This window comes from Podarcis pityusensis (assembly GCF_964106645.2).
Source record: "Podarcis pityusensis genome assembly, chromosome: 3".
In the NCBI taxonomy this organism is placed as follows: domain Eukaryota; kingdom Metazoa; phylum Chordata; class Lepidosauria; order Squamata; family Lacertidae; genus Podarcis; species Podarcis pityusensis.
In genome coordinates this window covers 31,848,245-31,992,423 of record NC_138026.1, presented here as the reverse complement: position 1 = coordinate 31,992,423, position 144,179 = coordinate 31,848,245, and the positions used below count along the sequence as shown (strand labels likewise).

Here is a 144,179-nt window from a genome sequence, read left to right as displayed (position 1 = left end):
GGGTGTTGATTTAGCATAAGCTCGAGCCAAATTGTTTCTCAGGCTTAGCTAGTTAGCAAGCACCTTTCAATCACCCTTCTTTTAAAACAAAAATCCTTGTGGTTTCATCTTAAGGAAATCTTGCCCATCTAGCATGTTAAGACACCGCCGTGCACATAGCCTAAGGGTTCCAAGTTAGAGGGATATTTCTCTGTAAAATAAACATATGGTTTTAATATTGTGAAATAAAACATTAAATTAAAAATGTTGGAAGAGGGACGCTTCTCATGCTATACCCCTTCAGAAATATTTGTGTTTCTACTGCAAGGAGACCCAAAATTGCTTTGGCATCCCCCCATGCATGTTTTGTTCTGTTGCTGTTGGTGATGTGCAACTCCACCTCTGCTCAGGCTACATTCCTTCACTGTTCCCTGCTTAAAATCCAGTGTCTGAATGCCCAGCCATTAAGGAAGAACTTTTGCTCTCCTGCGCTGTGTAATTGTACTCTCTGGTATATGCTGTCTCCTGTTTATGTGACGGGTCCCCTCCCTTTCGCCCTCTAATAAATTCTTTTTCAATCTCGTGTTCAACAATGTGGTTTTCCTAATAAGCCCCTTTTTCAATCACGTGCTCAAGAATATTTTTTTTAAATATCCTATTCCTGGGGATACTTCAGCAAGCGTAGTGAAAGGATACCCCCCACCCAGACACACTACCTAACTGTACTCAGTAGCATTCCAGCAATTGAGTGCACCTCACATGACAAAAAAGAACATAAGAAGAAAAATCGAATCCATTTCCCAGAGGCAGATTTGTGCAGTCTGCACAGAATCAGGGCCCCATGCAGCTGAGACGCTGCCATGTTATTAGTACATATTGTTAACTGAGAAGATACCTTTAAAATGTGACACTGCTGAATTCTACTATTTAGGTTTGTCGTGTTGTTTCTACATTTCGTTTCTCCTACTTGTGTAGTGGCTAGTCCATTCGGGCAACTATGTGAAGCGATTAAAAAAAAAAGTTTCCCCAGATCTCAAAGCCATGCTCTTTCCTGTACCACACATCCTTAAAAAAGCACCGGGAACATTTCTCCTTCCCTCCCTCCCATTCTCTGGCCAATCCGTTTTATGTACCAGTCAGCCAATCTCAGTCCAAAAGTATTGCTATGGCGAGGAGATCCCAGCCCCAGCCCCTCTCCAGGCAGAAAAACAGTGTGGAAGTAAATTTGTAAGTTAATGGAGCTACTGGCTCTTAGCCCTGGTTCTCCCCCTCCCTCCATTTTTTTTTTTTTAAATGATATTTATTAAAAGTTTAAGAATTACAGAAAAAAGAGAAAAAGAAAACAACAAAAAAATTGACAAAGCATACATTACAATACATAAAAAGAAAAGCATAAAAAACAATACAACAATACAGCAAAAAACAAAACAAAAACACAATAACATTAAAACACACATCCAATGTTCCATATCTTTATCTTTCATTTACTTATTTCATCGACCTCCTCGCACCTCCCTTTTTGTATTCTAATTTAATTAATTGTTTCAGCAAATTCTTTCCATCTTTCTCAATTTTTGTTATATAATCTATCTTAACGATCTAACCTTTTAATTAACTCAACAAATCCTTTCCATCTTTCACTATATTCTGTCATTCAATTTACCTTAATTTATTTAACCTTATCTTACCAGAAAAAAAACCTTAAGACTTAAAACTTAATGTACATAACTCCTTATATCATTTCTACTAAAGCCAAATAGTTTCATTCCAACATTTTTCCTAATACTCGTTAATTTTACACTAATTCTCAAAATAATTTTTTTAAAAAACTTTCTTCCAATCTTCATCCAACGTCTCTTCTTCCTGGTCTTGGGTTTTGTCAGTCCTTCTTGTCCATTCCATCTAGTCCATCAGCCTGGTGATCTTATGTCCGAGGCTCTTAAGTCTTTTCCATGTCCCTTCTGCAGATCTTCTTCTTGTTTATACCTGCACTTTACTTTGTCTTTTGTTGATCTTTTTCTTAATTTCTTTCCTTTCTCATTGGGGGGTAGGTCTCGGGAGGACTCCAATCCAAAAATATCTCCATCTCTCCTCAGCAGATCAGCCCATTCCCCACAGTCCCATTCCCCACATTCAACACTGTAATCCAGAAAGTATTTAAAAGCATGTTTCAAAGTCCTTCCAAAATTAAGAGCCCTCACAACTCCAGACCCCCCCCCCGGTCCACTCCAGATTCAAACTTCAAGAACAGCGGCTTATGCTCCTGCAAGGCCTCGGGTCTCTCCATCTGTGTTACTTGAGGTTCAACAGCAACCTCCTCCATTATCTTCTGCACTTGCGCTTGCCCTGTCAAAACAAGTTCCTGGGCTGGTTCCTGAATGGTTTCTATATGGATATTCGCCGTTTGTCCAAAGTTTTTAACTGCAACAGTCATCAAATCCATCTTCTCATGCATCTGCTCCAGCAAAGCACTCGTCTTGCAAAAAGCAAGCACCAAAACTTCTTCTAAACACATTTTTATTCAAGGTCAGAGTCTGGTCTCACGATCCTAATCTTACAGCTGTGAAATCCCCAGATCGACTCCGGCAACAAGTTAACAAGCTCCCTCTAGAGGAGACAATTTCTATTTGTATCCATCTTTTGTAAGCAGGACCAACAAAAGAAAATTACTTTCATTTTTCAAATACTTTGTTTCTTTTGAATGCAAGAAGGAACATTGGAGTCAATTTGTTTCTCTTTTTTTACTATCTGTCAAAAGACGTTCCATTCACAGTCGATGAACTTCCCCATAAATTTCTGTCTCTGGCACCCCGTTCTCAGGTTTGAGACGGTGGAAATTTATCTTTCTTTACTCTCTCTCCTGCAGGCTTAAACAGTCAAAAGTCCCCCCCCCCCTTTTCTCCTGCTTCCAAGAGGGGTTTTGGTGGTAATAACTGAAGGAAATTTAGACCTTTATATACGACTTTCCAGACTTTAGCTTACAAAGTTTTTGCTTCAATCTATTTACAAAAAACGGGAGGCGGACTTCCTGTTTAGAGCCTTCCCGCTTCAGTGCCAAATTAAAATGTTTCTTAATCCAATTTTTCCATTCTACTCACGGGTACTTGTTTAGAGTCCAATTGTCCACAGGAAAAAGTCAGCGCTCTCCGGCAACGGCTGTGCGGCTTCACTCCGTAAAAGTAGCGGTTGATTCAAAACACCGCGCCACTCACCCCACGTCGCTTCGGATCCCCGAAAAAGGGTTTCCCTGCAAGTAGGGGAGGCGCTCCTGGTGTCAGCCGAATCCCACATTCCCATGCTTCCTCCGCCTGGGATTTTTAGAGGGTCTCCTCCTTCGCCGTGGCGGCAAGACCCGATTTTCACGGAGCGGGTTCCTCTCAGTCAGAGGAACTCCGCCATTGCCGATGGCGCTAACCCGGAAGCTCCCTCCCCCTCCCTCCATGTTGTCATGATGGCTATTTAGCCAAATTAACTTTTCTAGTAGACCCAGGAATCAATGCATCTGTTCTGAGCATGCCCAGAGATGTTTCCTTGAAGGCCACACTTACACAGTAGCAAAGCTCTTGGGCACAGCTTCCCCGGCCAGTCTTGTTGTCTGATTCTTTATTACAGTATTTTTCGCTCTATAAGATGCACTTTTCCCCTCCTAAAAAGTAAGGGGAAATGTGTGTGCATCTTATGGAGCAAATGCAGGCAGGAGGCTCTGCTCAGCGCTCCCTTTAAAGAGCCGAACACACACTCTGCACGCTCTTTAAAGGGAGTGTGGCTCTTGGGGGAGCCTTAGCCACGCACAGCCTCTCCCAGGCAGGGGATGAAGGCTTCCCTTGCCCAGGAGAGGCTGCACGCGGCTAAACAAGAAGCCAGGACAGCGAGCGGGATCGATCCTGCTGGCTGTCTTGGCTTATGGCTTAGCCACGCGCAGCCTCTCCCGGCTGGGAGTGCTCCCTCTAGCTGTTCTAGCTTCTGACTTAGCTGCGCAAAGCCTCCGCAGGGCTGCGGGGAGCCTTCATCCTGCTGCCCTGCAGAGGCTTCATGTGGCTATCCCTGGCTTTTGCAGGAGGTGGGGGAAGAGACAGAGCGTGTGGCTCTGTCCCTTTCCCCACCTCCCAGAAAAGCCCCAAGAGCTGTGCTCCCTTTAAAGAGCGCACAGCTCTTGCGGGAGGAAAGCCAGTAGGCTTGCTTTCGCTGAAGCCAGGAGAGCAAGAGGGATTGGTGCGCACCGATCCCGCTTGCTCTCCTGGCTTCAGGGGGTAGCCCCGCAAAGCCTCCTGAGCGAAGATGGAAGAGCGCTCCCTCTTAGCTCAGGAGGCTTTGTGTTGTTTTCTTATTTCTTGTTTTCCTCCCCTAAAAACTAGGTGCGTCCTATCATCCGGTGCGTCTAGTAGAGCAAAAAATACGGTACTTCTTTTCACTATTGATCTGAGTTTCCGTGGACACACTGTCAGTCTCAGGTTTGTAAAATAAATGGGTTGTGGTTTTATACTTATTTACTTACACACATTTATTTTAATAGGTGGGGTGACGAGCTGTTAAAAAAACAAAACGTTTTTCTGACGCGTTTCCCGGAGCAGTTTAAAAGCTGATGGAATTATGAAGACAGCATGACTATGCTAAGAGGAGAGGGAAGGGGAGAGAAAATAAGAAAGGCAGTCTTTCTTTTCTTTCTTTCTTCAAAGACATGCTGGGACATGTATTTTCTTTTTGACCCTGCAACTCAGTTCGTGTGTGTTAAAACTTCAGCTGAAATGCTACAGGCTCTGGTGAAATGGAACGCATAAAATACTGGCTTGATTTCCTTAACATGACACTGATTACTATATGGTGGTGCTGAAGCCATTAGATTCGGGGGGGGGGGGGCATTGTGGTAAAGGAGTAGCAGTCATTCTGTGTTCCGTGTGGCTGGCTGACAATGAAGATTTCTACTCTAGAAAATGAATGAACCTAAGTTAGTCACATTCATTAATGTCAGTGGGTCTGCTCTGAGCAGGATTAGCACTGGATTCAACCCAATGAGTTTATATTTTGGACTGAAATTACTATTGTGGAATCACCTTAGTAAACACAAGCAGTGATTTGTCATTGGGGAAGCAGATGCACTCTATCTATGCTCTTGCCATTTATTTCTGAGACTCATGATTCCAAATCGTGTCTCTCCCAGATCAGTTTAAACTCCATAGGCTGTGTCAGGCTTTGATTGGGTAGAATATTACCTGCATGTCTTCTGTTTTGGCCACATATGAAAAGGCTCGCCATTAGTATTTAGGCTGCATATATAAAAAAGATGGTTTTAAGATAGTGAAGCAGGATGTTAACTAGCCCGGATATTAACTTGCAGTCAGATCAGAACTGAGTCACCTGTGATGAATCAGCTGTGAGGGAGAGGCTCTGCATCCAGAACAAATTCATTTCCAATTGGGTCTGTACACCCTCAATTCTTCTCATACTGCTTTGTATGATTAATGGTGCTTCCAATCTGGGGTGTAGCCTTGCAAATGGGTCAGATATCCCAAAAGGATGATTGACAACTTTTTTAAAATGGATTTTCCATGGAAAGGAAAGCAGTAAATCTAAATTAAATCTGGGGGAAAGGAAATACGGGCTGCTATTTTCATGCCAATTATGTTGTTTTGATGCCGCCAAAAACCTTGCATGTAAGAGCACCAATTTCACAATAAAACACCCATCTGAGTGCAACAGACATGGGCATTTCATGTCCTCAGAATACCCTTTCCTTAGCACAGCTATGATTGTAATATTATCTTCCGAAACACTGAGTGAAAGTTGTATGCAACTTGTAATGTGAAAAAGAATTAATTTCCTGACAAATGAGATCAATACCAGAAGTGACATCTGCCATGTTGTTGGTGGGGGTGGGGGAGGAGTCACGACATTTACATGACTTCTTCCATTGCCCAACATTCCACAGGTGCAATTACTGCAAGCAATATGCTCTTAGGGAGGTATATTGTGTGCCGATGAGTCTGGTAGAAAAATGCTTCTCCCTTTGGGTAAGGAAGGAGTAACAATGCACTGACTGAAAACTGAGTGGAATCCTCCAATAAGTCATGATGACAGCCTTTCAGAAGAGATGTCAATCACAGTCAAAACCCTTTTGGTCCTTGGGGGGGGGTTAATAATAATAATAATAATAAATCACACATCCTGATTAGTGTAAAGCATGGATAGGCAAACTAAGGCCCGGGGGCTGGATTTGGCCCATTGTTCAGCCCGGACACTCAGATCCAGCACCGAGGGCCTTTTGGCGGTTCCCTCATTGCGAGAAGTGAGGTTACAGGGAACCAGACAGAGGGTCTTCTCAGTAGTGGCGCCCGCCCTGTGGAACGCCCCCCTTCAGATGTGAAGGAAATAAGCAGCTATCTTCTCTTTAAAAGACATCTGAAGGCAGCCCTGTTTAGGGAAGTTTTTAATATTTAATGCTGTATTGCTTTTAACACTTGATTGGAAGCCACCCAGAGTGGCTGGGGAAACTCAGCCAGATGGGCGGGGTATAAATAATAAATAAATAAATAAAATAATAATAATAATTATTATTATTATTATTATTATTATTATTATTATTGCCTTCTAAATCCAGCTCACAGATGGTCCAGGAATCATAGTGTTTTTACATGAGTAGAATGTGTCCTTTTATTTAAAATGCATCTCTGGGTTATTTGTGGGGCATAGGAATTCGTTCATTATTTTCCCCAAAAAATATAGTCCAGCCCCCAACAAGGTCTGAGGGACAGTGGACCGGCCCCCTGCTGAAAAAGTTTGCTGATCCTTGGTGTAAAGGAAAGCACACCCCAAAATAATATATTACATTTTATCCACACATACCCCCATGAAGATGGCCTCTTTCAACTAGAAATAGGCTGAAATCACTGGAGTCACTTTTCAACAAACACAGAGTCCACATGCATTGAGGCAACCATAGACATCCACAGGAATTTTTCCAGGAGAGGGGATTTTTTTTTCCAAGGGAAAGGAGCAAACTAAAAACACTGAAAGGAGGGAAACAGCTAATTTCTCACTGAAAAATGAAGAATTATGCCTGTACATTTTGTCTCATATCTACAAACATTAGAAACTTACAACTTTCTTTTTTTTTAATGAAAGCTGGGAACCTGAGAATTATGGCTGGATCTACTTTGTATTTTACGAGTTCCCGTTGCTCGGTCCCTGCTCCTGCCAACCTATTAGTTCGAAAGCACATCAAAGTGCAAGTAGATAAATAGGTACCACTCCGGCAGGAAGGTAAACGGCGTTTCTGTGTGCTGCTCTGGTTCGCCAGAAGCGGCTTAGTCATGCTGGCCACATGACCCGGAAGCTGTACGCCGGCTCCCTCGGCCAATAAAGCAAGATGAGCGCCGCAACCCCAGAGTCGGTCACGACTGGACCTAACGGTCAGGGGTCCCTTTACCTTTAATATCCACAACCAGAGCCAGATACAAGAATCATTCCGTTAGAATAATTTAAAAAAACAACAACCTGAATGCTTCTAAGCATATCCTAAGCTTGGAATTTGTTTTCAGTACCAGAACTTAAAGTACACACTCCTCTTTAGCTTTCTTAAGTTCAGTAGCCTAATTTAGGAGGGGAAGTTGTTTTGTTGTTGTGCCTATCACTAAGGCACTGGGAAGCAGGAAGCTTTGCTGGACTCCTGAAAAAGCACCCAGAGATCTTACCAGGAGATCCCAACTTATCTCCTGTCCACCATATCTGTATGCAACCTTACCTTGCATAGGGAAGTGAAGGAAAGCAGAATTTTATGAAAGATGGCCTGGAGATGCACAAAGATGGAAAAGCTAATCACTACTAACAATGGAAGAACGGGTGTTAAAATTAATGGACTTAGCTCTGAGATGGTGAAACTGACATGTTTAATCGGAGAAAAGTCGTTGTTAGCATTTATGGAAGATTGGAAACCTCTCAAACTTTCAGCATGAAAAAGAAAAAGAAATAATGACACTTGGATTTGAGGATGCTTTATAGAAAGTGGCTTTGAAGGCAGTTGTACTGGAGTGGTTGAAGTGAATATTGTTTATATATAGCAGTCAGATTAAGAATTGGAAGTTGTTTAATTTCTGAACTTTATTTTTATCTCTCTTTTTAATCTTGTCTATTTCTTTTCTCTCTCTCTCTCTATATATATATATTTCCTGCTCCTCCCTCTTTTTCTCTGTTTTTATTTTATTTTATTAAGATCAATGTTTTAGTTTTGGACAAAAAAATGGTATTAAGCTTTGTATTTCTCTATATAAATTCTAATGAAATGTATTCAAAAGGAAGAAATAAGGAAAGAAGGAAAGAAAGACAGCCCTTTTCCTCTGTCCATTCGCTGCCGTTCAACAGTATCCCAAAATCTACTACCTGAGGCAGCCTGTCTTGCTTTACCTACGGGTAGCGCTGGCCCTTAATTATGTTCTAATATCTTTTACAATTAAGCCCTTAGCTCAGGAATCCTGATACAAGAAAAATGGTTCTGAGTTCTGTCACAAGAGCTGGGAAAGTGCCAAATCATCAGATAGTTGTTTCACCCTATAGCTGAGCAATCATGACATTTCTTCAGTCAGAATGACACAGCCTTTTTTTGTGTGTCCCAAGATACTGGGAGGTGCGTAACTGCCACATAATCACCTTTGTGTACAGAGGGTCAAGTGCAGGCTTGCTTTGTCACAGTGCTCTCGTCCTGAGAAAAAGGTGCGGAAGCCAGAGATATTTCAACTGCAATCCTTAACTTGCTTTCTTAGGAGTCACCTCATTTTCCCAGAGGGGAAGGCACACATTTTTAGTTCACTGTATCTTAATGGGCCTGCCCTTCACGCCCCAGCTCTGCAACATTATCTTCAACGTGCACATGTAAAAACAAAATAACACGTGTTTCCATTTATGCAAAGGTACAAAGTACATGTTTTTACCCCACCCAGCAAGCGGCCTTTGGCATATGCATATAAAAATAACTACCGTGCAGCCAGATCCCTGTAGGCCTAACTTTTTCAAGTCTTATTAGTTTCTGACATTAACGTTGTAGTTGTTGTTTTGATTTTTTAGTTGCCTGGATATACAATTTGCTCTGTAACTTTCTGCCTCGTCCCTTTCCCTGACATCCTTTCTCCAACAGCCAGCAGCTTATCGTTGCTGCTGTTTCGTAACTGATCTCCTATCATTGCACTGTCGTAATTTCATTTGTATGAGGAAATTCTCATATCAATTTTTTTTAAAAAAAATCCTTATAAAGGTAGATAGATAATGCATAATCCTATACTGAAGATCTGCCAGCGGTGTTCTTCGTAATGGGTTCAAGTGGGCATGAGAGGGGATACTTTCCCCTCTTTGCTAAGTGTGGGGTTGTACGCTAGATTTGATTCTGGGAACTGCAGTGTGCAAAGCATGAGCTATTCCACTCAGCTAGACCTCCTCCTGGAGTTTCTCTGCTTCTGGCATCTGAAACCAGATGTTGGGGCAGCAGGGAGACAAATGCTCCATGATGCGTCTGCTTGCTGTCTGCTGCTGCGACTCAATGGTTAGGGAACTGTTCTGTGGTGTTTGTTTGCCTTATAATAATAATAATAATAATTTATTATTTGTACCCCGCCCATCTGGCTGGGTTTCCCCAGCCACTTTGGGCAGCTTCCATAGAAACCAAAAATACAGTAAATATCACAGATTAAAAACCTCCCTGAACAGGGCTTGTGGGTTTGAATCCCCAAAGGACCTCTCCTTTTACCCCTGATAATGACTGTTTTTTTAAAAGTCCGTACAAAGGATAAGAATCTTTTTTTTCACTCCCATTCCTCTGGTGGGGGCTCAAACCCCAGCTTATTCAGTTCAGTTCCCTCAGGAGTGAACCACTGGAGGCTGCTGCTACCAGTCTATCTGATTTATTATTATTATTATTTTGTCCTTGTGTCCTAGCACTTCTCCATTGGCTACTTCTCCTGGGTGACATCTGAACCTTTGTCTCAGGAAGGCTAAGTGCGCTCACTTCCAGTCATCTTACCTAGGCCACATACCTAGGGAGAAACTAGGCTTTATTTCACCCGGGTCAAAGACCCAATTTGGCACACACTTAATTGCATCCCTCTGGAGGCTCCCACCCCCCGGAAAAAAACCAGCTGGCCCCTCACCCCACCCCATAACTCTGGCTCTGCCACATGCACACCATACACTGCTGATATTTTATGCTGCCTCAGATATAGCTCTTTGGGGTATATACATTTTATGGCATCACTTTAAACAGCCACGGCTTCTTCCAAAGAATTCTGGGAGCGCGTTAACGATCCTCAAGTTGCACTGCCGGAGCTACAATTCCCAGAGTGGGCTAGCAAGGGATCCTTCTTCACAAAGAGCTCTAGGGATCCTGTTGATGACAACAACAACAACGACCCACAGGCTTTTAGTTATAATATCCAGTATGTGTAGTGGCGCCCACCTTGTTGAATGCCCTCCCATCAGGTGTCAAGGAGATGAGCTGTTATATATCTTTCAAGAGACATCTGAAGGTTTTTTAAGGTTAAATGTTTTTTCCAGGGACGCGGGAGGCGCTGTGGGTTAAACCACAGAGCCTAGGACTTGCCGATCAGAAGGTCGGCACGACGGGGTGAGCTCCTATTGCTCTGTCCAAGCTCCTGCCAACCTAGCAGTTCGAAAGCACGTCAAAGTGCAAGTAGATAAATAGGTACTGCTCCGGCGGGAAGGTAAATGGCGTTTCCATGCGCTGCTCTGGTTCACCAGAAGCGGCTTAGTCATGCTGGTCACATGACCCAGAAGCTGTACACCGGCTCCCTCGGCCAATAAAGCGAGATGAGTGCTGCAACCCCAGAGTCGGCCACGACTGGGCCTAATGGTCAGGGGTCCCTTTACCTTGACCTATGTTTTTGTAAATGCTGGAAGCTGTGCAGAGTGGGTACAATTATTATTATTATTGTTATTACTACTACTACTATTATTAGATCAATAAAGCAACCTATTCTTTGCAGGGGGCTCGAGGGGGTGGGTGGGAGAAGAAAAACAGCCACGCAATTTCGATTTCCCTTTTTCCTTTCAGGGAGGCGCGCGGACCGAGCCGAGGCGTCGGAGAAAGTGCTGAGTCACCGCCCCCGGCGCGCCGGCGGTCTCCTGCTGCGCTCGCTTCCCTACCCCTAGCCACACACACGGGCGCGCGCCTCGCCTCGCCTCCCTCCCTGCGCCCGCCCGCCCGCCCGCCGGGGACAGAGGGCGCGCGCGCACATTGCACACACGCAAACGCTCAGGCGCGCGCGCGCACCGAGAGCAGCCTCCTTCCCCTTCCCCCTGATCACGTGCCCCACTGCTGCCGGGACGGTCACCAGCACCACCCCCTCCCTGCATATACACACACACACACACACACACACACACACAGCCGCGCAGCTGGCCTCTCTCGCTCCGTCCGCAGCCGGCACAGGCGCTTCCCCTCCAGGAGCCTCGCGGGGAAAGAGGCGCGGCGGGGAGGAAGAGAGAAGTAGCAGCCACCGATCTCCTGTTTCGCCACCGGCGGGGGATCCTTCTCCTTCCTGCCGCCGCCGCCGCCTGGAGGTAGCTTTTCTCCTTGGCGCTGCCCCGGCCGGCTCTCCCCTCTCCCTTTCCCCGCCGCGCGCCCTTGCGCCGCTCCCCCCCCCCCGGGGAGGCGCCATGGGGCTCCTGTCGCAGGGCTCCCCTCTGAGCTGGGAGAAGACGCAGCGCCACGCGGAGCACGTGCGCAAACACGGCATCCTGCAGTTCCTGCACATCTACCGGGCGGTGGGCGAGAGGCACAAGGACGTGCTCAAGTGGGGCGACGAGGTGAGTGGGGGCCGGGGAGAGGGAGCTGGAGGCCGGATCCAAGAAGCTGCTTTCCTTCCTCTCCTCTCCTCTCCTCTCCTCTCCTCTCCTTCCTTCTTTCTTTTTTTCTTTTCTTCCGTCCACCCACCATGGCGCGCTTTTGCTGCTGCTGCTTGCTGCTTCAACTTCAACACAACAGCCTTGGCAGGTAGGCCGCTGGCCGCCCTGCCCTCGCCCAGCACCCTGCACGGTGCACATGTTGCATGGGAAGCGAGGTTCCTGGACGTCGACGGGGTTTGCTCCTGAAGAGGAATGTTTGGGGTTGTTTTGGTTGTTGCCCTTGGATCAGTTCAGGACATGGAAAAGCACAACATACCGGTACATAATACAATGGTACCTCGGATTAAGTACTTAATTCGTTCCGGAGGTCCGTACTTAACCTGAAGCACCACTTTAGCTAATGGGGCCTCCCGCTGCCGCCGCGCATCCCGAAGCAAAGTTCTTAACCCGAGGTACTATTTCTGGGTTAGCGGAGTCTGTAACCTGAAGCGTATGTAACCTGAAGCGTATGTAACCCGAGGTACCACTGTAAAAAGAAAAGCAAACCAATAAGACACACACACACACATATGTGGGTTCTGTTGCACCCCCAATTCTGCTCGTTCACACTCAACCGAGACCATTTTTAGCTGTGTGAAACCTGTGTCACCTTGGAAAGCCACAAGCGCTTCCAATTTAAAGCTTGTGTCTCTCTGTCGGTTTCAGAAGTGGTTTAAAAGGCTTGTATAGCATCCCTTATGAAAATGCCCTTTAGCTTCCCTCATGCATGTAACAGATTGTGCCTGGGTCTTCCCACATTGTGACTATTCAGTAGGCATGGTGCTTGTTTACTAATTAATGGGTTTGTATATGTTAGTCCTATCAGAAGGGCCAATAGGTGGTTGTAAGTGTGAATCTGTTCATTTACACCAATGCCACCGTGCTCTCCTGTTATCCCGAGTTAAAATGATTGAAGCAGTGTGTGCCTATATTTGCTACAGCAGTTAATACCACCAGTGTTATGAATGAGGTGAGGTGGGGAAAGAGATAAAGACAGGTTTCCCGACACTTTTCACTATCTTGGGTCATTTCATGTTTCTATTATCAAAACGCAAACAAAAGCGGTTTTGGGTGGCAGTAGAAAGAGTTTTCAATATTATGATTTCCAGAATTTTGTTCATTAACCTTTTCTAGAAATTGAGGTGAGTGTAACCGATATACCTCTTCCAAAGTGTATGATGTCAAAGCTGAAGCTTTCTGTGCTCTTGTGTTTTGGCACTCTTCAAGTAATGCTAGAAGTTCAGGCAGCAGAAACGAAAGTTATGTCTGGAGGAGTTGCACAGCATTCCTAGTTTATTCTTTGGATATGCCTTAAGATAGTTCTACTGTACATTGAAGCACCACTGTATACATACGTAATGTTCAGAATGTAGATGAATGTCATATGTAAACCAAACCTTTATACACACTGGGCTGGACTGGGCATGGATTTCACTTCAATCTTTGGGATGCTTCAATGTGGTCGCCCCAAGTACAGCTTCTTAGTTGCTGGCCCAGAGGATGCTGGACTATATCAGCAGCAGCAGCAGTTCTTGAAAATTGTCCTTGAAACAATGTTGAATGATGGCACGTAAATTGTGTAAGAGAAATAAATACAATGATAGCATGACCTAATAATGAGTGGCAGGTTTTGTATATTATAAATCCTTAAATAGCCTTGAAGTGAAAGTGAAGGGTGGAAAAGCGTTATACTTGAGATACAGAAGTGTGAAATGCATAACTTGCAAAGGTTACCGTAGGCCAGGGTGATTTAGCAGACAACTAAGCAAGGATTTGCATTTGGGGGAGAACCTCGAGGTGCACAAAAGTGTGCTTCATTGAGCCCAGCACATTTCTAATACGAATTTGTCATGTGCTCTTAGACACAGCGAACTTGAGTCTTTGGTCTCCCAACTCGGTTGCAAAATAATTTGCAAGAATTTGAACACCAAAGACACAAGTTGATTGTGCCTAAGAGGTGTCTCCCCCCCCCCCCCCAAAGAATAATGTTCATTGTGCTTCTTTTCTACTGCATCTGGTAGGTTGGGCTGGTTGAGAACATTATGGCACTTTTCATCCTCAGAGGTTCCAACCTGTGTTTTTTTTTCCATTTGCAAGCCAACGTGAGTATTTGTATCTGAGGATGGTAGAAGAAAATGTGCAATGTGAGACAAGTTTTAATCTTTGCAGCTTACTTCGTATTGGGCGCTTTGGCTGATGGATGTTGTTTATGAAAGGCATTACCTTGCAGTTCTTCTAAGCGTGCTAAAGATTTTAAATTAATGGGAGGAATTGCCATGCAACTTTATAACAGACATGCCTGTGATAATTGCTCCACACGTTGTGGATTTCAAAAAGCATCTCCAGACTTGTGCTGCCTAGGGCCATGGTATCTTACAAAAATTGAAGATGATTGCCCGTGGAAAGCTGCTATGTTGAAAAACATTCAAGACTCTTTTGATAATTGTTTTTTATATATTGAAAAAAAACACACTAATGTAACATGTTCCTAAGTGGAGGATGAGATATTTACAAGTAATTTAACTCACCAGAAGGGAAGATGGAGCTAATATTTAGGAGCTACTTTTGGCCCCTCCCATGTTCACTTGATGCTTGTGTAAAAGACTTTTATAAGAATATCCTGGGTTTGCTTCATTCTTAGAGGCTTAACCTTCATGAAGATTAGGAACATCTTATACTGAGTGAGACCATTGGTTCATCCAGCCCAGTATTACATTTGACAGCAGCTCTCAAGGTTTTTAGACTGAAGGATTTTCCCCCCAGTCCTACCTGAAGATGCAGAGATTCAACCTATTAAATGCAAAGCATTTGCTGTATACTAATGAGCCGAATCCCTATTAAAAGTTGAAAAGTTACATAGCATATCATATCGTTATCTACACTGCATACAATGTATGTATATTTTATGTACACTCTTAACTTGTCTCATCAGGGGAAAGACAGCTGTTCAATACTATCAAAGTAAAAGTTTAATCTTGTCCTATAGCTCCTGGTTTTATGGTATTAAAATTAACCAGAAGAAATAGATCTTTGTTTGGTTAAATCTGTGAATCGGCTTGACAACAAACCATATTTGTTACTCTTGTTTTCTCTTTCTCTTGTTTTTTCTTGTAGACTCTGTATTTTGTTAACATTTACAATATTAGAACAGTATCGTTTAATTTAGCATAGGGTGTCTTTGTCTGTTGTGCACTACATACTAATTCTGTGTCCAGCACACACTAAATTGTGTGTTAAAAGTTGACTCATAGAATTGTGGAGTTGGAAGGGTCCACTAGCGCCATCAAGTTCAATCCCTTGCAGAGTTCTGCACTAGGCTCTGTTCTTTCCAGTCTTACACAATTTTTTACTCAGAAGTAAGGTCCCTTATTTTAAAAATAACAAGTACCCTAAGGCCAACTTTAATTTGTAGAACCGTAAGTCTGAAAAAGAAACAAACACACATCTCTGCCATAGCTGAGCATGTCAAATCCTACTGACTTCAGTAAGAGTTTTTGCCTCTGGGCTAATTTGGTTCTGGAGCGGCACTTCAAATGAGTCACAGCCTTTTTAAATTAATTTAAAGGTTCTTACACTTTCTTCTGATCCTGGAAAAAAGGCAACTAACTTGAAGCTTTATGTTATATACATTTATTTAAAGAAGTGTTTGCTTTTAAACACGATGCATGGTGTTTTGTAACCTGCCTGTCACCAAGTGGTCCCAAATTAGGAGTACATACATCATGAAAATAATACTAAAATGCAGTACACATATACAAATCTTTAAACTAATAATTAGAAAAATGTGCATCCCTGTTTTATGGAAGCAGGTGAATAAATAATTTCAAATTAAGTGACTTATAACAGTAAACTTCCCCTGACAGTATTAAAATACAAGTTTTATGAAAAGGGTTAAGGACAGCAATTAATGTTCTGTTCTCCAAGTAAAGATATGCGGACAACATCTTTCCGTAATGTTGTCTATGCCTTACATTTTCCTTTTCCAAATTTAGAAACATTTTCTTACGTCAAGCTTAGAAAAGAAAGTATAATTTTACAAATGCTGATTTGATTTTTTTTTTTTTTACATACTTAAATTTTCTATTGCTTTTGAATAACAACTAATTATATTCCTCTGCTCCCTTGGTCTGAATGCAAACATTTACTTCTCCTGTACCGCTTTTACTTTCGTCGGAGGTGTTTGTTTACTGAAAGAAAGGACCTCAGTAGACAACTGAAAGAAGAGGATAATGAGACATTTGTTCTTCTGCCTTGGAGAAGTTATTTCATATTATTCTACCTTGGTGCAAAGAAAGGGGTTTCGGCTCCTCCTCATGACACCCTGCCTGGAAGCATCCTTCCAGTCTGCAAACTGAGACTGTGTGGAGGTTCCCATTTACTCTGCATCCAGTGATCTCCTGCCACTAATTTGTGAAGCCATGTAGGCACGATATTAGTCACAATTCAGATTTATCCCGTAGTTTCTTGAGTAATCCTGCATTTGGATTCATTTCCCCCAAAACCAATTTTGATCTGATTTCAAAACATAAGCCATATGCGGACATCTCCTCTCTTGCCCACTGGTGTAGACAGGCAGCAGGAGACGTGGAACACACATGAAACCATTCTGGTATGTACAGCGATGTGCAGATATGATATGAAACAGCAGTAAACAACCTTTGCTGTTCTAATACAGTAACGTGCACACAGCCTTCGGTTGTGTGGTAAACATACTTCATTGCCCACTCCTTTGGCCAAGGGAAGGGAGAAACATGACTGTATTTCTCCACAAAGAAGCTTTTGTTCTTGTCATGGTTATTTGCCAGCCTATGGAAGAGCCCTAATGAGTCCCCGTTAAATAGGAGTTGTGCGGCATGGGTGTTTGGTGGGATTGAGCCCAAGAGACACAAATCTGCAGGCTTTGATGTTCATGCATATCTGTGTGTGTTTAGGTGCTTCCTCTGAGCAAGGGGGAAATGCTCTCAACAGGCGGTGAGAAGCCCATGATGTACTTTCTCTTCACAGAAGAGAGCAGGAAACCTCTCTGTTTCTCCCTTTTGATCACACCCAAACTGTATTACGAACAGACCTCCTAAAACTTCAGAAAAGATTGTCGTACTTTTCAGTGTATAAGATGCCCCCATGTATAAGACATTTTTGGGATTCCAAATAGAGAAAATGGGGGGAGATTGCCCAGAGTTGTTGACCTTTTTGGGGGGGGGGGTTTGCCGAAAATCGCTCACCCGCAGGAACGCAACAGCCAATCGCACACACATCAGTGAAGACACCGATCGTCTGCACGCTTGCCAAGTACAAGCACCAATCGCCCACCTAATCGCCGCAGCAGTCAATAGCCAGTAGACCTTTTGGCACCCACCAATCGTCTGCAAATACGCCACGGACAATATCCTTCTCGCAGCAGCCACCAATCGCCCATCCCACCTCTCCACTATCCGTGTATAAAACAACCCCAAGTTTTTAGCACAATATTTTAAGTAAATAACCTAGTCTTATACATGGATATTTTTTTTTTTTTACATTTGAAAAATAGCAGCACATGCCATTTGGCTCCTAAGTTTTATACAGTCATACCTCGGGTTACAGACGCTTCAGGTTGTGTTTTTTCAGGTTACGGACCCGTGGAAACCCGGAAGTATTGGAACAGGTAACTTCCAAGTTTCGGCAGTCGCGCATGCGCAGAAGCTCTAAATCGCGCATGCACAGAAGCACCGAATCGCAACCCACACGTGTGCAGACGCGCCGCTGCGGGTTGCGAACGTGCATCCCGCATGGATCATGTTCACAATCTGAGAGTCCACTGTATCTTGGTTTCTAACCCTGATCACAGTGTGCTATGGAAATCCTGGTGGACTATTACATTCCCTGTTGCTTCTTTCAAAACTCATTGTGACAAAGCTTACATAATGCAAGAACTTCCAAAGCATCATTCTGTTCTCAGTTGGTATCCTACAGTATTCACACATTTGAAGCTCAATCTTATGACTCTTGACTCAGAAACAAGTAGCACTGAAATCTGCAAAGTCTCTAGGATCACAGCCTTAGACCAAGGATTTAATAACCTGATTGTGTACAGGATTTTGCAGCCTTTGCTTTCTGTTAGTTAGTTGGTTGGAGTAACAAGCTTTAGGTGCCGGGATTTATTTTATACCTGCAATTGTGTGTCTAATATTGTTCTGGACGGAACAAATACATATACGCAGATGACTGGAAAAATAATGTTAATGCATGCAACCAATTTCCACACGTCTCTAATATTATTCCCCTACCCACCCACTCCCCCCAAAATAAAAGTCACTAAGTTTGTTCCCTAAACACAGCTTTGGCAGAATCTGAGAATTTGCTGGTAGCCTTACCAGCAGACTCAACAAACACAAAAATATAGCCAAACAGTATTTAGGAGTTCAGTCTCTTACTACCACAGTTGCCATACATAGAGCTTAGAGGTGGAGATGAAGATGCAGGAAGTTTGGAAAGCTTAGTGTACAGTTAGTTGTCAAGGATTCCTATTTTGGAAAGGTCTATTGTGTTTTCAGTTGGACAAAGCAGTACTTCGTACTGAATTTGCCACAGGGATGCCACTGATACCACTAGCAGGTATTTTCCCATCCCTGCTGTGACACATAGAAACAGACTGGACAATCAAGTGCCATGGCTTGGTGAGTTTCCATGCCTGTGATCTGTCACTGAAACTTACTGTAGGATTACATCTACTCACTGTGGCTGGGAAGAGGCAAATGTACTCTGTACTGGTGCAGTCATTCTTTAACAGATGCCTCTATCACAGCTTGCTTGGGTCACATAATGCCTGAGATTCCTCGCTTGTCAGAATTTTTCTAAAATGCAGATTCCTTGAATTAGACGTTTTAGGTTATTTCCCCAGTATTTCTCCTTTCTGCATTGTGTATATTTGTGTCTGCAATCAATAGCTCATGGATAGTGACTAAATCCCATTTGGCTGAGAATATGTTTCAAATTAAAACCTCAGTTTAGGACTTCAATGTTAGTAAATTGAATCACATATTTGTAAATTGAATCACATGTTTGAAAAGTGAAGTAGGAAGAGGCCTCCCCCCCCCCTTCGTGAATTCACAAGGGAAAACAAATTGAAGCATAATAGAATTCTACAAAAGCACACATAAACAGTCCAGTTAAGAATCCCTTTTGTGTATTATGGGTTCAACCATAATAAACATCACTTTTTAAAAAATTGTCTGTTTTTATAGTATTGCCCTGCTTTGCGGTACACTGTTCAAAGAAAAGCACACTTTGTTCTCTATAATCTATCACATTTTTTCCCTTTAGTTGTGTACAAAATACTGTAATCTCTAGGTTTAGTTCTCTATAGTAAATCTAAACCCCGCTTCCTGGTTTGTGGTATGTGTTGCACATCCTTTAGTTATGTTAGACCACATGACACAGATTAGGGCACATTGCTCTGGTACAAATAGAGGGGAAATGGCTAACAGAAATACCTATGGCACATACAGAATCGCTTGTACAGTGGTACCTTGGGTTTCAGACGCTTCAGGTTACAAACTCCGCTAACCAGGAATTATTGGCTCCAGGTTGAGAACTTTGCCCCAGGACAAGAACGGAAATCGTGCACCAGTGGCGTGGTGGCAGCAGGAGGCCCCGTTAGCAAAAGCACGCCTCAGGTTAAGAACGGTTTCAGGTTAAGAATGGACCTCTGGAATGAATTAAGTTCTTAACCCGAGGTACCACTGTACTCCCATGCAATATATAGATTCATGTACAGTGGTACCTCGCAAGACGAATGCCTCGCAAGAAGAAAAACTCGCAAGACGAAAGAGTTTTTCGTTTTTTGAGTTGCTTCGCAAGACGAATTTCCCTATGGGCTTGCTTCGCAAGACGAAAAACGAAAAAAATGAAAACGTCTTGCAAGTTTGTTTCCTTTTTCTTAAAACCATTAATACCCAGGGTGACTTCGAGGAGCAACTCATAGCACGCGGTGTGGTAGCCTTTTTTGAGGTTTTTGAAGACTTTGGTGATTTTGAAGACTTTGGGAAACCGTGCTTCGCAAGACGAAAAAACTCGCAGAACGAATTAATTTCGTCTTGCGAGGCACCACTGTATGCATATTTACAGTTGTGTGTCTCACACCAGTAAAAGCACACCAGGGATTGAAATGAGTCTTTTTCCTTAGCCGTGTGATTATGTAACAGGCTAATGCATCTATGAGGAAGCAACTCTTAGGCTTTTTCTGGTGTGTTTTTGAAATAAACAATAATCTGAAAGGAATAGCATTAGTGCCAAATTGAATTTTCACAAATAAGGAAGACAGCAGATTAGTTCCCCAGGGAGGGAAATTCTCATGGGTGGATCCCCCCGCCCCCCCCCCCCCGATTGAAAACATCTTGAGGATCCTGAAAAACCACAGTGACATCTGCTGAGTATTGTCGCTTGTGGCTTTAGGGATTTGCAGGTTTGTAATCTTATTTGTGATAATGAAAGTTCAATAAAACACCTGAGATTCCTACCAACAGAGCATTGCCTTGAACCCGTCAATGTGTTTACAAATGATGGCTAACCTGCCGTATTCATCTAGTGTGCTAAATGTTGTGTGTTCGTGTTTTTTCACATCAGGTGGAATACATGTTGGTAGTATTCGACCATAAAAACAAGAGAGCACAGTTGTCCCTAACTGGAGGAGACGTTCTTCATGCTTTGCAAGAAAAAGGAGAAAGAGTAAACCCAAAGTAAGTAGCAACTGTCCTTAGAATTGGTCCACTTATTTCCTGAAGTTCAGGTGATTTTCTAAGTCAGTATCCAAGCGGTGAGCAGAACGTGGTTTGTATGTTATTTGCCACGTGGCAACTAGCGTTTATCAAAGTGGTCAGCTTTGACACAGGTTGTCATTTTGCATGCCAGAATACTGTTAATGCTGATGTCTCTGAGCAGTATTTCTCAGTTCGGATGATTGGGACTCCCAATAGGCTGGTTTCACCGCCTGTCAGCCAGGAAGACAGGGGACCTGTGACACACAGCAATGTGGCCCTCCAAATGTTTGTCACATGCTTCTGGGTCTGGGTAAAGGTAAAGGGACCCCTGACCATTAGGTCCAGTTGTGACCAACTCTGGGGTTGCGGCGCTCATCTCGCTTTATTGGCTGAGGGAGCCGGTGTACCGCTTCCGGGTCATATGGCCAGCATGACTAAGCCGCTTCTGGCGAACCAAAGCAGCGCACGGAAACGCCGTTTACCTTCCTGCCGGAGCGGTACCTATTTATCTACTTGCACTTTGACGTGCTTTTGAACTGCTAGGTTGGCAGGAGCAGGGACCGAGCAACAGGAGCTCACTCTGTCGCGGGGATTTGAACCGCCGACCTTCTGATCGGCATGTCCTAGGCTCTGTGGTTTAACCCACAGTGCCACCCGCGTCCCTCCCTGGGTCTGGGTAGCAGGAGTTAAACCCAGAATATTAGAGACATCTCAGCCCATGTAGAAAGAACCTTCACGGCAGCATTCAAAATTCGCCAGGCACATTTTGCACCTGGCTATCGGCCACTTGCGACCTGGACGTGGCACCTGGCATCTTCACCATCTCGAGGTGCATGCCTGGGGATCCTTGTATCTTCACTGTTTTCACACACTAACAACACATCCTGTAGAATCCTATCCATGATATTTTATCTGCACAGTCTGAATGGATTTCAGGAACCAAAAAGTTTTATTGAAAAATATGACTTTCAAGCCATCTGGCCCCAAATGGCAACTAGGCATTCCGTTTTGGCAGCCATTTGGTGCTCAGCTTAGATATCTGCTTCATGGTAGGTGGCCAACATTCTCTTTCTCATAAAGATGATGGTCTTATAAACCTAAAGTAGACTTAGTCCACTCTGGGCAAACTGATCCAGCTGAGCAGGTTCATAAGTCTATGGCAGAAAACACATGATTCCAAGCTAAGCATTCATTCTTATATTCGTCCTTTATACCTGACTTCATTTAGCAATGTTTTCTTTCGAAATGTTTAAAGAATTTTTTGTTTTGTTAACTTTGCTTGTGTTAAATATGTGTTCTGTAGTTGACCTCCTTTGTAATGTTTTACTTTGAAATCTTTTAAGATAATATTTAAGTTGCCTGTTAATTTATGTTGGCTTTGACTGTATGCTTTATATTTGACTTTCTTCAGTAAAGTTTTATTTTGGATTGTTTTATTTGATGATTCAAATGTGCTGTAAATGGCTTTGAGTTATTTTAAAAATATAAAGCGGTATAGAGATGATGTTGATGATGATAGACTTACAGCAGTGGTGTCCAAACTTGGCCCTCCAGCTGTTTTTGGACTACAACTCCCATCATCACTAGCTAACAGGACCAGTGGTCATGGATGATGGGAATTGTAGTCCCAAAACAGCTGGAAGGCCAAGTTTGGCCACCACTGACTTACAGTCACAGTTGTATGCTGTCCTTGCCGTTGGTCAAAAAGATTTCAAATGCACCATTGCTTCCTTCACAGCCATCCAACTCTGTGGAGGCCAGAATATGGAAGCTATATGATTGAGGGGACCCCTGGGCAACCCTATGGAGGGACAATGTCTGAATTTAACACTGTGCAAGACAACATGAGAAAGCGACGCCTGGAGGCTGCTTCTGTACTGAAACAAAACGAAGCTGTTTGCACTGTGACATCATTTCCAAGGTTTGTCTCCATCCTTCTAATATGGGCTGAAACAGCTTTAATCATGCTGCCCACCAGGGCTGAGTGTGCCCTGAGAAGCCCAGGAATAGCAGGCATTCCTCCTGCTTTTTCTGTCCTCCTCCAGGGTTTCTTGCAAGCTGGAAAGCCATTGCCTCTTCCTCCCAACTCTTTGCACAGAAGGTGGGTGTCTTACAGCTGGTGACTTATCTAACAGGGCTTTCGTCAAGCCCTCTATCTGCTTCCTAATCTGGAGATTAGTGTATTTATACAGAGTACCCGTAACTATTTCCACTTCTGTCCATGTGAGAAAGTTGTGCCCAACCCCGAAGTATTTTGTCTTTACGTTACTTTCCTTTTTGTTTTGTTCTGACGTGTTTGTAGTAATTTCCAGCTTTTATATGTTTTTGACTATTTTTAAAAGCCTTTCACGGTTTGCTTTGAAATGTGTAGACTGGGCTGTCCAGGATTTACGATACCAGAGTGTGTGCCTACCCCTGTTGAGACAGGAGCCTCCAAGTCTCTCTTCTTCCCGGACGAAGCCATTAACAAACACCCCAGGTTTAGGTGAGTATATTTCAGAATGAAGAGAGTTGTCCTTTCTCTCTGGATGTGCAAATCGTAGAATAGTATTTCCCTTTTGGGTGGAAAGCAAAACTTAACCGGAGGATGTAGTGCTTTTGAAAACAAGCTGCGTACTGCCCTCCTTCTGGGTGCACACCAGAACTTCTTTTTCCTGTGTGCCCCCTAAAACTGTTCTGGAGCAGATTTGAGGGTGGCAGTGCAGGGAAAGGTGCGTGCGAGGCAGCACCATGAGCAGCCAGAGGTCCTTCCCAAATGGAATTGCTTTTTTCTGAATACCACCTGAATAAAGTGTACACTCATTGATGCTTATAAACTCCTTCAGGTTTAAATTTCTTTGCTCAGTAGTATATGTAGAATATGTATATGTTGACTGTGGCCAGCTTCTGGTACAGTTTTATTGACATCTGATGAACTTTCCTTACATTAGGAGCAGGTAGTTGAGACTTGCACACCCCTTTCTCCTCAAAGGAATTTCTCTATTTATAAACTGGTTGAGGCTGTGCAGAGGTGTGTGTGTGTGTGTGTGTGTGTGTGTGTGCGTGCGCGCGCGCGCGTGCGTGTGAAGACCCTGACGGCTTGCTGCCTCCTGGCAACTGCTGCAGCAGCAGAACATTAGATTATCATTGAAGATAAATAAATTCTGCTCCCCTGGCTTTCTCTTACAGCTTTCTGTCATAGTTGTAGCAGAATAACAATGACTACTTGCTACTTTGCCAAACCTTTATATTAGGCATTACAAATATAGGCCGTCTTAAAACATCCATATCTAAAATTTTAAAATATATACAAATAAACAGCCATGTAAAAATATGTCATAATGAGGATTTTCATGGGAGTTTCTTCCCGCTAAATAGTGCCATTCACTACTCTGAGAGATACTGTTGATAAAAATTTGCAGTTACTTCCAGGTTAATGTCAGACAGATAGAATCTGATATTTTCATTGTGCCGTGATGTTAGACTACCCCAAAAAAGGGGAAAGCACGTGTTTGTGTAGTTGGTTGTACCATGGACAGTAGAAAAGAATATGTTCTGCTGTGTCCGGCACATTCAAAAAAACATCCGCAATGTCTATCGTTTCTGGGGATGTTTAAATATCTGCCCTTGACAAAAGTTGAGGGGAAAGCGTTCAGTCAGGCTAATTTTGAAATGTAAGTGACCCTGTTATCTGTTGTATTTAAACCATAAAACTTGGGGGAGCAAGTTGTATTTACAGCTAACTCAATATTTTGTTTTTCAATGTCCCTTAATCTGATTTTAATATTACGATAATTGTATTGCTCACTTGAATTATACAAGAGTTCCAAGTCAATACCAATAGATCTGATTTTTCTATGTAAGAGTTGGAACCATCTGGATTTATAAGAGTCCTTAAATAAGTCAGAAATCAGACTTGAAGGCTGGAAATTGAAATTGCAACGCAACCAGTATTTTATAGTGCTAGCCCACACCCAATATTCCATCGTGTGTATACCTAGTTCTGCACACATCGTCTCATACTTGATTGAACTTGGGAGCCCCAGGATATGTCTCAAGAAACTTGAGCGTTTCTTATCTAAATCACTATTATATGCTTGTACAGTGGTACCTCAGGTTAAGTACTTAATTCGTTCTGGAGGTCCGTACTTAACCTGAAACTGTTATTAACCTGAAGCACCACTTTAGCTAATGGGGCCTCCTGCTGCTGCCGTGCTGCCAGAGCATGATTTCTGTTCTCATCCTGAAGCAAAGTACTTAACCCTAGGTAATATTTCTGGGTTAGCAGAGTCTGTAACCTGAAGCGTATGTAACCTGAGGTACCACTGTATCTGTATTGGGATCCCAAAAAGTTGCTGGGACACCACTTTAGCTTGAAAAATTTGAATAACGGTTGGTATAAATTTGTTACCTTTCTGAAAATAAAAGCAAGCTATATATAGTAGCAGAATATAACATTTCTGCTTCAGAGGATTCTTCATCCAGGGAGTCCTCTGAAGCAGCAGTGCTGTTCTGATACAAACCTAGCTGAGTAGGAAGATGGTCCGCAAAGGAAAATCCAGAAAAAAATAAAAATTAAAAGTTTACACCTAAGTTTAAAAAATAAAATAATATTTTGCTAATCGCTAAAAAGGGTGCGGCTGTTGTTTGTTGAGATGGCATTTCAGCAGGTTCCTTTTCCGTTTTAGTACTTTAACAAGAAACATTCGACACAGAAGAGGAGAAAAAGTAGTGATAAACGTACCAAGTAAGTGAGCAAATAATTTGCTTTTCAAAAAGGGAAGTAGGACCATTAGCAACGGGTTTAACTTTTTGTCACCCTGTCTAATGCAGTATTTAAAGACAAGAATACTCCGTCGCCGTTCATAGAAACATTCCCTAATGATGATGGTGAAGGGGCAAGAGCAGTCAAGCCTGACCATGTCTACATGGATGCCATGGGGTTTGGAATGGGCAACTGCTGCCTTCAGGTAAACTCGCGGAAACAAATGCTTTAGTAAATATATATATTTTTGCTAGTGCTTTTAAGCAATATTAACTTCCATATTAAATCCTGCAGCTCCTGCTTACATAAAGTGATTGTATAGCCTACTGGCTAGCCATCCCTAGGAGGAAAGTGAGCAAGGAACTGCTTGGGAGACCATACTGGGATTTCCCATTACAATTGCATCTTCATATCTGCATGAAGGGGTTGGTTGCAGTTGGTTAAAATAGTGCAAGTGACCATAGGCTTTTGCAGCTTTGGTGTCAGGGGGAAGTTGGTTCTACAGCTTGCTAAAGTGACCGTGCATATTTTATTTCTTTTGGTTTAATAGCGGTTGGCTTGATATCATCCTACAGGTAACATTCCAGGCTTGCAGCATCTCTGAAGCAAGATACCTTTATGATCAGCTAGCGACCATCTGTCCCATCGTGGTGAGTGAGTGGTAGAATTTATTCCGCCAAACATTATATAATTCATAAAGAAAATCAACATAAAGAAGGTCAAGTGTGTGTGTGCGTGTGCGTGTGTGCGCGTGTGCGCGTGTGCGCGCAGGTCAAGTGAAATTGTGTATAACTGAAACCCATTGAAAAATCCTGCAAATGTCCCGCTCTGCCCTTTTAGTGACGTTTCAGTGATATCTTTGTGGGGTCACTTTGTGGGGTCACTTCAGCCACACACATATTGAACCTGTGTAAATGTGTGTGTGTGTGCCCACATTCTATTGAGTACAACAACCTTTGGGTTTCAGGTTATATTGGCCTTAACGGTCATATCTCTTAATTAGATTTTTGTCATAAGTAAGGATAACTTTTGTTTTCAAACAAGATATTACAAAAAGTTAATGGCTTCCACCTAGCGTGTAAGTGATGTCACTGCTGCGCTTACCAAAGAAGTTCAGGTAAAATAAGAGTTTGAAAAATCCTATTTTACTTTCACAGCATTTGTGAAACAGGCACTTAAAGTTGAACTCTTTGGTGCCTCCTCACTGTGGAAACAAAACGATATAAGGAAAGTGGTGCTGTTTTAGGAAGTGGTAAGGGAAGACTGGTGGTGAATGGCAGTAGTCAATAACAAAATTATGTATGAATTATTATTTTAGTAGATCATGCTTTATCTTGTGTTCTGTGTTAATTATTACAAGGCATTTCGTATACTGTATAAATTTTACTTTTAAGGGGGAAAATCAGTAAGAGAGGCAGGGCAACAGAATATTTATTGCAAAGGCCCATGCACCCCATAAGATCCAACCCTAACCTTATGGTGTTCAAATGCACAGGGCTCTGCACAGGTTTTCTGAATACTACCAACTTGGGGGCACTTTGCAAGGACTGATGGAGGATGAGAACACAGGGGTTCAGAGAAGTGGTCCAATCACCCTAGAATGAGATTTGCAGAGCAATTTGTGCGCGATGTGTTACGTTATGCCAATTAAATTCTCTCTTTGGAACTGGGTATGCTTGCACAACTTGCTTGCCTGGGGATAAAAAAAGCCCTGTCCTGCTAGGTGAAGTCTTTTTGCCAACTGATGGGCAACACCGAACGAAACCCAGTTGTCATTTTTTAAAAAATAGAATGAGGTATACCTCATAGGACTCCCTCTGTATATGCTTCTTCCTGGAACATAAATATGCAGCTGTAGTACACTGAATGAGATAGTGCATGCTAGATTAGGAAGAGGGAGACTATATTAGAGAATGCTAACCGAAGCTCCACATTATATGTGTTTTATTAGCCAAAAATGTGCTGCTATTCAGTAAGATACAGCTCTTGTAAGAGTTCTCTGGTTAAAGGCAAGTTGTGGGGGGGGACGTGCCTTGTGTTTCGGAATGAAACATCTTTAGATTTAAATGGCGATACATTAGCAGTTTTCTGTACTTCCTGACGCTTTTCTTTTAGATGGCATTAAGTGCGGCAGCTCCCTTCTACAGAGGCTACGTGACAGATATCGATTGCCGTTGGGGAGTGATATCTGCCTCCGTAGACGACAGAACGAGGGAGGAGAGGGGATTGGAGGTAAGTGCACACAAGGACCTGAGCAATAATAATAACAGCCTGTGTAGCAAATGCTTTTGCAGTATGTATTAAGAGTTTGCGTTGCCTTGGGACAAAGGCCAGGGCAAAACGTGAGAAGTTTTTTTGGCTTGCTGGAGATCTCTGTAAAGGAGCATGAGTCAAAGCGGGGACCTCTGAAGTGTTTTGTGGTGCCTTAGCTGCCCAGGCACTTTAAAAAAAGGGCTACAGGCACTCAGGAAAATGACCATAATCCACTCTGGTTTGGGCTGTACAGTAGTACCTCGGGTTACAGACACTTCAGGTTACAGACTCTGCTAACCCAGAAATACAGACTCCGCTAACCCAGAAATAGTACCTCAGGTTCAGGATGAGAACAGAAATCGCGCAGTGGCGGCAGCGGGAGGCCTCATTAGCTAAAGTGGTGCTTCAGGTTAAGAACAGTTTCAGGTTAAGAACGGACCTCCAGAATGAATTAAGTTCTTAACCCGAGGTACCTGTGTGTGTGTGTGTGTGTGTGTGTGTGTGTGTGTATCATCCCTTTTAGCAAAAAAACCAAAGCAAAAAACACTCTAATGCCATTTTTTAGCTTTCTGTTAGTGAAGGGGAAGGAATGAAGAAGACTTGGACCCCTTGAACTGGGTCTTCCAAGTCAATTTGGGCTGCTTTATGAAGCACCAAATTGGGATTCAACCCAAATGGCATGCTCAGTGCGCACTCCTAGTATATAGCCTTAGTTACAAAATGGTTGTTTTTAAAAAATTTTAAAATCAAGTTTTAAATTGAATACAGATTTGGCTAGTTAACAAAGGTTTCACGTGGGGTTTTTTTGTTGTTTTTTTTAAAAGCTCTTTTGGCACAGGAATGGGGAGCTTGTGGACCTGCACACCTTGTTGGACTACAACTCCCATCATCCCTGACCTGTTATGATGCTGGCTGACGACTGCTCCCAACAGTTTTCCATAGATACTAAATAGGGTTTGTAACAAAGTAGTGCAGCCATTTTCTACGCTCTGAAACCACCCCCTTGGAACCAAACCACGGTTCAGGATAATGCTGTTGTTGATGGTTCAAGAGCCGATGAGAGATCAAGCAGAATTAACAGGGTTGCGCTCCTGTTGTCTTGATAAAAGTCATCCATTGACAAAGGTCCAGATCACAAGCAGTAACCAAGGTTTGTTCTTGGCTTATGGCTTGTGGGTTGCTTGATAGAAACACCATGAGCATTGGTTCAGACAACAAAACATGCCAGACTGGAGGCTGTTTCCTCTTTGTGGCGCAGCAGTGAGTGGGGGAAGAGGGGGAATTTTTAAATAGCATACACCAACTCAGTGCTTGTTCACGTGAAATCATTGTTTGTTGTTTAGTGTGGCGTGAACTAGGCCTGCTTTTGGTATCTATTGCCAGGTAACATTTATAATTACTAGATATGGTTACTATCACTAGATTCCCCCCCCCCTTCTTAAATTACACAGCCATTGAAGAACAACCGCTACAGAATCAATAAATCCAGATACGATTCCATAGACAGTTATCTCTCTGAATGTGGTGAAAAATACAATGACATTGATTTGACGGTAGATAAAGAAATCTACGAGCAGTTAGTAAAGGAAGGTAAGTTTATTTGAAACTGCGTGACAGTGACGTTTATGTTGATTTCTGTCTTAACAATACGTAATCTGTAAGAAGGGCTTCTTGTGATGAATTTTGCAGTAGCTGTGCTTGAAATACCATGGTGCGTAAAGTAGGATATTTATTAAGGAATTTTCTGAAGAGCACACCTCATCTAGAAAACAGATTTTGTTCTTAAGTAGTAGGAAATAATGGATTAGCAACAAATAGCAACACTACAAGCCACAAACCATAATTCCCTTTATATTCGCAAAAGCTCATAGGTTTATGGTGATTATCATCATCAATCTTTATTACGGTCCAGAGACCCAACAATTATGGTGATTATTCCACTTCTCAAATAATTCTTAGTGAAGCAACTGCAGGCAAATATGAATTCACCTAGTTATCATATTTGACAGGCCAGTTTTCTTCTTAATATTGAAAAGTGTCCCAATTTCTTGATTTTTATAGGCATTGACCATCTGTTGGCCCAACACATTGCTCATTTATTTATCCGTGATCCTTTGACTCTGTTCGAAGAGAAAATACATCTGGATGATGCAAATGAATCTGACCACTTTGAGGTTGTATCTTATACTAGTGTCCTAATAGTAAAAGCTGTATTTTTTCTGCTTAGTGTACTATGGACTGCTGTAGAGCATGCAACATGCAACTACATTCAGATAAGCCAAGTGATTTGCAGTAGTTTGTGGTCCATGGGCATTTCTTAAATTACAAGTGTATCCATGTTGGAGACATAGAATAGACTTTGTTGCCCATTGTCTAAATTTAAATAATCAGATATCAGCAGAAGTGCAGAGTGAACCAAAAATATCTAAACGTACGGGTAAGCATTCAGAGCAAAAGTCAGTATTGACTTGGAAAGACTCCTATAACTCATCTGGCACAGTGCAAAAAGCAAGTGAAAGGACAGACAAAGTGTGCTCTCACTGGAACCAGCATCCTGTCTGAAGAGCTGCATCAAACTCTACTGAAGAAACAATAGTTTAAAATGACAGAAATGTGCTCACAATCTTAGTTTCAAATTATTGCTCTTTTGTTGGGGTAGAATAAAAGCCACATGGTGTGCTAGTTAGGATTTTAGACTAGAACCGGGGAGGCTTGTGTTCAAATCATGACGCTCACTGTGTGGCAAAAACAGTTTAATTACCACTCTTGAAGCTGTTAGAGGTCATAGCCTTAATGTGTATTTATTGTCTCTTGCAGAATATTCAGTCAACAAACTGGCAGACAATGAGATTCAAACCACCGCCTCCGAATTCAGACATTGGATGGAGGGTTGAGTTCAGACCAATGGAGGTAAGTAAGAAGCATGTTTCATAGATAGTACTGTTAAACCACAAAGCCTAGGGCTTGCCGATCAGAAGGTTGGCGGTTTGAATGCCCGCGACGGGGTGAGTTCCTGTTGCTCGGTCCCTGCTCCTGCCAACCTAGCAGTTCGAAAGCATGAAGTACAGGTAGATAAACCTTCCGATGGGAAGGTAAACGGCGTTTCCGTGCACTGCTCTGGTTCGCCAGAAGCAGCTTAGTCATGCTGGCCACATGATCCGGAAAAACTTTCTGCGGACAAACACTGGCTCCCTCGGCCAGTAAAGTGAGATGAGCGCCGCAACCCGAGTCGTCCACGACTGGACCTAACAGTCACAGGTCCCTGCAAATGAAAACTTTACAGTCCAAAGCATAGAGTTGAAGGGGTTGTAGCTGTCTATTCACATCTGTCATGTATGTCTTTTTAAAGAAACATCAACGGTTTTGATAAGGTGTGCAGTTCAGCTTCACTCAGATCAGTGGTGATTCTTGCCACTTGATTTCACTGCCTGGTGTGTTGCACCCAGTCTCTGTACAAACACAAGTAATAGGTATGGACATCTTAAAATCATGAAGGGCAACTGCTTTTATATCATGGCTTAATTTCCCCCCCAGAATATAATCCACAAATGTTAGCTTCTGGGTATAGAAAATAAAAGTGAGTGCGTGTGTCACTACTTTGCTAACGCTACAGTAATGGAGACTGTTAGCAGTCCTGGGAAGAAATTGTGTGGTGAGGGGAAGCTCTGATCTATACATCACTTTCCAGCTTCTAACTGGAATTTCCTTCACTCTGGGGCAGAGGCCCCATGTTTACTTGAATGCAAGATTCCCCCCCACCCTGCAAGGTAGTATCCACTTAATCTAATGGGTTGAATCCTTGCAGGCTCAGGGATATTCTGTGCCCGAGAAAGTATGGGGTATCTACTGTTTTTGCTCCATTGTGGAAGAGGGCACAAGCCCAAAGGCCATTCCCAGTCTCCTCACTGTTGTGTGAGTTTCAGAGCAACAGAGCAAAAAAGATTTCAGACTGTGAATTTGCTGCTCAACTACGTTAGTGGTTCTTCTGGCACACTTGTCCATCTTATATTCGGTGATTTCTCAATCCCTAGGTCCAGTTAACAGACTTTGAAAATTCTGCCTACGTTGTGTTTGTAGTGTTGCTGACTCGAGTCATTCTCTCCTACAAACTGGATTTTCTCATTCCTTTGTCCAAGGTAAGAGGAGCATTTTCTTCCTCGGTCTAATGTATTCAAACCGTGAAAACATTTCCTATTCTCACCTAAGGTGAGAATTGACTTAAAATACACATGCTCCCCTTTGTATGTATTACAACTTTCTGTAATTTTTTTTTAAAATTGCTTTTGTTAGTTTTTTAAAAATTCTGTTCATGGTTTGGAATCCAAGGTTACGTGAATGGAAGGCAGCTCACACAACTGAATTTTCTCCATTCTCAAAAGGCTTCTCTGGAGTGTGCCTTGCAAATGGTGCCTTGCAAATGGCATAGCCTGTGCTTGAAGAGGGATCCCTTGAGAATAGGGAATTGCCTAAATGTGTGTGGAGGCACTCTGTTGCACAGTGGTCCTCTCTCCAGTTCTGCGACAATAGTTGCAGAAGTAGGGTTCCACTCCAAAGTATAGTTCTGTTAGCTTTCCTAATATTCTGATTTTGTGGTTTTCGGAGATCCTTGCCCAAATCAACTTCTTTGCTAAAAAACCCCCCATGTCTTGCAGAAAATTCTAGGCTGTTTTGTAGGATGTGCACTTGGCCTGGAAAGATGCCTAATACTTCCCGGAATCTGTAGTTTCCTGTAATAGTTTTGCAAACCTCGCTTGACAGGGTGAGCACTGAGAACGTAGGAAGCCACGTTACGACCAGGTGGAACGTTTCTCTAGTCCAGTATTGTCTGCACTCACTGGCAAGATCCCAAGCAGAAGTCTTTATCCTTTTAACAGGAGATGCTGCGAACTGAACCTGGTGCTAACAAAGCACGCCAACCCATTTTGCATTGAACTTCCCGCAAGAAATCAGACTTTCAAGCTGAGCACTCTGGTTCCGTGTGAATGTGAATGTTAAGCTGTGAAAGGGGGAAATGTGTGTGTGATGTCTAGTTGCTTTCTATATATTTAAACTAGTAAGTAAGTGAACAGCTCAAAGTCGTCTCAAATTGCTAAATTCCTCCCTATGGTTGTGTACATGAATAAACAAATGTGTGCCCAGAATAGCTTGTGAGGTGGCAACCATTTTTCATCGTAGTTGCTGTCGGAGGAACTGCAGTTGTGACCAAGTAGATGGCTTGCTGATTCACCCTGAAGTTTTCCCCAAGTGCCACTTGTGTAAATGATCGCGTTTAGGAAGCCAGATGTGTAAGCCAACCCTATGAAATGCAGTTTCCAAGACTCTCAGACCTAGACTGAACATTTCCCTTGCTACCACCATCTAGTATATAACCTTTCTCCCCCACATCTCCATTTGCTAGGTGGATGAGAACATGAAAGTAGCTCAGAAACGGGATGCTGTTCGGCAAGGCATGTTTTATTTCAGAAAAGACATTTGTAAAGGTAGGCTCCTGTCTGTCTGTCTGTCTGTCTGTCTGTCTGTTTGCTGGTCGGCTTTATTAGACACTTGAAGTATATACGATGACCAGTGATTAAGTTAATTCAATGAGAAATTTAGTTTTAGAAAACTGTTACAATGATATACACTGAAATTCAGCCAGGGGGATTTGAGGAAGTCACTTAACAATGTTACTAAGATTGGAATAAGTACAATTAAGAGGTTTGTTTGTTTGTTTGTTTAAAAATTTTGGAAAATCGATTAAAAGGGGGGGGGGAAATGAAGTATATATGATGAGCATGAATCTAACGGTTTTCTCTAGCTGTTCTGTGTTCTCTTTCCTCCCCCCGCCCCCCCAAAAAATGTGTCTTCGTCTGAAAAGGTGGCAATGCTGTAGTGGACGGATGTGGGCCAGCTCAAAATGGTACAGAGACAGATTCTGAAGAGTATACCTTAATGAGCATAGATACAATAATCAATGGAAAGGTGAGGACGGCTTCTACATTTTAAACAAGGCGGAAGCTTCATATTAAGATCCATAAACAGACTGCAGGGAAGTGAAGACGCTTTCTCTTGTCTCTCCTGGTGTATACCTTTGATGCTCTGCTCCTTGCTCCAGCGACTTCCAACCAGCCCAGTACCCACCCACTACCCTCAGGGAGTTTTCAGTCTTGGTGTATGAATAGGGATGGGATGGAGGGCCTTAACTTCCTTAACTCTCTCTGGATTGGGCAGGGGTAGGATTCAGTAACGTTGTGGGCCAAAAGCATTCAGGCAGGGGTCTCGGATTTGGGACTCCTGAGGACAGAAGATGATGGATGCTGATTCACAAGACATATGTAGAGCCCTGTTGGATTGGGCAAAGCCCCGTCTACACAGACCAACCAAATACCTTCAGTATATGGCAGTGTAGTTTTGTTAATTCGTTTTGAATTTTATATCCCACCTTTCCGCCGATAATCTCATGGTGGCATACATGGGAACTCCCCATTTTATCATTAGAAATAACCCTGAGAGGCAGGTTAGGTTGAGACAGTGACTGGCCCAAGGTCACCCAGATCTTAATTGGCTGAGTTGCCTGTCTTTCATTTTGACTTAGCCTATAAGACAAGGGTGGGGAACCTGTTGCCCTCTAAGATGTTGTTGGACTACAACTCCCATTATTCCATTGGCCATGTCTGCTGGGACAGAAGGGAGCTGGAAGGCCACGACAGGTCAAGTTTATGGGGTCTCGAACTAAATTTTCTTAGACTGTTAAGACAGGTTGAGAATCCCTTGGAAGAGGAAACCTTGGGTTTGAAGTATTCGACTAAAAGGAAAAACCTTTTATTTCAATTATGATCTGCCTCTTGCAGGAAGGAGTATTTCCTGGATTAATTCCAATTTTGAACTCTTACCTTGAAAATATGGAAGTGGATGTAGATACAAGGTGCAGCATTCTAAACTACCTGAAACTCATTAAAAAGAGAGCATCAGGTAAGGAAACGCTCTTGGCATCACCAGTGATACAGGTTTTTGGAAGTATTTGAATCGGAAAGCTTTTAATGTCCTAAGTAGAATAGTACATGATGCAGCCTGCTTTGGTTTTAATTTAATTTTACTTTATATGACCTTCTCTTTTGCCAACTCCTTTTATCACATTCATGTCTATTTATTTGCAGCAGCCTAAAAGTTAACTACAACTCTAACTGCAAATCACCTTTCCATTTTATCCATTTGTTTTTGTTAAATAGTTCCCCCCCCCCATAGAAGTAAAACCTTCAGAAATTTAAAAACTCTGTAGAAAAACAGGAATGCAAAAAAATGTTTTTGTGGATGATGATAGGGAATGATGATAGAGAAACTTGATAGAACTTGTTTTATTTACAATGTGGTTTGAGATGTACAGTTGTACCTCGGAAGTCAAACGCCTTGCGCGTTGAACGTTTTGGCTCACGAGCGCCACAAACCCGGAAGTGAGTGTTCTGGTTTGTGAGTGTTCTTTGGAACCCAAACATCCGACACAGGTTCCGCAGCTTCCTGCAGCCAATTGGAAGCTGCACCTTGGTTCCGGAACGGATTCTGTTCGATTTCCAAGGTGTGACGGTATCTGAAATTGGTGTTTTACTATTGAAACCCAATGAGTGCTTTACCTGTATTCCTTGCGTTGGATATGCAGATGGTTTGAGACAGCACCTTGGAGCTTGTATTCAGTTATAAAATGGCCTTGCAAAGTAAGTTACCTCTTAAAACAGAAAGCAAAGGGATGGGTATATATTCTCACAGTAGATAAGAAAATGTGAATTTGTGTGATGTTTTCTTCTCCCCCAGGAGAATTAATGACAGCTGCTCGATGGATGCGAGAGTTCGTCGCAAACCACCCAGCATACAAACATGACAGTGTGATTACTGAAGAGATTAATTACAGCCTGATTTGGAAATGCTACCAAATCGCCGAAGAGCAAGTTGAATGCCCTGAACTGCTTGGTAACAAAGTAAAATACAGTGGAACTAAAACCAGCACTTTTTGATGAAAGGTTTTAATCCATTGGGGGGGGGGCATTCTCTGCTAAAGCACTAGCTATATTTACTGGTGTGAATACCTGCAGTTTCATAGTGTAAAGACCAAAAATGGTTCTACTGCACTATTAAGATGGGCCAATCTGCCTAATATTCTCTTAAAACTTCCTACGATAGGTGTATTCTTATATTTAAGGTTTATACTGTGTACATGTAAATAGTAAAAATTTTTTTGATTTAACATCAATGTATTTTAATAACATTATACTGAAAGTCATTGTGAACCAGCTTGTAACTTTTTATATGCTTATTCTGGAAGAAAAAAGAAAAAGTCCATGTTCTCAAACAGCTTTGCAAAGGTACTGTATGGGTACTTGTATATTATCAGCATTCCAGACCTTGAATGTTTACTCTGACTTTTGTTACCTGGGATGCACTGAATCTACTGTACTTTAAAGAAAAGAAAAGAAATCAGAACCCGATTCACATAGATATATCTTCCCGTTCTGCCAAGAGAAGAGATAATAGCAGTGCCGATCCTTCTGCCATGGAAGGCGGAATCAGTAGATATTAATTCTACTATTGTAAATGAAATACGGCAAATCTAAAATTCTCCCTCCTTTATTCAGTTTGGGTATAAATCGGTATGTTCCTATACTAAGAGTGCTCTTGCCCTTTTTGCAAAACTCTTGACACCTTTAGTTAAATGGGAACGTGTCACTGATGTGTTGCTTCCTAATAGACAGAGAATCTTTTAAGTTCCTTCGAAATCACTTGTTGCAGAGGAGTAATTAGTAATTGGCACACGCCTCCTCTGTGGTTGAAGGCAACATGACCCTAGTAAGGATAACAGAAGTTACCATAACTCCAGTATGTTCTTACTTCGCTATTTTCTGGCTCAGTTCATGCAGTGGTGGCTTGTAACCTGATGGTCAGACTCAATCAGCAGATTGGGGAAAGAAGCAATTTTTGGTGATTTCTTCCCCCCATCCCCCTTGCTCCAGAAGGTCCCTTCAACAGATTGTGGGGGATGGAGCGGTACAGGGCAAGGGGGGAGGGAATCAACAGTTGTGCACCTCCATTTTGCTGCTGCAGTCTTTCCACCTCATGTATTTTCCCAGGGCATAAGATCTGGAGCCATGATGGAGCATCAGGCAAGTACCTTACCCCATTCTTCAGCTCCACTATACTTGCAAGCAGCTCCCTGCATACCTGGAGAGACCCCAATCGCACATTTATTCGCTCTTTTAAAAGCTTGAAAGGAAAACAAGAGCTTCAGTTCTGTCTTAAAGTCTAGACTTGGATGCGGCAAAAAAAATACGAGGATATTAAATTGCAGCAAACAGATTGCAAGATAAGGTTTTCTCTCTCTTTGTGACGCAGTTAAACGTGCCCGACATTTCTTATAACCTGCATCCTCTTTAGTATATAACTAATGATTTCAAGAAGAATCATGAAATGCACTAATATATCTGTGAGTCAGGAACCTCTGAAACATAAAGGAATTGTATAGAATTTAAGACAATGGCTGTGATTTGTACATAATAATAACCTGAGATTTAGAGGGAAAGAAGAGGCTTTAATATTAGCTGCTTAAAGTAAGACTACAGTAAGTCACTTTTACTGTATGATAGGTTATGAAATACTTAATAACAAGCGTATATAAATATCCTAAGGTGTAGTGACTTACAAAGAGTCCATGGGGAAAAACTGCAGTAAAACTGCATTGATAACCATATGCCTGCTGAGAGATTAGAACTCATTTGGTGTTCATAAGTGTGCATTAGGAAGTGCTTGTATCAGGTTGCAGCTGAGGGGGCAAAGGCTCACTCATCTGTGGAATGAACAGAAATTTGCAATATATGGTGGATGTCTGAGTGTAAATCTAATTCATAGACATATTTTCCACAGAAGTTGAAAACAAATAAAGTTTTTTTAAAAGAACCTAAATCGTATTGTCTGTTTCCTTCTTGCACCCTTCTGCCGTTGGCTTAGCAGCTGCGCTGCCACCACTGCTGAGGAAAGGTGAGCTGCTCCTATACGAAGTTACAGTTCAGCTTCTTTGAGCATCCATGTGGAAAGGAAACTTGAAATGTCATTATTATTAGGATTATGTTTGTTTTGTTTTGTTTTGTTTTGTTTTGTTTTGTTTTGTTTTGTTTTGTTTTGTTTTGTTTTGTTTTGTTTTGTTTCTACCCCACCCATCTGTCTGGGTTTCCCCAGCCACGCTGGGTGGCTCCCAACAGAATATTAACACGATAAAACATCAAACATTAAAAACTTCCCTAAACAGGGCTGCCTTCAGATGTCTTCTAAAAGTCAGATAGTTATCTGATGGGAGGGCGTTCCACAGGCCAGATGCCACTACCAAAAAGGCCCTCTGCTTGGTTCCCTGCAACCTCACTCTTCGCAGGAAGGGAACCACCAGAAGGCCCTTGGCCCTGGACCTCAGTGTCTGTGCAGAATGATGGAGATGGAGACACTCCTTCAGGTATACTGGGCTGAGCTTTAAAGTTCAGCATCAACACTTTGTTTTTTTAAATAATACTTATTGAAAATTTTAAAATTACAAAAAAACGAAGAGAAAAGTAGACAAAAAGAAAAATTAAACAATACAAGTCAATAAAAACAAAAATCAAAGAGAAAAACAAATCACACAAATACATCAAAATCAAAAAGCAAAAATAAACAGAAAATTTAAAAACAAATCCAATATTCCCAAATCTTTATCTTTCATTAACTTGTTTCATGGACCTCCTCACACCTCTCTTTTTTGTATTCTAGTTATTGATTATCACAGCAAATCCTTCCCATTTTTCATAATATTCTATCATTAAATTACCTTAATTATTTTAACCTTATCTTACTATAAAAAACCCTAAAACTTAAAGCTTGAGTCTTATCTATACCAATTTCTCATAATCATGACATATTCTTGCATAGTTCTTTTTAACATTTCTGCTAAAGCCAAATAAATTTGTTCCAACATCTTTTTTAATACTCATTAATTTTAGAAAACATTCCTAAATAGAATTTTTGAAACTTTCTCCAGTCTTCATCCAACGTCTCTTCCTCCTGGTCACGGGTTTTGTCAGTCCTTTCTATCCCATCCATCTAGTTCATTAACCTGGTAACCTTATGTCCGAGGCCCTTAAGTCTCTTCCATGTCCCTTCCGCAGAACTTCTTCATATTTATACCCGTACTTTACTTTGTCTTCTGCACCTTTCACACGTGGAGACTCCAGCTTGACAGTATTTTTATCCCGGACTTCCGGGGTGGCGCCATCGGTAATGGCGGATTCCCTCTGATCCGGAGGGACCAGCTCCACGGAAAATGGGTCTTTCCCGCTACAGCGAAGCGGAGATCCTTTCAAAATCACAGGTGGATGAAGCCTGTGACCATGGGACTCGGCGGGCACCTATAGCGCCCCCCCAACCCGTAAAGAAACCCATTTATGGGCTCCGGAGCGAAGAGGGGGAAGTGGCGCGGTGCTGAGAGTCAACTGCTTCTTCCGTGGAGCGAAGCTGCACAGCCGTTGCCAGAGAGCGCTGCCTTTTTCCTGGGACAATTTGGCTTTTAAAACAATTACCCGTGAGTACTTAAATTTCGGACAATTGGACTTTAAATAATGACCAGCGAGTAGAAAGGAAAATTGGACTAAGAAATTTATCTCAATTTGGCACTGAAACGGGAAGGTCTAAACAGGAAGTCAGCCTTCCATTTCTTGTAGATAGATTAAAGCAAAGACATGGCAAACTAGAGTTCAGAAAATCGCTTGTAAAGGATTAACTTTCATCATTTAGAATTTTTGAACCCCCTTCGGAAGCAGGAGAAGAGGGGGGAATTTTTTTCGGACTGTTTAAACCTGCAGAAGAGAGTGTAAAGCAAAGTAATTTTCCACCGTCTTGATCCTGGGAGCGGGGTGCCAGGACTGACGTTCTTTGAAGCTCATTGACCAGAGACAAACGTTTTTGACAGATAGTTAAAAGAAGAGAAACATAGTGATTCCATTGTTCCCCTTCGCATTTTAAAGGAACAAATATTGACAAAATATCTGAAAAAGGAAACTTTGTTGTTAGATCTGCTTTTAAAAGAAAAGAACAAATAGAAGTTCTTCCCCTAGAGGGAGCCTGTGAAACTGTTACCAATTTTGAATCGGGGAGCTTGCAGCTGCAACAGATTAGGATCGTGGGAATAGACTTCTGACTTTGCAGAACAATGTATTCAGAAGCTCTGGTGCATGCTTTCTGTAAAACAAGTGCCCTACTGGAACAGCTACATGAGAAGACGGACGTGATGACTGCTGCGATCAGAAATTTTGGACAGGTAGTGGCAAACTATATAGAGCCCACCCAGGAATTAAATCAGGAGTGTGCTCTGACAGAACAGATGAGGGAACAGGATGTTGCTGAACCTCGGGTGCCAGAGATGGAGGCAGCTGTGGCCCAGCAGGAACATGAGTTCTTGGATCTGACAAATGAACTTGGAAAAAGCCGGATTTGGAGAGATAGAGTTTTGTTTGGTTTGGAAATGGGGGGTTGGATAGACCCCCCCCCCCATGCAGGGATGTTTGGACTTTTCAAGTCTGGCAATGGGCCGTGAGATGTTTGGGGTTGTGGGGGCTCTTAATTCTGGAGGGACTTTGAAACATGTTTTTAAATACCAAATGGAGTTCAATGTGGACTATGGAAAAGGGGCTGATTTGTCGAGAAGGGTCAAAAACACTGTTAAGTTGGAGTTCCCACGAGTGAAAGGAGCAGGAGACAAAGTAAAGTACAGGTATAAATATGAAGAAGAGCTGCGGAAGGGACATGGAAGAGACTTAAGGGCCTCGGACATAAGATTACCAGGTTAATGCGCTAGATTGATGTGATAGAAAGGACTGACAAAACCCGGGACCAGGAGGAAGAGACGCTGGATGAAGATTGGAAGGGGGAAAAAAAATTTTTTTATTAGGATTGTTTTATAAAATTGATGAATGCTAGAAAAATGTTGCAACGAAATTATTTGGCTTTAGTAAAAATGTTTAAAGAATTATGTAAGAATATTATGGTTATGAGAAATTGGTATAAATAAGATCTAAGTTTCAAGTTTTAAGGTCTTTTATAGTAAGATAAGATTAAAATAGATTAAGGTAATGTAATGACAGAATATTATGAAAAACGGAAAGGATTTGCTGTGACAATTAACAACTAAGATACAAAAAAAGGGAGGAGTGAGGAGGTCAAAGAAAGAAGGTAATGATAGTTAAGGATTTGAGAATATTGGATTTGTTTTTAAAATGTTTGTGGCTTATTTTTGTCTTTTGATTGTGTTGTGTTATTTTTTTTATTTTGATTTTTATCAATTTGTATTGTTGGATTGTGGTTTGTTTTTCTTTTGTTTTTTTCTTTTTCTTTTGCTGTTTTTTCCCCCTGTAATTCTAAAATTCTTAATAAATATCATTAAAAAAAAAAAGACAGTATTTTTATCCCTTCTCGACAGATCAGCCCCTTTTCCATAGTCCACACTGAACTCCATGTGGTATTTAAAAACATTTTTCAAAATCCCTCCAAAATTGAGGACCCCCACAACTCCAAACTCCTCCCGACCCAACGCCAGACTTGAAAAGTCAAAACATCCCTGCATAGGGGGGGGTCTATCCAGCCCCCCATCTCCAAACCAAACAAGACTCTATCTCTCCAAGTCTGGCTCAGCATCAACACTTTGAATTGTGCTCGGAGCCAATGTAGGTCTTTCAGGACCGGTGTCATATGGTCTCGGCGACCACTCCCAGTCATCCTCTAGGGATAGGAGGATTGCACTGTGGCATAACAGTTACAGTGTTGGACTAGGACCTGGGAGGGCAGGGTTCGAATCCCCATAGAGCCACGAAGCTCACATGAGTGACTTTGGGCCAATCACCATCTCTGGGCACCTAACTTACCTGACAGGGTTGTTGTGAGGATGTGATGGGGAGGAGGAGGACAACCCACAGCACCTTGAGATCTTTGGAAGATAAAGGCAGTATCAAAATGAAATGAATATATATATGGCAGGAATGAGGAAGCAGTACTGTAGTAGAGTGAATGGCTGTGGGAGAAATTACTTGGGCAAACAGTTGAAGTGGTGTGGCAATTGTGATCTAGAGAGCTGGGGCAGGGGAGGCTATATAATAGAGAATCCAGAGGAGAGCTGTTCCGTGTTGCATTTGATGTGAGAGAAAGGGCAAGTGCTGTGAAATGTTTCGACATCCATGTTTTGTCATGATTCCAACATACCTTTCACCTGATTTGTGAAGAGCTCAGGGTATAACAGCATGGCATGTTTCAAACATTCCTAAACTTGCCCTAGTACAAATGTTGAGGCACTTGACACCAGCATGGCTGCTTGTTTGATTGCCTGAAGGGGAAGGGCAAGACTGCTTGATTTAAACACACACACACACACACACACACACACACACACTGAAGATTTTAGCAGATAGTAACTGCCTTGAGGTGCATCAAATTGGCTGGCATCTAGGTGTGGGTTGCTGAGGCTCTCAACTAGCAGAGAAGGTTCAGAAGGTACATGTCTCGCTAAAAGAGGGAATGGTGATAGAGAAATAGCAATACAGTGGTACCTCGGGTTACATACGCTTCAGGTTACAGACTCCGCTAACCCAGAAATATTGCTTCAGGTTAAGAACTTTGCTTCAGGATGAGAACAGAAATCGTGCTCCGGCGGCACGGCAGCAGCGGGAGGTCCCATTAGCTAAAGTGGTGCTTCAGGTTAAGAACAGTTTCAGGTTAAGAACAGACCTCCGGAACAAATTAAGTACGTAACCAGAGGTACCACTGTATATGGTTAATTCTACTGGTAGCAAATAATTGCCACCCCTTGGAAGCAGCATGTAGTCTCTCAGTGTTAAAAGTGGGATGGACTTTTCTGATTTCTTTCAGGCAGTAGTCTTCAAAGTTTCTGGACCTGGGACTTTTAAACACATATGCATGTGAAGACCCACTTCTTAACAGTAAAAAAAAAGGTGGGTTTGCAACAGTAGCCATTACCATCTTAGATCAGGCCATGACCTGGTAGTGGGTCCCAATGCACCAGTTGAAATCCAGTTCTGTAAACCAGTCTTTCCCAAACGTGGGTCTCCAGCTGTTTTTGGACTACAATTCCCATCATTCCTGCCAGCTAGGAATGATGGGACTTGTACTCCAAATAGTGCTGGAGACCCACGTTTGGGAAACACTGCTTTAAAGCAAGAGAGGTCCTTCAGCACATAGGCAACTGTACTGCTCCTACTCCCCTACACACAGGGGTCCTTTACCTTCTACATCAGGATCATTTCATTCCCTGCAAGCAGTCACCTACATCTCTAATCCCTGCAGTGCCTCGTATCTGCGAAGGAGGAATTGGCCACCCCTCGTGCTCTTCTCGCAACCCTTACCACTATCTGCCTTTTGTGCTTCTCGCAGCGGAAGGTGGTGTCAGTCTTCAGCTGAGCTACGCAGTGGGTAGCGGTCAGCTGAAATACTGTGCTAGGAATGAAAATAGTTTAATTTCCTGTGCAGATACGATGAGCCAGAAGAAATTATGACAAGCTACCAGGGGGAGTCTGACCCTTCCCTTTTGTTCAGTGGGCTACATTCCGGCCATGCTGAAGTCAAGAGATTTCTATGCGCACAAGGCCTCGCACATCTTTCCATCCAGCCAAGCAAGGGGCATCATCGCAGTTCAGAGACACACTCCAACCAAGCAAAAGTCCTCGGGGAGGATGCAAAGCTGGGCCGGTGAGAGATGTGGCTTGTGGCCTGGACAGAGTCCCCTGGCCTGGATGCAGAGGTCCCCCAAAAGGGGTTCTCCACCCCTGCTGTATAATGGCTTGAGCCAACTGGGTAGAGCACACCTACAGTACTCTTTGTTGTCGGGCATACGCTGGCACAGAATTCCTTGAACACTGTGCTCTCTGCTCCTATATGCCATTGCGATGAGCCATGAGATGAAACCCAAAGGGCACTTGATGGGACAAACTCTTGAAATCAATTATTTCAAGGACTGGGTATCAAATTCTCTTTATTATTTTATTTGGGCTTGCTGCTGCTGCTGCTCAGAATCACCCCCCCCCCCACACACACAATTCACAGATAGGCCTTATGATACCTGGTATATCCAGCTGGTGGCAGCAGTGCTTTTCTTAACATAATGCAGTGGAATATCCTCTATCCTGTGAAGGTGATGGGCGGATGCAGAACCTTATTTTCAAAACGATGACCAAGGGCAACAGTTGTAATTTTGTGTGTGCGTGCGAAGGTTCCTGTGGAAATTATTCACACCTGCCATTGTCTCTTAATTTTCACAGTGAGTTCATTTCCCCCCAAACTTTCAGATGAGAAACGTTTTAAGATTAAAGCCTGAAGTTTTATTACACCAGCCAAAATCATGAGGATTTTGTTCCAAAAGCCTAATATCTGGTGATTCCAGAGTGAAGGAACATAAAAAATACCTTTAAAGCGCAATGCTTCCCCTCAAGGAATTATGGGCACTGTTGTTTATCTGTCATAGAGTTACTATTCCTAGCTATCCTTAACAAACTACAGTTCCCAGGATTCTTTGAGGAGGGGGGCAGAAATGTACTCGGAAAGTTATAGTGTGTGTATGTAGCCTCAGGACATGTTTTTGTGCTCCGGTGGGGACGTCTGCCAGGTCAGCTTCCATTCTTTAGAAATGTAGTATCAAATGAATGTTTGGTCATTGGACAATGTGTAAAGGGAGCTTTTACTGAGTAGGTGCTGCCTTTTCTGAGCTTTGCAAAACTTTTAACTTGTTTAAAACATCTGGTTTTATCAGCAAATTATAATTTATTGAGGTTTGGTGATTAAATGATCTATAAAACCTGATAAAATAAAGAAAAGCCCAAAGCCCTGTGCAAGCATTTGATCTTCACACTGTTTCAAATGCATGGGGGTGGGGGAGCAAGGCTGCACTTGTAAAAAAATCCATGCAATTCAGAATCCTAAACTCACAGGATTCCAAAATGCACAGGAGACTTGTCTTGCTTCCTGCTTTTACGCCTCACCCCTCCCACACTGCACTGGAGCCTCCACAGTTTGGCAGGGTCAGGAAGCACAACCCTTCTCTTCCCTTCACACATGTGGGATCAAAGGGTTGAACACCCAAACGAGGTGGTGACGACCCACCATCAAGGACTTCCATGAAGGCAGGAACTCCCAAGCACCTCATTTTAGAAACTAAGCGCTTGGCTAAAATGTATTTAAGATTGCCACGCGAGAGCCTTGCATTGTATCACAATTGGAACTAGAATGGACTAAGGCCTTGTAGTGTTTTGCTTCTCCTTTCTGATTGTCCAATACTTTGTTGTTGTTTAGCTGTTAGTCGTGTCCGACTCTTCGTGACCCCATGGACCAGAGCACGCCAGGCACTCCTGGTCTTCAACTGCCTCCCATAGTTTGGTCAAACTCATGTTAGTAGCTTCGAGAACACTGTCCAACCATCTAGTCCTCTGTCGTCCCCTTCTCCTTGTGCCCTCCATCTTTCCCAACATCAGGGTCTTCTCCAAGGAGTCTTCTCTTCTCATGAGGTGGCCAAAGTATTGGAGCCTCAGTTTCATTACTTTAGGGAGCTGTGAAACCAAGTGCAGAAATGTTTGTACAGTGGTACTTGTGTTAAGAATTTAATTTGTTCTGGAGGTCCGTTCTTAACCTGAAACTGTTCTTAACCTGAAGCACAACTTTAGCTAATGGGGCCTCCCGCCGCCGCTGCACAATTTCTGTTCTCATCCTGAAGCAAAGTTCTTAACTCGAGGTACTATTTCTGGGTTAGCAGAGTCTGTAACCTGAAGCGTCTGTAACCCGAGGTACCACTGTACATCTTCTGTGTGAAAAGCAGCCAACCAAGAGTTTATTGGGATTTTTTGGAGTGGGGGAAGGGGAGAACCCCTACACCGCAGACTTTAAAACTATGAACACAAGCCTTCAGAATTTCACACCCTTGAGGTGTCAGCCAAAAGCAGCGCAACTGTTCCTTATTTCAACCGTGCTTAGAAAGTGTCTTGTTTTCTAAGTGTACACAGAACTTAGCTATGAATGGAAAAGATTAATGGGATGGGCCCTCTATTACAGTGAAACATGTTAGGGCAAGTATTGGCTTAACATTGTGCACGTAATTTAAGTTTCCCTATTTGAATTCATATCCATTGGTCGTTAAGTGGGGAAATGATTGTTTTGGCACATGTTTTGGCACACAACTGCACACAATATGGGGGCAAAATATGTGGTCTAAACCACTGAGCCTCTTGGGCTTGCTGATCAGAAGTTCAGTGGTTTGAATCCCTGCGATGGGGTGAGCTCCCGTCGCTCTGTCCTGGCTCCTGCCAACTTACCAGTTCGAAAGCATAACAGTGCAATTAGATAAATTGGTACTGCTGCGGTGGGAGGGTAAATGGCGTTTCCATGCGCCCTGATTTCCATCACAGTGTTCTGTTGCACCAGAAGTGGTTTAGTCATGCTGGCCACATGACCTGGTAAAGATGTCTATGGACAAACCCCAGTTCCCTTGGCCTGCAAAGCGAGATGAGCGCCGTAACCTCATAGTCGCCTTTGACTGGACTTAACTGTCCAGGGGTCCTTTACCTTTTTTTTACCTTAATACTTATGCAAAACTAAACTTAGGAAAATTACTTATCAACTGTGTACACCATGCAGTACACAATGTATAGATGCCACCACATTGGCTACTACTTGTTGTTGTTGTTCAGTCATTTAGTCATATCTGACTCTTCGTGACCCTATGGACCATTACTGACTGGCTGCAGCACTCTAGGGTGTTGGACAGGAAACATTCCCAGTCTGGCTGTGTGAGAGGGAGATTGTTTTGCGAGACTATATGTATGGTGAATGGGCATGTGTACATTAGTCAAAACTGCAGACAAAAATGAATATATTAGGAGAAAATTGTACTGAAATGCTGAACAATTTTGTGAGGATTTTTAAAATAAAACAATTAGCAAATTGCTGCAGAACTGTGGAGAACTGAATTTAAGATTGGAAAAAATGAGAAACTGACAGAATCTACATGGGAATATCCATCCATTCCTTTTCTCTATTATTTAGTGTCTTAGAAAGATAGCAGTGGTGGAATTAGGAAGAAGAAGAAAAGTTCAGTTAGGAATGTTTCAAAAACCACCAGCCTCCAGTATTATGGGTTGAGGAGAAGTTAATCCCTAAGAGGATTCTTTTAAAGTAAGTGAGGCATGAACCGTTCAAACTATACAGCCCCTAGTACGATGCCTGATAATGTCCTGTTGTAACTTGTCAAATAAAAAAAAAGTAAATGCTTCAAAGACAGAGACAGCAACTTTTGAGAGATTAGCTCTGATCCATGCATTCAAATTGGTGTGAAATCCATATTTCTCATTACTGCAAAAGGCTGAAGCCAGATATGGGACTGCATGTGGTTTGCCTTGTGTAGCTCAGATCACCTGTTTGGGGCAGGGGCAAGAAGAAATGAACCCAACACTCCTAAAATGCACATGCAACAGGGGTGTGTGTGTGTGTGTGTGTTTCATCCTGTTGACTCAGGGATTTGCTATTCCTAACGTTTACATGATTCTTTGATCATTGATATCACATAGACTTACTGGTGTATATCAAGTTGCTAATATGTGAGTGACCTCAACAAATATCTTAATTGCTATTGGGTTAAGATTTGCTGCTAAATGTGTGTGTACCATTTGCATGTAACTGGAAGTTGATATGATAAGCTGGCATGTTTATAACAACAGCAAGTTTATGACAATTTGTGCAAAGATAAGTTATTTGGGCTGTTCTGGTGCTTATTTTTGCTTTTGCTTCAAGGGCTTGTATATTACCCCCTATATTTGGGTTTCCATTGCTTTGCATGACAGATGTCTTTTGCATTTTTATTCTAAAGGCAGACTGTGGTGCACTTTATCTATCTCATTTTATTATACTATTGTGTACTTTGATGCGATAAACTAATATTGTTTCCAAGCAGTATACAGCAGAGATATACCGTATTTTTTGCTCTGTAAGACGCACCAGACCACAAGACGCACCTAGTTTTTGGAGGAGGAAAACAAGAAAAAAAATATTCTGAATCTCAGAAGCCAGAACAGCAAGAGGGATTGCTGCGCAGTGAAAGCAGAAATCCCTCTTGCTGTTCTGGCTTCTGGGATAGCTGCGCAGCCTGCACTCGCTCCATAAGACGCACACACAGTTCCCCTTACTTTTTAGGAGGGAAAAAGTGAGTCTTATAGAGCAAAAAATACGGTAGCATATATCATGAAATCAGTTATTAGTAACCCTTTTAAAAATCTCAACAGAAAGTAGAAAAGTTGGACGTCATCCTAGAGTGAATGTTTTCAATCATTCCTTTTATGTAACTGACGGGTGGAAAATCAGAAGTCCTTTTTATCTCTCATTTCTTTCTTTTTCTTCTTTTTCTTCTTCTTCTTCTTCTTCTTCTTCTTCTTCTTCTTCTTCTTCTTCTTCTATTTCCTCTCCCCTACCTCCTTTGTTTTCCTTGGTGTGCTCTGCTCTGGGTGATTATTGGGGTCCAAGGGTTACACACACTTGAAGGTGATGCATAGTTGGTGAAAGACCCTGAACGAGAGACAGGAATGGGAATATCTCTGAGGTTGAGAGGCTGGGAGAAGAAAGGAAATATCCGAAATGGAGCTGAGAGGGTTCACCTCTTTCTGTGGGAGACAAGGCTTTGGAGCTACATTTGAGAGAGGACTCTGCCTTTTCTTTTCTCTTTCTCTTTTTATTTTGATTAGTGTATTTTCTTGTTTTATGAAAAAGCTGTAGGAATAATGGAGGACAGCGGGAGGTTGAATGCAGGTGAGCTGTGCACAGGCAAGCAAGCAAGCTGCAAGCTAGCTCTGCCGAAGCTCTTTTTATTAGCACAATATGCAAAACCAGTCAGATACACTTTGGACTGTGACCTTTACGCATCTTCCAATCCTGAGATTGTGGGGTGGTACAAAGTTATTTGGGCACCTGTTTCCACCACATCATTTTCCCCTTGAACAATGTATGACGAAGGAGACAAAGGTCATGACAGACCACTAAGAGAGCAAAGGTTAGATAGAGGGCATGATGTTCAGACAGCTGTGGCTTTGTCTGCAGGTGGAAGTGTGCTCCACACCCGGCGATCATTCCTTCAAAATCTGATTGGGGGGGGGGGGCTCACTTAAAATGCCTATTGAAATAAAAAGGTATTCATTCACTAGACACTGGAAGTTCAAAAAGAAAGGGATCTGTCTGTTCTGAACCAGGAGGAACAGCTACAGAGTTGGACCCGCAGTACTGAGTACATGGCTCCTAGTGGGTACAGATGCAATGCATCTGATCCACAGAAGACCCCTAACACTGACTTCCCTGAAAATCTCAGCGATTGGGCAGGGATATAAAGTATCTGGTTCGCCTTACAAATTATTAAGGTTCTGAGTCTTTTTTTGACCTATCATCAGTCAGGGTCTAGACGTAGGCTTTGAAGTGAATTCAACAGCTACAACTCTGTACCACAGGCTACCATGTAAAACAGAAGGACAACCAAGAAAACTTAGGATGTGCCATTGCATGCCTTTCCAGGGGACTTGAAGATTTCAGTCTAAACATGTGCATGTTTACTCCATGGGCTTGCTCCCAAAAAATGAGGCAAAGAAGAACTGGATCTGAGCTTTTGCTGAATTGTGCCCAAACCCCAATGAGCTCAACAAACATTACAAGGACAGAAGACACATTTTTCTCCTTGTCTCCTTGGTAGGGAAAATGATTTTATTCAATGCGTGAGAAAGTGTTGATGCTGCAGGCATTCGGTTTCCAGCACACTGTATCTTGGACAAGGTCAGAAAAAATACAGATGATAAAACAAGGAGTTGGGAATGAGATTTCCTTTTCCCTGGGTGCTACCGATAACTTACCCTTCTGTGGGGAGAGATTATGGCCGTTTATAAGATGCAAATGACTTCAATGACAACAAGAAAACAATTCATGACATTATGCTTGGGAGATTGGCTTTTTTCAGAAAATAAATAAATTGCAGTTTGAAACCTTTGTGTTTCTAAGAACAATGTTGCATTCCTCTGCTTTTCTTTGTCTTCTTTGAAAGCGCTCACTGTACTCTGGAACAAAATGGCATCTACTGTGCTTTTCAGCAGAGCGATAAAGACTTTCTTCGGTTCAATGTGCCAAAGCTCATCAGTCTTATCTTAATTTCTCTGACCATATTTCTCAGAGCTTGGATACATGCTGAAGAATATGATGATTCAGATGAAGGAGTTTTAGGTACGGGGAAAAAGATGGTGGCTGGGATCTAAGGAGCTGGTAAAGTGGAATTTTTGGCTGCTTCTTGTAGTCAAAAGGCAACTGACTGCCTTGACAATAGATCTCTAGTTCCCTGCGTTTCAGAGATGCATTGTTTAGGTGAGTGGAAACACTTTCCCAGTGAGTTTTGAGGCATGTCCCAAATTTGTCTGGGATCGACTATTTTCCCTTGTAAACCTTCGTGGTTATCAGATTTCAGACATGCAGGGACAAACGAGACATAATCATCATTCTGTGACGGGAATTCCCAGTACCATTTTTCTGTTCCAAAATGCCAGAAGAGGAGGGAGATTCTAACCTAATTCCTCTGTGTCGCAGCCCTGATCCAAATCCTACCCATCCCCAAGCAGTTAGTCACTGAGAGACATTTCCCCCTCCACTACTAATAACGATAGCTTCAGCAGAGATTTGGACTGGAGCCTTCTGTAGCTATTGGGGGGTGGGATTTGGATTGGGAGGTCTATAGCATGGGGGCAAGGAGTTAGACCCACAGCAGGACTGTGATCGAAATTGTGGAGGTGGGAACTGCTGCTTCTAATTAATTTAAAAAACAAGGGTATTCCAGTTACGAAGGCCTCATAACACACCTGCTTTGATCCTCACTGTGCCATATCTAGTTAGCTATCTGTTATTCTGTTTCTGTGGACTGGTGTTGGAGCAGATGAGCAAATAAAAGAGATGCTTCTTTTGGAAGGGAAGAACACTTTTAAGAAATTGGAGGACAGGTTTTTCATATAACTCTCTCTCTCCCCCCCCCCTTTCTTTCTTTCATTCTTTCTTAGATGACCTTAGCCTCACTAAATGACTGTTAACAGACTGCTGAGACATCATTTCCTTGCACTCTCTCTCTCTCTCTCTCTCTCTCTTCTTGTGGGAATGGGGAGATCTGATCTAATGAGATCTGCAAAGACCTGCTAAGATGCTTCCTGGCTTCCCAGTAACAGCCCTAGAAGGACCAGTTAAACCTATTATTTTAAGGATATTATCTGTGCCTGCTGGATCAGTTTCCTCCATTAATTGTTATGGCTCTCGCAGGAACAGCCATCCAGCACACTTTAAAAGAATGGATGTGCTCCAAAAGAGCTGGAATACATCTTCTGTATGAGCGGCTTTTTGTTTCGGATGAATTTGCATGCAGTCAATAACAAGGCTGTTCAACTGGAGCTGAAAAACAGCCTTACAATGCCAGGCCCTGAATGGATCCCTCTGTTAAAGAGGATGAACCAATTAAGCCACGGGAGCACATGAGAACTCTGATTGGCTTCCACAGGATTGGACCAATCCATAAGCATTTTCTCACTGGCTTTGACCCCCTCGGGCTCTGCTCTCAAGTTGCACTGCGCTTGGAAAGGGGGAGTGGAGGCAACAGCAGTAGCAGGATCTCTTGGCTTTAACAGTGATTAAAAATATTAAATTTCTAAATGTTCAGCAGAAAACGTTCACTTTTCTAATGGCCAAACGAATGCCTTTGTACCCCTGCGTTGACAGAAAACAAAATGCTACCAAGGTGAATAAAATCAGAATTTCTCCCAGCATTGAATCAAAGTATCCAAAAGGCCAATTATTATGACAAAGGTGTGTCAAGCGGGGTTCAGGCCACCCACTGTCAGGGATGGCATACTTAGTGCTTCTCACAGTGATGACCTCAAAAACACATTTTTACTCTCCTCACCGCCACCGCCCCCCAAAACGGATGAGCTGCAGACTTCCATTCATGCAAAAGGAATGTACTCAGAAGAAGAACACAACTGGGACTGAGTCTAAACCTGCTCTTCAGACCCCAGCTGCTCCTTTATTTTGTTATTTAGGTAGCTTATGCATCAGTTAGGTTGCTCAGTTCAGATGGACACTGATTTTGCAGGGAAAGGCATCAAAATGCAGTATGCCATAAGAAATGACAGGACAGGTATGGGTTGTGGGGTGACGTGGGAGAGATTCTGCTTGAACAATGCCCAGAGACCCTTGACTCAAAACAGACTCAGAATCACAGGAAAGCTCAGAATGGATAAGGTGATTGTTTGCAATGTCAGTTTCCTGCCATGTGAGAACCATTAAAGTCAAATACAGTACAAATTCATGCCCATAGCCATCGATCGGCCCATGAGAGTATTTTTTGCAAACTCTGTCATGTGGGCCTGTGCTACAGCTTCTTTTGAAAAGGAAGTGCTTTGTCATGCTATCATTCCTACAGACAGACCTTCACTTAGTGAGATTACACAGACAGGGGAATAGCTCAGTTGGTAGAGCAGGAGACTCTTAAGCTCAGGCTCGTGGGTTCGAGCCCCAGGTTGGGCAAAAGTTTCCTGCATTGCACAGCGTTGGACGAGATGACACTTGTGGTCCATTCCATCTCTACAATTCTGTGATTCTATGACTCCCAGAGAGGAGTTTGTAGTTACTGAATTTTTCGCTCCATAAGACGTACCTTTTTCCTCCTAAAAAGTAAGGGGAAATGTCTGTGCGTCTTATGGAGCGAATGCATGATCCCTGGAGCCGAATTGCCCATTGGGTCACCCCAAATTCACCATCAGATCACATAGCATGTCCATGACTACAGCCTGCGCCAAAAAAAAATCACGCACCCACTGTTGTGTGGGGGCCACAATGGCACAAAAACGTGGTTACAAAGCATGGATCCACATGGATCCTCAGGATTTTTGCATTGGGTCACCCCAAATTCACCATCAGATCACATGTCTGTGGCCACAGCATGAACCACAAAAATCATACATCCACTGTTTCATTCAGAATATTTTTTTCTTGTTTTCCCCTCTAAAAACTAGGTGTGTCTTATGGAGCGAAAAATACGGTACTTTGCTTTTCCCAGAGTTTGGCTTAGTGTGACATCTGAACCTGGACTTCTTGTTAAGCTCTCTTCTCTTGCTGAACTCCAGCTTCTGGTTAGTGAGGGGAGAGCTTAGCCAAACAACACTCTAAGCTGCAACTGTTCTGCACAGCTGCAGAAAGGACCATAGAGAAGCCAGGCATCTGCAAGCTCCTTGTTTGCATGGTCTCACCATGCCACGCTTTGCCTTAGCTGGTGCTGTGAACCAGTCCATTGTGGCTGCAGGACACAGTCAAAGAGAGACAGAAACACAGGCTCCTCCTTGCCACAGGAGCACCACACAGGCATCGTTGCTCAATGATTTTTTGCAGCAAGGGCTTTTCCTTGGCCTATTTGCATATTTTGAGATGCCATTGAAAGTCATTCCGCTGCGTTAAGGAGCCTGCTCAGTAGACCTGGGTTTCACAGTTTTGTGAATTAGGGTCTTTAGACAGTGGCAATTTGTCAGATTTATCCATAGAATCATATAATTGTAGAGTTGGAAGGGACCCTAAGGATCATCTAGTCCAACCCCCAGCAATGCAGCTATCCCATACAGGGATCGAACCTGCAAGCTTGGTGTTGTCAGCACCACGCTCTAGCCAACTGAGCTATCCAGGCTGCGCTGCATCCAGTAGCTTACATTCACATAGTTCCCCACTCTGATGGGGTTTTCTCTTGTGGAAACAGGTGATGATATTCATTCATTAGCTAGGTTTATTAGATCCAGACTTCAACGACTTGATTATTTCTATTATTATTATTATTATTATTATTATTATTATTATTGGGGTCGTATTGATTGACTTGAGTTGCCCAAAGCTGTATGTTATGCATATGATTTGTGACATCACCTCCCATTTTAACACCTTAGGTTACTGCCCCCCTCCCCACAGGTCTCCTGCAACCTCTTCACTTGGACTGCAAAGTGAACTGAACCGAAGCCATTTTAAAATCCGTACGGTATAGGCAATATTGGGGCAGAGCATTTCCCAGGCTCATGTAGTTGGCTGTCAGGCTCTTGTTAGCTTGTCAACAACTCATCACCAAAAGCATGCTTGTAAAATACGCAGTTAAAATTTGCATCAGTGCCGGGCAGAGAGGGGAGGAATGCCATATTGTCGTTTGGTTTCTGAGTTTTCAGATATGAGTAAGCAGCTAATAAAATAACGAATCATCGTTACCGGATGCTAGCTGGCAGCCTGTTGGCACAGTACAAGATGTTTTAGTTAATTAAGTTGTGCAACAGTATCATCTTAACATCAAAGCATATGGTTTTATTTGGGTGACAACTGTAGGTAGCGAGTGTCATGCTGAAAACGTATCATAAACAATGGCCTTAAAACCCCACTATATACAATGTAATGTTTCTGTTTCATTCTGGCCACATGTGGCAGCTTCTCAGGTAAAAAGGTAAAGGTAAAGGACCCCTGGACGGTTAAGTCCAGTCAAAGGCGACTATGGGGTTGCGGCGTTCATCTCGCTTTCAGGCCGAGGGAGGCGGTGTTTGTCCACAGACAGCTTTCTGGGTCATGTGGCCAGCATGACTAAACCGCTTCTGGCACAACGGGACACCGTGACGGAAATCAGAGCGCATGGAAATCCTGTTTACCTTCCTGTTGCAGCAATACCTATTTATCTACTTGCACTGGTGTGCTTTTCAAACACGATAAAACATCAAACATTAAAAACTTCCCTAAACAGGGCTGCTTTCAGATGTCTTCTAAAATTCAGATAGCCGGGGTGGCGCCATCGGTAATGGCGGACTCCCTCTGATCTGGAGGGACCAGCTCCACAGAAAACGGGTCTTTCCTGCTACGGCGAAGCGGGGACCCTTTCAAAAATCACAGGTGGATGAAGCCTGTGACCATGGGACTCGGCGGGCACCTTTAGCACCCCCCCAACCCGTAAAGGAACCCATTCATGGGCTCCGGAGCGAAGAGGGGGAAGTGGCGCGGTGCTGAGAGTCAACTGCTTCTTCCGTGGAGCGAAGCCGCACAGCCGTTGCTGGAGAGCGCTGCCTTTCTCCTGGGACAATTTGGCTTTCAAAACAATTACCCGTGAGTACTTAAATTTCGGACAATTGGACTTTAAATAATGACCAGCGAGTAGAAAGGAAAATTGGACTAAGAAATTTATCTCAATTTGGCACTGAAACGGGAAGGTCTAAACAGGAAGTCAGCCTTCCTTTTCTTGTAGATAGATTAAAGCAAAGACATGGCAAACTGGAGTTCAGAAAATCGCTTGTAAAGGATTAACTTTCATCATTTAAAATTGTTGAACCCCCTTCGGAAGCAGGAGAAGAGGGGGGAATTTTTTTCGGACTGTTTAAACCTGCAGAAGAGAGTGAAAAGCAAAGTAATTTTCCACCGTCTTGATCCTGGGAGCGGGGTGCCAGGACTGACGTTCTTTGAAGCTCATTGACCAGAGACAAACGTTTTTGACAGATAGTTAAAAGAAGAGAAACATAGTGATTCCATTGTTCCCCTTCGCATTTTAAAGGAACAAATATGGACAAAATATCTGAAAAAGGAAACTTTGTTGTTAGATCTGCTTATAAAAGAAAAGAACAAATAGAAGTTCTTCCCCTAGAGGGAGCCTGTGAAACTGTTACTAAATCTGAATCGGGGAGCCCTGCAGCTGCAGCAGATTACGATCGTGGGAATAGACTTCTGACCTTGCAGAACAATGTATTCAGAAGCTCTGATGCGTGCTTTCTGCAAAACAAGTGCCCTACTGGAACGGCTACATGAGGAGACGGACTTGATGACTGCAGCGATTGGAAATTTCGGATAGGTAGTGGGTAACTATATAGAGCCCACCCAGGAATTAAATCAGGAGTGTGCTCTGACAGATCAGATGAGGGAAGAGGATGTTGTTGAACCTCGGGCGCCAGAGATGGAGGGAGCTGTGGCCCAGCAGGAACATGAGTTGTTGGATTTGACAAATGAACTTGGAAAAAGCCAGGCTTGGAGAGATAGAGTTTTGTTTGGTTTGGAAATGGGGGGTTGAATAGACCCCCCTATGCAGGGATGTTTTGACTCTCCAAGTCTGGCAATGGGCCGTGAGATGTTTGGGGTTGTAGGGGCTCTTAATTCTGGAGGGATCTTGAAACATGTTTTTAAATACCAAATGGAGTTCAATATGGACTATGGAAAAGGGGCTGATTTGTCGAGAAGGGTCAAAAACACTGTCAAGTTGGAGTTTCCACGAGTGAAAGGAGCAGGAGATAAAGTAAAGTACAGGTATAAATATGAAGAAGAGCTGTGGAAGGGGCATGGAAGAGATTTAAGGGCCTCGGACATAAGATTACCAGGTTAATGAACTAGATTGATGGGATAGAAAGGACTGACAAAACCCGGGACCAGGAGGAAGAGACGCTGGATGAAGATTGGAATAATTTTTTTTATTTTTTATTTTTTATTAGGATTGTTTTATAAAATTGATGAATGTTAGAAAAATGTTGGAACGAAATTATTTGGCTTTAGCAAAAAGGTTAAAAGAATTATGTAAGAATATGTTATGGTTATGAGAAATTGGTATAAATAAGATCTAAGTTTTAAGTCCTAAGGTTTTTTATAGTAAGATAAGGTTAAAATAGATTAAGGTAATGTAATGACAGAATATTATGAAAAATGGAAAGGATTTGCTGTGACTATTAATAACTAGGATACAAAAAAAGGGAGGAGTGAGGAGGTCAAAGAAAGAAGGTAATGACAGTCAAGGATATTAGAATATTGGATTTGTTTTTAAATTTTTGTGGCTTATTTTTGTTTTTTGATTGTGTTCTGTTACGTGCTTTGTTTTTATTTTTTGATTTGATTTTTATCACTTTGTACTGCTGGATTGTGGTTTGTTTGTTTGTTTGTTTGTTTTTTTCTCTTTCTTTTTCTTCTCTGTTTTTTCTGTAACTTTAAAACTCTTAATAAATATCATTTTAAAAAAATTAAAATTCAGATAGCTGTTTCTTTCCTTGACATCTGATGGGAGGGTGTTCCACAGGGCAGGTGCCACCACCAAGAAGGCCATCTGCCTAATTCCCTGTAACCTCACTTCTCTCAGTGAGGAAACTGCCAGAAGAATTGGATACAGCTCTGAGTTCCTCAATGCACAAAGGAAGTAACATCTCTCTGTAGGCATCCTTTGGCACTGTCCCTTCCATTGATCTGAATGGGGAACTCTGCTGGCATGGAAATCCTGGGTGAACAACAAAAGTCACCACAGAGCTCTGGACATGGTCCAGCATGTGAGGTATTAATTAGATTCCATTTAATTGAGCCTTCCTTTTACAAAATGGTAGTGGAGTGGAGCTTCTTTAAGTTCTTCAGATGGCTGACCCAGTTTAATGAATTCCCTCTCCTGTGCAAGCAACAATTGTGGCCCAGAGCAGAGGGTCACACATTCTCCCTCATCCATGTCGCACAGGAGCATTATTATTTATTTATTTATTTATTTATTTATTTATTTATACCCCGCCCATCTGGCTGAGTTTCCCCAGCCACTCTGGGCGGTTTCCAATCGAGTGTTAAAAACAATACAGCATTAAATATTAAGAACTTCCCTAAACAGGGCTGCTTTCAGATGTCTTTTAAAGATAAGATAACTACTTATTTCCTTCACATCTGAAGGGAGGGCATTCCACAGGACAGGCACCACTACTGAGAAGGCCCTCTGTCTGGTTCCCTGTAACCTCACTTCTCGCAATGAGGGAACCGCCAGAAGGCCCTTGGCGCTGGATTTCAGTGTCCGGGCTGAACGATGGGGGTGGAGACGCTCCTTCAGGTATACAGGACCAAGGCTGTCTTGTACAAAGTCCAATTACTGGACCATTTACCTCGAGTAGTCCATACTGGCTAAACAGCCAGTCTCCAGGTTTTCAGAGAGGAGTAATTCTTAGCCTTACTTGAACTGGGGACCTGTCGCATGTCTTCTGCTATGAGATTCAGCACTGGTATGATGGAACCCGTGCTGACTGTCTTCTTCCTCTCCTCTGGATCAAACTGCAAGGCTAATCTAATAAAAATATGAATCAATGGGATCCAAAGCACCAGTTATTCTGCTCACACATGGTCCACCCCAACATTGGGAGGCCCCTGGAGTCCATGAGACTGCTGAGGCCGACACGAAAAAGAAATATTTGCCCCTCTCCTCTACTTATGCAACATGGTGCTCTGAGGGTGTTTGATCCCAGTCATAGGCAGTAGTTCCCATTCAAGCACACTGACTCAGAAGATTAAATAGGATTTATGAATCTTGTTTTATAAACTCTAGATCAATAATGAGAAAAATAGCTACAGAGTGTCTCCTCTAAACCCTAGTAAATTGCTGAGAACGGCAAGGCAGGTTTGCAACACACAGGAAACTGGAAATTTTCTTTCTGTGCGAAAAACTTGAATTTGCTTTTGGATAGGTATTTATAATGTTAGCACTAAGAAGAAACGTCCCTGCCTTGTTTCTGGAGCATTTTCTTTAGAGAGGTGAGTCCAAACAACATTAGGGTGACAATTCTGAGCATACAAACTTAGTAGGAGTGGGGAATCCCTTACTCAGCCCATTTTTGATACCATAAAATGGACGTAAATCCCACTTGGATCCCTGGAGTCCAAAAGGGCAAGCTGACCAGATCATCTATGTGGTGTCTTTGATGTGTAAATATACCTTGCTAACCTCTCTCACTACCAAAGGAACACAAGCGAATAGCAAAGAGAACCTGCACAAGCGATGCTGACACAAAACCCCACACATACATTAAGTAGAATAGAAACATCGCCACCGGACCCCACCCTCACTCATCATGCACCCTCCACCTCTTTCCCCCTTTTCTTCCTAATGTAACACTAATGTCTCAACAAATGAAACTGATCTGGAGAAAATGTAACTTGGAAAAAGAGACATTGCGCATACTTTTGTAAACCAAGAAAATCTTTAATAAAAATACATTTTAAAAAAACCTAAGAAAATGTGGAGTTAATTTTCGATTCTTTCCTGGGGGTGCTACATTTTTGAATTGCCTGTCGAATGCTAATTGATCTTTCTCTGTCCTTAATAACCCATCTTGTGAGCGAAACCTAAATCCTGTTAGAGGAACCTAATTGAAGCCATCCTTGTACCCATTATTAATATAATGAGGGGGTTCCAGCTTCAGAAGAGTTCCCATAAGAACCTTGCCTTGGAGGAATTGGCAGATGAGGAACATGGAGAGAGAGACATAGAGAGTCCTTTCCACTCCAGGAAGTGCATATAGAAATGCCCTGCTTCTCCCTACATTAGCGAGCTCTTGGTGCCACCTTTGCTTGTGCAGTGATTACACCAATCCCTGCTCTCATTTCAGACCTATATGCTTATCAAGCAACCAACATGCATCACACAAAAGAAAATGGTCAAAGAATCCCATGGTTAACAAACCTGGAAGGAAAGGGCAAAGAATGAAGGTAGGGAGGAGTAAGACCAACCACCACAACACCACCTTACATGCTCCCACCATATTGGTGGGTATTTTTGCTAGTTTCATATATCCTTATGACGTTCGAGACATGCATAGTCCTGAAAAGGCTGGGTTCCGTTAATTAGTGAGAGGTACATAGTCAGTACAATCTGCATTGTATTTCTGGCTGTGCAATAAATCACAAGAAACAGAAGCTGTTTCTAAAAGCACACCTATCTGTATTCAAGAGAAAGGTGGGTGCAATATGGCTGAGCATACAGCATAAAGCAGAACAGAGAGTTTCATCCTTCTGTTGAGTCAGCAATGATTGGGTCTGGAATATGCTCCATTAAAACAAGAAAGTGGAGTTTCTGCAACTCTCAGCTTGCTTTAATTATAACATCAAGGTAATGCTGCGCTGTATGGCACCAAGAGAGTTTGCGTGCATCTGTGAGTTACCTGAAATGTTCACAACGGGTTGGGTCCAGACCCAAGTGAGTTGAACTTGGAGCCCATTGAAATCAGTGGGACAAGGGAGTCGTTGCTTAAGTTTGATCCCATCAGAAGCAGTGGGACTTGCGTTCAACTGACTTAGTGTAACCCTATGTTTCGGATATGTTACATTTTTAGTCCAGCATCCTATGTCAACCTGCACCATAGCATCTTCTCTGCATGCCTTACCCACCAAGCCACCCCTGAGCCAAGGAGATAAGTAACTATACAACCTTTAGAAGACATCTGATGGCAGCCCTATATAGGGAAATTTTTAAAAATGTTTAATGTTTTATTATGTTTTTATATATGTTGGAAGCCACCCAGAGTAGGATTGCCATATTTCAAACAGTGAAAATCAGGACAGAAAAGTTCTTGAGATTTTTTTTTTTTGGCAAAATTGCAAAAATAAATGCCGTTTTTGAGCTACTTTTATGGGAAATTGGCAAAAACTGCACTGCCTTACGTCCAGATTTTCCCATATATTTCTTCTGATTGCAGCCCAGACACTGCTGCCGACTGCACTATTCTGGATATGTCCAGGAAATTCTGGACGTATGGCAACCCTAACCCAGAGTAGCTGGGGTAATAATAATACAGTGGTACCTCGGGTTAAAGGGATGCGGGTGGCAGTGTGGGTAAAACCTCAGCGCCTAGGACTTGCCGATCGTATGGTTGACGGTTCGAATCCCCGCGGCGGGGTGCGCTCCCGTCGTTTGGTCCCAGTGCCTGCCAACATAGCAATTTGAAAGCACCTCCGAGTGCAAGTAGATAAATAGGGACCGCTTACCAGCGGGAAGGTAAACAGCGTTCCGTGTGCTGCGCTGGCTCACCAGATGCAGCTTGTCACGCTGGCCACGTGACCCGGAAGTGTCTGCGGACAGCGCTGGCTCCCGGCCTATAGAGTGAGATGAGCGCACAACCCTAGAGTCTGGCAAGACTGGCCCGTATGGGCAGGGGTACCTTTACCTTTACCTTACCTCGGGTTAAGTACTTAATTTGTTCCGGAGGTCCATTCTTAACCGGAAACTGTTCTTAACCTGAAGCACCACTTTAGCTAATGGGGCCTCCTGCTGCTGCCGCGCCGCCGGAGCACGATTTCTGTTCTCATCCTGAAGCAAAGTTCTTAACCTGAGGTACTATTTCTGGGTTAGCGGAGTCTGTAACCTGAAGTGTATGTAACCCGAGGTACCACTGTAATAATAATAATGGAATAGGACACCCCCACTTTCATCAGAGAAATGTTGGAGAGTATGCAATGCCTGCTGTGTACCCAGACCAGCTTGGGACAATTTCCACAGTCGTCCGGTTTTCTGAGAAACATTGGTGACTGGACATGCTTGTTCCGGTTTAAGCTGGCAGAGAGCCTCCACGGATACTTGAGCAGATGGATGGATGTGTCAGTAGTGAAAGCTTTTAAAAAATATGCTCTGACTCATGGAAAGCTCAAGGAAAGTCTGATTTAACCCACTTTTGAGAGAACTTCCCTGGGTGTGGCCAGCTAATGATGACCAGTTGGCAGGCAACCTTCAGTCGCACCACGAGGCCTGAGTGTGTGGAGCTAGTCAACCAATATGTTCGGCTGTGTCAGGCACCGAGAAACCTCAGCTCATGGGCCTTATCTGGCAGTCCAGATCTGACTCCAGATCTGGCAGTCCTCCTAGACCACACCTAGATTTCCTTCAGGGGGTTCCTTTCTGCAGAGAGCCTCTTTCAAAGCACATAGCAAGGAAATGAAGTGTGCCTCGCCATCTCTCGCTAGCTTGCAGTGTTTCCTGCCTCACCGGCTCACTGTGTTTTCTCTCTCCTGAGGAGAAAAGGAGGAAGAGGGTTGGAGAAAGGAGTGGGGTTGGGAGCACGTGTGTGTGGCACAGAAGAGCAGCTATGTGGTGATGTCATTTCCTGCACACCTTCTGAATTCCTAGATATTCTGAACGTGTGGTAAAAATGAGCATTTGGCCTTGTGCTGTAGAGGCCTGGACCCCCACAAGCTGTTGTATGTGAACCCTAGTAAGATTGCAGGTGGCAGGGCACCGTGTGGAAAATGCTCACTTATGATTAGTGCAAATTTTTTTAGAGAAAGAGGTGCCAACCAATAAACTGAAACTGACACGGGGACAAATAGAAGATGATACCTTCACCCTGGTATGGCTCCCCTTCATCACATACACAGCCCAACAAGACCACAACAAGAATCCACCAACAGCATATGAATCAATATGGCTAACCTGACTCAAAAACACCCACCCACCCCACTCACACACGAAAACAAAGATCAACACAGCCAATCACAAACAAGCAACCGTACCCTAGGCCAACCACAATTTCTCTCACCACCAAAGGAACACAAGCGAATAGCAAAGTGAACCTGCACAAACGATGCTGACACAAAAACCCACACATACATTAAGCAAAATAGAAATATCGCCTCCCGACCCCATCCCCACTCACCAGGGCCCCCTTCACCTCTTCTCCCCTTTCTTCTTCCTAATGTAACCCTAATGTTTCAATAAATGAAACTGACCTACGGAAAATGTAACTTGAAAAAAGAGACATTGTGCATACCTTTGTAAACCAAGAAAACTTTAATAAAATATTATTTTAAAAGAAAGAAAAAGAGGTGTCGGAACTCACCATGGCAATGGTGCCCACCTGAGAGGTGCCGGAACTGAGCTCTGGTGAGTTGCAGCTGAAAAAAAGCCCTGTTTATGATGGAATACTCAGGTGGAACTTTATATGTGCTGTAGGGATGAATGAATGGATCTGTCAGCTTTGGTTTCTTAATTTCTTGATCTTAAATTCCGTTCTCCATATTAGTTTGTGATTATTTTTTTCTTTAATGTCCTCTTTTAAAAAATAGCATTTCACTGCACGTTTATCCTTATGTACACATTTCTGCAAGCGACATTCCCCAATCTAATGCATTTTGTATGTTGCTTTCATCAATTTATGCATTTAGATGCACACTTTTTTTAAGGTATGCAGTGTTGTACCCTGCAAAATTCAGAGAAGGGTGGCTTTTTAAATTTAAAAACAACAACCCAATACTTACTTTCTTTCTTTAAAAATAAACTTTTATAATTTTTTAAAATAAAGACAAAATACAAACAAAGTCAAGCACTCTGACACAAAAGGGGGGGATGAAAAAACTGGAATGGCTAGAAGGGAGGAGGAGGAAAGATAATGCCCCATATTAATTCATGTGATGCTCCAATGCATTTTTAAAGAAAAAAACATGCCAGAGCTCACCATGAACTTCTCCCTTGTTCTTTCAGAATAGCAATGGTATCCACCTGAGAGGTGCCAGAAACGAGTTCCGGTGAGCTGGGGGGGAAAGCCCTGGATGCATCTTTTATAATCAAATTCAATACGTTGAGAAATCACTTTTATCCTAATCTTCTAAAATATACGCTCTCCACAAACGTAACTGAACGATGGGGAGGAGGGTCTGTGTTCCATCTCCGTTGTAGCGACGTATATCAGGAATTTAGACCAAATAGCATAAAGATTCTCCCCTAGTTATTTTTCTTCGGCACCTGAGAGCATTAAAATAACAATGAAAAGAAAGAATAACAACAAAGGAACAAGAAAGAAAAATGAAAAGAAAGAAAGAAAGAAAGAAAGAAAGAAAGGAAGGAAGGAAGGAAGGAAGGAAGGAAGAAAGGAAGGAAGAAAGGAAGGAAGGAAGGAAGGACACCACCCCCCCAAAAATATTTTTTATAAGGTAATGATTGAGAAGGGTGAAATTTGAAGCATAGTTGCACTTCAGTTCACCAATTGTTCTGAGGAAGTGTGAGCCAGGTAGGCTCATGCAGAAATGTCAGCCTGACCACATTTCTCCACATTTCTAAGGTTCCGCTGGTGATTCCTGTTATGTACTGAGTTGAATAGGATCCAAACTGAAGCAGTCTGATTGGTCCTAGAACAATAGGATTCAGAATGCAGCAGTCTGATTGGTCCTAGAACAATGCAGCAGTATGATTGGTTGGCAGGAACCACCCAATCATGCTCCAGATATAAGTGAATCCACAACCTGATTGGCTTACAGTACAATTCCAGAATTAGCCAATCATGTGCAGCCCATTGTGTAAATAATGTATATAAAGCAGATACTTTGAGGGGACTTTCATTCATTCCTCCTCACCACTATGAGCTGAATAAAGAGCATGAAATCACTTTGCGACTCTGAGTATATTTCAATTCCCTATAATGCATAATTTGGGGGGAGTTTTCCCTAAGAAGAACGAAGAAATGAAACCAATACCTGCACAAACTCCATGAGGGAGTTTGAGCTGCTGTTCTACCTGCATGACAGACAAGGAAGTAAACCTCCTCACAAACTGCAGCGAGGATTAAAGTATTGAGGGGGGAACATTCTTCGCTGCTCAAGGCAGACAGTGGGGATTTAAAACACAAAGCATACCTGTTGGCTTTTATCTTTTTATCTGTGTGGTTGTCATCCCACTGCCACCCCCCCCCCCCCGCTCGCTGGAATTATGAACAGGCCGGGGTGTTTTGTTTTTTGTTTAGTAAAAAATAAACAAACCATGCCACCACTTATAAGAACATTTTCCTTCTGACTTGCCCAGATTTTGTTGGCATGAATCACCGGCTGGTGTAATCCTATTGCTTGGAACAAACAGTGTGGTTGGACTAGCAGCAGTTACAAGGAAGGAAAAGGCTCTGGGCCATGGATTTTCAGCTAAAGAGGTACAGCTGGCATTGAACAGAAAGTGAGCGCTTGGTGTCTGTAGATCAGGTGCATGGCTCTCAAAGAACCCCTAATGCAGGCTTCCTCAACCTTAGCCCGCCAGATGTTTTTGGCCTACAACTCCCATGATCCCTAGCTAGCAGGACCGGAGGTCAGGGATGATGGGAAATGTAGTCTCAAAACATCTGGAGGGCCAAGGTTGAGGAAGCCTGCCCTAATTTTTCCTTTGGGGCAAAGGAGCATGTAGGGAAGGACTGTTGTTTGGTGGTAGAACATCTACTTTGCTTGTAGAATCTGGTCCCAGGTTCAACAGAGTGATGATGAGCTTGATGCATGCAGCGACATATGCGCGAGACAAATTGTTAGCTCCACTGAGCTCAATGAGCAGGTCTGTTCACAAAGCTGTAGCCTCCCCCCCCAAAAAAACCCCCAGATAAATGGGCCCTCCATTTGCAATGTTTACTTAAAGAATGTGTACAAAGGGAGCATCTTGTGTTCCTGGGACAGTGGTTTAAGTTCACCATTGCAAGATTTAGTGCTAGATTTTGGACATCTGTCCATTGCATGGACCCATGATGAACCATATTCTGTGGGTGGGTGTGCGAGTAAAAAATAGTGATAACACCCTCCAAAGTGGGAATAGTGCTCAGGAAGCTTCCTACTAACCTGCTAGCCTTAGCCAGCTGCTGTGGTGCTTAGATCTAGGGTTCGTCTGTTGAGTCACAGAGCAACCTTTGAAGGTGACTCGGAAACTACAACTAATCCAGAATACAGCAGCTAGACTGGTGATTGGGAGTGGTAGCCATGACCTTATAATACTGATCCTGAAAGACCTACATTGGCTCCCAGTATTTTTCTGAGCACAATTCAAAGTGTTGGTGCTGACCTTTAAAGGGCCTTGGCCCTGTATACCTGAAGGGGTATCTCCACCCCTGTAGTTCAGCCTGGACACTGAGGTCCAGCTCCAAGGGCCTTCTGGCAGTTCACTCACTGTGAGAAGTGAAGTTACAGGGAACCAGGAAGAGGGCCTTCTCGGTAGTGGTGCCCACCCTGTGAAACGCCCTTCCGTCAGATAACTATCTGACTTTTAGAAGACATCTGAAGGCAGCCCTGTATAGGGAAGTTTTTAATGTTTGATGCTTTATTGTGTTTTTAATATTCTGTTGGGAGCTGCCCAGAGTGGCTGGGGCAATCCAGTTAGATGGGTGGCATATAAATATAAAATAATAATAATAATAATAATAATAATAATAATAATAATAATAATTAGCAAAGGCTTGGCCTTGCTAGTACCTGCCATGTTTGGAGTAGAGCACATTGTATTATCATTCCTTGTTTTGCAAGAGCCATTAAACTATGACAGTTCCTGGACATGGTTTGTAACAAGTATAGAAGTACCTTGGTTCTCAAACTTAACCCGTTCTGGGAGTCTGTTCAATTCCCAAAACTGTTCAAAAACCAAGACATGGCTTCCAATTGGCTGCAGAAGATTCCTGCACTCGATGCGGAAGCCCCGTCGGAAGTGGAATGTTCCGAAAACATTCGCAAACCGGAACACTTACTTCCGGGTTTGTGGCGTTCAGGAGGCAAGGCATTTGAGTACCAAGGTACCACTGTAATATTTTTTCGAAGGCATTTTACAACTGCTTTCAGATACTTCAAGAGACTCCCTAAAGAAGAAGATCCGAAACTATTCTGAAAGTAAGGAAGAAAGTGGGTGCTTCCAGGTGCAGAAGACCACCAGCTTCCATTGTTTGTTGGCTGCGAAACTGCATCAGACCACCCACCCCATCACAAGCCCCCTGCCAGCGCATATGAGGATGCAGAAGGATGACCGCAGACACATCTATCCCCAGACTGATGTGGAGACACACTGTTGTCATGCTGGTCAAGAGTGATGGATGGATGTTCTGCGGACGCACAATTGCAAATGGGGGGAGGAAAGTCACTCTTACAGTATAAGGTTGTTTCTCGTTGAGCTCTAGTGTCACCCAGTTCATTATGCACGTTAGGACAATTGATTGCGGTTGCCAGAAGTAAATAAATAATCTTTGTGACTGAGCAAATAAAGGAGCAGTTCTGTGCTTCTAAAACCATAGCCGGGCATCCAGTCTTACAGAGCTGAGAGCAGAAGACGATTTTGGAGGATCAGAGGCTGATCAACAGTCCTCATTGTTCCATTGATCCCCGTTTTGAGAACTTGGCTCAGAGCTCCGAGGGACCGTTGGCCAATTAACACCTTCGTCTGAGGCCTTGCCAGTAGTGCTGCTGCGGTGCTTGGATCTAGGACTTGCCTGGTGAGTCATGCGGCTTTCTGCACCTGACCCTCTGCCTCTGGGGATTTATAAACAGAACTTGGCTTTATACAACACTGAGTTATCATGTGCCAAACAAGGCTGTCACCTTAGTCACTGTGGAGGAACAGTACTTTACTACCCTGAACGGCTTCTGTATTCTATGGGAATACACATTGTTGCCTGTGTGTGCACTGCTTGTGCATACAGTGGTATCTCGGGTTAAGTACTTAATTTGTTCCGGAGGTCCGTTCTTAACCTGAAACTATTCTTAACCTGAAGCACCACTTTAGCTAATGGGGCCTCCCGCAGCTGCCGCACCACTGGAGCACGATTTCTGTTCTCATCCTGAAGCAAAGTTCTTAACCTGAGGTACTATTTCTGGGTTAGCGGAGTCTGTAACCTGAAGCGTCTATAACCCGAGGTACCACTGTACTAAAGGAATGTATGGAAATGTCTTGTTGCAACCTGCAGGGGGAGTAGAGGGATAACCGTACTATGCTATGCTATGTATCTACCAGTATATCAAACAAACAAACAAACAAACAAACAAACAAATTATTTATACCCCACCCATCTGGCTGGGTTGCCTCAGCTACTCTGGACAGCTTCCAACACACATAAAAACATAAAATATAAAAAACATAGTATATCTATAGATATAATATTGATTGATATTGATTGATGTTTCGTTGGTATTTTTAGTTATGCTTTATGTATCGTTTGTTGATTTTATCCTCCCACGTACTCTGCCATGCTAATTTTTTTGCAGAAGTGCAGATTAGAAATGCATTAAATCTGTAAAAAATACTTAAGAGTCCTAGCGTGTGCCCCCGAGACATCATCCAAAGTGCAATGTCATATATCTCTTGCCAAGAGAAGGAAATTTGAAAGCTCTAAACTTCCTTCAGCAAATGTCCCAAAGCAGATCGTGACCAGTTCCTCCAGACTCACAGCCAGGCCTAGGAGGTGTTGCAGGGCATCACAACTTGGATGTAGTGAAGGGGAGAGGCAGGAGGGTGACGAATGTTGGCCTTGCACAGGATGCTGCTGAAATTCGAAAGACCAAAGCCTGTCGCTGCCCAAGCTTGACAAGGGAAGCCTGTAAAAAACAGATGGAACCAGGAGGGCCTTCAGATTAGGTGTATCTAACAGCATAGACAGAAGTTTGCTGAGCTTGGCAGAACGGCTTTGAGAAACAAAGGCCTCCTTGAACTCAAGGCAGTTCTCAAAATGATACAGATTGCTGAGCCTGGAAGAGAGGCTTCAAGAACAGAAAAGTTACTTATAAGAAAGATTCTATGAATACGGTGTGTTCTCAGGCTAGGGTCAGAAGACTTGCATTTCTCCCATTTTTGGTGTGTGTTTTCCTCCAAAGGGAACATTTTAGATTGCTGTAACTTGAGAAATGGCATTGCATTTCTTTCTTTGTAACACTTGCATGTCTTGTATTCCTTTCTGCAGAAAACAGCAGAGAAGGGATAGCAAGGACACAGCAGCCTTGCTATTGGTGACAGCCAAGTAAAGTCTTAGGGAGCTTCTGTGACATCACAGCAGCATAGCTAATGGTGGTGTGGCATCCATAAAAGTTTACTGTGTGCCATCAGAGCAGATCAGCCAATGATACCAAGCACAGCTGCAGGTGAAAAGGTAAAAGGCTGAGATTTTTAAGGAGAAAAACCATAGTACTGGTGAGTCCTTTGCTAGTTATAAATTTATTGTGTCCAGGCATTTTGTGTTCTTTCATTGTGCCTTCAGTCATGGAGGACATTGGCACAGGGAGAATAATTGCTCCTGCCTTCAAAGGCCCAGATACTTTGTTTAAAAAATGCAGTCTCAGTCTTTTTAAAATGCCTTACTTTTTCATACAATGGCATCAGTGGTGGGGTTGGGGAGAGAGCTGACACCATGATTCTTATGCAATGACTCATTGTAACAAATATTCACGTTGAAATCCTATACCTATTTACTCAGAACTAAATCCCACTGAGTGTTACTCCTAGCATCGAGAGCGTAGGATTGCAATCTCAAGGACTAAAAAAACCAAATCAGAACTATCCTGTTTTAGACTTTTACTCAGCCCCCACTTCTGAGCATTTACAACCTGAGCCTTTCTACGCAAGCTTCCCTTTCCTCTTTAAGCTGATTCTTCCAGGACCTGGAAGAATCAGTATTTTTGAGCCAGGAAAGCAATAAGGTGTGGACTGAGCTTTAACCATATTCTGCCACCTACTTTGGCAGCTCTCTTTAGCTTGTGTGTTTTAAAAAAATATAAAAGAAAAAATAAAAGAAAGCAAAGCGAAAGTCGTTCCTTGACTCTGAACGATGTTATAATGGTGCAAGAATCAAATTCTAGCTACTGAACCCCTAAAGGTAAAGGAACCCCTGACCATTAGGTTCAGTCGTGTCCGTCTCTGGGGTTGCGGCGCACATCCTGCTTTACTGGCCGAGGGAGCCGGCGTACAACTTCCGGGTCATGTGGCCAGCATGACTAAGCTGCTTCTGGCGAACCAGAGCAGCGCACAGAAATGCCGTTTACCTTCCCCCCGGAGCGGTACCTATTTACCTGTTTGCACTTTGACGTGCTTTCGAACTGCTAGGTTGGCAGGAGCAGGGACCGAGCAACGGGAGCTCACCCCATTGCGGGGATTCGAACCACCGACCTTCTGATTGGCAAGTCCTAGGCTCTGTGGTTTAACCCACAGCGCCACCCACATCCCATCCACTGAACCCCTAGAAGGAAGCTAATTGAAGGTGGTTTGAAGGTACATTCCCTGCAGATGTGCTGGAAACAGCAATCTGCATGGGACCCTTGTCTGTTTGCATCTCAGAGGTGGGGTGCCTAGTGCTTCCCCCCAGGGGGTACTCAAGGATACACAGTACCGGCACGTCTTTTTTTCGATGTTAAAAAGTCCGGCACTTACTGTAAAAACTTCATGGTGAGTACCAGCACCCATTATTCTAGAAAAAAACAGTGGGAATGTGCATGTGTGTATTTTGTCCTATGCTGAACACTGAGTTGAAGCTAGATGGGTAAACTGCACTGCGTTCAGCGGTGGAGGCGAGGGCGGGGCAAGCTGCCCATAGGGGCGGGTGAGGGTAGGGCACTCCACAGTCTGCCTGCCTTCTCCCACTCAGCTGCCCTTCAGCTGCGGGGGGGGGGGGAGGCAGTGGGTGGACTGTTTGGGCAGCACAGAGTCTGTGTGTGCTCAAGCCATCATGTCTCTCCCAGGAGAGACGTGTGGCTCGGGCACGCTTCAGGCCCCGTGGTGAGTGCCGCCCAGCATTTTGTCACCCCCCTCAGTGGTGACACCCGGGGTGAACCACATCCACCGTACCCCCCTTCCTCCATCCCTGAGTTCCCACTGAAACCAGTGAATTATGCTTATATTTTCACATTTTGGGGAGGGGGATCTAACAGCCTGTATCCAAACCTACTTTTCTTTGGCACTTCTCTGTTTTTCCATTCATTCTGGGACCTTATGGTAAAGGGCAGATAAGAAATCTAAAGAAGTAATGAAGATTATCTTCTCCATCATGGAACAGGGGTGAACCAGAATAGACCAAGGGATTGGGATTTTTCTTCTCCATCTTATTTCTCTGAGGAAGAAATAAGGGAGAGGATGTGGGTTCGGCTGTTTGTCCGACACTTTCTTTCAAAACTCCTGTCATTAATAATAATAACAAGGTGCTTGGGAAACAGGGGAAAAGCAATCGAATTAAGCTGCGGTTTCTACAAACCTAAAGGACAGTCTGTTCTCAGCTGGTCTTGTTCTATGATCTCATAATAGAAGCCATGGTTTCAGCACTCTCCTCTGTATAATAACTGCCAAGCAAGGAACAAAGAATCAAGAAAAATCTTGCTCAAAAATCCCTTTTCTCCACATCAAGGAGAATGATTAGGCTGCTAGTCAAAACAGCACAAAGAGAAACATTTATTTTACTTTATTTCCTTTGTGTGGCACCGAGGAAGACGTCACACATTCAGAACAGAAATTAAGACCTGGATTCGCCTTTTCACCTGCCGGTTCCTCTTGACCCGACTGTGTGGTCGTCACAAAACACTTGTGTGGAATGCACACAGGCTGGTCTCCTTTGTGTCTGCTGGGTGAACCAGCAGATTTCAGTACCTTTCTCATGGATAATGGGAACCAGTATGGCATTCCCTTGTTTTGTGGGTGGAGCAGGAACCACTCAGCAGTGGAGCTGTAACTTGTTACATTCCAATTCAGTGTGTTAGGGCTAGCATACAAAGGCCTCAAATTGCTTGGGACCCAAGGAGCACCTTCTTCAGGATCACAGGAAGGGAGGCCCTGGCAGCTGCTGGGTGCTGCCCAGTTGGTTTGGATCTGGGTGGGACAGGGCCTCCTTGGTGGTGGTCCCCTGTTTGTGGCATGCACTCCCTGGCGAGGTGCCTCCTCCTTTCTCCTTCCAGGAGGAATTTCAAAACATTCCTGTTTTAAACCAGGCACTTGATTGATGGTTGAAAGAAAGAGATTTGTGGAACGCCAGCCAGCCATAGGCAGGTATTTCTGCAGGGAGAGCACTCCACAACACTGGTGCCATCAGAGGGGGAAAACAACCCATCTTGATGTTACCACAAACTGATCATCCTCAGGTCATGGCAAAACCGACCGAGTTCCATTAGCTGATCTTAATGCTCTTGCCGGATGGGAACTCGGTCTCAACAAGTGGAATGCCCATCACTGGCTATGCATTCAGAAAGATAGGCTATGACTGAGAGGGTGGTGAACTTCCGGTTCCAGCTTCGCCTTTTTAGGCCTGTGGGAACATTTGGATTTTTGTGTGGGCACCAAGGGCCCCACTTCTCCCCCCCCTTCCATGGATCAGTCCTCTTGAGAGGGTGGGGGAATGTGTGTGCGCATACACACACAGAATTCTCTTTCCCAGGAGATCTGTGTAAAATTCAGATCAGGGAGAATTAACCTGAGCTTTGAAAACCACCTAGAACTGGGAAGAGGAAATGAGAGAGTGTGTCTCACTTCCTCTGTGCATACTTTTCAAGGGAAACAGAAACCCATGCTCATAACCAAGAGATTAGTTAGTGGGGGTGGCACCATGGCACCATGAGACCCACAAGTACAGTGGTACCTCGGGTTACATACGTTTCAGGTTACATACGTTTCAGGTTACAGACTCCGCTAACCCAGAAAGAGTACCTCGGGTTAAGAACTTTGCTTCAGGGTGAGAACAGAAATTGTGCAGCGGCAGCGGGAGGCCCCGTTAGCTAAAGTGGTACCTCAGGTTAAGAACAGTTTCAGGTTAAGAACGGACCTCCAGAACGAATTAAGTACTTAACCAGAGGTACCACTATACAGCACTTGCGGCCCCTGCGTTAGAAAGAGAAGAAAGAGACACACAAAGAAAACTTGCGCAATCACTTATGCACCCAGTCTGTCATCTCAGGAAACCCCATTTCTCATCCAGGTCCTATGATTTCTTTTGACCATTCTTCTCCAGTGTGCCCATCAGCAGCTGATAGATCTCCTTCAGTGGACGGGGCGTTTTTGCATGAGCCTGTCTTTTACACAGTGCTGCCCAGTCCATTAGAAAGTCCCAAGTATGCGTTGGTGTGTATACAGAGCCGTGAATCAAGGGTAACCTGAATCAATGGCATTTTCCAGTGAAAGGCAAGTTAAACCACAACAGTGTTTATTTTTTGGGTTTCAAGGGTCACAAGATCACAGCCTCTGCCGAAAATCCTCCGTAGCAAAGTCTGCTTATTTAATGAAGAGCTCTCTAAAGATCGTTCCAATCCAATATAGAATCTGGCAGATAAAACCTGGACTCCCACCAACATGTAATTTAACTTCATCAAGCCGGGAGACATGATTGAGAGAGTGTGCCTAAGAACCGACTCTGAAGGGCACTTCATAATTGCAGTGCTAATGGAAATACTCCATCAGTACTAATTTATTTCACATATCTAGAGAGACTCCAAAATAAGTGAAATGACTTCGCGGCAAATATCAGTTCTGAAGGTCACACTGTTTTAAATCCTCTTAACTTACTCGCAATGTGGGAGAAAAGGGCAGCTGCTGCTATCACTCACAACATCTGTGCAAATCCTGCTCCGACATAATTTGTAGATAGCCAGTTTACAGATGGTATGATCTGGACTGGCCACAGTTCTTTCAGAGATCAAATTCCCAGCTGCAAAGTGTAGCCAGTGTCACACTGATGCCATTTTTATAGCCAAGATGTAGCAATCACCTCTCAACAGAATGGCCGCAGCTCAGTGGTAGAACATCTGCTTTGGCATGTATAATGTCCCTGGCTCAGTCTCCAATATCTTCAGATAGGGCTGGAAGTGTCTCAGTGTCTGAAACCCTGGAGAGTCATCGCTATTCATCATAGACAATGCTGAGCTGGATGGACCAATGGTTTGAGAAAGAGGTAGCCTCCAGGTGTTGTTGACTACAACTCCCATCAGCCCTAGACAAGATGGTCAGGGATGATGAGAGTTGTAGTCCAACATCTGGAGGGTACCACACTGGCTACCCTTGAAGGCTGCAATCTCTGTTTACCAGCAAGCCCCAAGCCCCCATTTGTTCTTCGACTGCCACATGCTGTCTATGAAGCTTCCCTGATGGCTAACCAGAAGCCACAGCTGAAGTGCAGAGGCAGAAGCTCCACATCTGTGCTGACTCTCTGTCCCCTTTCTGGCATAAGTGAAGGTGTTGATTTTTACATATAAATTCTACCTAAAAAACGCATGCCATAATACGTAGCAGAGACTACTATTTCCTCTAGAAGGACAGGGGAGGACATTCTGGGGATGGTGTTGTGCTGTAAATCAAAGACAGCAGAGCATCAAACAAGAAATCTCAGAAGGGGCAGGACTCCTGCACAGAATAACCACAGGTGACAATACCAGGCACCAAAAGAAATTTAGTACAGGGCAAATTCAGGGAGGATACTAGACTGATGGCTATACAGTGGTACCTCGGGTTACATACACTTCAGGTTACAGACTCCGCTAACCCATAAATATTACCTCGGGTTAAGAACTTTGCTTCAGCATGAGAACAGAAATCGTGCTCCGGCAGCGCGAGGCCCCATTAGCTAAAGTGGTGCTTCAGGTTAAGAACAGTTTCAGGTTAAGAACGGACCTCCAGAATGAATTAAGTACTTAACCAGAGGTACCACTGTATACTGTAATAGTACCTCTGGTTGCGAACAGGATCCATTCTGGAGCCCCATTCGCAACATGAGCAGAACACAACCTGTGCCTGCATCTGCGGGTCACAATTCACCGCTTCTACGCATGCGCATGACATCATGTTGAGCATCTGCGCATGTGCAAGCGGCAAAACCCGGAAGTAACCCTTTCCGGTACTTCCGGGTCGCCGCAGGACGCAACCTGAAAATGCTCAACCTGAAGCAAACACAACACGAGGTATGATTATATTTCCTCCATGTCACAACCCGTTGCTAGTGATAGTGGTTTTAAGGTAGTATGACTGATTTGGCCCCACTGGGTGCTGTGCTGCAGAAGCAGCCACAACAGTGATGTAGAATGGAGGCAAGGGGCACTGAATTTCAGCATCACACATGGCACTGCTGAAATATAAGAGCCCAAAGTCTGCCACTGCTGGTGATCACAATACGTAATGTGCTATTGTGTTCAGGCCCTGCTTGTGGGCGGGGGTGGCAACTTGAATAAAATACTGGGGAGGGCCCAGATAAGCCCCGCCCTGCATAACTGATCACTGTGCACATGCACACCATTTGAATGGCAATGCCCATCACCTTTGGGGAGCTCCCTCAAATCTTTTACTGGGGGGGCCTGAAGGGACCTCAACCCCTATGAGTTGGCTCCTATACTTTGGACTTCCTATAGCCATCAGGTTGACCGCTGTGGGAGATGCAATGCTGGACTAGATGGGCCTTTGATCAGATCCAGCAGGGCTCCTTCCATCAGTAGTTTTAAGATCCACGAAGCTAAGACTTCTAACAAGTCCATTTCATCTAGGCACGATTTGTGGACGAAAAGGGCACACTGAACAGCATTATCCTCAATGGCTCCACTTGTTATGGAACTCCAGTGGAGGTTTTCCCCCTCCCTCTCCTCCTTCCTAAAAGGTCTTTCTGTGCTTAATCAGTGCTTATGGCCAGCCAAACTTTGGAGGGTTTAAAAGTGAGGTTAAAAAAGCATGACATTATGTAAGTGCCACATATCCCCTTTGGTCCCCTGCCCTTTTCTTGCAGGGCAGGCTGGAGACTTTGTCCCTTTGATTTCCTAGGAGTCAGCAAAGGTTTATAACAGAGAGATAGTTTTGGAGATGGCTGTGTTTGCACAAGATTAAAATCTTTACCCTCAAGTGGCCTGGGTGATGTTGACCGAGCCACAGATAACGGTTGTGAAGGAAATGATGGGTCTATGCATATTGCATAGGTCTCCAGTATGGTGCCTGCTCATACACCCTCAGAGGCTATCCCTGGCACCTGCATAAGAACAGAAGAAGCAGCTTTGGCCCATCTGACTCCATTGTCAGGGCTGGAGTCAGGTGCAGGCCACCAGCAAAGCAGTAACTCACCCCAGGCCAGTGAAGTTAACTCTTTATTCAAGGAAACAACCACAGTTCTGGCCTAGTGGCCTCTTTCTAGGAGAAGAAGAAGAGTTTGGATTTGATATCCTGTTTATCACTACCCGAAGGAGTCTCAAAGCTGCTAACATTTTCCTTTCTCTTCCTCCCCCACAACAAACACTCTGTGAGGTGAGTGGGGCTGAGAGACTTCAAAGAAGTGTGGCTGGCCCAAGGTCACCCAGCAGCTGCATGTGGAGGAGCGGAGACGCGAACCCAGTTTCCCAGATTACGAGACTACCGCTCTTAACCACTACACCACACTGGAGGTCTTGTCCTGATGAAGCAGTTGCGAGGACTGAAGGTCCCCACCTTCCTAGTGACCCCCTAGGACTCCTCCCCAGGGCCTTTCCCACGAAGTCTCAGGCTGCGTCTGTGCACAACCACCCTCTGCTCTGTCTGCTTCCTTTCTCTCTGAGTTCGAGGGGACCTGAAGGGAAGGCAGCTGGTTGCAGCAGGAGGGAGAGACTCCCTGGATTCTTCTGCAGCCTGTCTCCACACTGCCTCTTGGCCTCCGCTTGAAACTCAGAGTCAGAATCTGAACTGTCACAGCCTCTTCCTGTTCACTAAACCCTGTCACCTCTTCTACTTCCGACACTTCCTCCTTCCAGTCTGCTGCCTCTTGCCACTTGCCTGTCACCCCACCACCATTCCCCGGGCTCTGAGCCTTCTTCCCTTGGTGGTTTCCCAGCTAGGGGCCTCCTACCACTCCTCTGCATCCAGCCACACCATGACATCAATACAGTGGTACCTCGGGTTAAGTACTTAATTTGTTCCGGAGGTCTCTTCTTAACCTGAAACTGTTCTTAACCTGAAGCACCACTTTAGCTAATGGGGATTCCCACCGCGCCGCCGGAGCACGATTTCTGTTCTCATCCTGAAGCAAAGTTCTTAACCCAAGGTACTATTTCTGAGTTAGCGGAGTCTGTAACCTGAAGCATATGCAACCCAAGGTACCACTGTATTATCTACAGTAACAGGCAGCGCTTCTCCAGGCTTTCTGGTAGGAGTCTCTCCCAGCTGTACCCGGAAATGCTGAGGACTGAATTTGGGACAAAGCAGATGTTCTACCACTGAGCTACAGCCAATAGGAGCCAATAACTTTGGGGGGGGGAGAGACTTGCAGATGGGAGGGGACACTTGCAGCATGCAGGCAACTCCTACAACAGTTTCTGTAGCTTGCAAATGTGCCCATGGGCCCAGAAAAAGTTGGCAAACCCTACCACTGTATAACCCGCCCTGAGTCCTAGGATAGAAAAGAAGCTTCCAAGCCGCTCTGTTCTCTTGCTTGAAGGATTCTCGTCTGAATTGTGCAGTGAGTGTTGCCATGTCAGGCCTTGGGGCTTAGTTGACTCTGAGGATATTCTGTTCCATTTCCTCATTCGGCTCTTGGTTGTGGTGGTAAAAGTACGCAAGAGCCCTCCTCCTTATCTCTCCTGAACAGCTTAACTGAAAAGAGATGCGCCGTTGGGGGCACAGAAGAGGCAACGACTTTTTCACTGCACGTGTGAACGCTTCCAACTTTTGTGACATCTGTGAACGTTGCACAGAATGTTTGAAACGGATCGGTGCCCTCTGGGGCTTTTATACACCGGCTTTGCAAAAGCAGGAAATGCCAAAAAAAAAAAAAAAGTGTGTGTGGGGGGGTGTAGTTTTGTTGCTTTAAAGCTATTTCATTCTCAGGCACCACAATCGCCCTTAGCCAAAATCCACATCATTCCCCCGCTCCGCCCCAGAGTCCGCTGAACCGGGTGCCGGGTGGCCGGGTCAGCGCGCTCGAATCCCCCCACCCGAAATCCCGAGGCGCCTCCCCCTCGCCGCTCCGATTGGACACCTCCGCCGCCGGGTAAATGGGGTGAGCGGCGGGCTGGGGTGTGCAGCGCACTGGAGAAACAAGCGAAGTCAGCCCGGGCCCGCCCTCCGCTCTGGAGGAGGTGCGGCGGCGGCAGGCGGGGTGGGGAGGAAGGGGAGCCAAGTCTCGCTCTTCCTCCCTGCCCCCTCCCCGCAGGTATCTGTCCCAACTGGGAACTCAAGGGCGACAGCGGCCCCCACCCCCATCTCCACGGGGCCGAAGGGCAAGGCTGCAGCCAGCGTGGAAGGGACCGGGTGGAAGGGGGGGATGTGAAGAGCAAGGCTTTACGCAACCTGCGCGCTTTCCAGGCGACCAGCATCCCCTTGCTCCATCTGCCCAGCTGCTTCGGAATAGCTCCGCACTCCAGTGGCGGAATCTGGCCTCCAACTCCCCCCCCCTTCCTCAACTCTCCGCCCTCCCCTTTCCCCACTTGTCGTGTGGGTCCGCCTACCCCGCCGGCCGGCCTCTGACTTCCACAGCACCGCTCAACCCGGTTGCCTCCCCTGCTAGCGCTCCGCTCAGCCTATGCCGCGCGTCTGATCCTAGGCGAAGCAGGACGGTGCCAAAAATAAAATTTAAAAATCGCCCTTCAGCACTGCCAAGTAAGCTTGTTTAGTTAGTTAGGATCCGCGGGCGCTTCAAGAGGGTGTCGCTTTGCTTTTCTTTTCCTCTGCCCTTTCCTAGTTATTATGAGCTGCTAATCCCCCTCCAAAAGTTGGAAACTTTTAGGCTCCTCACCGCCCGAGCCCCTGGAGCTGTTGCCAGATGCCGCGGGAGCTTTAGGGCGCAGTCTCGTGCGTTTATTCAGAACTCTGCCTCCACACAATTAACTCGGGGTTTCCCCTGGATGTCCCAGCGGCTCGCAGCCTTAGAATTTCTCTTAAAGGAGAGGAGAGGAAAAGCCGAGCAAGGGATTCCGTGCGCATTTGCTTGGAAATCAGGAGACCCGCGACGGCGGTCTCATTCCTAAACGGAGCCTAATCCAGAGTTAGGTGCGCCTAAACCCACCGAAACCCGCGCTGTTAAACGCGCCTAGCTCTGCATGGGAAGCACATCAGCCTTACTTGCGAGGAAGCCCTATGGGCGGATACTCGCCTGCACAGAACTATGCACAAACGCGGGCTTGTTGTTGCCAACTGCGAGCAAATATGCGCAGGAGCCTAGCCTCAAGGTCAGGCACTGGCGCTGCCCGGCGGCTCTAACCTTCCCCATTCACGCCTTCACTCCCCCGGCCGAGCGTTCCATTGTCCCTCCCTAACCCTCTCCCAGCCCCCGTGGCGTCACAACGCCCCTTCTCGCCAGAGAAGCTCTTCCCATTTGTCTCCCGCCGCGATTGTTACGTCACAGTCAGCCCACAATTTAGCCGGAGATCGCGCCCCCTTCCTTCTTTCCCTCCTTGGCGGTGCCTGAGCACCGAGGCTCGAACCCGCCCCTTTCCCCTCCCCGCCTCTGCAGCGTGACTGAGCCGGCTGGCTGCTGCTGCTGCTTACCGCTATCTCTCCGCCCCCCTTCTGTTTTTTTATTTATTTTTTGGTTTTAATGCTGCCTCGGGATCTATCGCCACCTTAAAACTGCCTGCTGCTGAGTGCGCGCAAAAAGGTAAGGGATCGGCGCTTGGCCAGCCTGGGCCTCCGCCGGCTGCGAGGTGGGTGGGGAAGCTGTTGCTTTTCCTGGGCGGATGCTCCCCACACTCCCATTGCCCTTGTAAGGGGAAAGAGAAGGAGAGAGAGAGAGAGAGAGAGAGAGAGAGAGAGAGGGAGGGAGGGCGCGGGCTCCCTTTCCTTTCCCGCGCGGCCGATCCTCTGCTCGCGGGGCAGGATCGGGGACCGGGATCTCGCCCGCCCTCAGCCCAGGCAAGCAGCGACCGGTGCTTAGCTGGAAGCAGCTGACGGACGCCCTGGGCTTGCCGAGGGGGCGACTCCGACGTGCTGTCGGCTGGGGAGGATGGAGGGAGCTGGCTGGTGATTCTAGGCAGTGTTCGTGCAAATGGCAGTGCGCGAGGGGATGCGGGGCTGTTGCTGTTGCTATTATTTCCCCGCCGTCCATGCAACACACACACACACACACACACGGGGGGGGAGGAGAACCGGTTTAGGGCGGGGCCCCCGATGGCGGCTCCACGTGCATCCTCGCCTTTCGCTTCCCCGTTATTGCTGCGGGCGATCAGCGGAAGAGGCGGCTCCCGTCTCGAGTTTGAGAATGTTTGGGGCTCGCAGAACAACTCGCTGCTAGCCGGTTTCTGCCCAGCAGGGGCAGAGAGAGAGAGAGAGAGAGAGAGAGAGAGAGGGAGGGAGAGATCGGCAACAAGTGCTGAGAAAAGCTCCGCGTTTGTACAAACATCCTTCTGGCGGGGGAAGGAGGTGCTGGTGTGTGCCGGCTGTCACTTTGCAGCCCCGGTCCCGCGTAGTCGGAGAACGACGGACGGGGCGCGTGAGCAAGCAGGTCTCTTCCCCACCCCGTGCAGGAAAACTCTTGTGGATGCAGGTCCTTGTTCACGTGTGATGAGCGCGCTCATCTCGCCGCCTTGGGAAGCCGTTTCCGGCCACATGTACCCATGTCGAAATAGACGTGCACACTCTGCCTTGCGAGGGTCTAATTGCACAGAAACGAAATGCTTCCAGCGAATCTGTGGTCTGTTCGTGCTGTGTAAAGTGTCCCAATACACCCAGCTAGCTTGTTCGACCCAGCTGAACTTGGCTGCCGGTGTGTTGCAAGCCCCCTGCCTTGCACTGCGCTGAGCAAAGTGATGCTGGTGCCCTTCTGTGATAAGCAATCTTGGCTAGAACGGAAGGGTTGCAATGGAAAGTTTGCTCCAGTTTGGCTTTCTGCTCAGGATTCCCCTTCGACACTTGGGAGGCTGTGTAGCCTAGTTATGTAGCCAAGTGGCTGATGTCTCCTGCCAACAGCAACCAGTGCATTCCCAAAGGCCCACTTCCTTACAGGAAAACAGTGTGTCCTTCCTCAGGAAGGAGAGACCAGCACTGAAACTCCCAGAGAAGAACATTCTTCCTGCTTTTAAGCATTTCATTGAGCTCTTCCTTCTAAAGCACCCCCCATGACTAGTAAGTCCAATGAATAATAATTTTTATTTTTATTAATTTTCCCTGGCAACCATCCCTGTTCCTAGGGGAGATTTGGATCCCTTCCATATGACCTGTTTATTGAGCATTGATTCTTATTTGTTTGCACAAAGTTGCAGGGAGGTGAAACAATGTTGGCAATTTATTCAGCATTCCTTCCCATTTGTTTGCGAGTATAAAAATTCCACTGAGCAATCACAAACCCATGCATCTTCCCATCACTCTTATCACAAAACTGACCTCCCCCCACCTTTTCTTTTTTAGGAAGTTGATTTTGCTATGCAAATCCACTTTAATTATGCAACTTGAATTTGCTGGTACTGTATGTGATTGAATCCCATCTGGATATAGTGCAGTCCCATGCACTCCTCCCCTCCACGTAAGCCCCACTGAACACAGGGAGATTTGGTTCCATGTAAACATACATAGAGTTGCTTTGTTAAACTGTATGAAGGGCAGCCTTCTGCCTTCATGCTACATTTCATACTTTGTTAGAAATTGGAGAACTTTCTAACTTCAGTTGGAGAACTTTCTGTGTTCAGTTTTTGTTGAGCTAGATGGGAAGCAACGTTCTTTGGGCAACAGGCTGCTAAAAAATGCTTCATTTGTTTTTGGCCCAGTGTTCAGGTGCACTACACCTAAATAATATAAACTAAGGCTGCTTATCTTATGCCTGCTTATCTTTGAGTGACTCCATTTGAACTCCAAAGGGACTTGCTGGTATGCACTGAAGGGTTGGGCAAGCCTCTTCTCTGCTTCAGTGGAAGGTGTAAAAAACCACACACACACAAAAACACTCCCAACTCACATAACATCATAGTCAATGGCTTTCAATCAAAGAGAATCCCTTCTTATCTCAAACAAGGGTGACTTAATTAGATGTAGAGTTTGGAAGCAAAGTTTATCTGTCCTCACAAAAGCAAATGGATGTGGTTGTTTTTATGGAACTCTTCAGTCCCACTTGATTGTGGTTCTGTGCCTTGGAAAAGGCAGGGGAAACTCCAGAGCAGCTGAAATAGGAGTTGCTTGTTTTTTTTTCACTCTGGGGAATTATGCAAAGCAGCTTGGAATCTTTGACTAGACAAATGTGTTGGTGATGAAGCATCCCTAAGGCAGTGATTTTTTTTAATTATTTTTTTTTTTTGGCAGGGGGTGGGAGGGAATGTGCACTTCTAACTTGAGAGTTTGATTAGATGTCGGATTTATAAACATTCATCAACTGCCTTTCCTTAGTGCCTAATCATGGTACGTATATTAATATATTTAAAAATCCCCAGCGGTGCCTATCAAAACTTGGCATGTTCCTGTGTTAGCTGAGAAAGTGGATGGAACTGAGTTGAAAGTATGCTCTTGAAAACAAAAAGATTCTGTATTGCAGAGATCACCTTTTTGTTGACGTGGAAAGGCAACACCATTGCTTAGTCAGCAAGGAGGTTTGATCTTCAGACACAAAATCCTGCCTTCCCAGGGCAAAAATATGCTGACTACAAAGCACTCAGCTGCACCCGGAAGAAGAGAAACAGCAAGGTCTTGCCTGGCAGGCTGATCCTATGGTTCTTCTACACAAGACGTAACATCAATGTAACCTTGTTGCTGCTGGTAGAAAGCGCAAGAATAGCCATAGCAGTGAGCCAAGGTAGCAGTAGCAACAGACACATCACAGTGGCTGACAGTTCTGAAGCCACCCATCAATCAATGATCTTGCACATGGGCGACTTGATTGGAAGACACCAGTCAGCACATTGGGGTGGCATGAACTCTGTGATGAGGTCACCTGATCCTTATGGATCAGTTGAAAACTGCTGCAATCCTGGTGTGGAGTACTTTAATACGCTTTTATTATTGTCCTACAAATCAAAGCATACACATAACTCTTACATTAATAACTCCTGTTGTTGTCTTCTTTCTGTCCCAAGAGACAATGGAGTGTGCCTCTGGGGGGTGAAGTCAAACCTCTGCATTAACAGCCCTGAAGTGACCTCTCCAGGGTGCAAGCCTAGGCAGTGTGTATGGAGGTCCTGGGTTGCCCAGGCAGCAAGACTCCCCTCTTGGCCCCACTGACATGGTCCGAATGAAAGTAGAGCAACAAGTTTGGCACTGGCTTGGCTGCAGGAGTTGTCGGAAGGAAACATACAAGGTACCATCCAACCATCTTAGGGACTTGAGTCTGGATTTGTGTGTAGGGTTTACTCCTTAGTCTTTTCTTCTCCTGAAGATATCCCTCAAAGCAGCAGAGGTTTAGGACCAGTTTTCCTTCTCCTAGATGGGCTACCTTCCCAAGTTGACCTCCATCTGCCCCATAATCTCTGTAACAATATCTATTTATATCTTAATAACTGTAGCCTTGCCTTTAACTGGTACATTTTTTCTAGAGGCACTGTATTAGGAAAATGATTGGCCCTAGGTTAGGGGTCTGGCTAGCCTGTTTTGATAATCTGGCCCTGGCTTAAACAGCCTCCATCTCCATTGTCAGTGGGGTCGGGGCAGAAAAGTCAAACGCAGGGTACAGATATTCTCAACCGTCCTGCAATCTTTCCCCAGGCCCCCCACATGGAAGGAATGAACTCTCAGTAGGCAATGGACCACAGTTGGAGAACTTCTGCTATAGCACCTTCCTTCTAAGGGGAATCTGTCACCTTTCTCTGTTACAGTGGTACCTTGCAAGACGAATACCTCGCAAGACGGAAAACTCGCAAAACGAAAGGGTTTTTGGTTTTTTGAGTTGCTTCGCAAGACGATTTTCCCTATGGGCTTGCTTCGCAAGATGGAAACGTCTTGCAAGTTTGTTTCCTTTTTCTTAAAACCGTTAATACAGTTGCGACTTGACTTCGAGGAGCAACTCATAGCATGCGGTGTGGTAGCCTTTTTTGAGGTTTTTGAAGACTTTGGTGATTTTTGAAGCTTTTCCAAAACTTTTCCGACACCGTGATTCGCAAGACGAAAAAAACCGCAAGACGAAGAAACTCACGGAACGAATTAATTTCGTCTTGTGAGGCACCACTGTATTCCTTTTTGGGAAGGTACAGGAGCTCAGGAAGAAGTGGGCAGTTGTATCTGGTTTCTCACTGGTAGCAGTTGCTGTACTGCACAAACTTGAGCTTTGCATGGCACTACAAGGAGTTAGGGGAGAGACATGTTTGCCTGCATGAAAGAATGGGATGCCTGTTTGTCTGTGGGCAGGGATGGGGAGATAAGAGTAGCATCAATAGACATTAGCTATAGGTAAGACAGTCCTGTAAGGCTGGCAACGGCATGTTTGCTACCATGTCAGTGCCTACAGTATTTATTCTACGCATCTGCTATGCTCATCTGGAACGGGGTGGGGGGTATCTCTGGTTAATATGGCCAAGGCTGTTTTGGACTGGACTGGAAGGACTGAGTGAATTACAGATGCTTCTTAGAACATTGCAACGCTTTGGAGTGAAGACGACCCTTTTCGAGACACAGCATTGGACAAGTGTGTGCACTAATCTGAGTGATTTGTTTTGCCTTTCCTTCTGTTTGTCTTTGGGGTTGGGGGGTATCCCTATTAAGTGTTATAAAACACGCCTGCACTTTTCTGCCAGTGCACACAACAAACCTGGCCTTCCTGTGCATGCTGCAGGAATAGTTGCCATATTTGCATCACTGTTGCAAATAAATATTCCTCTTGTGATGCGTGCTGGTTCCCAACCTTCCTTAGTCTTATTCCCAGGGCTTTTCAATCAGAGGCTGCTTAACTGTTGTCAATGTATCTTCTACAGTGCTGTGTTGCTGTCGCTGCTGCTCGCAGTGAGCCTCCCATGGGAGCTTTGAGTTATTGTGAAGGGCACAGAGTTTGTTCGAATTTCTATCCCACCTCTCTTCCAAGGAGCTCAAGGAGGCAAACGTGCTCTCCCGCCATCCGCACAGCAACCCTTTGAGGTTGGTTAAACTGAGAGGCAGTGACTGCGGCAAAGTCGGTGAGCCTTATCATGTCTGAGCCTCATCATGGTTGCTATCAGGGGCTGCAACTTCCAGGCAGCATAACCAAGGGTGAAGGGATTTCTCCACCCTGATTGGCCCTCACACCTGCCAGTAGCTCCTCACTAAGATTCACAAAGCAGCTTTGCCATGTTTTGAATTTCTCATGCGAGGAGAAGGACCATCCCACACTACAACCTTGCCCTCCAAAATGGCTTAAATAAAAAAATTGGAGGGAGTTTTCAAACTAGCTGTTCATAGAGCATTCATCCTGGTATGTTTGCATGGAGAGTATATGTATGTGTGTGACATATATACAGGGGTGTGTGTGTGTTTATAGGGATGTGGGTGGCACTGTGGTCTAAATTACTGAGCCTCTTGGGCTTGCCAATCGGAAGGTCAGCAGTTCGAATCCGTACGACAGTGAGCTCCAGTTGCTCTGTCCCAGCTTCTGCCAACCTAGCAGTTTGAAAGCATACCAGTGCAAGTACAGTGGTACCTTGGTTTACAACCATAATCCGTTCCGGAGGTCCAGTTGTAAACCAAAACAGGTTGTAACCCAAGGTGCGCTTTTGCCAATGGGGCCTCCCTCCCAAAATTGGTTGTAATCCCAAAAAGGGGGGGGGGGTATAATCCAAGAAAAGGGACACGCACTTCCAGGTTTGACGTGGTTGTAATCCAAAACGGTTGTAATCCAAAGTGGTTGCAAACCAAGGTACCACTGTAGATAAACAGGTACTGCTGTGGTGGGAAGGTAAATGGCGTTTCTGTGTGCTCTGGCTTCCATCACAGGGTTCTGGTGTGCCAGAAGTGGTTTAGTCATGCTGGCCACATAACCCGGAAAGCTATCTGTGGACAAACTCTGGCTCCCTCAGCCTGCAGAGCGAGATGAGCGCGGCAACCTCATAGTCGCCTTTGACTGGACTTAGCAGTCCAGGGGTCCTTTAACTTTTACCTTAACTTTACACACACAATATTGCTAGCTAGACTCTTACTGTGCACTTTTATGTGCAATTTTTTGTTGCTTATTGATCTTCTTGTGGCCAAGGGCCAGCTGAAGGTCTGTATTCTGCCCCCAGGCCTGAGGTACCCCACCACCACCCCACTCCTTGGAGTGCTTCTACACAGAAATCTTCAAGTGGCTATTTTCGTTGTTGATTTTTTTAAACATGAATCTAACACCTATAATCTCCAAAGTGTTTGTGTGCATTACAGGCACCTATAAACTTCAGCACAAAAAGAACAGAACTTTAGAAGAGGCAATTTAAGCCCTTATTGATCCTCAAGCAGAACAGGAAGTAAACAAGAGGCAATTGTACTACAAATGGGCATTCTGGCCAATGTGGGCTTTTAAGTTCCCATTACACACCCCAAAACCTCGCATGTTAAGGTTCCTGGCACCATTTTGGAAATGGCCCTTAGAGTCACTGCAGGAGGGATACTGAGCGAAGGGAGAACTAACCTCCTCTCCCTTCCAGCTGCTAGGGATGCAGGAAGCTGGCAATAGCAATAATGCCTCAGGGAGCTGATATTGCTTTTAATGAGTTTTTGTTTTGCTTTTTTTTTAAAAAAAAAATAGCAATACTTAAAAATGGTCTAGTGCTGAGGGCAAGATGCAAATATGTTTTAAAATCTACATCAGCAACAGAATTGTGTTTCATAGTTCTGAAAGTGCGAGAGGGAAGCAGAAGCAAAAGGCAGAAAATGGGAGGGAGGAAAGGAAGTGGAGGCCTTAACTGGTGTTAAATGGTTGCCAGAGAAGCAACAGACTTAAGTGGGGATATTTTTGTTTTTTATAGCAGGCTTACGTTTACTACCTTTTCAGGAGGTTCTTGGAGAACTTGATGCCTGAGGCAGGAAATCCAAATGCTTTTTTTTTTTTTTGCATATTAGTAAAAATATAATGGCCATTTTGCTGCCTTTTTACATGGAACCCCACAGGGTAATCTTCTTCAGATGGGCTGCCTTCCCTGGAAGCTGCTTCTGGTGTAAAGGCAGCATCTCAAGCAGCTCAGTAGGGCAGACGAGTGCCGTCATGTTACGCCACTTATGAAAGAATTGCAGTGCTTGCCAATAAGCTGCCAGGCGAAGGCAGTGGCACCAGATACCTGAAAGGTTGTCTCACCCCTTGCATACCCAACGGATCACTCTGCTCTGCTCCATCGTGCAGAGTCCGCACCACTAGATTTGCAGGAGGCCCTGCGACATAGGCACTGGGCCTTTGGTGTGGTGGCCCCTTCGCCACGGAACTCCCTGCTATATTACATATCTAGTAGGCACCATCTCCATTGTTTGTTTCTGGTGCCTAATTGAATACCTTTCTTTTTCAACCAGCCTTTTGAGGGAATATTTTTTTATCCCAGTCTCTACCCGATTTGGATTTGAAATTGTTTTCGTAGTTTCCGGTCATAGAAACATAGACTTGGGAGGGTCCCGGTGGATCATCTAGTCCAAACCTCTGTGATTCAAGAATATGCAGCTGTCCCTTACAGGGATCGAACCTGCAACCTTGGCGTTATTTTGTCAGCACCACATTAAATCATTTCGTAGGATGTGGTTCGGAAATGAAAGGGAAGATAGAGAGAAGGTCCCCGGGGCTTTTGCTTAAAGTGGAGAGACTCTTCTTCCTTGAGGACAGTGATGGGTGATCTTGCGTTTGCTTGGGAATATTGGGTGAACAAAGAGCTAAAAACCTACCTTTCCTGGCTGGAATCTGTTGGATGCTTGGGATCTTTTTGCTGAGAGCTCTTGGAGGAAGTCGGGAAGCTTCTCTCTCCTAGTTTTATAATGTTGGTGCATACATGCTGATGGCGTCGTGTGCAAATGCCGTAACAGATTGCTCCCTTGGAATTGTAGTCTTTTTCCAAACACAAAACGCCTTTGCCAAGCGCACAAGGCTCCTGGGAGCACAAAAGGGTTTTAGGTCTTGATGGGGCAGGGCAAGAAACAATTGCACTAATTGATTCAATTCAAGATGCTCTCCAAACGACAGAAGACAAGCATCCTGGTTGTGGCTTCGAGTAATGTTTGACCCCGGAGTAAAGGATTAATATGATAGAATTCTTACTCCTCCTAACCAGATTTGAAGCATGAAGAATCATTATGTTGTCAGCCAGAACTGAACGTTGGTGGGGATTATACTCTCTTTAGAAGACATCCAACCATTACCGTATTTTTCGCTCTATAAGATGCACCAGACCATAAGACGCACCTAGTTTTTGGAGGAGGAAAACAAGAAGAAAAAAATTCTGAATCCCAGAAGCCAGAACAGCAAGAGGGATTGCTGCACAGCGAAAGCAATGATCCCTCTTGCTGTTCTGGCTTCTGGGATAGCTGTGCAGCCTGCATTCGCTCCATAAGACGCACACACATTTCTCCTTACTTTTTAGGAGGGAAAAAGTGTGTCTTATAGAGCGAAAAATAAGGTATGTGCTGGACAAACTTGTACTGTGAACCAAGTAATTTTAAAGTGCATTAGGAGCAAGAGAGGATGACTCCATAAATTTTTATTTGATCAGTTAATTTAGGCAGGGAAATCTAAGCCTTTCCTCGGAACTGGTATTTCAGCTTGGGGGAAGTTTATTGCAACGATACTACTAGTATTTCTAAGCCCGTTAAAAAAGAGGCTCAACCTTCTCTCTCTCGCTCGCTTTTGCCCTTCCTTGCAGCTGCCCGTAGTGTGGTTTCTTTACACTAGTCTTTCCGTTAGCATTCCCCGCTTTGATCCAGCTTGTGCTACTGGTGGGAGGGAGCTCTCATGCAGAACAACTTTTGGTTTTCTGGTAAGCTGTCAAGCAGCTGTTACAGGAAAGGATAGGTGTAAGTTGATCAGGGAGAAGTGTTCTGATGACATCACACAATATGGTTGCCTTTTCTTGACAGGAAACCACTGTGTAGACCACAAAGCAGCCGCCCTGCATTACTTTCTTGCCTCCACCCCCCCACCCCGCCCAATCATCTGCTTAAAAATAAGCTGTGGATGTTTTCCCTCCTTAATTGTGCCTCTGTAATGCAAGCCTTGCGTTTGTGTTTCCATGTTTTTATTCTTTTTAAAAGCCACCCAGTTGCAAGTACTGGAGGCCTGGGAATTTGCATACCTCATCTAAACCAGAATAATAGCTACGGCCGAAAAATAATAAGCCCACTCTGCTCCATGCCTGTTGTGGAGTAACACTGTAAGACAAACCCCTAACCGTAATTAATTCTACTTGTTGGAATGCAAGCAGGGTTTTCTTAACCTTCCCCCCCTGTTTTTGGAGATTAAAATAAGACTAGAATAACTAGATAATTTTGTAACGGACCTTGGACACCGTCTTTTCTGAACTCTGTGCTCTGGAGCAAATAAATAAGGCTTGATTTACTTTTGCATCCATCTTCATTCTTACTTGTGTCTGTGAGAAACCTTGGCTGTCCTTTAATATAACTCAGCTAAGCAATTATGAGCCTCACCTGCTGCCAGACAGACTTTGCCCCATGAGACTGCAGTAGGCTGGGGTCAAAAATGAGAATGGATCCTTTTATTAAAATGTGGGCCGAGAGAGTTCTAGTGTAGCCTTCTCTGACATGCTAATGTCCATTTGTTTGGTTTTGGCACAAGGCAGTGGTGGAGGAAGCCGCTCGGGTGCCTGGGACAGCACACTGAGGGGCGGGGCACACCGCGGGGCCTCCAGAGTCTGCCTGCCTCCTCCCACTCAGTCGCCCTACAACTGAGGGAGAGATGGCGGGTGGACCATTTGGGGCAACGCGGAGCCTGCGGGCACCCAAGCCACTGCGTCACTCCCAGGAGAGACGCATCGCTTGGGCGCGCTGCAGGCCCCGTGGTGAGTGCCACCCAGCGTTTAGTCACCCCCCTCAGTGGTGGAACCGGGGTGGTCCGCACCCACCGCACCTATCTTCCTCCGCTACTGGCACAAGGGAGCATTGCAACCCTTAAATCTTTGCACTGACAATTGGTGTCGTCCAGTACTAGAGGTATCACTTGACGTTGCTGATCACATGCTTCTCCTGTCTGCTGTGGATGTGTATTCACTGGACTGCTTGGGCCAGCGGAAAGATGCACTTTGGCCAGAGAGATTTCTAGTTCACTTCCATCATCAATCCACAGAAATGGCTAGACTTCAGACTCTTGTGTCTTCTTCAGATGACCTTTTTGCTGAGCATTTATCCTGATTCACTGGCATAAAGCTTACCCCGATCTTATATGAGGATATCGTTGAGTTGTTAGCTGGGAGGTTATATATAGCATTCATCCTGATTACTTTTTGCAGCTATACCTCCTATCAAGAAGTCATTGTCCCACACTTTTTAGTACATTTCCCTGCAATTTCTCTTAACTACAAAAAGTTATACCAAAAAGTGGATTTGCTGCAACAAAGTGCTTCAATCCACTTCAATTGCGCAAACATGAATTTATGGTATGCGGTGGTCACTGTTTTGGAGAAGGGACTCAATCTGGAGGTGACTATGTATTTATTTTACTAACCCTATATAATCCTTGTTATACAACTCAGATTGTTTTCCTCCTCTGTAAAACAAATTCAGTCTTGACCTCCCTTGGGAAGTGGAGGCAGTGAAATGCTTTGTGTGCTAAAGGTCATGACAAATCGTGGACCTTTCTGCTAACAGCATCCCAAAGGTTGGGGCACCTTGATAGCTACCTTCATTGCAAGCTAAATTTGTGGCTTGTAGCCATATTTGTTTAGAAATCTTCTCCATACATTTTCTGTGGTCCATGCCCACATCCAGCTCAATCCACAAAGAACTGCCAGTATGGTGGGTGATTTGTTGTGAGTGTTCATACCAGTGAGACTCTTGCAACACTACTTAAAACTTTACCTCTCCTTTGTTCTCCATTACCTGTGTAAGAATAAAAGATAGTGTCTTGAAATCCAGTCCAACAGACAGAGTTAATCTACAGTCTTAGCTAGCAGTGCTGTGAATAACAGGAATAAAACTTTGCCTTTTTAATCTGGTTCTTATTGATTTCTCTGCTTCCCGTTACTGGTCTGCTGCGTTAAGTGCAGGGGGACATCAAAATAGTCTCTTCTATAATTATCTGCAAAATCTATACTTTAGTCCCAGAGTTACTCTGTAAAGCAGTGAGCTGACGTAAGTTTAAAGGAGCTGAAAATCTTAAACATGGATGAGAGTGTGGCAAGTAGGGATGGATGAATCTGCCCATTTCAGTTCCTTGCAGTTTCTAATTTTTCCAAACTTTCTCCACATTTCCACACCTGTTTGTACTCACCAGCTTTCAGGAGCGAATTTATTCTCATATACACATGTGTGTGTGTGTGCAATTTGGCCTAATTGACCCCATTTTTGCAAAGCAATTTCCTCCAACATAATGCATTTTTCTATGTTGATTTCTTGAATATATGCATTTTACTCTAGTATGTTTGTTTATGTCCGCATCAATTGATTGGAGAACTACCCAGCAAAATTCAGAGATGTGCGAATTTTAAAGGATGACTGTGTTTCAGTTCATGTTTTGTTTTGGAGAAGTGTGACTTGAGGCCTTTCCCCACGTAACTATGTAAAGTGGTATAGTTGCTGGGGGGGGGGGGTTGGATGGGGAGGGGGCATTCTGACACATGGCATCCTCATTATTTAGCTAAAATTCCACAATAATGTACTTGGGGGAAACTGCTTTCCCCTCCCTTCTGCCGTGAAAAACTTGGCATTTGTGAAAGATCCGGAATGGACCCACAATGTTTCCATTTGCGTGGCATGTGTACAAGCACCATCCTGTGTGGAGGTAGGGTGGGGTTGGCGCATGTGGTTTGAGGCATCTGTTTTGCACCACTTCCTTTGGAGAGATGCAAGCTGTCAGTTTGTGAGCTCAGTTCGGAAGAGAGAGATGGCAGGTAGAGGCAATGGTGCCAGTGACAGCAGTCATTAGCTGCAGACAAAATCTAATCACACTAACCAGGTTTTCCCAGAGCTCAGGCAGATACACAATTCCTCTTCCAATCTCCTGTTCTCTGACAGTATTAGTATTCTGGAATATTGGGCATTAAACACCCCCACCTCCCCCCCCAAAAAAATTCTGTTTCCCCCAGTGCATGTGAATAACTCTGATATTTACTTGCTGGAGGAACACAAAGATATTTAAGGGGCATGGAACTTTTCTCTATTTGGGCACAAGCCACCATTTGTTCAGAAAGGAAAACCCCAACCGGTCATCAGAAAAGTTGTGCAGGCAGAGCAAAAGTTTTGGTACCCAGATAGGACGGATGAAGCATTAAAACTGGAAAACTCGTGGGTTGGTTGTTTCTCAGTTTATAAAGAACTGCCTCTTTGTGCCCCTTCTACCAGGGAAATGTCCTCCATCAGCTGGTTAGCATCAGCTCTGCCCACACTACACAGATACAGCCCTGCTCAGCAGTTTGTGCTTCCTGGCACTAAACCCAGCCTACATGGTGAGGGAGGGTTTGCTTTATTTTTCAAATGTGAGAGGGAGGAATCTCTTCACCCACATCATGGTCACTATTCTCTCTTGGCTATAGTAAAATCTATATTCTATTTGTGGTTGTATCAACCCATAGTTACCTTTTCCCCAGAAACTCAGAATTTGTCTAGCCTCTGTATTTAACTTCCCCCTCTCAGAATGACCGTAGTCTTGCTTCTTCTTTAATGGCCGGTGAGTCGCTTTGTCATTGTAGTTAAACGCTGATAGTTCTTCTGCTTCCACCAGCCCTAACTCCAAGGCTGAATCCTGAATTTCCAAACTTGGCATGTTTAGAATGTGAGCTTCCTCAATAAGTAGCTGAGTATATAACAAACGTATACCTGGCACACATTTTCAAGATAAATTAGCCCTGATTTATGTTGTTTTAAAGACTGTGGGTATATAGACTCTCTATAAATTGACCTGTGAGTGGACTGCTTAGTTAAGAGGATAATGGGAAAATCCGTGTTGGAATGTAGTCTTCTTGCTCTCTTAATCGTTTTAATGATCTTGCTGTCTTTATAAATATCGGCATCAACAGTGCATGTAAAATTATTTCTCATTAGAAGTGAGGGATGAACATGAAGCATTTATTTATTATCGAAGGCATTGCTGCTTCGCCCATCAAATCCTAGAGTCTCCTGCAATAACAGATTGAAATACAACATGGGTGCACAGGCTGGCGATATCCTAGCTGTTTTTACTTCAGAATAAATATGGATGTGAACTATCCAGACAAATGATGCCAAGTTGATGGTGCTGAGCATGAGCAATCTTGAGATTTTCTTACCTCATTCCCCCACTTATCTGTGGAACCCTTATATCCTGCCTGAAGTAGCTGTATGATGCAAAGGATTTTGAGACATTATAGAGCAGTGGTTTTCATGCTTTCTTTGGGGGGGGCCTCCTTTTACCTGAACCACGTTTGCACAATTGTCTCTCTGCTTAATAAGCGAAGAGATGAACAAGCCTTTTGCTCACACACATACACAGCCCCTTTGTTCCGCCATCCATGTGGGTTGCAGTTAAACTAGGATTCATTTAGTTTCCTAGTTCATCTGAACTAGGGAGCTATGGTTGCCAGCTTTGGAAGAAACCAGGGTATTTATCCCTGGTTTAAAGTTTGTTTAATAGTCTGGCTTATTATGAAGCTGGTAACCATAGTTTCCTGATTTCACAAGAAATGGGAAACTGGTTAATTGGTGGCTTCCTGTTTTAATTGTGTGAAGGCAAGAACAAAGGGCTTCATGTGTTGTGGAATGAGCCCTTCGTATCTTGCCTTATTAAGTCAAGACATAATTGTCCAAACTGACTCATTAAGTCATCTGCCAATAAACTCCAGGTTGTGCTCTATTGAAAGCCCACTGGTGGAGCTATGGAAACAAATAATGTCCGCCACTGCGTTGCAGATAATTTTGGTGTATATTGTAGGGCACACAATCCAATTGGGGTGAGGCAGTTTAGAACACACTCAACTACTTTCATATGCCCACACATTGCAGGGGAAGACAAATAACGTCGAAAAGCTTCCCTGGAGAAAAGCTTGTCTGTCATTCCTGATCTCCTGATTGCGGTCTAGAAACAACTGCAATTGGGTCTTGCTCTCCTGCTGCCTAAATAGAGAATGTATCCAATGTTTTCTTCCCTTCCTGCATATTGCACAGAAAGATTGTAACGATGGACAAAGCTGTTCTCTTCTAGCAGTTTGTTAGCTATTTGTTCGCTGGAATGGCCTTCGCTCAGCCCCCCATTTCCCCCTTTCCCCCTTTCCTGTTCTGTATGGGCAAAGCTAGACTTGTCACAATTCATGCAACCAACAAGTGTACCAGTGGATTGGGGTTTTAAAAAATACAGTGGTACCTCGGGTTAAGTACTTAATTCTTTCTGGAGGTCTGTTCTTAACCTGAAACTGTTCTTAACCTGAAGCACCACTTTAGCTAATGGGGCCTCCTGCTGCCACCAGAGTATGATTTCTGTCCTCGTCCTGAAGCAAAGTTCTTAACCCGAGGTACTATTTCTAGATTAGCGGAGTCTGTAACCTGAAGCGTATGTAACCCGAGGTACCACTGTAGTAAATAGCAGATAAGGGTCACCTTTCTGGATCAGGGTCAGAGCAGGAATCAAAGGTTTAAAGACCCCCCCCCCAAAAAAAATCTATCAGCATGGTCCTGATCCAATAGCTTCTCCATCAACTGCTCTTTTCTATATAAAAGGAGGATTTACACACTTGCTAATTGTGTGAAGGGAGCTATGACTAGTGTGGCTTTTGTGAACATGCATTTGTCAAGTTCAGCTCTTGGAGAAAGACACAGGAAAGTCTAGTACTGCTAGATACCATTTTGGAGGAAAGAGTCTGGCCTAAGTCAAGCAACCCAGTCCCATCCTGGACCAAAGTTTGCCTTCCTTTCTTCCTCCATAGCAGATTTTGCTGAATGGGCATCTCTGCAAATAAGAGCCAAAGGTTTTTGATGGCTGTTCCCCTCCCTCTCTCCTCCCCCCCTTTTTAATCGGATTACAGTAACTGGCCACCCACATTAATCTTAGATTGTTCATTTATGTTTAATCTTGTTTACTAGAGCAGAGACCCTCTGTTGACCTTTGCACTCAATTTACTTAATATGAGCAGCAGACTTGGGAACCCTTGAATTTTCACTTCCATGTCTGATATGAGTGTCCTCATTCCTTTGGCCCAGTATTAAATATTTGTGCCACTAACCGATTTTTGATAAATCCTCACAGAGGTTTGCAAAAGATAAAAATACTAATGAAGTAAAAAAACCAAAGATCCGGAGTGGTAAAAGAGGAAAAGCAAAGCAACAGAATTTACCTTTGAACGGGATTGAAGAGACCTGACTAACAATCATGGGTTTAGCATGGTGTCAGAAAAATGTGAGTTGGCTTCAGAGGAGCCTACCTGGGGAAGGAATATGAAAGGCAAGTAAAAGACCTCTACCTGGGAGGTCTTCTGCCTAACCTCTGAGAACAGGGCACTGGGGCAATGGCCTCCAAAGTTAATCCTGGCACATGGCCAGTTTGGTTTGGGTGACAGACTGCAATCCTTCAGGTATCGCAAGTCCCAAATTGTAAAAGGTCTTTAAAGGTACACATCAGCACTTTTGACTTGGGGTGGGAATTGGTCATCTGTGGATGTTTATTTAGGACTGGAGAATGGTGTTCATATCAGCTGTTCCAAGTTAGTTCCAAACACATCTGCAATGTATATTGCAGTCTCCAAAGGCAGGCCTGAGTAGACCGCTTTGCAGTATGCTAAAAACTGGTGTGCACCTGTGGATTGTTTTGTTCCACATTTTTACTTCAGTGCCACTTGGGATACTTTTTGGCATATGCTACTGTGAAGTTTTAACAGCCGCATATGTGTCTTCTCACAGTTGTTAGATGTGTAGTGACTTTAAACAAGGGTGCAATATTGCTCATGTTCATAGCACAAACATATCCCTTCCTGCTTTGCAGTTATGCAGTTCTCTTACTCAGTTTTCACTATGTATTTTAGTTCAGAGTATCTTGTTGGAAATCCAGAGAACTAATCTATAGTCTTAAGGATGTAGTCATACCTCAGGTTACAGACGCTTCAGGTTGTGTGTTTTTGGGTTACGGACCCGCCGAAACCCGGAAGTACCGGAACAGGTTACTTGCCCATGCGCAGACGCACCACTGCAGGTTGCGAACGCTGCGGGTTGTGAACATGCATTCCGCACGGATCGCGTTCACAACCCGAGCGTCCACTGTAGTGCCTTACCTGTAAATAGCAGTTGGCTATTCCACTGGGTAGTTCTGGGATTCTCAAAGCACATCAAATGCTGATCATGTAATAAGTAATATATTTGAGCTTTGCATGAACTGCAGAGCATTCTGGGTGGCACTGTGACACATGACAGTTCAGTCAAGTTGGCTGTATGGTCAGCTGAAGCACACATTCTTTTTCCTCAGAGGAAAAGCATATTATTGATATTTCAGTTAACGTGGCCTGGCCCTGAGCTCATTGCCTTTAATTTCTTGTTTTTGAACATCCCATTGCTCTTCATTAAAACTGCCCCATGCCCATTAGATGGAAACTCTCAAACACCTTTTCATGATAGAATTCAGGCTTGCACTTATTACAATTCAGAATTCAGTTTCGCACTTATTACAGATTGAAATTGGGTATCTGTTTTTGTTATTTATTGGCATTCCAAGGTTCTCTCAATAGAAGTTCCAGAGGTGTCCTGTGTGAGTGGGAAGGCACTTCTGCAAGGAAGCCTCATCAAATTCTTCCCATTTCCCTTCCCAGTTGCAACTCCTTTTGCCCCAACCCACCCTGTTCCAGAGGGTCCTCAAGTCTCTGTAGTGGCTTTGGTGGGGGGCAAAGGAGACTATAGTGTTGCCGATAGAGAACCAGGAAAACTCTTCTGCATGAGCTGAGTTGTACCAGCTGTTCTCTGGATCTAGCCCATAACTATTGTATTCATTGTAATAGAATCATAGAATTGTAGGCTTGGAAGGGATCACAAGGGTTGTCTCATCCAAACCCCTGTGATGCAGGAATCTTTTGCCCAGTGTGGGGCTTGAACCCACAACCCTGAGATTAAGAGTCTCATGCTTCTTCCCAGCAGCCAAGCAAATTGGGTCTTCCAGCTGCCATCCCAATCACAGCTACTAGCTATACCTGTGCTGGCCTAGCTGGAGAAATGGAACCATCTCTCTTTTCTTTCAATAATAATAATAATATTTTATTTATACCCTGCCCTCCCCGGCCAAGACCGGGCTCAGGGCGGCTAACATCAGGTATAAAAACTATTGATTAAAATACAACTTAAAAACAGGATTAAAGTACAACTTAAAATGCAGCCTCATTTCAGTGGAAGCCCAGATCAAAAACTGTTTGGGGGGAGAAAACGTCAAATCTACACCAAGGCCAACTATCCAGACTGGTCCTACATGGGCCAGAAAAAAGCCAGGGAAGTCCCCAAATAGGGGTTCCATCACAGAAGGAAAAGGAAAGAGGGGGAGGGGATCAGGCTGGTTCCAAGCCAAAGGCCAGGTGGAACAACTCTGTCTTACAGGCCCTGTGGAAAGAAATCAGATCCCACAGGGCCCTGGTCTCATAAGACAGAGCGTTCCACCAGGCCAGAGCCAGTGTTGAAAAGGCCCTGGCCCTGGTTGAGGCTAATCTGACTTCCTTAGGGCCCGGGACCACTAGGGTGTTGCTATTTATGGACTTTAAGGTCCTCTGCGGGGCATACCGGGAGAGGCGGTCCCATAGGTACGAGGGTCCTTTGGGGACAGTTACTCACTGAAGAACAAGTAACACCGCAAGCCCAAGTGTTCACACGAAGGACAAATTTGGTGAAATTAAGCAGAGCTGATTTTGCCTTGACTTATTCAAGGAAGGCAGAGCTGGGTGGCACAATTCTTCTTTCCTTTTGCTTACAGGAACTCTGCATTTCCACTTGCTCAGACGCAGTGGCCTCTTGATCGCGCCTGTCAAGTGTGTTTCTCCTGTTGTGCTTCCCTCTAACCAGGCTTCATTTCTGTAGGCATGCTGAAACGTTTATTTCTTATGACAGACGCTACTTCAATGTTGTCGCCTCCTCCTCCTCCTCCTCCTCCTCCTTAAAAATGAGTTTAAAGCCTGGAAATTTAAGAAAACGGTACCCTTGGGCAAGCAATCTTAGTTTTCCTGTTAATAGTTATTTTTTGTGCCATGATGCTTTCAAGCATAGTTCCACACAAATGTGGGCTTCATCCTGCACTGCCGCTGTCTTCAGAAGAAGCGCTTTGGGGGTGGTTGATAAACCACCTTGTTTGCTGACCTTGAGCAAGGGTAGTAATGGAATGGGTAGCATTGTCTTCTTCCCTATTTTTTTGACAGGGAATGGGAAAACTTTAACATATGAGAGATCAATCTACCATACAGGCAGGACAGTGTCTTATACTTGAACCTACTTGCGACAACACTTAAGATGACAATCAAAGTCCAAATTGTAGTACAGTGGTACCTTGGTTCTCAAATGCCTTGGTACTCAAACAACTTGGAACCCAAACGCTGCAAACCTAGAAGTAAGTGTTCCGGTTTGCGAACTTTTTTCAGAAGCTGAACATTTTCTGTTTTAAGTGCCACGCTTCCGTTTTGAGTGTTAACGCTTCCGATTTGAGCGCCACACTTCTGTTTTGAGTGTTACACTGAGGTGTCTGTTTTTGCTATTTATTTTGCATTTTTGTGGCTCTTTTTTTGTTTTTGTGACTGTGTGGAACCCAGTTCAGCTACTGATGGATTGATTGTGTGACTGCAGTACACTAGAATGGATTAAGTTTGAGAACCAAGGTACCACTGTAAAACATACACACGCAATCCCAGTTTTGTGAAGACCTAACCTTCTGATTTCAGTGGTTTTCTCCTTGCATAAGTCTGCCTCCCTTCTCCAACCTGGTGCTCTGCAGATGTTGTTGCACCTGGCTTGCCATCATCCCAGGCCATCCCTGATGGGATTTGGAGGACAGGAGGTTGGGAGAGCTGTTCCTCTTGCAGCTCTGTCAATGGACACAAACATTTCCTTGAAGTGGCATTGGACTAAACCTTAAGGAAACAGCTCCATTCCATGGAAGAAAAGGCTTAATTGGGCCATGGTAGCCTCATGCAGATATTCCCTGTTGATTAGAGCTGGGCAACGTATCAATACGTCATCCAAAATCAGTCTGAAGTCCACATTATGGTAATGTTTTCATAATATTTAGTGGTATATCGTGAATCATCATGTGTATGTGTGTGCTATGTAAAAAAATCAAGATGTGGGAACAACTGTGAAGCTGGTCGTCACTTGTCTCATTATTCCTGCCACCCTCGTTGCTCAGTACTATAAAATCATACAGTGGTACCTTGGTTTTTGAACGTAATCCGTTCCGGAAGACCATTCTAGTTCCAAAACGTTTGGAAACTGAAATCTTAATCAGAAGCCTCAATATGGAAAACTCAATACAGAAGCCACTTGGCATGTTCAACTTCCGAGGCGCGTTTACTTCCGGGTTTATGGCGTTCGAAAACCGAAATGTTCGTCCATCAGTGGAGATGTTCAAAAAGAGAGGTACCACTGTAGTTGTTAAAGGTAAAGGGACCTCTGACCATTAGGTAAAGTGACCCCTGGCCAACTCTGGGGTTGCGGCACTCATTTCGCTTTATTGGCTGAAGGAGCCAGTGTACAGCTTCCAGGTCATGTGGCCAGCATGACTAAGCTGCTTCTGGCGAGCCAGAGCAGTGCACGGAAACGCTGTTTACCTTCTCACCAGAGCAGTACCTATTTATCTACTTGCACTTTGATGTGCTTTCGAACTGCTAGGTTGGCAGGAGCAGGGACCGAGCAACAGGAGCTCACCCCGTTGCGGGGATTCGAACCGCCGACCTTCTGATCGGCAAGTCCTAGGCTCTGTGGTTTAACTCACAGCGCCACCCACACCCCAACAGTATGTTAAAGGTAAGTAAAAATGTCTCAGTTTTAGACCCCTAAGTAGTAGCAGTTGCCAGTTCGCCTCTACATAGTTCCATCCTTATTTCAGACATCATGATATATCAATATATCATGATGTTTAGCTGGTGATATATCACAATGGTGAAAATCAGACATCGCTCAACCCTACTGTGGATGGAAGCTATGCATGGAGAAGGGGCTAGTGGAAGCAGGCTGCTGGTCCACTGCAGCATTCTGCAAGGCAGTGGTTTCCCCTGCGAATATGCATGCATAGCGGAAAGCCTATGCATGAGCAGCAGTGGCTGCGTCTTATGGAGACATCTGAGCCAACACTATGCAGGCATCTTGGGGACATGGCCAGTGAAATTGGAAACAGGCCCAGCAGCACAGTCCTATTGACCCCTTCTTCTGCATGGAGGATGCCCCAGTAGGATTTCTTTCGAATGCCATTTGTGAATGGGTGATAGGAACACTACATATGAGCTCATAGAACTGCAATGCAATATTCAGAATTTTGAAATGGTATCGCTCTTTTTGCAGTGGATCAGGAAAAACAAAACCCTCTTAGAACGGATTGCAACTAGTTTTAAATACTACCCCTACCTACCCCCCCCGGTTCTGCATAGATTGCGTATATCCCCTGGTTTATTGCAATATTTAACAGTCTCCTGACACTGACTGTCATTCATTTCTGCTAATCTGTACTCAGAACTGGCAGCATAAATGGCCCATGGCCCTTCAGAGAACAATAAATCACAAATAAAAAATACGTGTGGCTTTCCCTAGGACGTCAAATGAAATAAAAACATAAGCGAGTCATTTGAGACAGCTATATCAAAACACCTGTTTGGCTCAGATACTTATCAGATAAGTTGTGTAAGCCTGTTCTCCGAAGCCTTCATCCAGATAACTTCCTCTTGGCAATATAACTTCCTTATATACATGCCGTGCACATTGATATCGCCACCCAACAGAACCGCTGAAGGTCAGTTTTAAACGATCGCATTTGCCAAATGTCAGTGGCTGGCAATTTCTTTTTAAAAGTGTGAGCATGCCAAAGGGCTTTGAGCCATTTTTTAAAGCATGCATTTAGAGCAGTGATGGTTGATACTTCTTGGGACTGCTGGGGTGGAAGTCAGGGAGCCCAGTGGTAGGTGGAATCAGAGCCAATGGCAGGCAGAGCCATCTAGAATTCTAGTTTTGTCCCCATCCTTCTGCCTACTAAGTCCTAGAAGGGCAACATTGAGACTAAGGAGGACTCAAAAGACAGGAAGTGCCAGCTACTACTTCCTGGTTGGAAGTAGGAATGTGGTTGAGGCCAAGATTGGTGAAGCACTGCTCCATTCACCCCAATGGATCAACCTCTATTGCTTTGGATACAGTCTTCTGTATGAAGGGCTGTCCACTCCACTTTCAAGATAAAGAATCCTAAGTAGGGAGAGCAGAGACCCTGGAGTTCATAGAATCATAAAGTTGGAAGGGACCCAAAGGGTCATCCAGTCTAACCCCCATGCAGTGCAGGAATCCTTTGCCCAACGTGGGGCTCGAACCCACAACCCTGAGATTAAGAGTCTCATGCTCCACCGACTGGGGTTAATATTTGGGCAGCAGCTCATGTAGAGGGCCCATAGCTCACCTGGTCACAGCTTTCCCCACTATGGTGAGGTAAACATTTCTATTTACAGTGGTACCTCGGGTTAAGAACTTAACTCATTCTGCAGGTCTGATCTTAACCTGAAACTGTTCTTAACCTGAAGCACCACTTTAGCTAATGGGGCCTCCTGCTGCCGCTGCGCTGCCACTGCACAATTTCTGTTCTCATCCTGAAGCAAAGTTCTTAACCCGAGGTAATATTTCTGGGTTAGCGGAGTCTGTAACCTGAAGCGTATGTAACCTGAAGCATATGTAACCCGAGCTACCACTGTACATCACAATAAGTACTTTTGAAAATTGTATATGTACAATTAACATACTACCATTTCACAGAAATCTTGTCCTTGTTTGGTGTTTGTATTAACCCTTTTGCTGTGGTGCATGAGTGGCCCTCAGACCTCTTTTAATATGTCAATTTGTCCGCTATTTCATTTGGTTTCCACAGTAATGCCTGGTTTAATTGTAAGAATAAAAAAAGACCATGGTGTATAAAGGTATTTCAAAATGGGCTCCAAGTTTTTTCCCCTTTGTAATATTCTGAAAAACATTGTAATCTAACTGAGATATAAATATTAGCATTAGGAACCTGCTCTGCCACAGATAATTCAACCTTGAAGCAACTCTAGTTTTGCAGCCCGTGGTTTCGAAGTGTAACTATTCTCTCCCGGGCTCCATTGCTCCTTTTGTAGAAAGCATGAGATTCCGTCCCCAGTTTTTCATTCTTTCCACATTTGCATCTGTGCCATCTACTACTTCATTCTTGCGACTCCAGACTTGCTCTATGTTACGTTTCACGCCTATACATAGTCTTGCAAAAGCGAATTCGTGTGCTAAAACAGCCAATTGCCACATCCTGAAAATTCAGGTCAGGAGCTTCTTCTTAACGCCATTCCCAGGCATTCTTAAACAGTCCACGGAGGGTCAGTGCTCATTAGCTCCACTCTGTCCACCCACCAATTCAGCCTTCCCCACATTTAACAGAAAAGTTTTGAGGGGGTTTGTAAGCACCTTCTGTTTACAACGCAGGAAGGTCAGTGTGGAGTGGGCAGGGCTGGTGCATATGCCCCCTTTGCACAGAGGGTTTAAGAATGCCTTGTGAGGGGGTCTAAATTAGGGAGAGCCTGAAGTTCCATGTAAAAAAGAGAGCCAGTGTGGTGTAGTGGTTAAGAGCGGTAGTCTCGTAATCTGGGGAACCGGGTTCGCGTCTCCGCTCCTCCACATGCAGCTGCTGGGTGACCTTGGGCTAGTCACACTTCTCTGAAGTCTCTCAGCCCCACTCACCTCACAGAGTGTTTGTTGTGGGGGAGGAAGGGAAAGGAGATTGTTAGCCGCTTTGAGACTCCTGAAGGGGAGTGAAAGGCGGGATATCAAATCCAAACTCTTCTTCTTCTTCTTCTTCTTCTTCTTCTTCTTCTTCTTCTTCTTCTTCTTCTTTGATGCCTGGGAAAACAACCCAATATTCGAAATGGATGCTTACATATATATGCCATGCTAGGATGCTCTTGTAACTTGTTATTTGTAGAGCAAACTTTTTCAGCAGTGGGCCGGTCCAGTGTCCCTCAGACCTTGTGGGGGGCCAGACTATATTTTTTTGGGGGGGGATGAACAAATTCCTACGCCCCATAAATAACCCAGAGATGCATTTTAAATAAAAGCACACATTCTACTCATGTTAAAAATCCAGGCAGGCCCCACAAAATAACCCAGAGATGCATTTTAAATAAAAGGACACATTCTACTCATGTAAAAACATGCTGATTCCTGGACCGTCTGTGGGCCAGATTGAGAAGGCGATTGGGCCACATCCAGCCCCCGGGCCTTAGGTTGCCTATCCATGTTGTAGAGGTAGCACAGAATGCCAAAATCCGGATCCCTGGAATCCTTGAAACCAGGATCTAGTCCTCTCAATAATTCTTCCAAAAGCAGTCCTAAATATACTGCTCTGAAACGACATTTACTTTGATACCAAATGAGAACAATGTTCTTCGAACTGGACTTTGACATCTTTCTCTCTGTCTCTGCCTTCAAGGGCTTGGGCATTGTCCTACTTTTGCCACCTTGTTTCCGTGTTCTGCTTGATGTATTTCCATTACCGTGGGTACTAAGCGTTCTTTGTATTTGGCAACTACCCTTAGTCTCTCCTTCAGGCCGTCGATATCTATCACATAGAAAGCATTGTCCTTACCAAGAGGCTGAAATGTAAGATAATGTCAGGAGCTGGATGACAAATAATACTCAGTTGTCTTTGTTTGTTGGGTGTGCTTTTTTAAGGGGCGGGGGAATGGGAGGTTGGGGGTCAAGGGAAGGAGAGAAACTTCTTATTCCCCCCCCCCCGCCCTGAAACTTTGCTGATTTCCCATTCCATCAAATAACCTTTATTATTTGGAAGGTAAGTTAGATTGCTAGCACATGGAAATAAATATTCTGGGATTGCAAGGAGAGAGAGAAAAAGTGCTTTTGGGAGTGATTTGCAGCCAGCCAACAGTATGAAGAGAAAAACTTGCAGGTACACTTCACCCCCTCTTGAACTCTTGGGGTCAAATTTCTTGCTCATTTAGAAATGTAGATCCAAGCTCCCACAATGCTTTTCTGCTTATAATATTCTCAGTTTGAAATTACAACCATTAAAAAAAGGAAAATTACACACACACACACACACACACACACACACACAAACCCCTAAGACGGAAGAAATCGAAATTCTTCACCTGACTCTACTGGAAATTATTTACCGCACTTTTTTTTTTTTTTTTTTTTTGAAACAGCAGAAGTGCACAGTTAATGCTGTTATAGAGGGTTTTGTTTCCTTAATCCAGGCCTGCACAACATTCAGCCTGTGGGCAATTGCAGTGCTTTCCCTGAGTGTCTGCTGCTCTCGGGGGTGGGGGCATTTTAATTATCCATTGTTTGCAGCCACCTATTCCTGAGCTCCTTTGTGTGGTCTCTCTTCAAATCCAAAGCTTCCCAGTGCTCACTCGGTGCCCAGTTGTTTTAGGCACAAGTTGTGCACAAGGTTTATGCACAAGTTTTATACCCAGTTGTGTTTTAGCACAAGGAAGGGTCTGAAGGCCATGCCACAAAAGCAACAGCAGGGAAGGAGGAGCCCTTGCACAACCCATCTCCTTGGTTTCCTCCTTGCTGAGGGTGGAAGTAAAAGCGGCCGAGGAGAAGGGCTGTACGGAAGGCTTGAAAGTTTCCTTGGCTGGTTTGCTCACCTGTCTTCCTCTTGCCCGACCAACTGAGGTACAACTGCACATTCTCCTTTGGGCAGAACCTGCAACAACTGGAAGAGTTTCAGGTAGGGTTTGTGAGAGAGAAATGGAGGAGGATGACAAGGGATCTAAATCAAGCAATTCAGTTTTATTTTCCAGTATACCTCCTTAAGCCCAGGGTAGCCAGCATAGTACACTCCAGATGTTGACAGACTAGGGATCTGTTCATTCCAGACCATTGGCCATGCTGGCCGGGGTGGATGAGAGTTAGAGAACCGCAACATCTGGACGGTTTCATGTTAGCTATCCCTGCTTGAAAGCTTAAAACGTTTTAAAAATATCTTTTAGGTGGGGTGGCGGTCTTAAGAGCTAAAGGTGACATAACAGGAAAGTCCTGCTCCCCACTTTCAAGCACCTGCACCCCTTTGTTAATTTCAATTGACATAGCAGTGCTACCGAAGGAAATGTGTAGCTTTTTCTACTTGCTGCTCTAAATCTGCGGCCTTCTTCTTCTTCTTCTTCTTCTTCTTCTTCTTTCTTCTTCTTCTTCTTCTTCTTCTCATCACCACCACCACCATCATCATCATCATCATCATCATCTTTCCTTCAGGAGGACATATGATAGTTTGGGACAGGGCTTTTTTTCAGCCGGAGCTCAGCTCTGGTGGACACCATTGCCATTCTAAGAGAACAAGGGAGAGCTTCGTGGTGAACTCTGGCACCTCTTTTTCTAGAAAAACAGCACTAGTTTGGTCATGTGATCAGAAAAGCAGCATTTGTAGCAAGGGTTAAATGCTCCATCCCCACTCATCCCCACTGTTCCAATTAAAATTAACCACCCCCTACTGCTTTGCTCTGTATATGCTTGTATGTGTAGATAGTAGTCATTCTGATTTTTTCGCAAGGACAAAGTTGCATCAAGCAATTGCTCTCCCATCAGTTTCAGTTCATGTTCCTGTTGTTTCCTTGTTGAAAAAAGGTGGTTTGGGGTTGGTTGTCCAAGAGCTCCAAATCAGCTCTAAATGTGCAACTTGGGTGTGCCGGTCTGTGATTGACTCTCGCCCCAAAATAGTGACAGTCTGGAAGTGCACTAAGAATGGGGGAAGAGCAGACAGAAGTCCCTCACTCTGTAAGAAATGGTTAAATGGATGCTGCTTGCTGAATTACCGTATTTTTCGCTCCATAGGGCGCACCTGACCATAGGGTGCACCTAGTTTTTAGAGGAGGAAAACACACACAAAAATATTCTGAATCAAATGTTGCACTAAACTATTTAAAGCAGCAAAGCGGGCGGCTCCTGTCCACTTTGCTGCTTTAAAGCGAGCCTCAGAGGAGGGTAGGAAGGGGAACCATGGCTTATCTAAGTCCAGTTAATAATACTGAGCCTGACTTATGGCCATCGAGATTAGCCTGGCTGTCTCAGTGGAAATCTGGGGAGGCTGAGGTGGACTTTCCAGTGGTCAAAGTGTAGTTGTGTCTTCCTGCCCGGCATCTATTTCCTGCCCTCTTTCCCCCCTGCACCCCCGCACCCTGCTTCGAGGGAAGGAAGCGGAGCCATGGATCCTCTGCTCACAACTGCAGCGAATTCCCTCCACTTTGAAGCAGGAAAGTGGGAGAGGAGCTGCTTACAGAGTGTAAGCTGCTCCCCTCCCACTTTGCTGCTTCAAAGGGAGCCCAGGAGGAGGGAATCCGCTGCATGGATCCCCTTCCTTCCCTCCTCCATGGTTGCTTTGAAGCAGGAAAGTGGGAGAGGAGCCGCTTACACGGGTTTAAGCTGCTCCCCTCCCACTTTGCTGCTTCAAAGCAAGCCACGGAGGAGGGAGGGACGGACGGAATCCCCTTCCCTCCCTCCTCCCCGGCTCAGGTCAGCAGCAGCGGCTCTTGCTGGCTTTAAAATGAGCCGGAAGAGCTGCGCAGAGCGTGTCAGCAGCAGCGGTTCTTGCTAGCTTCGCTCCATAGGGCGCACAGACATTTCCCCTTACTTTTTAGGGGAGGAAAAGCACGTCCTATGGTGCGAAAAATACAGTACTATGAAAAGCTGTCTTTTTACCAGCCCTTGTTTACCCAAATCAAGGTCCAGAACCAACCTGGGAATGGAAGTGAAACCTTTCAGACATATTTTATCATTCGGAACAATTAATGCTAGATGAAGTGATGAAATGGTGACCTTGGGCTAAAGAGCTCTCCTCTCCCTGCCATTATCAAGTTTAAGATCTGACCTCTACATTTTGATGTGCCTACAACTTGACCTTAAAGAGAAACTATCCTTTACCTACCCATCTCTATTTGCAGGCCACCACCACCTTTTCCACTGGCTGGGGAAAGTTTTTTTTACAAAGTGCTTTGCAGCCAGACCTCTCAGTGAAAGTGGCACACTCTGCTCCCACCTCTAGCAGAACAATCTGCTAATTCTCGCTGCTGGAAGAGGAGGTGGTGACAGCAAAGGGAGCAGATGAAAGAATTGCCAGGAAGGGGGATAGACTTTTGGGCTGTCATCTGACAGTCCTGTTAGGAAGGCACGCTCTGTGTGTCTGCTTATGAGGACCAGAAGGCAAAAATGCTGGTCAGGTCAGTTTTTATTTAGCTTTGCTTATGCGAGCCTCTTGGGACAGGTTGTTGAGCAGGAAGCTTGTCTGTTTTCCAACCGGTGTCTTATGGTAGCATATGTATGTTGAACCTGAGAGTTTTATACTGAGATGTAGCTCAGTGGTAGAGTCTCTCTGTCTTGCATGCTGAAGACCCCAGATCCAATCCTGGCATCTCCAGGTAGGGCTTGGGTATGCCTGCTGCTTGAAATTCTGGAGAGTTGCTGCCAGTCCCATAGACACTTGTTGTTTAGTCGTTTAGTCGTGTCCGACTCTTCGTGACCCCATGGACCAGAGCACGCCAGGCACCCCTGTCTTCCACTGCCTCCCACAGTTTGGTCAAACTCATGCTGGTAGCTTCGAGAACACTATCCAACCATCTCGTCCTCTGTTGCCCCCTTCTCCTTGTGCCCTCCATCTTTCCCAACATCAGGGTCTTTTCCAGGGAGTCTTCTCTTCTCATGAAGTGGCCAAATTATTGGAGCCTCAGCTTCAGGATCTGTCCTTCCAGTGAGCACTCAGGGCTGATTTCCTTAAGAATGGATAGGTTTGATCTTCTTGCAGTCCATGGGACTCTCAAGAGTCTCTTCCAGCACCATAATTCAAAAGCATCAATTCTTCGGTGATCAGCCTTCTTTATGGTCCAGCTCTCATTTCCATACAGCAGAGTTCAAAATTAGCCAGGCGCATTTTGCCCCTAGCTTTCGGCCACTTTTGACCACGGGAAGATGCCTGGGCACCAGGAAGGTGCCTGACATCTCTACCATCTGGAGTTGCATGAAGGGGGTTCCTTGGATCTGGATTGCTTTCACACTCTAATACCACATCCTGTAGAATTCTGCCCGTTACATTTTACCTGCGCAACCGGAATGAATTTCAGGAACCAAAATGCTTTTTTCTTTGCCGTCTGAGCAGGAGCAGTGAACAACGTTACAGTGAATTGTTGTAGCTTGTCTTCACTTGGCCCACCTCATTGTCCTGCTCACAGTCGTGAAGAATATCCCTACGTTATGAATGGTCTGTGTCACCATTAAGGAAAAAGAGGTAGTGGCAGGCCAATATATATGTGGGCTGTCTCTGGAGCAAGTGACTTTTCTTCTTTAAGTTCTCAAAGCTCTTAACCTAGCTCAGGGTTGTCATCTGAACTAGCCAGATGCTTAACAATCACAGTCAGTCTGTCATTTGAAGAACTTTAGAGCTGTCTTGCCCCGAAAGGGCAAGTAGACATTCTGTTTTGGTGTAATCTTTGTTTAAGAAGCCATTTGGCACCTAGCTTATATACAGTACCTCGGGTTAAGTACTTAATTCGTTCCAGAGGTCCGTTCTTAACCTGAAACTGTTCTTAACCTGAAGCACCACTTTAGCTAATGGGGCCTCCGGCTGCTGCCGCGCCGCCGGAGCACGATTTCTGTTCTCATCCTGAAGCAAAGTTCTTAACCCGAGGTACTATTTATAGGTTAGCGGAGTTTGTAACCTGAAGTGTCAGTAACCTGAAGCGTATGTAACCTGAAGTGTATGTAACCTAAGGTACCACTGTATCTGAGTTTCTAGCACTGGTACACAGTAGTAAACTGGATGAACTCAGTGGAAGTCAGCTTTCAATGTTCCTGTGGATGGAGGAGAACAGCCATGTGAAATGTTGGCAGCAAACTGGCTGCACTGGGATTAGCCTCTTTTAATGGACTCAAACAGATGATACTCCTCAAGCAGCCTTGTATTTTGATTGGTTGTCGGGTCACATATTTCACAGCGATATTAGCTGAGCTTTGTTGACAGCAAGGAGTTAACACACAAAGGACTTTGTTCTTGCCCCTTCAAAAGTCGCTGGGTCAGCCTGAATGCTGACTCTGCATGATGAGAATCTCATTTTACCTTCTGAGCCAAAGAAGAACTTGTGCCAGGGAGTGACACTTGATTCATAATACTGCCAGCGTTACAAGCAGGGCAAATCCATATTCCAAACAAGGTAATTATGACTTTGGAGACATCTCTAGCTTGCAAGCCTGCTCTTATATTGCATCTTTCTTGAGTTACCAGTGACTATAGCTTCAGCATCTCTCATTTTGATAATTATCAGTAGTGTTTCTTTGGAGGCTGTTGCTCTTACATAAAACCAGGGATGTTTTCTGTGACCATAGAGGTAAAAGAGGTAGTTTGTCCACTGCGAAGGCAGAGGAGCATATTTTAAAGAGGCAGGGAGTGACCTTTCTAACTTTTAAAAAAAAACTACCCCAGTGAGCTTCTTAACCATTCCTAGTAGCAGTTAGGATCTAGAAGAAATACCAATGAAAAGAATGTGGAAGAAAATGAATAAAGTGTCAAGCAAGCTACCTGAAAGGTAAAGGTAAAGGTACCCCTGACCATTAGGTCCAGTCGTGACCGACTCTGGGGTTGTGGCGCTCATCTCGCTTTATTGGTAGAGGGAGCCGGCGTACAGCTTCCGAGTCATGTGGCCAGCATGACTAAGCCGCTTCTGGCAAACCAGAGCAGCGCACAGAAATGCCGTTTACCTTCCCGCTGGAGCGGTACCTATTTATCTACTTGCACTTTGACGTGCTTTTGAACTGTTAGGTGGGCAGGAGCAGGGACCGAGCAACAGGAGCTCACCCCGTCGTGGGGATTCGAACCGCCAACCTTCTGATCGGCAAGTTCTAGGCTTTGTGGTTTAACCCACAGCGCCACCTGCATCCTGAAAGGTAGACTGTACCAATAGGAATCTTATACAATAGGTGTGTTTTCTGTTTATATGATGACACCGGTGGTTATGTGGCATTTTACAGAGTACAAGAGGAGCTCACAAATAAATTTTAGGTCAGGAACAGGTGGGAGAAACAAACCAGGAGCTCTGCTTACTGTGGTGGCCAAGCATTGAATCCTGGGTATTTTTTTTAAAAAAGCCATGGTTTGTTGGCTTGCATATCCTAGCTTGTTGGTGAACAACTGGCCAATATTCTGGTTCAGACATGTTTCCCCAGTGACAGCAATGGGGATTTTTACAAAACATTTTGAATGGGAAATCATCCTTTTTTGTAAAAAAAAAAAAAAAAATCCTGCGCAAATTGCAGTGTTTTCAGTCTTCATCAGAAAATTTCCAATTCCCTGCAGAGGGATCGGATTTAGCATGTTCAATTTCCTTTTATTTAGTAAACAAAGCTATGAACTTGCCAAGATTGCCTACTGCTGCATTTTCAGCTGGCGCATCCATTCATTGTTGCTAATGAATTTTAAGAAATATAAAATTCCCACAGGGATTTCCCCCTCTCCGCTTCACTGGCTATATGCCCTGTTTATTGCGACGTGCAAACGTGGCTGTGTGGTTGTTTCAGTTGTGCATGCTCAGAGTTCCATTAGGGCATTAGCTGGTTTTTGGACAGATGTTCTGGGAAGCAGCCCCGGGCACAGGGCAGCGAGGGAGAAGTGATGGAACTGTTGTAGGATGCAGGAAACCTTTGAGCAGCTACAAGTGGTGGAACTAGATGAGCAAAGGTCATTGGCAGGATTGTATCAGGAGATGGGGGTGGCGGGGGCAAGGCTATGGAGGAGGTTGAAGGACCTGGCGCTGAATGTGGAAACAGACAGAAAGAAGTAGAGAGATAAAATTTGCTGAATCATTTCTATTGATTTTTCCAGATCGTACCTAATCAGCTACAAATTAAAACAAATTTAATACAGTTTCCCCCCAAAATTGGTTTCCCGCCCTCTATTCTTGATGTGTCCAGTTTCCTCCTGTTGCTGCTTTATTTTTTAATACACGTTCCATTAAACTACTTTATCCCTAACCATTAGCTATCCACTTGCCTATTCCTGCACGTGAAATATTTCAACATTTGCAATATCTACAAGGGAGGTTACTCCACCAAGTGTCAAATCCACAATAGATCAGTAATGATCATTTCTAAAACAAATTCCTTTCCTGGGTAGAGATTTCAATGAGTGGTGTTGCATGATCAGAGTGGTGACAGAGGCGTATTATTATAGCAGCAGAGTGCTTGACAGATGTGAGGAGACCCAGGTGAGACAGCGGAAGACCAAAGAGGAGGAGGCTGTAGTCTAGGTGAGAGATTACCATGGCGTAGACTTGAGTTCCTGCGGTGGGAAGGGCTGCGTTTTTTGCAAAGCAACACAATGTAGCTGTGGACTCCGCATGAGGAACAAAGGAGGGGGAGAAAAACCAAGGTTACACGCCTGTTCAACAGGGTAGATGGCAACATTGTCGACGAACAAAGAAAGTGTGCAGGGTGAAGCAGGAACAAAGAAAGGAGGCTTGGGAGGAAAGATGAGAAGTACAGTCTTGAGAAGATTGAGACTGAGACAACAATGAAGCGTCCAAGCAGAAATATTGGAGAGACAGCTGGAGACGTGAGGTTGGGGCGAGGGAAATGTTTCAGGGGGAGCTGTGCCAAAGACCTGGTGTATCAAAATCTCCACACACTGCCTTGAACTAGGAGAAAAGAATCCTAACAAGACAGCAAGCATAGATTAAAGCCATTCAAGCCTGGATGTGGGTCTGTTCTGGACTGGCGTCTGAGCCACAAACACGAGTTTGAACTAGCCGGAATTTATCCTTTGATCATGTGGCTTCTGACATCTTTTCAAAACTCTTCCGCAAGGCTAGCCTGCCATTTCTGTACTGTGACTAATTGTACCGTGCTGAATTTCCCAGTGTAATAGTTATACTTTTGAACTCTGGCAGAGGAGATGTTGTTTGGCTTGGAGGATTGTGAAAGTCATCTTAATGGGGAGAGATGTGGTGAGTTTTTTTGGTTGGGTTCATCTGGACTGCATTCTGCAGATTACCTCTTAATTCTCAGGGAAGTGCTTTGGCTAGCAGGCTCTAACTTTGTCAGAATCACTTACGGCTTTCATTCTCCATGTGAGGCAGACCTCCTGCAAAGGCATGACGGGTTTCCAGGGGAAGACAAGCTCCTTTTATAATACCTTCCAACCAATATGAAGGAAGAGATTGCACCCCGTGCCTTTTTTTCCTCTTTGCCAATAAGCAATGGAGCCTCATGTACTGGAAGTTACTTTTACATCCTTGCAAGACTTTTGTCATCTCTAAGCAGGCACTTCCTGTCCCAGTTCTTATTACTATATATTTTTTTTAGAAAATAATGTCCAAACAGCACATGAGAGTGGCATACCCTTGTCTTTAAATGCAAGGTGGCCCTTAAACAAAAATTCTAGCCAGGAAATCAAAGCAACACTTTCTTTGCAGAAAAGGAAGAATTGGGAGTAGACTTTGAGTGCACTCCCAATTCTTCCTCCTTTTATATAATAATAATAATAATAATACCCTGCCCATCTGGGTAGATTTCCCCAGCCACTCTGGGCAGCTTCCAACAAAATATTAAAATACAACAATTCATCAAATATTAAAAGCATCCCTAAACTGGGCTGCTTTCAGATGTCTTCTAAAAGTCAGATAGTTATCTGACGTGAGAGCGTTCCACAGGGCAGGCGCCACTAACGAGAAGGTCCTCTGCCTGGTTCCCTGTAACTTTTCTTCTCACAGTGAGGGAACTGCCCGAAGGCCCTCTGCCCTGGACCTCAGTGTCCGGGCAGAATGATGGGGGTGGAGACGCTCCTTCAAGTATACTGGGCTGAGGCTGTTTAGGGCCTTTTAGGTATGGTTTGAACTTTCCCATGCCTGATATGACATCAAGTCCTGCAAAAGTGGATGTGGTTTATGCGAAACAACATGGCGGACCACCCTGTGGTTCAGAGGGACTCCACCACAAATCTTAAAGGGCCAAAGGAGTGTGGAGGTAGGAGGTGCTGGAGCCTTTCCCCAAGTCCCCCCCCCCCCCGCCTACCCATGCACACATAATTGGGCTCATCCTACTCATCCACAGAATGTCAGAAGACAATTGCTTCCCACTGAAGCCTCCTTAAGAAAGGTAGGCCTTCACGTAATACAATCCTTGTTGCAAATATCACACACTATAGTTGGAAAAAGAAAGATAATAAAAAAAACCATCACTGTTGCGATGTTCCTGTTTTTCTCTGCAATTTCTGTCATGACAGTCAGCTTTTGTTTCCTCAGAGTTGGAGGAGACAGCAAAATATCATTTTTCTTCCCGTTACAAAAGAGAATGAGAGTTGTATTCCCAGAAATCCCTGCAGTTTCTTGGAAAGGGAAAAGAAAAGAGAAAAAGGAGGGACTGCTGCCACTTGAGCCGGTGGATTATTTTTTTAATGGTTTAATTGTTAATTCAGATCCCAAACGTTATGTCTACATATTTGGGGATATACGTAACACATACACAGACACCGTCTCTCGCTCTCCATTCAGAACACTGCAACAGATGTCAGGAGTTGGCACAAGTTGAGAGAGGGGAAAAACATACACAAAACACTTTTGTAACAGCATAGCTAAGGCCTCCGCAGTATATGATGGTGGTAGCAGGTTCACATTTTTAAAACATGAGCCAGCCCCACCCAGATATAATGCAGGAAGGAGGGATAGTCAACTGAGATTGAAAAACAGGGTCAATTGGGCAAGCGCGGGACCAAAGCCTCCCAGACAGTTCATATTTTTAGACTCCCCCCCCCAAGCTCTTTTTTTGTGAAAGTAGTGTTTTATTTCTTTTTAAAGAACTGAATTCAGTTTAAGCAGTGGTTTTGCTTTTATTTAGATGTGAAAGCCTAGACATATTTGGAGAGGAACACAGATGCTATGTACCATTCCCTATCCTCAAAAAATGATCTTTCTAAATATTTCTAACATTGTGTTTATTGGGGGGGGGGGTAAAACTCTAAAAGAAAAACATTTGGGGGGCACACTGAGGAAAAACCTCCAACAAAGTAGTTTCTCTTTTGGGATGAGTGAAATGCTTTGAAAGACAATATTTTATTCATTCAGGGTGTGTAGTATGAAGAATTTTATATGCCAAGTTTTTTAAAAATGTATATAATGGTGTATTTGATGCATTACACTGTATACATTTTCTCCATGTTCTCCCCACCCCACCCACTGAATGGCTTTAGAGACCTTGCATCTCTTAATACATATACAAATAAATTTACACAAGCACAAAACCATTCTGGCTTATTCCATAGTGGTATTATGTAACCAAATCAATCATTGTCAATTCAGCCAAGTGAGATGACCACATGGAGATTCAGGTGGCAAGTGGATGACTCACCTGTAAATGTTCTCCTCCCCAAGTTTCTAATTACAAGGGCAAAGAGGACTTTCCTATCTCAGTTTGTTTTGCAAATAATATATATTTTTGTATGCAGCCTTTACCATGTCATGCTATACTTGTTTACACTAGTAAACTCAGTTTATACAGTGGTACCTTGGGTTACATACGCCTCAGGTTACATATGCTTCAGGTTACAGACTCCGCTAACCCAGAAATAGTACCTCGGGTTAAGAACTTTGCTTCAGGATGAGTTCAGAAATTTTGCTCCGGCGGTGCGGCAGCAGCAGGAGGCCGCATTAGCTAAAGTGGTGCTTCAGGTTAAGAACAGACCTCAGGAACCAATTAAGTACTTAACCCGAGGTACCACTGTATTGCACAAGCATGGACACACACTGCTGTTAGAAAACAACTTCCTCCCCCATGATCCAGCGATCTGGTGAGACAGTGGACACCTCACAGCTCATGTGTGCTTGGGTCTTGTGTTGTGCTGGAGTGCTTGTCTCAGTGGCAAGGGAAATGTGATGCTCCGCATTTTGACTGCTTAGTTTTGGAGTAATGCCCCTTCTGCTTCCCTGTCCCCGGAAGCACCTTGGGGGATCCCATTCCAATTGTTAACTTTTGTGAGTGTGGGCCATTTTGTGGCATACCTACAGAGAGACGAGCAAATACCTTATGTTTCACACAATCTTCTAATTTGCACGTTCCATGCCTCTAATTGTTTTGAGTTATTCTTCCAGTCCATTATATTGAGGGAGGAAAATTAAAGTCCCATTTTCCATTATTCTAGAAGTCAGTGTGCTTTAGTTCAATTGCGTGGCAGATCTAAACTTTCTAGCTAATGTTGTTGAAGCCTGTTAAAAATTTCAGGGAGGATTTCCATGTTATCTGTGGCTGGACAGGAGTGTGTCCCCCCAAATCAAAACGTATCAGCAAAGTTCATGCTCTTTGTAAAAACCATAGAATTGTAGAGTTGGAAGGCATCCCGAGGGTCTTCTAGTCTAACCCCCTGCAATGCAGGAATCTTTTGCCCAGCGTGGGGCTCGAACCCACAACCCTGAGGAAAACATTCTCATGCTTTACCAACTGAGCCATAAGAGTACTTCCAGAAGACCTGTTTATTGAGCATTCGTTCTGATTTGTTTGTGGGGAGGCTAAGACAGTGTTCCATCAAAGCAGTTGTTGTCCCGCACTGCCCACTTCATTTTCCTGTCACTTTCCTTACAGCTAAAAGTTGGGGGGGGGGGGTTGGGAGAGAGGAGAAATTGGTTAGCTGTGCAAGACCTTCAAATCACCTTTAATCATCCAAGCTTAATTTACCAGCATGTGATTTGATACTACCTGAAATTAGTGACCATCTAGAAGTGTCATGATCCTGACATGGGGTAACTGTGCCCCTGAAGGACCAGGTGCGCAGCCTGGGAGTCATTTTGGACTCACAGCTGACCATGGAGGTGCAGGTCAATTCTGTGTCCAGGGCAGCTGTCTACCAGACCCTGAGACCCTACTTGCCCGCAGACTGTCTTGACAGAGTGGTGCACGCTCTGGTTATCTTCTGCTTGGACTACTGCAATGCCCTCTATATGGGGCTACCTTTGAAGGTGACCCAGAAACTACAACTAATCCAGAATGCGGCAGCTAGACTGGGAGTGGCCACTGAGACCACATATCTCCAGTCCTGAAAGACCTGCATTGGATCCCAGTACGTTTCCGGGCACAATTCAAAGTGTTGGTGCTGACCTTTAAAGTCCTAAATGATCTCGGTCCAGTATACTTGAAGGAGCGTCTCCACCCCCATCGTTGTGCCCAGACACTGAGATCTAGCACTGAGGGCCATCTGTCAGTTCCCTCACTGTGAGAAGTGAGGTTAGGGGCCTTCTCAGTAGTGGAGCCAGCCCTGTGAAACGCCCTCCCATCAGATGTCAAAGAAATAAACAACTATCTGACTTATAGAAGACATCTGAAGGCAGCCCTGTTTACGGAAGTTTTTAATGTTTGATGTTTTATCATGTTTTTAATATTTTGCTAGAAGCTGCCCAGAGTGGCTGGGGAAACCCAGCCAGATGGGTGGGGTATAAATAAATCATCATCATCATCATCATTACCTGAGTTTTATTTCATGCAAAAAAAAAAGTGATATTCCTGCTCCTGAGTGTGTGTGTGTGTGTGTGTGTGTGTGTATGGGGCGAGGGGAACCTACTAATGCAAATCTGGGGGGGAAACCATCCTTAGTATAGCCATATTGCTGATAGTGTGGATTATGTCAATCTTGTTAAAGTAGCCAGTTGCATACTCCTATTCCTGGGATGAGCAGAGCAGAGCTCAGAAAGGGCATGGTAGTTTTGTGGCATTATCCAGCATTGGGTGGTGGCTGTTGTTGTTTAGAGAAATGCAGTGAGAAGGGATGAATACTTGCTTTCCCACCCAAGAGGGGAGAAAACAGGAGACGCTTGGGGGTGGGCATATGGAAATGTTCATGTCAAAGGTTGAAGCAGCTGAACAACATTGCTGAGGTTATTGTGATGTGTGAATAAACAACTGCAACAAATGCCCTTGGAGTACACTGTTTCCTTTTAACAATTTAATAGAGTTAAAAGAACTCCATGAAATGTGAGTTCTTTGCATAGTTCAGGGTTGGCGGGGGGTAGCAGCAGGACTCCCTTGTGTGTCAGTAACTGGGAATTGGTGGCCGTGACGTGGGGTTGCCATATGTCCTCTTTTCCCAGGACATGCCCTCTTTTTCATGGCTTTGTAAAATGAGAATCGTCATAGCGATCCGTAGTTAAAAGCAGAAAGTCTGCAAATGTATCCTCTTTTTTGCTCTTCCAAATATGGCAACTCTAGCAGTGTGAACAGCTCAAAAGTTGCGAACTTGCACAATATATGGGACGGACCTGGGAGATACAGTGTGACTACTTTAGGGAAAGAAGGTAGTTCTGGAACGCTTTACAAAGAGGAGTATTTTCTTATTAACCTCTGTGTTGATTGTGCTTTATTATTCTGTGCCTGCATCCCGTTTAGTGGTAGATAATATGTGTGCATGTGTGTAGCTGCCTTATACTGGTCCATCTATTCCAGTAGAATAATAGAATTGTGGAGTTTTGACAGAACCCAAGGAATGCAGAAAACTCAGCTAAAGCATCCATAGCAAATGCCATCCAACCTCTGCTAAAAAACCTCCAAGGAAGGTATTATGTACTCTGCTTAGCAATGCTTCATCCAGGCAGAAGTCTTCCCAGTTGCCAGGGATCCTTTGAACTGAGGATGCCAAAGATTGAGTCTCTGAATGCAGTAAAATGGTTCTTGACTGCGCTTTGGTCTCTGCCGGTTAGGAAGATGTCAACACAGCACCACAAGTGTTGGTGCTGATCTGGTAACTGGAGACCTGATCTCTCTCTTTCCCCCCTTAAACACATCCACCCACCTCTGGACATTGGTGCAACAGCAGGCAGCAAAGAGTACCCTCATTTTCAGATGCTGCAGAGCTTCATGGTTTTGATAGTGTGACCCTCCTCTATGCATACTGTCGAAAGGTGAAGTCCCAGGAAGGGTTTACTTGACAAGCTTGGTTCTGCTGTGCTTATTTGGAAGGTGGCATTAAGTCATTATAAGACACTGTTTATTCTGCTGTGTTTAAACGTGGTCTGAAATATCAGGGCTGCGGGTAAGCTTTATTTGGCAACTCTCATCTTTTGGTTAAATGAGCTGCTGCTATGGTTTCGCTGTACATAGACTTGTTTTGTTTTGTGCATACAGACACACAGACACACACACACAGACACAGAGGCCAAAAAGTGACTCAGGATTATTTATAAAGTAGGAGAGGAGGAAGGCAGGTGAAGAGTCCCTTTTTAATTATAAGTGTTTCCTGTGCAGCTACGAGCTATAAAACAAGTTCCTGCTGCATCTGTTTCAGGCTTTGACTTGTGAATATTGTTTTTCAGTATCCAAGTAAAGTAGAGATGGCTTCCATTTTGTCTCTTTTCTTGTACGCTGCCTTCAAGATGGCAGGAGATGTTTTTAAATACGTCTTTAGGGATGTAAACTTTATGGTGTGCTCTGTTCAGCGTCAGTGTCTTCTCCCATTATTTGTGGTCTTCCTGCAGCTCTTAACTACTGAATGCAAAAGAAGTCTTACAAAGTTACGCCATGCTTTATGCATTTGAAACTCCATAAGGAAATGTGTATCTAACATAACGTTTTGCGGAATTTCCCTAAATCTCCTTTAAGCCTCCCTTGCGATAAGTAGAAGAGTACCATTTATAAATGTACATTTAAAGTAGTATAGGCTCCTTATTTGTGTCCTGGCCTTGGGAAATGCAGAAAGTCATGTTAATACCGTGATGTGAGTTCAACAGCACTCTTTCCACCTGTGATTCAGAGGTATACTGACAGTGGAGCAGCCTTCAGTGCAAAAGATGGGCTGTAATTCCCCAAATATTCCTGCAAAAATCTTCCAAGTGTTCAGAGGAATACTTGGGGAGCCTGTGGCCTTTTGGTTGTTGCTGGACTCCAACTCCCATCAGCCACAGCCAGTGCGGTCAATGCTTAGGGATGATGGGGTGTTGCAGTCTAGCACCATCTAGGGAGCCATGGATTCCCACACCCACGAAGGTATCTCATGCTAGTTTAAACTGTATCCTGATAGCAGCATTTCCATAGAAAAGAGCAAAATAACTGTTTTCTCCCCATCTTCCATATAGGTTGCACAATGACGTCTCTGGATGAAACAATCAATAGCTATCTGGACGTTTGGCTTGGACCCAGAGGTAGGTGGTTTATTTGGGAGAGGGTGGGCTACCTAGTTTCTGTTTACTTGCCAAAGGTTTTTATGTTCCTGAATACAGTGACATTTAAAAAAACTCTTAACTAAGATGTTGTGTAGTAGTCACTGGAATGAGGACTGAAATCCCTGCATGGTTGGTTTTTTTGTTTTGCTTTGCTTTGTTTTGGCTTGCAATGGATACAAGTGCTTTATTAGATGTATACTTTTATCGTTGTTGGAATTCAATACAAGGGGTGTTCTGATTTATGCCACTTTAGGTAGCTAGATCTTTTGGAGAGGTGGCCTATAGTTACATTAATAAATAAACTCCCCAGCAGCAGCGTCAGTGAGCGAATGGCATATTTCTGCGCTGAATTCTTCTGTGTACAAAATAGCTCCTTTTAAGACTCTGCCTCTGTGGTTCTGTTCCCATGGAAAGCACAGTCACGAACAAAACGAAATAGTTGCCCTTTTTATGTGTTTGCTTAGACATATTGCATTTGAGGCACCCTCGCTGATCTCACCCTCTGCATCAGCTGAGTTGGCACAAAAATTGAGCCCGCATGTTCCGATGACCCTGCAGGGTGAGAATTCTGTAGTGACATTCGGTCCTGACGTCAGAGTGGAAAACACATGAATGAGGCAGCCCATTTATGTTAGCACATGTTCAAAAACTCCTGTCAGTTAATAGACTCATAAACATTACAGCTATCGGAAAATACGAAATTGCTCTTGCATTTGGCGTATGTTAAACAATTGTGGAAGCAATCTATCCAAACTGAACCGCTGAAATGCCATTGATATCTGTGGGAAATATAAACGCTCATATTGTAGCTTAAATGACAGAACACACAATGCTGTATGGAGAAAGACCCAAGTTCAGTGTTCAAATTTAGCCAGGCGCCAGGCATGTTTTGCGCCTGACTTTTGACCGCTTGTGACCAAGTGAAGATGCCCTGAGCACCAGGAAGGCAACTGAGGTCTCTACCATCTGGAGGTGCATGCTTGGGGATCATTGGATCTTGGCTGTAGAATTCTATCCGTTACATTTTACCTGCACAACGGAATGAATTTCAGGAACCAAAATGCTTTTTCTGTGCAGCCGGAGCAGGAGCAGTGAACAACATCATAGTTAATAGTTGCAGATTGTCTTCACTTAGCCCACCCCACTGCCCTCCTCACAGTTGTGAAGAATATCCCTACATTATGAATGTTCTGTGTCCCCATTAAGAAAAAGAGGTTGGAATAGGTCAATATATATGTAGGCTGTCCCTGAATCAAGTGGCTTTTCTTCTTTAAGTTCTCAAAGCTCTAAGCCTAGGTCAAGGTTGTCATCTGAGCTAGCCAGATGTTTAACTGAGAATCAATCCCAGTCATCTTCATCCTTTGAAAAATAAGACTTTAGAGCAGGGTTTCCCAAACCTGCGTCTCCACCTCTTTTTGGACTACATTTCCCATCATCCCTAGCTAGAAGGACCAGTGGTCAAGGATGATGGGAATTGTAGTCCCAAAAAACCAGATGGAGACCCACATTTGGGAAACCCTGCTTTAGAGCCATCTTGCTCAAAATGGCAACTATACATTCTGTTTTGATGACTGTAATCTTGGTTTAAGGAGCCGTTTGGCACCTAGCTTATATATCTGAGCTTCTAACACTGCCCAAGTTTGCTTCCTGGTGTTTCCACTTAGAAGATCTGAGAAGGCTTCTGCTTATGACCTGTGCGTGTTGCTGCCCATTAGAACAGATAGCATTATCCTAGTTGGACCAAAGTTCTGATGGTGTAAGACTGGGCTCTCCAGATGTGACTGGGCTTCCGCTCTCATCAGCTCTGCCCATTGGCCATGCTGGCTGGGGCTGATGGGAGTGCTATAACATCTGGAGGGCACCAGGTTCCCCTTCCCTGGTATAAAGCAGCATCATATCATCAATTTGCTTAACTCTACTATGACACACCCATGGGAATGAAAGATGCTCCAATTTTCTTGGATCATCCCCAGGTTTCCAAAACATGAAAGGCTGCCCCCCCCCCCCAAGAAAGTGCAACTCCTCGGAATATATTTTTCAGATTCAACAGCAAAGCTAAATTGTGCGAACATGGGATCTCGGATCTCTTTATAATATAGTATTTAAGCACTATTTAAAATATTTACATTCTCCTTATTTTGCCACAAAGCCTGGTAGTTCAGATGGGTGGGAATCAATCAAACTGAGAAAGTGGCAACTTGGAAGGTGAGGCGAGCATCTTGGCTCTGACAAAATCCATCTAATTTCAGATAATGGGAGTAATGGAGATGTCAGGAAGGAGAGAATGAAAAGTAACTTGGAATATAAAAGCACCAGGTATCAAGATTTGAGAGAGAAGTAGGAAAGGCTAGTGTGTCAGGTGCTCCTTCAGGGAGCAGCACTTTTCTATAGGGAGCATAATTAGTTGTTTAGCAACAGAGCAATTAAATAAACCTTGCCACTAGTGTGGGGTTAGTGTGCAATTCAGAGCAACGGGCTTTTCTCACTGTATCTCCCAGCTATTATTCCTTTGGCTTCTCTTAGAAAAGCCTTGCTAAAGGGGGAACCAAATCTCCACACACACCAGAAACCACTAGCACAGATTGTCCTCCCAACTTCCTTTGGTCTGAAATGTTGGTATTGAATCTGGTCAGACGCTCTGGAGCAACTGCTTCCACAACATGCATAAATGTGCCCCCTTCCCTTTCCTAACAATGAATATTCCGCCAGTCTTAAGTCTCAGAAGTCTTTGAAATTGCCTTAATCCAGATAACAGTGTTGCCTTTGTGTTCCATTTCAGATCCCAGAGTAAAAGGATGGTTTCTCCTGACCAATTACACACCTACCTTCATCTTCACCGTCTTATACTTATTAATCGTATGGTTAGGACCAAAGTACATGCGGAACAGGCAGCCGTTCACCTTCAGGGGTATTCTAGTGGTCTATAACCTCGGGCTTACGCTTCTGTCCCTCTATATGTTTTATGAGGTAAGAAATGAAGAGGCTGTGCATTTTTCTCGCATTGCTTGTTCCATGCTTTCATACAAAATATCGGGTTCAGGAGGCCTCTCCAAATAATACAGATTCAGAAGACTTCTAAAAGCAACTGGGAATGGCTCCCACCAAATCTCTGTTTTTGCAAGGAGTTCCACAGGGCAGAGCCTGCCATACAAAAGGCTCAGTCCCTGGTAAGGTGGCAGAAAGGATGTGAAGGGAGAGAGTCTATGTGCTGACCACCTCCATTGCAAGGGTGCTTCAGAAGGGAGTTGCTGCCAGGAACATTATGTGCAGGTGTATTTTGATGCATTGAACAGAATGAAAGTTTATGAGTCATGGTGGAGGGGAGAGCATATGCGTACAAATTCAACGGAGCTTTGTTTGTTTTGTTGCCATTCTATACAATTTATGCTGTATTTGTGATGTTCCATTATGTTAATTTTATCTTTTGTTTGTAAGCTGCTTTGGGATTTATTTGAATAAAAAGCAGCATAGAAATAGAATCAATCAATCAATATCAAATCAATCAATCAATCAATCAGAAAGGCCAGTCAAACTTCAGGGGCGTGTGGGACCACCAGCAAATGCCCCATCAGCGATCAAAGTGGATATATTTGTCTGGAAGCTTGGACTTCACAATCCTTGTAATATATTTCCTTCTCTCTCCCCCGCCCCCAACTTTGGTAAACTTTGACCAATTGTGACTCCTAAAAAGTTAACCATTATAGTTGCACAGTTCATACATTTACAGGCCACCAACGCCTTTCTGGTGGCAGAGGAACATAGTCTTCTAAGCTCATCCTGCAAAAGCTTTGCATGTTTGACTGTAGCACTTACCTCAAGTGCGGTTTGGCAGAGAAAGTGGCTTATACATTCCTGAAATAAGTGAACAAGCAGGGCTGTTCCACACATGCCTGAATGCACAAAGCCCTCGTGCCGCATTTTATGGGAGATGTGTGGTTAAGTGACGGAGACCACAACCTGCTCCTATGTCACGGCAAGCAGCTCGGAAGACCAGAAAACTGCATGAAATGAGTCTCTAGCAAACACATCCTTTGAATAATAGTTACGTAGAATGCTATGATATTAGAAACGCATGTTGTTGTTTTGGGGGGGAATTATTGACATTTTCACAATACCATAAAAAAAGCAAACTAATCTACAGGAAATACAATAAAGAAAGAAACTAAAGGAAGAAGGAACAGGAAAAAAGAAACTACTCATTGCTTATATTGTAACTTGCATCCCCTACAGAGGAAGGTGTGCCCTCCCAGCTCTCACCTGGCCCCATCCCTCTCTTCCCACAGCCCCTCATCCCTCTGGTATCTCTCCTTACCCACCTCTCACACAGGGTTCTCAAACTGTCCTCTCCCTTATCTGTATACAGTTCTTGTTGTTTCGTCATCTTAGTCATCTTCAAATCTCTGTGACCCCATAAATCAGAGCATGACTTGGAAACTCTCACTTTCTTCTCAAAGCTTCTCTTTTTTTTATGTCCATGGAGTTTTCTTGGCAAAATACTGGAGTGGTTTGCCAGTTCCTTCTGCAGGTGGATCACATTTAGTCTAAACTCTTGGCTATGACCTGTCCGTCTTGGGTGGCCCTGCACGGCATAGCTCATAGCTTCTCTTGAGTTATTCAAGCCCCTTCACCACAACAAGGCAGTGATCCATGAAGGGGATACAGTTCTTACCAAAGTACAAGGAGACAGAATAATAATATGAGAATAACAATAAACCACCGAGGGAGATAAAAGTAAAGAGAGTAAAAAGAAGAAAGAAATAGATAAAAGGACCTCCAGCTACCAATCTGTCAGTTGTGTATTTGATATTTCTTGATGCTGAATCTAGGTTATTCAATTATTCCTCCCCTTGCTAGATTTTGTTTTTCCAGCCTTCCATCCAGTGCTCTCCAGTTCCATTATCAGTTGCTTTCCGGGGGGGAGGGCGGCATGCCATGTTCTTGGTTTGCACAGAGTGGCCTTTCCTTACCTGGGGAGACAAGGTTTGTTTTCCCATTCTATAAAGGTCTGGAGGCTCTGTAGCCTAGTTATTCTGGCTTTGGTTGGTACCTGAGTAGGATGTTCATGCGAAGTGTTCTAAAAGATCCCGGCTAAAATGGGAACAGGAGCAAATGTGCTAGAATAGGAGTTCAGAATCTTCTGCAAAAGTGGCATGACAGTCTTAAGCAGTTTGTTCCCACTCCTTCTCCCTGCAGGAAAAACCTCACAACAAACAGCACCTCTCGGGAAGTTAGATACCTAACTTTTTATATTGCTTGGGAAACGCCTAATTATTGCAGATACGACAGGAGCAGTTCATTTGTTTAGAGATCATTAGTCTTCATTTACTTTTCCACTTAAACATACTTGCTGTGTCAAAGTAGGTGTTCAAGTGAGATAGTGGCATCTGTGGCATGTGTTCCGGAGCAAATATTTTGGCACCAGGATTACCCACAATGAACACATCTACGCAATCCTTTCTCCTTTAGAACCTCACAGGAATGCATTTCCCCCCCTTCTGATTTTTAATTTGAAGGGAAATATCTGGCCAAACAAATAACTTCAGATACTGCGTTTGGATTTCAGGGTCATGTTGCCTTAATAGAAACGGTACATTTTAAAATGTACCTTTTGTGTGTTTTTTGAAAGCAAAATAAAAATAAAAATCTGTTACCTGCTCCTCCATCTGTGACACTAACCCACCTGGTATTTTATTTTTTTAAATCCCTTGTGTCATTGCTAATCACGTTGTTAACCTAATGTGTGGTTAGACCCTTCAATCAGTAGCCAAGGCTCAACAGAATATAGTAGACTAGTTAATAATGCCAGTGATCTGCAAGAATGGAAAAGGTGGGGAAATCTTGACTTCTGTGAACAGATAATAATTTAGGATGCTGTAGTAGTAAGGGGCTTTCTAAATGGTGGGCACAAATCTGCATTATGTATAGAAGGGTTTTCTTTTGTTTTGTTTGACAGCAAAGACAAAGCACAAATACACCAAATTGCTGCTGCTGTAGAGCTTGTGGGAAATCCTGTAGGGAACAATTAATGGTCAAGTCCTCCTTCCCATGTGTGCTCAAGCCTCTTTGTTATTTCATATGTAAGATGAGATAACTGAATGCAGTGGCAGCAGGAATGGGCAGCAGGTTGCTATGGGGAACTTGCAAACTATAAATGGAGAACATATTGTTTGTGGTATTCCCAAAGCCAGAGTTTCTTGAGATAGTTTGAATGGAAATTCTGCAGATAATGATTATGCTATCATTGGGTAGTACTCCCACCCCCACCCCACCCCAACAAAAAGTTAGAGTATCTTGTTTTCAAAATGCATGTTTTTATTTTTGTACTGGAAACAAAGCAGTAGTTTTATAGTGAGGTTAGGTGGGGGGGGGGATGCCAAAAGAGAGCTGCTTATTACATTGCATTTATATTTTTGTTCCACCCTCTTCATCCAAACAGTTTGGAAAGCATATTTAATTTTATCTTTCCTCCCCCCCCCCCCCGCAGTTTTATCCACCCAACAGCCCTGTTAGGTAGTCCAGGCCAATAGAAAGTGACTGCCTCTAGGCCACCAACTAAGCTTTGTGAATATGAACTGACCAAGTCCTGGTTCAGCCACAAGAGCTATATCTGATTTCATAAAAATGCAGAAATCTCAGCTGGAGAAATCTCAGGCATGCTAAAGCAATGAGTCTTGCACATTTAGAACTGTTTATGGAAACCAGTTGACATTCACTATATGTGCCCTCTAAATGTTGAGGTTAGTCCTTTGATTTTAAAATGCTGTGTGTGGTGTTTTTTTGGGGGGGGGGTCAAGGAAGATATATTACATGAAGTTCTAGATAAACATTTTTCAGAAGACGTTATCTAAATTATAAAGCCTGGCCTCTTGCCTTGAGTTGAGTTTTGTTTTGTTTTGCTTGCTGGCCCAGCCAAGTCAATACTCCTGAGATTTGATGAGTATTTTTGTCAAATCTAAAATTATATTTTCATGTTTTCTTGTAAGGAAGCTTCTTGTGGTCAAGTCAAGAAGACTTGAAATAGAAGTCTGATGGAAAGACTGTTTCCGAATCAGACTCTACTCTCATCCTGCTTTTATAGAAGGCCCTCTTAAAGATTATCAATCTCCCCCATAAGAGTTGCAGGCTATTTCAGCACTGTGATGTGTACATACAGTGGTACCTCGGGTTAAGTACTTAATTTGTTCCGAAGGTCCGTTCTTAACCTGAAACTGTTCTTAACCTGAAGCACCACTTTAGCTAATGGGGCCTCCTGCTGCTGCCGTGCTGCCGGAGCACAATTTCTGTTCTCATCCTGAAGCAAAGTTCTTAACCTGGGATACTATTTCTGGGTTAGCGGAGTCTGTAACCTGAAGCGTATGTAACCAAAGGTACCACTGTATCTCACTTTTACCTCTAGTAGATAGGTTTTGCAGGTTATTGGATAGCAGACATTTCCAAAACCTGACTGAGTAGTGCATGATAGGGAATCTCAAGCCCAAAGGCCCCTCTGTCCAGCCTTTGGGAGGCAACACCCACCAGCAGCCCTACTCTGTGCGCTCCTTCAGTGGACTCTTAGAATCATAGAGTTGTAAGGGACCATGAGGGTCATAATCTTAATCTCAGGGCCATGGGTCAAGCCCCACATTGGACAAAAGATTCCTGCATTGCAGGAGGCTGGACAAGATGACCCTCGCTGCAATGCAGGAATCTCAACTGAAGCACCCATGATATATGGCCTTCCAATCTCTGCTTAAAAACCTCCAAGGAAGGCGAGTCCACCACTTTCCGAGAGAATCCATTCTGCTGTCGAAGAGCTCTTACTGATGTTTAGTTGGAATCTCCTTTCTTGTAACTTCAAGCTCCTACCCTCTGGAACGGGAGCTTGCTCTATCTTCCATGTGGCAGCCTGTGATGATCGCACAGGGTCCCCGGACGTTTAACGGTCTATTGATCCCTGTGCCACCACTGTGCTCGCTTCCCCGCTGCCACCAACCAGTTACTCTCTGGTAAAACACTGAGTCTAGTCAGTTGTTAAAAGTGAACAAAAAAAAACCAAGTTTATTTTACAAACATTAACAAATTTATGGTTTCTCAAATAATATTCCTGTCAGTATCTTAACTTTAGTTTCTTTACCAGCCTATACCTTCCTAATACCTTCTGACTGATTATCTCAACTGTTTGACTGACTCCTCTTAACAAATTCTCTCCCTCTCTCACACCAGACTAGCCCAACCCACAGACTTATCTTCTCTGTCTCTCCTAACTCCAGACTGTCTCTTCAGCAACTCTAACTCTAACTCCTGACTTCTCCCCTTGGGTTCACATTGGTTAGTCATTTTACAATTAGTTAACCCTTTCCTTATGAACCCAGTATGATGTCACACACCTAGGAGGGCAAACGCCACACAGCCCTTTAGATATATGAAGTTGGCTATCATATCTACTCTCAGTCTCCTCTTTACCAAACTAAACATTCCAGATTCCCTCATAGCATTTGACTTCCAGACCCTCAATCACCCTCCTCTGCTCACAATCTGGCTTGTCAACATCCTGCTTAAATTGTGGCACCCAGAATTGGACACAGTATTCCAGGCGTGGTCTGACCAAGCCAGAATAGAAAAATTCTCCCCCTCACTCTCCACTCTTTTAAAAGCTGTTGTTTGCCTCCAGCATCTAATGAAACTGCTTTTGGGGGACTTTTACATTAAGGTCTTGTGAATATGACTTTGATTCTTTTAAGTTCATTTTTTAAATATATATATATAAAGTATTGTAAAAATGTGCAATGTTGTCAATGGGCTTCTTTCTTTTTCTTCCTTCATTTAGCTGGTGACAGGAGTATGGGAAGGCGGATACAATTTCTTCTGTCAGGATACGCACAGTGGAGGCGAAGCTGATATGAAGGTAACATTATAAGCTGACTCTACTGTTTTGCTTTGCTTCTTGCATTTGGAGCGAAGGTCAGTACAGTTCTTACATATTTGGGAAGGACATGTACCCTTCTCTGTTATTGCCAAAGGAAAGGCTTTGCTGTAATTTGCATGGTTTGATAGTGCCTTGAAAGGAAAGTTAGTGCATCGTCACTAAATCCATCTAGTTCATCCAGAGTTTCCCAAACTTGGGTCTCCAGTTGGTTTTGGACTACAGCCCCCATCCATCCCTGATCTGCTAGCTAGGGGTGATGGGAGTTGTAGTCCAAACACAGCTGAAGGCCCATGTTTGAGAAACCCTGATCTAGATATATCTGAACATAAAGGAGTAATGCAAGCACCCATTGTTGATAACTCAAGGCTTGTAAGAAGTACAGCCCGCTTTGTTCTGTGTATTGCTACTTAACGTATGTTTTCAGTGGATCTCTCTGAAATTCCTAGCTTGAAACTCCCTCGTTTTATGAGGAGCCTGTCTCTGTAGGGTGTGTGGGAAATACATGTAACTGTAATTTGGCTTACTGGCACTGAATAAAGATACTTTCCTGGAATAAAATTGTGCTTTAGTTGGTTGAATTCATCATTTGGCAGTGCCACGGGTGATTTGGTACACTTAAAAACTGGTGCACATCCCTTCCGTCGTTAACAAGGAGATGGAGATGGCAGTGCTTGCTCCAAGTTACTGCATTGGTTTAGGAGCCATGCAGATAAATATTCAGGAGGCAATTGGACATGTTCTCCTTCTGTCAGCTGCTTTCATTTCTAGCATTAAAGGATGCTAGACAAGACATAGAAATCACTGTCCCAACTTAGCCAGCCATGAATCTCTGGCTTAACTCCGTCTTGCGCATAGAGCCAAGTGAAGGGTGGTTAAATGTTTTGGGTTAGTCAATATCTATAAGCCTGGCCCTACCGCACAAGGTTGTTGTGAGACTAAAATGGGGGACACCGCATCTAATATTGGATAGCTTTAGCATACTCAAGAATCAAAAGTTTTGTGTCTCTTTTGTAGGAAATGTATACATTTCTGGGCATTCCGCAGTTTTCCATTTTGAGCTCTTGATGCTGGAGGTATACAAACTTTTGCAAACGAAGTGATAATTTAAAGAAAGCATGAAAGCTTTTCACTAGCTTGAATTGCAAAACTTGCTCACTGTTTTGTAAGATATTGTTTGGACCTAATAAAGGTACTGCCCTGATGTAGGTTTTTGGATTTCCAACCACGCCCACTATGGACCAACACAGATACTGGCTATCACTTCCCCTCCCCTTGCCCCACTTAGTCACAGGGTGAAGGAGATGCTAGACTAGTAAAATCAGCCAAATGGCATTGCCATGGGTAGTGGTGAGAGAAAGGGCAACCATTCAAAACACAACCCACCCCCCTGCATGAGAGCTGAGTTGTTCTTCATCCAATCCTTGGCTCTCTTAATGACCCGGTTCCTCCTGAAAGAGATCCGTTTCCTGTAACCATTGTTCCCAGCAGCACGCTGTCACTCCTAGCATTGTAGTGTGGTCAAGAGGCAGGCTGGGTTCATTGTTCTCCAGCTGACCATGAGAACTTCTGGGACTTGGTTTGCGTTATACAGTAACTGAATGGGAACTTAGGAGATGGTTGCTAGAAACATAAGCTTGTGGTTAATGCAATGTGGCATAGAAGCCACTATGCCCATAGAAATTCTAATCTACCTAGCACAATTCTCCCCTAAGGAGCTCAGGGTAGAGCACATATGCGAGGAGATTTTGCTTCTAGCACTGCACCCTATGGAATATCACTATGAACGTTTTCCACCCTTTTTTCTACAATATAATATAATTATAATAATTTATTATTTATACCCCGCCCATCTAGCTGGGTTTCCCCAGCCACTCTGGGCGGCTTCCAACAAAAGATTAAATATACATTAAAAAAACTAGTCCCTAAAAACTTCCCTAAACAGGGCTGCCTTCAGATGTCGTCTAAATGTCAGATAGTTGTTTATTTCTTTGACATCTGATGGGAGGGCGTTCCACAGGGTGGGTGCCACTACCAAGAAGGCCCTCTGCCTGCTTCCCTGTAACTTTGCTTCTCGCAATGAAGGAACTGCCAGAAGGCCCTTGGTGCTAGACCTAAGTGTCCGGGTTGAATGATGGGGGTGGAGACGCTCCTTCAGGTATACTGGGCCAAGGCCTTTTAGGGCTTTAAATGTCATCACCAACACTTTAAATTGTGCTCAGAAATGTACTGCGAGCCAATGTAGATCTTTCAAGACCGGTGTTATATGGTCCTGGCAGCTGCTCCCAATCACCAGTCTAGCTGCCGCATTCTGGATTAGTTGTAGTTTCCGGGTCACCTTCAAAGGTAGCCCCATGTAGAGCGCATTGCACTAGTCCAAGCAGGAGATAACTAGAGCATGCACCACTATGGTGAGACAGTCTGAGGGCAGGTAGGGTCTCAGCCTGCGTACCAGATGGAGCTGGTAGACAACTGCCCTGGACACAGAATTGACCTGTGCCTCCATGGACAGCTGTGAGTCCAAAATGTCTCCCAGGCTGCGCACCTGGTCCTTTAGGGGCACAGTTATCCCATTCAGGACCAGGGAGTCCTCCACACCCGCCTGTCCCCCCAAAACAGTACTTCTGTCTTGTCAGGATTCAAACTCAATATATGAAACATCATCCATTGGTTCCCTCTGGTGTCTTATAAATACATACAATTTTGCCCAGACTTTTCTGGACCAATAAGGTTAGACCTTGTCATTACTGGATTTTTGTTTTTATACGACTGTCTATGTTTGTATCTCTGTTTTTAGGATACTATTTTATTGTTTTTATGTTGCATTATTGGACACCACTTAGATGTTTTTAAATACTGAGCAGTTTAGAGGTTCTCTTAAATAAAAAGCAAATAAAAAAGCTCATGTGGTGTAGGATAGGCTAAGAAATAGTAGCTTTCCCAAGATTAGTCAGTGAAGTTCATGGCTAAATTGGGAATCCTGGAAGAGCTTCTCCATGCTCTTTCTTTCCTGGGGTGTTAGATGTTGAAGTCTTAGAGTGAACCCTATTGGAACATTTCTGAATCCTGCCAGGATATCCCAGACAGATTTCTTTACCTGTCGGTGTCCAGTAAGCAAAATGTTCTTATAAAAGCAAATCTGAAATTGGCCTGCAGTCAAAAGAACTGGAAAACCATGAAACTATTTTTAACTTGTCTCTCCCTCGGAACATAGTGCCTGAAAATTACATCTCCCATTATAGCCAGTGAACAAATAAGAATCATAATTGCCTAATTCCCTCATTTTCAGTTCCTTTGTTTCTTATAGTACTGAACACTTCTAAGGAAACACTTTTTGACATTTGCATGTGACAGTTTGAATGGAGGAACAGTAATAACTAGCGACAAAGAATGAAGTATCTCATATCCTTCGAGAGGACACTGTGAGACAGATGTAGTGCACAACTCATTATATAAAATGATAAAATTAGATCACAGACAGAAGCAGTGTTTTAAAACCTGAAAAGAAATGACCCTGTTACAAGTGTCTGCATTTCAAAAGCAGCGAGTAACTTCTTTAGTGAAGGCTACAAGACGATTCCACTTCTGTGTTGTTTTGCGGCATCCCAGGAAAATCAGCTGTCTTCTTCTGTTTTCCATGTTAGTTTGCTTTAGCTGACGCAAATCGATAAGCTTATGCTTTTACAAGTTACATTTTCAAAAAAAGAAAAGAATGAAAGATATTTCAGATGTGTAGATGTTAAAAGCATGAGCAGTATCGACCCAGATTTCTTTAGGACACTGTTATGGGTGACACCAACTTGACTCAACTAAATTTTGGACGGCTAATTTAGTCAGTGGTGCCAAAACCCAGTAGGCCGGGGGGTCTGGACTGCAAGACCAGGGCCAATTGTGGCCCTTCAAGTTTCTTTAGGACTTTTTGGACTGGTACAGTTCATCACGACATGCCTTTTGGGTTCTCATGCCTAGAGCTTTTGAAACATCACTGAAAGGTCAATCCATGTAATCATGCCAATGAGTTTCCTTTCTAACTTTCAGAATCTCCCTATTATGAAATTTGGGGCCAGTTCAGATGTCACAATCTTGGCCTGATAAACCATGTTTTGTTCAAATGGGAATGAGCCATCCCCTGTATACATTCTCTCACCTGCTTGGGTGATTGTCTTCAGAAGAGATGTCTGGGTTTCTTATACCAGAGTTCTCTGTGTCATCCAAACCAGAAAGGGTGATTGGCTCTTACCAAAGAACCAGATAGGCTCTTACCAAACCAGGAGACATAGCACCAAACAATGAGGTGTCTTGGATTTTGTGTGTGAAGTGTATGGGCTTAAAATGGACAGTAGTGTTCTTTCAATTTATTGAAAGTAGACTTAGCTGTTTTCTTCATCTTCCAACCAGCAGGTTAGCTGAAGTCTACACACTCTTCTTTCTTCTTCTTTTCATTGACATTATAGAAATAAGATTAATATGTTAGGGAAGAGATGATGTTATACGTTGAGAGGGATTCCACAAAATGGGGGACAGTATCATCATCATCAGATTTATGTGCATTGGACTGAAAATCAACTTCCTGTGGAGAGAAATGTGGGAAAGATTTCACGCCAAATAAAAGTTCTAATTTTTCCAAAATTGGCTCTTCTCCATACAACAGTGTGGATATCTGTTTGCTCACCTTTCTGAACTCCAGTTTGGTTTTCAAGTTCTCAGTGTCAGGCATGAGGTTGAACAGTTCCATGTCCTGTAACATCATCTTAACACAGGTTTTGGCATGTTTGCGGAACAAGAATTCTTCGTGATTTCACATTACGGTTGCTTGCTTGCAGCAGTGTTTCTCTCCTTCCACATCAGCCCAATCTTCTGTGCCTCATTCTCCCCAGCCTGGAGGAAAGCAATTTCCTTTTAGGGAATACAGTAGCACAATCCTCTGTTTGTTGCTCAGATTGTTCTTCGGAGATCACAGTAGCAGTGTAGAGATTAAAACCTCTCCCCTGAGTGTCTTGGTGCACCTGAGGTACACTTTAATAGGCTTCTAAATCATTGCCTCTTTTGCTTTAGTCACTGTTTTGGTTTTATGACTACAATCCAGAGCATGCCCGGGGACTTAGGTCCTCCCAGAAAGCACCTTACTTTATTTTGAACAGCACACATGCATTGCCGGCTGTTTTCGAAACTTCCCTGTCTTGGGGACAGCATAGGAAGCTGCCTTCAACCTAGCAAAACTAACAACTCTCAGGTCAAGACCAAAGCCCTGCTGAGAACATGGAGCAAGTTACCCTGTTCTGGTAACTAATGCACAAAGAGAAGGGTGTCAGAAAGCCACATATCCCATTCACCAACCTGTACATCTGCTGTGTACTCTGGCCCAGCACATCATTGGATGTGGGCACATTAAACCCTTTTCAGGAGGTACTATACATCTTTGTGGACGAGGCCTTCTCTCAGACATGACTGGCACATGAGTCAGCATTTAAGGGGCCATGTTCAGTATCTAGAGATAAGAATGGAGAGGCCTCCTTTGCCACTCGGTCAGCATTGCCTCATGCAACTCCCACCTTCCTCATCTGCCTGTACCAGCCTGATGGCCTACTTGCTGCATCAGGTCAGAAAGAAGGCAGCGCTGGTACACTGGGCTGGAGCTGCCACTAAGTATTTGTGCCTTCAAGTATCTTTTATGTTTGTTTTTAAAAGTGGTCCTGGGGATAGCTCAGTCTGTTGAGCATGAGGCTCTTAAGCTCAGGGTCGTGGGTTTGAGGGCCACTTTGGGCAAAAGATCCCTTCATTGCAGGGGGTTAGATTAGACCCCTCCCATGGTCCCTTATGACTCTACAATTCTTTGATCTATGTTTTATTATGTCTTCTTGGTTCAAAGTCTGTAGACTTTACTGCTATTTTCTTATGACTACTTTATGTGAACTGCTTAGAGGTGTTTTTTTAAAAAAAAATAAGTGGCTTATTCATTTTTATAGATGATGATGATAGATAGATGATAGATGATAGGTGATAGATAGATAGATAGGTGATAGATCATGACTGTCACACTGTATGGCTGAGCACCCAATAACCCAATTTGCAGTTGCCCCCATGGTTGTTGAAGACCATCAACCAAACCTGGCTAAACCATTCTGCTGGCTTGCTTCCTGAGATCATCATTTCTGAACCATGGTGCTGTTATTGGCAAAGCATATTATGTAACACTAAGCCATCGTTTGCTCATGACTTGTTGAACAAACCATGGTTAAAAGAACCTCAGAGACCAGACAAGCCATGATTTATTTCTGCAAAGCTTTGTTTCCCACCTCCTGCTCTTGCCTCATGCCTGTGTAGCTTGGCGTGTTCCACTGCACTTAATGCAAGCCATGGTTTCACATGCATTGGCCAAGCTATGGCTTTAAATAGTGGTTTGTTGCTACAAAATAACCATGGTTAGTATGCTAGGCTGGATTCAAATGAATGACACAGCATTCTGTTTGAACTAGGCCTATATTGCAATGATTATTGATCACCGGGATCTGAGGGGCGGGGAGAGATTATTTGCTGGGTCAGTAGAATTGCCATGAGCTGTCTTATTTCATTTGCCTCTGTGGAACAAATGCCTGACCTCTTTCCCTCTCCTTTTAGATCATACGTGTCCTTTGGTGGTACTACTTCTCAAAGCTCATCGAGTTCATGGATACTTTCTTCTTTATATTACGGAAAAATAACCACCAGATCACCGTTCTTCACGTCTATCACCATGCAACAATGCTTAACATCTGGTGGTTTGTTATGAACTGGGTGCCTTGTGGCCACTGTAAGTATTCTTGTAATTCGTGATGAGAGACCTGTGTGTGTGTGTGCATTTCCTGAAAGACTCCTTCTGTTTGAAGAGGGCGTGTTAATGCACACCTTCACTTCTTGGGAAAACCGTCTCCTTGGTTGGAAATGGGTAGGGTTGTGCTGGTTTGCCAGCAGCTTGTAACACCAACCTCCTCCTCAAAGCTGTGTCAGTTCTGTGTGTCTCCCTCTGTTCTTTCAGCTGTTATCCAACTGCTCTTAGGGTTTTCTTAGCAAGCCATCAACTTTGCATACAAAATTTCTAATAACTTGAAGCCAAAGCTTTCATCTATCAAGCTCCTGGCCTTTTAATTTGTTCTCTGGTCAAATATTATTTGCAAGCTTGCTCTGTGGTTGGCTGGCAAGCCGGATTTGTTAAAGTACAATGGGAAACTGGCACTCCAAAAGTCTTCAAAGAACAGTGCATGGGAGCTGCCGTGGTTCCATGTGATCATAACCAACCTCAGTAGAACTATTTTACCTGCTTCCAGCCTGCTCTCTCTCTTTTAAATATAATGTTTATTAACTTTCCATTTTATAACATTTAAATACATCCTTATTTTTCCACAGTAAATTTTTTGCTCTTATGAGCTATTCGACTTCCCTCCCACCCGCCTCATGGTTACCATATTTCCTTTCTATCTCATAGCATTTGTATTTTTTCCTACTTATCTTTCATCAATTCAATTGTCACATATTTAAATCAATACAGTGATACCTCAGGTTACATACGCTTCAGGTTACAGACTCCGCTAACCCAGAAGTAGTGCTTCAGGTTAAGAACTTTGCTTCAGGATGAGAACAGAAATTGTGCTCCAGCGGCATGGCAGCAGCAGGAGGCCCCATTAGCTAAAGTGGTACTTCAGGTTAAGAACAGTTTTAGGTTAAGTTCGGACCTCCGGAACAAATTAAGTACTTAACCCGAGGTACCACTGTATAAGAAGGTATGAATCATAATCGTTACAAGCCTTTTAGATCATTCCTGCTAGTGTTGTTAATTCTTTGCAACTGTCCTTCAAACATTGTACAAATTTACCCCAGTCCTTTGAAAAGCTTGATCATGCTGGTTTCTAATTTTCCCGGTCAGCTTTGCCAATTCTGCATATTCCATCATCTTTGTCTGCCACTCTTTCCATTTGGGGGCTAAAAGAGTCCTTGCTGCTGTAGTTATATACATCAGCAGTTTTTATATCTCTCTTTGGCATTTCTTCACCTACTACAGTCGTACCTCTACTTATGTATCCCTCCGGATACGTAAACTTCGGGTTGTGAACACGGCAAACCCAGAAGTGTATACTTCTGGGTTTCACCCCGCACGCATGCGCAGGAGCAGCACCTCTGGATATGGACTTTTCAGGTTGCAGACGGACTCCCAGAACGAATTAAGTTCGTATCCAGAGGGTCCACTGTAAACCAAATAGGAACGCTTCTGGTTTTCTAACAAACACACTCTCAGCCTGCTCTCTTTTTTTATTGTAATTAATCTTTGCATTTTTAAAAAATGTGCCGGTTAAATTGTAAGCCACGTTTGAGCATTTCTTTTAAAGGAAAGGCAGGAGAAAATGAATTTGAATGAACAACGACACTTGCAAACTGTACGGAGAATATGCAGAGCTGGCAATCCAGTGTTTGTAGCTGCTGCAGCAACCCATTGAAAGAAAGGGATGAGGAAACAGTTGCTGCTTGCTGCACTTTGATGCCCTTGGTGGCATCAGTTCTTTGATGATGCACATCTGGGTGTGAATTCACATTGGGGTACTCATTCAGCTGCAAAGCATCGGGTGCAGCAGCCTCTGCATATACAACCTGGTGCAGATAGGGCTTCCGGTTTCCATCTCTGCCTTACTATGCGGATGGAGTGAATGTCCCTAACCTGAAGGCTGAAAGCATGTTGTCGCATGCAACTGGATTCAGGATCAGAGCCTGTGAAGGAGCTGGCAATCTTGTTACCATTCATGTTGTTGTTTTATTGTCTTAGTCGTGTTCGTGACCCCATGAACCAGAGTTTTGGAAACTCTTACTTTCTTCTCAAAGCTTCTCCTTTTTTATGTCCATGGAGTTTTCTTGGCAAAATACTGGTTTGCCAGTTCCTTCTCCAGGTGGATCACATTTAGTCTAAACTCTTGGCTATGACCTGTCCGTCTTGGGTGGCCCTGCACAGCATAGCTCACAGCTTCCTGGAGTTATTCAAGCCCCTTTGTCACGACAAGGCAGTGATCCATGAAGGGGATTACCATTCATAGCCCACCTCTTAAAAATGCACTCCAAGCCAGTCTTAGGAGGGGAGAGACATTGCTCTTAAGGCAGTTAAACCCAATTTGCATGGCACATCTGACTTTGGACATCTGTGATTCTCTCTCTCTCTCTATATATATATATATATCATTGCCTTTGCAGTTTTGTGTTAAGTTTTTGAAAAGTTCAGCAGGTCAGAGGAATTGAAATGGGGCAGGGGGCGGGAAATAAATGAATAATGAATTGTAATAAAGGGGATATGTAATAGATAAAAGTATGTTATATATTGCAGAAGGAAAGGGCAGGAATGGAAACACCAGGGAGGGAGGACGGGGAAGTCAACTTATTATTATTATTAATAATAATTAAATTTGTATAAAATTTGAAGTTAAATTGTTAAAAAAACTTTGAAAATCAATAAAGAAAAGGAAAGTTCAGCAGGTCAGTTTAGTGGTTTAAACTTGCAACAAGAGTTCAAGCATGTTTGCTATAAGGCATATTGTTGCAAAAAAAATTCAACTAGCATCTCTTTCTATTGTTTGCAGCTTATTTTGGTGCCACCCTTAACAGCTTTATCCATGTCCTCATGTATTCCTATTATGGGTTATCGGCTGTTCCATCCATGCGTCCATATCTCTGGTGGAAGAAATATATCACGCAGGGGCAGCTGGTGAGTAAATGGTGCCTCTGTACATTCTTTTTTCCTCATATGCTTATGGTCGCTGCTTATTTTTAACTCAAGCTAGCAGATATTGTGTGGGAAGGATCAAATGCTCTTCGGCGAGGAACTATGTGCTGTAGATTGTTGGGTGACCTGTGTGTTACTCTAATGGGGGACATTTAGTTATATAATGCCCCCTTCAGACTGGAGGTCAGAATCTTTTTAAGATGACGAAGCTGCATATAACAGAAGTAGAGAACCGCTTATACCCTAGCTACTGCTTACAAACCTCTCACTACTTGTACACCAAGTCACTTGTAAGTCGAGCTTTACTATGCTTTCCTAACCATGGAGGAATGGGAGCAATACTCAGCTCTTTTCACTGTCTAACTCAACCCTACAAGAAACAGCTGCTTGTGAACTTAAGACCAGCCACATGATATATTTTTAAGCCGTAGAGATTTCAGTAGCTTCCTTTGTTTTCAACGTGAGCTGCCTTAGGAAAGGGATAGATTTTGAGATACGTAAGTAAACTTTTAGTCTTTCCTCCCCCTTTCATAATACAGTGGTACCTCGGGTTACATACCCTTCAGGTTACATACGCTTCAGATTACAGAATCCACTAACCCAGAAATAGTACCTCGGGTTAAGAACTTTGCTTCAGGGTGAGAACAGAAATCATGCTCCGGTGGCGCGGCGGCAGCAGGAGGCCCCATTAGCTAAAGTGGTGCTTCAGGTTAAGAACAGTTTCAAGTTAAGAACGGACCTCAGGAACGAATACTTAACCCGAGATACCACTGTATCGCTATGCTCTCTACTTGTGAATACTTGAGCTTAATTGAATGGCACAGCTAAGGGGCCACACTTGTACAGGGTGTGCAGTTTCTACCCATCTCCCACTTGGAGAGCAATGGGGTCTTCCAAGGGGCACAACCACCAATCTCTTACAGCCAAGTACAAAAGCCAATTTAAAATCTCCACATTCATACCCAGCTATACTGCTACATAGGGAATGGTTTCAATGTACTCCTTTGTCTGTTTTCTTGTTCATCCTTTCATTATTCTTTTTCTTTTTTACCTTTAACAGACTCAATTTGTCCTGACAATCTTCCAGACAAGCTGTGGGGTGGTCTATCCTTGTCCATTTCCCCTGGGATGGCTGTACTTCCAGATAGGCTACATGATCTCCTTAATTATCCTTTTCACAAATTTCTATATTCAGGTAAATTAAGATTTATTCCTCTGTTTTTGTTTTTTGTTTCTTGCAAATGTCGATGAAGAAAATAACAACTAGAAAGTTTTTGTATCAGAATGCACTTCTAAAAATTAGTGGACAGTTGGATCCTTGCAGAAGACGTACTTGGTTAACTTCCCAGGACTACCACCAATAGTCAATTTTATAATTACTTTGGTGCTGTAATGCAGCAGCAGGAAGCATTCCCTGCCAACCGTAGGCAACAAATGGAGATGGGAACTTGCACTCTCTCTTATGCACTTGCTGCTGTGTGAGAGGATTGGCCTTCTCTGCTGCCACTAGAATCTTATGTAATAGATACAAGGGGCAGTCAGTTCCTATTGACTTGACTAACCCCCCAGCCCCCAGTGTTGGTCCAAAAAGCATTTCAAATGAATGAAATGGACTTTTCTGACATGGAAATGTGCTTGGCCTAGTGGCTGCAGCTACTTTGCAGTTTTTACACAGTGGTCCCTATTCAGAGAAAGCCATTTGCATTTAAATCCCATTGGTGTTAGTTGCAACTAACTTTTCCCATTGATTTCAATGGAACATAGGCACAAGTGACTTAAACAGGATTGGGACCAGTTGCTTGGTATCAGGTCAGGTATAACTTAAAGCAATTTGTTTAATGAAGAAAACTACTTTTTCCTGAGCTATTTTGGAAAAGAAACAGCTTGAAGACATATTTGATGGCCTTCTGTTCTAATAGGAAAAGAGTAGCTATAAGTAGTGGATAGAGATACTATATATATTTGTTTTGTTTGGCTGTAATGCTAAACAAGCCTTCCCCAAACTGATGTTCTCCATATGTTGCTGGACTACAACTGCTTTCATCCCTGACATTGGCCATATGAAATGAAACCATAGTTTAGTGTTGCAGAAATGAGCTCATGCGCTGCCCAAACATGGGGAGCTAGGAAACTTCCACATCAGTTTTAGATTAACCGCAGCTTTCTGTATCGTCAGCAGACGGGTTAATCTTAACTATGGTAGGTTGAAACCAAGCCAACTTCAAATTATAGGTTAAGAAACTGGCTTGTCCCAACAAACTGTGGTTAACATTAACCATAGTTTAGGGGCACAAAGGCAAGAGTCTTGGTTTCATTCTTGCCTTTCCTTTGGCTACTCTTCCTCCCACTAGCTTGCAAACAAACTGTAGTTTCCTGTTCCATTTTATATGGGAAGTTGTGGTTTGTACAAACCATACCTTGCTCCCATACCAAGATATCAAACAGGGATGTTATGTTTTGTCTTTGAATCTGAATAGGGTGTATGCTTCCTAGTCTTACGTCCATACGAAGGGACAATATGCTTGTTAAATAACAAAATGAAATTGGCAAGTTTGCTGCATTGTTGCTGTGTGGGGCGAAAGCTCACTACTGACCTATGTGATATTTTTTTTTAGACTTACAACAAAAAGGCAGCGTCCAGAAGGAAAGAGTATCAGAATGGTTCCATGGCTGCTGTGAACGGGTATACAAATAGCTTTTCTTCCCTTGAGAACAATGTGAAGCAAAGAAAACAAAGGAAGGATTGAAGACCAAACTGAGAAGCCATTTTGATATTCCGGGCAACAACAACAACAACAAAAATCATCTGATTGTAAGCACAATATGTGTTGTGCACTGATATAATTCTTGACAGCTACTGTAGCTATTCCTGCCTAGAATAGTGTTGATTTATGTAGGACTTAACAAGTGCAAAACATCCTAGAAACTATCCATAGGCTCAAGTTGATGGTGTTGATCATACTGGGTGGTCACAGACACGAGTGTAAACTGTGGAAGGGAGTATTATTGTAGTATGTGTGCATATATCTATATATAAATACATAGATATATTCGTCACTGCAGTTGCCTTACTAGTCAATATGATAGGTGCTGAATTATGATTCACAATTTCAAGACTGTAATCCAAACTCATATTTTTTAACTGTAGATAATGCATGTGATTGTGATTTGTACAACAAAGGTTTTTTTGTCTGTGTTAAGGTGTTTTTCCTCCCCCAGTAGTTTAAAACACACATGCCTTAAATTTGAAGTAAAGCAGGGCCCAAAACTTAATACTGGTTTGAAAATGTATGGAAATGTTTTGACTCTGGGAGCGACTTCTCACGGGGCTGACACTCAGTTACCAAATAGACATGCTATAGTGTCTGTTGTGAACGGTGCACATGTGTAGAAAGAATGGCTTTCCCCCTCCAAAATGCTTGTTGGGTGGCAGCTGGGATAAGACATACTCATGTGCACTCTTGATCAATGATGCAGCCTGTGTGTGCACCTGTATTTGAGGGTCCCAAGAACAAAATGGACTATTGAGAAGCCATCCTAGATGAGTTGGGCTCCTTTTGTGAGTCAACTAGAAGTCTGCTCTGTGTTGCACTGAAGTTGGAGTAATTCTCCCACACGTGATCTTTTTGAAATGAAAGATTCACTGGAAAAGCTGGACTCTTCATTTCAGTCACGACTTGTGCAGGAGAAAGACTTTTGATTGTGCTTACTGTCTTTTTAGTTCCATTATCACAAGTCTGCGGCAGTTTGGTGGTTCAGTTTGATTTTGTCAACTAGGTTTTAATTTGCATAAGTGACGGGGGGGGGAAGTTAATTGGCACTTAAGCAGCATCCGTACCTGAATGCTGACTCTCTCCCCTTCTTTTAGCATTAGAGAATGCAATTTGGGGGGGGGGGGGAGAAATCTTACTCCCTTTAAAAATCAACATTCCCAAGTTGTAGCCTGTTCCTTTTAAAATTGCCACAGAAGTGTGAGATGAACCACCTGCGGCATTTTTCTTCCCTATCCTTCTGACCTGGAACTGTGTAGAAGCCACAGCTGGTTCATCTCCCCAGTTCGTTAAAAGTTTTAAAGATGTAAAAGTGAATCTCCAGGTTGCGTCCTGGCCAGCCAACCATTGACATACCTGCAGTTTAACTGCATAGCAGTTTTCTGACCGTTGCAGAAGTTGTGACATGTCCACATTCTCAATTGTTTGACAAAACTCAGCTTACAATTCTTAGCTGGTGTTTTTCTTGCTGTTTGCGTAGCAAGCTTTGAGTCGGATTCCAACAGCCACAGGTGGAATCCCACTGGCAGAACAGGGTTTCCATCACTTCCCTTTTTCTCAGAAAGCTGACCCGGAGTTCAGAGGATCTTTGAGAATGATGAGTATGGGGTGTGGCTTGTGTCAAGCGGGGCTACAGCTGAGAGGAAATGGGGCGCTCCCTCAGAGCAAGCAGAGATACCCTTCATTCATATGGAGTCAGCCTTCGGATCCAAACCATTGACTTTAAAAATGTGCCTATAGCAAAGGGGTGTGTGTGTGTGTGTGTGTGTGTGTGTGTTGGAAAGTGTGCAAATTGGGCCATGCCAGACTTTCATTGTTGTCATGCGAAAAACCGTTGGAAATAGGTTGGTGATGAATGTCTGTTTCTTAGTGTGTGTTGTGTATTTCACCTGTACTTCCTTGGCCTGTTAAAAGTTTATTAAGAAACTTGTATAAAGTGTGTTGGAAACCCCCCCCCCCACTTGCAATGTCATAAAGCAGGCACCTTTAATGGATATACTATGTTATTTGGTGGAGTTTTAGCCTACTAACTTGTTGGTCATTGAAATTCATTTGTCTCAAGCCATCCTATTGCTTCCATCCCCCAAGTTTATATATTAATTATAATTTGATATTTATACAAATATCAGTTTTACCATGTTTTTGCACATCTGCTATTGGGGGAACTAATGTGTTTTCCCTAATGGGCTCGCATAATATTTTTATTTTTTATTTTTTGCTTGTTTTTGAAATGAGAGGCAGAACCAGTTTATGTTTGTCTGCTTTATGTTCTCAAAGCTTGTGTGTATGTATGTGTCCTTGGTTTCTAGGTACTGATTTGCAAAGTCTTTACATATTTCATACAGCAGCTTCATCATTCAAAATATGCTGTCTAAACATGTGTGCTAAAAATAAAAAAACTAGCTTGTCTGAAATATCGACATTGTCAACATTTTGTGTTTTTAATCATTAAATTGTTATTGAGTACCTGTGCCTGCGTTTCAATACAGTGGCATCTTAGTGGATTTGAGAAGCTTTGCCGTGGAAGTGAAATTTTCATTATTAACAGTTCTGTTATGTGCAAATGAAGCCATCAACTGACCACTAAACCATGGCTTAGTGTTACGTGGGTGAGCCTGCACGAGCCTATAAACACTGGGCTCATGTAGTCCCTTCTGCCACATGGCTTGGATAAGTAATTTACCTAAGTTTAGTTTTGCATAAGTATTAAGGTAAAAAAAAAAAGGTAAAGGACCCCTGGACAGTTAAGTCCAGTCAAAGGCGACTATGGGGTTGCTGCGCTCATCTCACTTTCAGGCCGAGGGAGCCGGCGTTTGTCCACGGACAGCTTTCCGGGTCATGTGGCCAGCATGACTAAACAGCTTCTGGTGCGACAGGACACCGTGACGGAAGCCAGAGCGCACGGAAACACTGTTTACCTTCCTGCCACAGGGGTACCTATTTATCCACACGCACTGTTGTGCTTTCAAACTGCTAGGTTGGCAGGAGCAGGGACCAAGCAACGGCAGCTCACTCCGTTGCGGGGACTCTAACCGCTGACCTTCTGATCGGCAAGCCCAAGAGGCTCAGTGGTTTGGACCACAGCACCACCCGCGTCCTGCTAAGTATTATGTACAAAACAATGGTTAGTTAAACAAGCCAGCTTCATAATGTTTGGGTTTGAAGTTGCCTTGTTTAGAAGCCAGCCACTGCTTTTTATAAACCAGGATTCCTAGTTTGTACTTAACACTAAGGGATTGTCCACATTTGATCATTATTTAGCTATTGACCCACCCCCCACCCCCAAAGTAGTCCACACCTGCACATATTTGCATTCATAGATGAGGAGGAACTTGGGTCTTTCTCGTTTATACCAGTAGGTGTCTCGTTTTGTATTTGTCTCTGCCTTCTAATTTGTTGATTCTGTTATGCTAACCATAGCTGTCAACTTCTCCCTTTTCTTGTGAGGAATCCTATTCGGAATAAGGGAATTTCCCTTTAAAAAAGGGAAACGTTGACAGCTATGACGCTAACTCAGTAGTGACTATGCATGCCTGCAGATAGGTGTGCATGCATCATTAAAAAAAAAAAATCCCCAGAGAAGAAGAGTGCTAGAGCACACAAGCAGGGAGTTGTAGATGTGCATGTGCAGTTTTCTGGTTTTGTGCAAATGTGAAAGTTCAAAATGGAGACAAAATTCCTGCATTCAGGAGCATGCAAGAAAAGAAATGAAAGCATGTGTGGTACGGCTTCATAGCATTCAATGATGTCTGCATAAAAAAAAGATCAACTTCTCAAAATTATCAGAGGTACACAATTCAGATCACTCTGAGGTCCACTTAACATTCTGCAACATTCAGTGGAGGTTTTGTTACTTTTTTGACCCAGCATTTTTCTTTGCTGCCTGGTATATAAAATTCCTTTTCTCATAACACAAAGAGACCCTCAATTTTCCCCACTGCAGGTCTATTCAAACTTCTCCTTTCTTAAAAAATAATGATGATATAAACATACAAAAAAACCAGATTCCAACAGCCCCCTGAGTCACCAACCCTTGTAGCCACTGTGGTACCAGGTTGTATATCTATATAATTTTTGCTCTTTCCTCCTTTCTTCATTAGCTTTCATCACTTAACCCTCACAGAGGGTCTGCTAATTGTCGAGAGAACGGTGTCTTATCGTATGCTGCACACTTCTGTTTTATATTCTTCTTAAGAAATGTGGGCTAGTCTTGTGAACATGGAAGTTTAACGTAGGAGTCCCAGGCCACAATCCAGTCAACTACTTGAGGCTTGGCCAAGGATCGCATACCCTCAATGGGACGTCTGTTCCTCCTGGTATCTTGACATCAACA

The 144,179-nt window shown here is 43.9% G+C and overlaps 2 protein-coding genes across 3 annotated transcripts; both read left to right on the top strand.

Moving 5' to 3' along the window:
* Positions 1 to 11,294: 11,294 nt before the first annotated feature.
* GCLC (glutamate-cysteine ligase catalytic subunit) lies at positions 11,295 to 37,515 on the top strand. Its single transcript, XM_080998003.1, has 16 exons — positions 11,295 to 11,784; positions 20,467 to 20,579; positions 22,339 to 22,521; positions 22,972 to 23,085; positions 25,268 to 25,326; positions 25,413 to 25,549; positions 25,920 to 25,994; positions 27,460 to 27,576; positions 29,049 to 29,187; positions 29,659 to 29,771; positions 30,415 to 30,507; positions 31,629 to 31,733; positions 32,996 to 33,077; positions 33,455 to 33,558; positions 34,428 to 34,548; positions 35,383 to 37,515. Exons 1-16 carry the CDS (start codon positions 11,635 to 11,637, stop codon positions 35,580 to 35,582), a joined length of 1,905 nt encoding a protein of 634 aa, XP_080854129.1. The 5' UTR covers positions 11,295 to 11,634; the 3' UTR covers positions 35,583 to 37,515.
* A 40,066-nt stretch (positions 37,516 to 77,581) lies between these two features.
* Positions 77,582 to 142,260, top strand: ELOVL5 (ELOVL fatty acid elongase 5). Of its 2 annotated transcripts, none has more exons than XM_080998057.1 (8): positions 77,582 to 77,719; positions 118,351 to 118,416; positions 121,217 to 121,404; positions 127,244 to 127,321; positions 133,958 to 134,129; positions 136,933 to 137,057; positions 138,136 to 138,270; positions 139,691 to 142,260. In XM_080998057.1, the coding sequence occupies exons 2-8, from the start codon at positions 118,359 to 118,361 to the stop codon at positions 139,820 to 139,822; spliced, it is 888 nt and encodes a 295-aa protein (XP_080854183.1). In that variant the 5' UTR covers positions 77,582 to 77,719; positions 118,351 to 118,358; the 3' UTR covers positions 139,823 to 142,260. The 2 variants fall into 2 exon arrangements, with proteins under 2 accessions (XP_080854183.1, XP_080854182.1); XM_080998056.1 differs by lacking the exon at positions 77,582 to 77,719 and adding an exon at positions 78,551 to 78,716.
* Positions 142,261 to 144,179: the final 1,919 nt, after the last annotated feature.

Coding starts and splice junctions, on each gene's coding strand:
- GCLC (XM_080998003.1), top strand. CDS start 11,635: ATGGGGCTCCTGTCGCAGGGCTCCCCTCTGAGCTGGGAGAAGACGCAG. Junction 25,550..25,919: donor TGGGCAACTGCTGCCTTCAG/GTAAACTCGCGG, acceptor ATCATCCTACAG/GTAACATTCCAGGCTTGCAG. Junction 30,508..31,628: donor TTGAGTTCAGACCAATGGAG/GTAAGTAAGAAG, acceptor CTCAATCCCTAG/GTCCAGTTAACAGACTTTGA.
- ELOVL5 (XM_080998057.1), top strand. CDS start 118,359: ATGACGTCTCTGGATGAAACAATCAATAGCTATCTGGACGTTTGGCTT. Junction 118,417..121,216: donor CGTTTGGCTTGGACCCAGAG/GTAGGTGGTTTA, acceptor GTTCCATTTCAG/ATCCCAGAGTAAAAGGATGG. Junction 121,405..127,243: donor CCCTCTATATGTTTTATGAG/GTAAGAAATGAA, acceptor TCCTTCATTTAG/CTGGTGACAGGAGTATGGGA.